Genomic DNA, 121,896 nt, shown 5'->3' on the forward strand with positions numbered 1-121,896 from the left:
TGCTAAACCGCTGAGCCACCCAGGCTGCCCTTGTTTTGTCTTTTTAATAGTGGCCATCTGAATGGATGTGAAATGACATCTTATTGGGTTTGGTTTGCATTTCCTTAATGATTACTATGGTGAGCATCTTTCAAGTGCTTTTTGGCCAGGCATCTGGTTTTAACCTATTATAGACTGTCAAATGGTAGCTATTTTCAGCCAATCTGCATGTCATTTATAAGACTACATAACAAAACATCCCATAAAACAAACAGTCTGAAGGCCAAAGAGCTTTTTCAGGTGACTCCAAAGTTAAGCACATGTCATATCAGTTGGGTTCTATTAGATTGGAGAGCTTCATTGTGTGCTCAAAGTACACAGTACTTCTAGCTCAGTCAATGTTTAAATAAGTTGATGAATACTCACTTGGGAGGTTTACAAAGACCTCTTAAAAGAAGGGATATTTTATCATGTATAGTAAACTCCAGGTCTATATGGCCTAGATGGCTTCACTAGTGCTTTCTTCTATCCATTTAAGGAAGAAATAAGACCAACTCTACACAAAATAGGACACTTTCAAACTCATATTATGAGGCTGATATTGTTCTGATACCAGAGCCAGATTGTATATATAAATACATATTTTATATATATGTATTTATTTCTATGTATACATTTTATGTACATATGTGTATAAAATTATATAGGCATCCTCCTTCTTCTTTCTATACTTCTTAGTTATCCATTACAAGCCAAGAAAAAAAATGCATTTCACAGCTTTTACCTTGATGGTAAGGTGCAAAGGGTGGAAGCATAGCATTAGCAATGTAGGCTACTCTTTGGTGTGACCCATCAAATTCCACCCCATGCTCAGAATCGTAGCCTTTTGAACTGGTTGGCCACCATCTGAAAAAGGAAAAAATTCTGTAAGCCAAAATGAATTGAAAGGTTGACATGCTTTAAAGGAGGCTGATTAGGGATAAAAATATACCATTGGATGTTCTTCTGATAAACAAAGTAAACAAAACCATGGGATAGACCCATTAGAAGGCATTTGTGAGACACTCAGACTCTGAGAATTGATGCTTTGATGAATTAGAAGGGCAGGGAAAGATTGCAGGGTTAGTTTCCACTTGAGCAGGGGTTTGTTTACCCAAGTATCTGAAGTCAGAGCCAACACATCTAACGGTACTGACTCTGTGCAGTGTTTCTTTGCATTTGAGGGGTGGGCTGCAGTCTCTAAAAGTGGGTTTTTCTTTAAAGAGTGGAGCAATGATCTCATCCTTGAGTCCCACACAAGCCCAGTAGGCAGCCCTCCAGGCAAGGGTGGGATTGTCAGGATGCTTTCCATTGGTACAACAGGAGGACTAAAGGGGCTTTCCACAGATGTGGAGTTTCCTTGGGATCACATTATAGTTTTTGACCCTTCTGTTTCCCTGCTGCAGTGTTGGCTATTCGATGGTAGGGGGCATTGTTTTATTCAGCTTTGTATTTCCTCAAACCTGACCCATTGCCTGGCACCCAGTTGGTTTCCAGTAAATAGTGTACCTAGTTGGGGGCCTTAAGACACCTCTCAGTTCCCTAAGGGCTTCATTGTATGAGGGACATACCCCTGCAGTTCCTACAAGTAAGGTGGACATCTGTGCATTTCTCCTGAGCCCCCTGAAGCCCATTTAGCATTCATTACTTAATAATTAGTTGTATCATGAGCTAGCTTAACACAGAGGCCCAAACTTGAGTAGTTTTCTGCAGTGGCTCCCTAATGTGGCTCAGCAAGCCTGCAGATACTTAGAAGGGCAACCTGGTTCATTCCAACCCTGTGGTCCCCCTTTGATTGGCTCTGGCCTCCAAGCCAGTTCTCAGCATTAGGTTCTTCTCTTCTGCTTCCTGGTTTCCCTGAGCCCTCAGTGGGGAACTCATCCCTTAGAGTGTTTAGTAGAAGTCCAGACTTTCAGCTGAGAACCCAAGACTTTGGGACCTGAACAGATTGGAATTATTTAAGGGTAGCATGTCAGTAAAGAGCAGGGAGTTCTATTTCAAATCTCTAAATGACTTTACTAACACCCACCATTTTTTTTAATACACAGTTAAATTGCTATAACGAAAAAAATTTTTTTAAAAATAAAGCCATAAATAATATAGAAGTTTCTTTTTTTTTTCCTATAATGGTCCAGATGTAGTGGTCCAGGCTTGTGGGAAAGTTCTGCCATCTTATGTTTGGTGAAGACTCTGGTTGTTGATGTTTTCCTACTAAAGAAAAGAAGGAAAGAGGTAGAGGAAGCTCTCCCCTGATGTGTTTTAAAGATACTGTACATGACCCCTGCAATCACAATCCAGCACAAGAACCTAACCCAGGGCCACAGTCTATGATGCATACCTAGGGCCCTGTTAAAATCTCTGCTCCAGGGCCTGGCTGTTCCATCCTCTCCTCTTTATACCAAGACACTTGTTTCCCCTATAAAACAAAATATTTGCCCTTGTCCCTAAAGGTGACATTTTGCCTTCTGCCTCTGTACTGTTGTAATTACTGTCTTTGCTGGAAAACTCTCCCTTCCTTTCCAAAGCCAATCCCTACTCATCCCTCTGGGTGGGAAGGCTGCTGAAGTAGCAAACCTGAGAGATTTAGAGCCAGCTGTACAAAGTGCTCCTTATATCCTGGAAAACACCATGTCTCTCCACCCACTGCTCGTGCCACAGCCCCAGAAGTCATCCTGCCTCACCCCTACATCTGACCCATCACCAAGTTCTATATTCCAAAGAGCTCTCAAATCCCAGCTGGTCTCTCTCTGCTTCCACTGCCACTATTATAGGAGCCCCCAAACCAAAATGTGTTTGAGAGTGAAAGGCACCTCAACAGGTGGCAAGAGAGGACAACAGTCATAACTTGGGTAGATTCTAGGCAAACCAGGGCCTGGGTAACTAGGCTCTGAGGTCACTCTAGTTTCTAGCATGGTTTGGATCTCTGGCCCTCCTGCCTGATTTCCCTGTTTCCAGGCTGGCCCCCTCCATTCTATTCGCCACACAATAGCCCAAGTGCTCTGTTTAATACATAAAACTAATCATGGCACTGCCTGCTACAAACCGTTCAGTGCCTCTTAGCCATTTTAAACTCTCAATGACATTATTATTATCACATCCTAAATAGTTGATTGGTCTGGGAGTTTTAGTTTAAATGATGTGAAGTTCTTGCTATAACAATAACTCCTGGTGCTGTTAGTTCCCAACATTTTATAATTACTTCATATCTTACAGTTTTCATTAGCAAATTAGCTGTAGATTTAGTTAATTAATAAAGCAGGGAACTTCAGAAAAATATATGATAGAAATAGATAGATAATCTGCCAATGGCTCCCTAGTGCCCTCAGGACAAAATACAAATTGATTAATGTGATATTTTAGGTTCTTTGTAACTGGCTCCTGCCTACTTTTCTAGTCTTAACTCACCTCTCTAGCCGGGCTCCTAAATATTCCATCTCCTGTCTCTGAGCCTTTGTACTATGTTCACTCTGCTTGAAGATCATCCCATAAGCCTTGTACCCAGCAGATTTCTATTCCCTTTTCAATTCTCCATATAGACATCATTTACTCTAGGAAGCTGTATATTCCAACATATTACATTATTTTTGTAATAATTGTCCAGTTGTTTGGTGCCATCCATGGAAGTCTGCAAGTTCTGTGAAGGGAAGGCCTATGTAAGTCTTGTTCACCGTTCTATTCCTAGCCCTTAGCACAGATGGCCCTGATCCCACATGATCTTTGGTCAAGTGTCCATGTTTTCAGAGTCCTCCTTGCTGCTATGGTAAGTCCTCTCTCAGCCATCTCCACATTCCTTTCATGTGTTGTGGTGTGCCGAATGGTATGAGGCTATCCTCAGGCCGTCTGCTCAGGAGCCTCACCCAGCCAGGCCACTATACAACTATCCTGCCTCAAGGGGTCTGGAGCTCCACAGAGGGCCTAATGGCCTTCCTGAGCTGTGGGATCCCCTTAGTCTTTTCCAGGGCTGCTGTCAGCTTTCATCCAGGCTGAGCGAGGTTACTTTTCAGAGACACTACCAAAATGTGTCTCCATGGCCCTTATCTTCATCTCTCTGAAGTTCATCTTCAGCTCAGTGACCTTTAATCTCCTCTTGGGTAGAACAACTTGCTTTTACGTCATCATGAAATTTTCCTGAATCAGTTGTTTATGGCATGAATTTTGAAAGATTGGCACTCATATAGGTTTTGGTAACTCAAAAAGTATTTTCTTTCAAAGCTTCTGTCTCTGTCACAAGCATCAAAAGTCTATTTTGATGACTCATTTCTTTGGGTTGTGATCTGGATTTAATGATGCAAAGGAATGTGGGATAAAAAGGAACTAATAAGAATGAGTTCATATGTCAAAATACTGCCTCTATACAGACACAACAAACACACAGACACTTTTTACAATAAAATAGGGTTGCCCCTCCTCCTGTGTCTCTGCCTCTCTCTCTCTCTCTATGTCTATCATAAATAAATAAATAAATAAATAAATAAATATTTTTTAAAAGGACAAATTTCAAATAAATAAATAAATAAACAAATAAATAAAATGGAGTTGCATGCACAGGTATTTATCCTATAGAAATCATTACAAAACAAAGTAAAAAGGAATACATAAAAAGTTTTATAGTGTTTTTTGTTTGTTTTAGAGAGAGATGGAGAATAGAGGGAGCATAAGGAGAGAGACAGAGAAAATCTTATTTATTTATTTATTTATCCATGGTGGTACAGAATAGAATGGTTTCATATTGCAGCATAGCAAATTAAATATATTCTTAGACTTGCCTTTTTAGAAAAACTCATTAAGCAATGAAATCAGAAGTTCTGGGGGTGGAGCTCAAGAATCAGGTTTTTTTTGTGTGTTTTTTAATTAAGTTATTCTAATATGCAGCCTGGTTTGAGAACCACTGAATAAATCCATTAAATCACTCTAAGGAACTGGTTTTTCATACTAAAAAAGGTCATCAAGATATTTCTTTTAAAGATTTATTTGTACATTATTTTAGAGAGAGAGAGAGCGAGAGTGCGCAAGAGTGCACGGGGGGAGGGGCAGAGGGAGAGGGAGAGCCAGGATCTCAAGCAGACTCCCTGCTGAGTGCAGAGCCTGGCAGGTGCTCCTGTCTCACGACACTGAGCTCAGGACCTGAGCTGAAATCAAGAGTCAGATGCTTAACTGACTGACCTACCCAGGTGCCCCAATAAAGATATTTTTGCAGGGGGTGACTGGCTGGCTTAGTTGGTAGATCATGTGACTTTTAATTTCAGGGTCATGAGTTCAAGCCCCAGGTGAGGCATGGAGTCTATTTAAAAAAAAAAAAAAAAAACTTTTGTAAATAAACATAGATTCTCCATCTGAAAAACACCCTTTCCCCCTGATTTCCTGGCTTTAATAAAAAATATTCTTTCCACCACATTAGGTAGACTTATTGTTTCATGTCTATTTCTTTTTCTAGTTTCTAAGCTCCATGAGGACAGGATTAAGACATTTGTTTTGTTCATTACTGTTTTCCTCCCCCAACACACAAATATCCCAGTTTTTGAGACAAATTAGTCACCCAATAAACGTTTGTTGAATGATCAATAAATTTAGAGTTGCAGAAAATTTGTAACAAAGAATACTTTATCCATGTAAAAATTGATGTAGAAGAATTAAAAAAAGATATTTAATTACTAATATTATATTAGTAGTTAATGCTTTTATTAGATAAAATGCTTCCATAGGAGTTTAGGAATACAAATTTATATTATGGGTAACTTTGAAATAAAAATATACAAGAAAGAGGAATTAAGTGCCATTAATGGAGATGGAGATGAAGAAGAGGGGAGCTGTAATTCACTCCCATGGTATTGAGTTTCTTTTTACAATGGACATATTACAATATTTTAATTAACTTAAAAACTACTTTTATACTGATAAATGAATTCAGTAAAGTCACAAGATACAAAATCAATGTGCAAAAATCCATTGCATTCCTGTACACTAATAATGAAACAGCAGAAAATGAAATTAAGAAACAATCTCATTTACAATTGCACAAAAACAATACAATATCGAGGAATAAACTCAACCAAAGAGGTGAAAGCCCTGTAAAGTGCTGATGAAAGAAATTCAAGACAACACAAAAAAATAGAAAGGCATTCTATTCTAATGGATCAAAAGAACAAATATTGGGCAGCCCTGGTGCCGCAGCGGTTTGGCGCCGCCTGCAGCCTGGGGTGTGATCCTGGAGACCCGGGATCGAGTCCCACATCGGGCTCCCTGCATGGAGCCTGCTTCTCCCTCTCCCTGTGTCTCTGCCTCTCTCCCTCTGTGTCTATGAATAAATAAATAAAATCTTAAAAACAAAACAAAAGAACAAATATTGTTAAAATATCTCTACTACCCAAAGCAATCCACACATTTAAGGCAACCTCTATCAAAATGCCGCCAGCATTTTTCACAGAACTAGAACCAAAAATCCTAAAATTTGTATGGAATCACAAAAGACTCTGAATAGCCAAAGCAATCTTAAAAAAAAAAAAAAAAACAATGCTGCAGGTATCACAATTCCAGATTTCAAGTTATATTACAAAGGGTAGTAATTAAAACAATATGGTACTGACATAAAAACAGACACATAAATCAATGGAGTAGAACAGAAAACTCAGAAATAAATGTACAATTATATGATCAGTTGATCTTCAAGAAAGGAGAAATGAATATACAATGGGAAAAAGTCTCTTCAACAAATGGTGTTGGGAAAACTGGACAGCCACATGCAAAAGAATGAAACTGGACCACTTTCTTTCATCACACACAAAAATAAACTCAAAACAGATTAAAGTCCTAAATATGAGACCTGAAACCATAAAAATCCTAGAGAACACAGGCAGTAATCTGACTTTGGCTGTAGCAACATTTTTCTAGATATGTCTCCTGAAGCAAGGGAAATAAAAGCAAAATTAAACTATCGGGACTATGTCAAAATAAAAAGCTTCTGCTTAACAAAGGAAACGATCAACAAAACTAATATTCAACCTGCTGAATGGGAAATGTTTGGAAATGACATATCTGATAAAAGGTTAGTATCCAAAATATATAAAGACCTGATATAACTCAACACCCAAAAAACAAATAATCCAATTTAAAAATGGGCAGAAGACATGAATAGGTATTTCTCCAAAGACATACAGATGGCTAACAGACACATGAAAACATTCTCAACATCACTGATCATCAAGGAAATGAAAATCAAAACTACAATGAGATATCACCTCACACCTGTCAGAATGGCTAAAATCCAAAACATAAGAAATAACAGATGTTGGCAAAGATGTAGACTAAAAGTAACCCTTGTGTATTGTTGATGGGAATGCAAACTGGTGCAGCCACTGTGGAAAACAGGATGGATGTTCTTCAAAAAATTAAGAGTAGAACCACTCTACAATCCAGTAATTGCACTATTGGGCATTTCCCCCCCAAAATACTAAAACACTAATTCAAAGGGACATATGGACGCCTATGTTTACTGCAGCATTATTTACAATAGCCAGGATATGGAAGCAGCCCGAGTGTCCATTGATAGATGAATGAATAAGGAAAAGGTGATGTGTGTGTGTGTATGAATGTTATCAGCCATATAAAAGAATGAAATCTTGCCATTTGCAAGGACATGGATGGAGCTAGAGGGTATTATGCTAAGTGAACTAAGCCACAGGAAGTCTGATCATACCATATGATTTCAGTCACATGTGCAATTTAAGAAACAAAACAAACAAGAAAAGGAGGAAAAAATGAGAGAGAGAGAGAGAGAAACCAATAAATAGACTCAACTATAGAGAAGAGACTGATGGCTCCAGAGGTGGGGGGGCAGGTGGAGGAAATAGAGTACAGAGACTAAAGAGAACACTTACCATGATGAAAAAAAAATTAAATGATAAAAAAATTTAAAAACAAACTGTTTTTATCATGTACAACATATCGTGAATGTTTGCATTTGTAGTGGAAGCACAGTATTCCATCCCAGAGATGCAACAAAAATATTAACTTTCTGCATTTAGGTTTTCTCTAATTCTTAAAAACATTTAAACAAAGTTGGGTGAGTGTCCTTTTACATACTTGCATACTTAAATACTGACTTTTTAAAAGTCTTTATCACAAAAAATGTTCAAATATGCAAACATAGACTAGTACAATGACCCTCCATGCATCGCATCCACCTCCCACAATTACCATCTTGTTTACACATACACACCCAGCAACTTCCCCCATCCCTGATTATATTGAAGCAAATTTCAAAAATAATATCATTTCATCCATAAATGTTTCAGTATGTGTCATTAAGAGAGAAGATTCTGCTTTTAAAATATAACCATAATACCAATATTACACCTAAAATAATTTTAAACATTAATTTCCTAGTATTAGTAAATGAATAGTCAGCATTCAAATTCTCACAGAACTTCAATCTTTTTGTACAATTTCTTTTGCTAGCTAGGATCCAAATAAGATCTGTCTCCTGGCTGCTATACTTCTTAATTGTTTTTTTAGAGCAGCTTGATTGAGGTATAACTTACACAACATAAAATTCACAAACTTGTTTCTCTTTTTATCCATAAACTCCCCTTCCATCTCTTTTTTTCTTTGCAAATTTTTGATGAAGAAAGTGGGTCACATTTCTCACAGCAGCCCCATGTAATGTCACTTAGTGAGTTTCTCCCATCCCCTATATTTCCTGGAAAGTGGAGTTAGATTTAGATGTGGGATCAGACTTAAGCTTTAAATTTTTGGCAAGAATATTTCACCGGTGGTGGTGTGTACTTTCATACACAATGTCTGTGTGTTTATCAACCATTGATGCTTCATGACTGGAGTCCATAGAAGGTCACACAGTGGTGACCTTCTACTGTGTTTTCTTCATTTGTTAACTGGAATACTTTGTAAATAGAAGCCTCCCCTCATCCCTCTCAGGTTACCCAGTACTATATTCATACTGGAATGGCAGAAATGAATACTTAATTCTTTCCTTTTATGTGCCAGTCTGAAAATAAAACATGGGTCTCTCACATTCTCTGAAAGTGACCAGTGAGGGCCTTTCCATTGCTGTTTTTACTACCCTTTTGAATTCATAGATATAGATATTTTTAAAGTGTTTCTATCCAATGTAGTAAGATTCCTTGTTGTGACTCAAACTGTCCTTTCTTTGGCCGACGAGAGCTTTCAATTCCATCCTGGACTTTTTTAACTTAACAGGAGAAGTCAAGTCAATTCTTCCTGCCGGCGCAGGAAGATATTCCAGGCTCGTTCAACCCACTCACTCTAGGACCTAATAATGTCACAGACCAAGGAAAGCACAAGGAAACAAATAAAAACTGAACAAAGGCCCTCAGTTTAACGGGAAAAGGCCCTGGGGCATGAGTCAGAATATCTGAGTTTAAGTCCTGACTCTGTAAGCTGTTGAGTATTTCATTTGACACAACTGGTATACTCTGATTCTCTCTCTTTTTAAAATTTTCTCTTATTTGTCTTATTTGTCTATGAGGATAATAATAGCAGGAACAGCAGAAACAATGACCATGGCCTGCTTGAGCAGGTGTCTGTGTAAAGTCATTTTAAAAACCGCACTCTAGGGGATCCCTGGGTGGCTCAGCGGTTTAGTGCCGCCTTCAGCCCAGGGCCTGATCCTGGAGACCCAGGATCGAGTCCCACGTCGGGCTCCCTGCATGGGGCCTGCTTCTCCCTCTGCCTGTGTCTCTGCCTCTCTCTCTCTCTCTCTCTCTCTCCCCCTCTCTCATAAATAAATAAATAAATAAATAAATAAAATCTTTAAAAAAAAAAACGCACTTGAACTATACGCTATCGCCTGGGGACCCTACCTGAAGAAGCTGTCCACCAGGGCAGGCGGTGGTTTCTCTTCCTTCATCTGCCTAGTGGTTTCTTTAAAATGCTCTCTCTAAAGGGCTCTTGAAACTCCTTTCTAAAATACCAGTGAGAACAAGGCTGGAGATGAATCTCCAGAACTCAGTGCCTGAAAGAGTGTGGGCAAGTGGGCACAGGCATGTCACACTGTTGAGAGGGTCAAGCAGTAGGACTTTCCCGAAGGGTCATTAGCCTGTATGTAACCACCTTCCTTCGATTCAGCAATCCTACCTCCTTGAGGGAGCAATAAGACAAATGAGATAAGATGAATTTGTGAGAATGACCATTACAGAATGATTTGTGAAACCTTAAAAATTGGAAAGAATCTAAATATATAAGTAGTTATGAAAATGATGAAACATCCATGATATAAAATGGAATACCATACAAAAACTGAAAATAATTTCATAGGTCTATATTGACTGACATGAGACATATCTGTTCTTAAACCTAGACAAATCAAGACACAGAAACTGGGGTGGGGAGGGACATAGGGGAAACCAGAAACAAGCAGAGAAGTCAATTCACAAATATGCAGCAAAAAGCCAGGGGTGGTCAATGCCTCATGTCTTCCCTTGGGGTGGAGCCCAGCACCTGGCCATGCCCACGAAGCTCTGTAGCACGCAGACAGGAGCCAATCTCTGGTGGTAGGAGCACTGCTCACGTGAGCTGCTCCCCTTGTACTTTTTCTCATTTTCTGAAATGTTTTACAAGGAGCATATGTTATTACAACAACAACAAAAACTGAACGATGTTTGTATTGGTTTCCTGGGGCTGCAGTAACAGAGAACCACCCTCACAGCCGCCATGGTTGTCTCACGGCTCTGGAGGCTGGAAGACTGAGGGGTGGTCAATGCTGGGCGGAAAAATAAAACAGGAGAGGAAGGAGGTGACTGGGAAGGTGGTAAGGTTTTAGCTTGGCAGATCAGGAAAGGGTTCTTTGAAGAAATGGCCTTTGAGGCAGGAAACCTGAAGGAGAGGATGAGCCATGTGAGTATTTGAGAGAAAACCAAGTGTGGAGATTTCCTCCTTGTGTTCAAGAATAAGCGAGAAGCTCCCGTTCTGGACAGAATGGAGGGGAGGGCAGAGAGTTAGGTGGAGGTCACCTTTTATTTTGTTGGTGACGGGAAGTCACTGGAGGGGGAAGAAGGGACCAAGGGGTCCTGGCTGCCAAGGCTTCCCCTGGCTGCTGGTGGAGAACAGGCTGGGGGGTCAGGGGGGTAGGCACACAGGAGGCTATGGAGGCACACAGGAGGCTATGGAGGCAGTGCAGGCAGGAGATGCCACAGCACTCCAACTCACTGGGGGTCCTGATGAGTCAAAGAGGGGGCACCTTCTACCTTCATATTTGGTAAACAGCTAGTCTTCCAGAAGTGTATCTTTTTAATTATCTTTTTTAAAAACAAAAATGTGGGTCCCTACTACATATGCAAGGGAAGACTGAGACCAAGACTGGCAGGGCTGGTTCCTTCCAAAGGCAGAATCTGTGCCAGGCCTCTCCCCAGGATGCTGATGTTTCACTGGCCATCTGTGGTATTCCTTGGCTTGTAGATGCATCACCCTGATCTCCACTTTCATCTTCACATGGCATTTTCCTTGGCATGCGTGTCTGTGCCCCAATCTCCCCTTCTTATAGGAACACCAGTCACAGTGGATTAGGCACCCGCCCCCCATGAGCTCACTTGATTACCCTGTTTCCAGATAAGGTCACATTGTGAGGTGCTGGGGGTCAGGACTTCATCATATATTTTTGTGGGGAGGGAAGGGGGCACAATTCAACCTATAGCAGAAGTGTTTCCTTAAAACAAGAAAAAATGAATTTCTGAAATTTAAATGTCAGAAATGTGTGGAAACCTGTGTGTGAGGGGAGGATACTTACCTGGAAACATGACCTCTTGGATACGTTTTCTTTCAGGTCAATGATTTCACTATGTCTAAAGCTGCCTAGGAATATCTCAATCGCAGTGTTCTGGATCATGCCAACGGAGCACAACTTTCTTTAAGATGATGTTTTGTTCATCATTTTAATTCTCTACCACCGAGACTTTCCTGCATTAAAAGATTGGCCCCACTTTCTTGTGGCAAAAGGCCTCTTAACTAAGCCAAGAGGAGCCGGTCACCTCCCAGAGGGACCTTCCTCTCCCGTGGTGGGTCTAGATGTCCCACAAGCCGGGAATCTATCTTAGCCACCACCGTCTCCTTGCATGCAGCAAGGAGGGACTTCCTTTGGAAGTGGGAGGGGGGGGTTGGTCTCATTAAATGCTTTTAGAGTGTCTTTTATTTTTCTTCTTTAAAGTTTATTTTTGTATCCTGTTGTTAAATGAAATGTAACCTCCCTCTGTGCAGAAAGGAAGGAATAGTTAATTTTCTTTTTTTTTTAAATCAGAAAACCTAGAATTTTTCTGGCAATTATACAGTGACTGACATAGCTTAGTCACTTTTACACAATTCTTTCCTGTTCTTTGTGTTTGTTTTGTCCTGAGGTAATTCTAGTACTTCAGCTTCTGTGGCCCTGTGTGGTTCCCGTGTGCTTTGCCTGCGCCCCCCCTCGCTGTGGGAGAGTAGTGGGGGTTCCTTCTTCTCTTCTCCCCAGCTCTGTTTGCCATTCACACACCACTGACTTCTCCACATCGCCTGCCAGATGGGGCGTGAGGCCGCCTGTGAACATCAAAGCCCCTTTCCCACCATCTTTGATCCTGGCCTACAGGCGAATCCTGCCCAGGAAGTGGGGGGTGACACAACATAGATAGAGGAGAAAGCTAAAACGTCATGCCAGAACGTGCTGGTAGGCTTTGCAAAGCCAGCCCACCAGGTTTTGTGAGGATCCCACCGAGAGGAGATGTGGGCTGGGAAATGCAAGGAAGGGGACCCGAAGGTGCAGGCTAATGGTGCCCGCACGCTTTCGCTCCCTACTCTCTTAGGAGCTGGTGGCTAGACAACCACTAGTGGCCTAGATCTGCTGCCAAAGTCCTTTATTCAAACATTTTCTCCGTTTTATTCATTTATTCACTGGTAACATATTTTCGGCCCCAGCGGCAGCATTAACCACAACGTTAACTGCACCTCCTCTGGGCCAGGTGTTACACTCCGCACTTCACAAGAACCTTGTGAAGTAAATATCACTGTTCTTCCCACTTCCTTTTTTTTCCCCTCCAGATGGGGAGCCTCGGAGGCCTGGTGGGGATGCAGAGAGCAGGGTCCTGGCGGTGTCCTTCCAAGGCACTTGGCTCAGGGCGTCTCCCTGTGGTTTCACTTGTGAATGCTTTACCAAGAGTGTCAGTAGGTCACAAAGTGGCCCAACACTGTACAAGCCAGACTCAAATCCAGCCCTACTGCAGTCTTCCCAGTCTAACTGGAACCACCCAGTGAGGCAGCCGGATAGGACCCCCAGCAAAGGAGAGCCTGCCCCACGGAAGGCTGTCTTGCCGCTTGCCAAAGCCAGACGTGTTGTTCTAGCGTACTTCTTTGGAGGTGTCTTTAAAAGATGCTTTCACTTTCTAGAAAATATATGTATCTTATTTTATTAGGTTCTTTTAAAAAGAGATTTATTTATTTATGTATTTATGTATTTATTTATGAGCGTGAGAGAGAGAGAGAGAGAGAGAGCACAAGCAGGAGGAAGGTCAGAGGAAAGGGAGAAGCAGGCTCCTTACTGATTAGGGAGTCAGACGTGGGGCTAAATCCCAGGACTCGGGGATCTAGTGCTTGAAACAAAGGCAGGGGCTTAACCGACTTGAATCACCCAGGAGCCTGAAAATATATGTATTTTAAATATAAAAATATAAATGTGTAAATACATTCATATACTCAGATGCTTCCCTTAAAATTATCAATCTATGCACATTAACGCTAAACATCTTCCACAGAGAAAAGGCTTGGGTTGGGTGCAGATCAAGTTATTTATCAAACCAACAAGTGCTGTTTTATTTTTATTTATTATTTTTTTAAGATTTTATTTATTTATTCATGAGAGACACAGAGAGCGAGGCAGAGACATAGGCAGAGGGAGAAGTAGGCTCCTCCCAGGGAGCCCGACAGGAGACTTGATCCTGGGACCCTGAGACCACACACTGAGTCAAAGGCAGACACTCAGCCACTGAGCTACCCAGCATCCCAATAAGTGCTCCTAGATTTCTGATCTGCTCAGAGCCCTCGGGTGCACCCCTGGGCTTTGATGTCACGTGAACTGGAGGCAGTTCCCTGCCCTGCTCTGGTCCCTGCAACTCGAGAGTGGCAGACCCTGATGTTCATCTCAGGTTCCGTGGCCTCAAGATATGAAGTGCCTGGCGCCTTGTTGGTGCCTAGTGGACAGAAACTCCTTTAAGGAGATCCCAGCCTAGAAGAGGATCTGATAGCTAACGTTTCCAATATTAGGGTAATTACATAAGTATATGGAGCATGAATGGTATTCCCTTATACACCAAATGAGAAAACATGGAATTTTTTAAAAAGCTACCAAATGTAATCTTTTCCTTAAAACCTCATTTATAGACTGAAATGACTACTCATTGGGTTTATCTTTCAAGACCTCTCTTTATGTTGTATTGCCTTAAATTGTTCATTATTTTTTACAAACACAGCACATGTTAATTGCACAAAATTAAGGGAAAAAATCAAGGTGAAAGAAGAAAACTTAAGAATTGTCCATGAACCTGCCAGGCAGCAATAAGCACCACAAATATTTTGGTATTTTCCATTCCTTTTATGTGGAAACACATCTACATATAAATATAAAACAATAAATACATGCATATTAGGCATGACACTGTAACATTTGATAATCTTCTTTTCTATAAAATTTTTCATTGATATGCACATCCTACAGAAACCTGTTTTTATGCAATATATAACAAATATCTTAACATATTGTTGAATCTTCAATAGCATGTTTCATAATTCTAGTATTCCACTTTGTGAACATATCACCTCTCTGGGATTCTCGAGTTGCCTAAGGTCAAACAACTCTCTGAAATGAATTTCCATTCTTAAGCAGGACTCTTATATCAAGATCCTGCACATTCTCACAGGCCATTTAGGGAAACTCATGGGCCATAGGACTATCTCTATCAGGATCCTGGGGCTCTTGATAAAATGCAGATTCTTGCCTAACTGAACAAGAAGGCCAGGATTTGGGGACCAGGAACCTTCATTTAAATAAAGTAAGCTCATTTGGGACACCTGGGTGGCTCAGTGGTTGGGCATCTGCCTTCAGCCTAGGGCATGATCCTGGAGTCCCTGGATCGAATCCTGCATCCGGCTCCCTGAATGGAGCCTGCTTCTCTCTCTGCCTGTGTCTCTGCCTCTCTCTCTGTGTCTCTCATGAATAAATAAATAAGATCTTTAAAAAATAAATAAAATAAAATAAAGTAAGCTCATCCAGGAAATTCTTATGAGAATTGAACCTTGAAAGCTACTGGCCTTTTATCATTTTAATGTGAACATTCTTCCTTGGGGTGTCATTATCCAGAATAATTGAGGAAGTAACCTCACTTGCTTTCATGTTCCTCTGTGACACCTAGATTGTAAGGTCTGCTTAATGGGAGGTTGTGTGGGGATGAGATATCTCAGGGGAGAAGAGCCAGGCTGTCTCACCTACCCACTGAGCACTATTGGGCAAGCCACTTTCACCTCTCAGAGCCTTAATTTTCTTATTGCAAAATGATGTTGGTGAAAATAATTATCTCACAGGGTTGCTACGAGGACTGTATGAGATAATGTCTGGGAAAATCTCTGCAAACCCAAATCTGCTCTAAAATATTATTACTATTATTATTATTATCCACAGCTCAATTTTTTCCTCTCAGTCATGAGGGTCCTGGTTAATGGTTATTTCTACACCTACAGTGTCTAATATGGTAGCCTCTAGCCACCATAGTGACTTTTGAACATTTAAAATGTAGCTAGTCTGAATTTTATTATAGAAGTGCTGTAAGTTAAAACACAAAAAATTTTTTTAAAGATTTTATTTATTTATTCATAGAGACACAGAGAGAGAGAAGGAGAGAGAGAGAGACAGGCAGAGGGAGAAGCAGGCTCCACGCAGGGAGCCCGACGTGGGACTCAATCCTGGGTCCCCAGGATCACACCCCTGGCTGCAGACAGCACCAAACCACTGCGCCACTGGGGCTGCCCAAAAACACGAAATTTTGAAGACTTAGTACAAAATACAGAAGGTAAGTATCTCTATAAATTTTTAATGTTGATGACATGTTAAAATAATAATTTGGGTTAAATAAAATATATTATTAAAATTAGTTTCCTTTTTTTCCTTTTCCTAATGTGGCTGACTAGAAAATATTTAACTGCACATGTTATTTGCATTATATTTTTATTGAATAGTGCTATTCTAGAGACATTTTCAAAAAATACTTGAATTAAAATTCCCAAGTTAAAATGAAGAATGTCAGCAATAAGAAAACAAAGAATCCTATTAAAAAGGGGGCCAAAGACCTTAATAGACACCTCACTAAAGAAGATATAGAGTTGGCAAATAAGCATAAGGAAAGATGCTCCACATCGTATGTCATCAGAGAAACGCAAATTAAAACAACAATGAGATACACACCTAACAGATTGGCCAAAATCCAGAACACTGACAACACCAAATGTTGACAAAGATTTGAAGCAACAGGAACTCTTGTTCATTGTTTGTAGGAATGCAAATGGTACAGCAACTTTGGATGATAGCTTGGCAGTTTCTCAAAAATTAAATATACTTTTACTTTTAGGCCCAACAACTGTGTTCCTTGTCATTTACCGAAAGGAGTTGAGAACCTATATCCACACAGAAGCCTGAACATGGATATTTATACCAGTTTTACTTATAATTGCCAAAACTCAGAAGCAACCAAGATGTCTCCCGGTAGGTGAATGGGTAGACAAATTGTGATACATCCAGACATCAAAATGTTATTCAGTACTAAAAACAAATGAGCTATCAACCATGAAAACCCATGGAGGAAACTTAAATGCATACGACTAAGTGAAAAAAAGCCAATCTGAAAAGGCTACATACTGTGATTCCAATGATATGACATTTTGGAAAAGGCAAAACTTTGGAGACAGTAAAATGATCAGGGATTGCCAGGGGTTGGTGGAGGTGTGGGAATAAATAGGTAAAGCAGAGATTTTTAGGGCAGTGAAACTATTCTGTAGAATACTGGAATGGTGGATACCTGTCGTTATACATTTATCCAAACCCATAGAACGCACAACTCCAGGAGTGAACAGTAATGTAAGCTATAGACTTTGGGGGATTAGGATGTGTCCGTGTAGGTTCATCAACTGTAGCAAATGTGTCATGCTGGTAGGGGATGGTGATAGTGGGGAAGGCCGTGCTTGTGTAGCAAAGGAGGTGTAAGGGAAATCTCTGCACCTTTCTCTCAATTTTCTGTGAACCTAAAGCTGCTTTTTTAAAAGAAAGCCTTTAAAGAAAACAGAAGAAAAAGAACATTGTGGTGGTCTGAAGGAAAAGTCGGCCTAAAGGCAGGGCAATGTTATACTTATGTCGGGGGCCTGGGGGGTGGGGGGAAACCCCAATTTCATGCACCTAGCACTGCTGGCAGCCTGTGGAATCACGGGGGCCTTTTATCCTAAGAGTTTCTAGGAGAAGATCAAGGGGGGGAACAGAGCACCAAACTTCATGAAGTCACTTTAAGGAAATCATAGATTATAGAGTAGAAAATATTACTACGGCCCAGGGAAGGTGAGGTGCAGATTACAAAAACCAGCGTCCAGCACACAATGTTCTTATGAAGACAGGTGTTGCAATATCTGCAATTTATTTTAAAATACTTCAGTGCAGGGGCCCCTGGGTGGCTCAGGTCATGACCCCCTGAATTGGGCTCCCTGCTCTGCGGGAAGCTTGCTTCTCCCTCTCCCTCCACCACTCTCCCAGCTTGTTTTCTCTCTGTTTCTATCTCTGTCAAATAAATAAGCAATACTTCAGTGCAATTGTGTGTGTCAATCGACCTCAAACCTAATTCTAAGATTGTCCAGCCAACAGCATGCTATCGGTAGTAAAATACTGCTCAGAAATAAAAGGAATCGGGCAGCCCAGGTGGCTCAGTGGTTTAGCGCCGCCTTCAGCCCAGGGCTGGATCCTGGAGACCTGGGATCAAGTCCCACTTTGGGCTCCCTGCATGGAGCCTGCTTCTCCCTCTGCCTGTGTCTCTCTGTGTCTGTCATGAATAAATAAATATAATCTTTAAAAATAAATAAATAAAAGGAATTACTAATAACATGGTTGAATTTCAAATGTACTGTGCTAAGTGAAAGGTGTCAGACAGAAAAGTTCTCACGTTTTGTGATTTCATTTCTATGACACTCTGGAAAAGGCAACACTATGAGGGTAGAAAACAGATCAGGGGATCCCTGGGTGGCGCAGCGGTTTGGCGCCTGCCTTTGGCTCGGGGCACGATCCTGGAGGCCTGGGATCGAATCCCACGTCGGGCTCCCTGCATGGAGCCTGCTTCTCCCTCTGCCTGTGTATCTGCCTCTCTGTCTCTCTCTGTGTAACTATCATGAATAAATAAATAAAATCTTTAAAAAAAAAAAAAAAAGAAAGAAAACAGATCAGTGGTTGCCAAGGGCTGGAGGCTGAGAAAGGTATTTACCGCATAAGGGCTTGAAGAAACATTTTATGTCAAGGAAAATATTCTGCATCTTTTTTTTTTTTTTTAAATGTTCTGCATCTTGATTGTGGTGCCTAACTGTATGTATTTGTCAAACTCATAGAACTATATACTATAAAGAGTGAATTTTACTATATGTAAATTCTGGTTCAATAAACTTGAGGAAGAAAAAGATTACACAGTTCACATTTCACCATATGTAAATTTTACCTAAAAAAAAATCCACGAGGGGGCACCTGGCTGGCTCAGTTGATGGAGCATGCGACTCAATCCCAGGGTCATGAGTTTGAGCCCCACCCTGGACAGAACTTAAAAAAAAAAAAGTCCATGTAAAAATACTGGAGTCTAGTTGATATGCATCTTCAAGTGTTTATATCAAAACATGTACTGATTTCTGAAACCTACTTTCTTTTCTTTTTTTTTAAGATCTTATCCATTCATTCATGAGAGACACAGAGAGAGAGGCAGAGACACAGGCAGAGGGAGAAGCAGGCTCCATGGAGGGAGCCTGATGTGGGACTCAATTCTGGGCCTCCAGGATCACGCCCTGGACTGAAGGCAGTGCTAAACCGGCTGAGCCACCCAGGCTGCCCTAAAACCTACTTTGAAATGAATCAGAAGATTGGAAGGATATGGGGTGCTGGGTAGCTCAGTCAGTTAAGTGTCCAACTCCTGATTTCAACTCAGGTCACGATCTCAGGGTTGTGGGTTTGAGCCCCATGTTGGGCTCCGGACTGGGCGTGGAGTCTGCTTAAGATTCTCTCTTCCCTCTCCCTTTGCCCCTCTTCCCTGCTCTAAGAAAAAAAAAAATTGGATGGATAAGTGGATAGATGTGTGATAACATAAATATGGTGAAATATTAAAAGAAGAACCAGTTCCAGCTCTACTGGCAGCATCAGCATCACCTAGGAACTTGTTAGAAATGCACACTTTCAGGCCAGACCCACTGAATCAGAAACTATGGGAGTGAGGCCCACCCATGGATGTTTTAACAAGCCTTTGAGGTGATTCTGATGTATGCTAAAATTTGAGAACTATTGATCCAGACAGTGGTATGTTGGTGGTCACTGTACAATGTTTCTCTTTTCTGTGAGTTTGAAATTCTCATGATAAAAAGTTGGGGCAGAGAGAAGAATGGGAGTCCAGGAGTGGTCAGCTAGCATTTCACCAGGAAGGAGCATCCTTCACAGGTGGCTGCTGCCAGTCCCTCTGCAGTCTATGTCTCCATCAACAACCTACGCCTTTCTAATAAGCATACTGGCTATCAAAAATGGATTTTTATTGGTTAAACAGTGTCTTGTTTTTTGAGTGAGAAATGCCAAAAATGGGCATGAGTGGAAATGAAGGGTAACCAAGCTGGCTAAACAATTTAGAGTCTCTCTAAAATTGGCTAAAACAATTTAGAGTTTCTCCTTACAAGAGCAAGATAGAATTTGGAGCCCTGCAGCCTATACCCTTAAGATGGAGCCTGGGGTTTGAAGGCCTTATGGTAGGGGGTCCAGCCTTTACATCTCCGGAATGTTTCATCTGCTGTGTTGAGGGTACAGGCAGAGCAACTGAAGGATAGAGAGCTGGTACTTCCTTGAGCTTCCAGAACTGGTGGTGTGAACTACTTTGTGCTTGCTTTGCTAATAAATGTCTGTCTGCTAAGTACCTGTTTGTATCTGATTTCAGTCTGAGATTTGCTTTCATTATAACCCAATAGGGAGATGTGGGAGGGTAGCTTCAAAATTCTCTGGCAGTTACCATTACCTGTGAAAATTAGCTGGGGGGTTGTGTGGAATCAAATTAGCTTAGGTCAGGGGCACCTGGGTGGCTCAGTAGTTGAGCATCTGCCTTCGGCTCAGGTGGTGATCCTGGGGTCCTGGGATCAAGCCCTGCATTGAACTCCCCACAGGGAGCCTGCTTCTCTCTCTCCCTCTCCCTGTGTCTCTCACGAAAAAATAAATATTTTTTAAAAAGTTAGCTCAGGATGGGTGTTATTCTGTATGTTGGCAAATTGAACACCAATAAAAAAATAAATTTATTATTAAAAAAAAAAGTTAGCTCAGGTCAGTTACAACAGCAGGAGACAGATTATTTGATGTCCAGATGGTATTTAGGAACATTCATGTAGTTGGCTTCCTGGAAGTGTAGCTGTTTACCACCAGTACTTTAAAATTTCATTTTTAAGTATTCATTGCAGAAATGTGTGGCTTCCAAACCTTCTTTGATTCTTGGTTAGGTTCATTAAAAGGGAGTCTAATCATGTGATGTATATTGTGATCACTGCTAACATTTAATGCCACGTTAAGCCTTTTATCAGGCTCCATGCGGGGGATACTTCGTGTAGGGGATACTAGTCCAGAGTTCTTAGCCTGAGGTTTAGAGATCACCAAGAATCTGTGGCTAGAGCTAAGGGTTTTGTGAACCTGGATAAAGAAAAGTTACATCTTTATTTTCTCTATTTCTAACTGAAATCTAGCATTTCCTTCCTTTATGAATGTAGGCAGCATTCTCCGTAGTATTAGCAGAACCTGTGACTTTGTCTCCAGAAGAAATTACAGATTTTTCCTATCACATGACAATTGCAGTTATTCTTGAAATACCACTTACAGTCATTACTACTTCTTTTTTTTTTTTTTTTTTTAGATTTTATTTATTTATTCATGAGACACCCAGAGAGAGAGAGGCAGAGACACAGGCAGAGGGAGAAGCAGGCTCCACGAAGGGATCACACCCTGGGCTGAAGGCGGTGCTAAACCTCTGAGCCACCGGGGCTGCCCCCATTACTACCTCTTAACTATGGAAGTTGTTAGATCTGCCATCAGATCCTAATGCATGAGTAAAGAAACACATCTATTACTTTGTAATATATATAATGATTATATTTCAATAAAATTGGCTTCCTTTGTAATCATATGTACTTTATTTCATGCATTAGAAAATATTCTGAGAAGGGATCCATAGGCTTCCCCAGATTGGAAGGATTCATTAAACAGATTCATTAAAAAAAAATTCTTTTTCAAAAACCCTGCTTCACCAGGCTGAGAGATAGCTGTTCCACTGAAATTTATTTCTGAAACATGTAAGAATTGGAACCGCCCCCAAGCCCAGGGCTCTGCCAGCCAGATTCAACAATCATTCTGAATTCAAGGGAGCTGGAAGGAGGGGGGATGGCAAAGTGCAGGCTGATGGAAAACAACACTTGCTTAAGAACCAGGACCAGAAGAGGAGGCATCTGCCTTGGTTTCTCTCTGTACCTTCCCTCCATGTTCCAAGATCCTCCCATCTGGGCCTGGAGACTTGCTAGTATCTCGTTGTTACAGTGATAGCCTTTGCTATTAAAAATACTAATCTTCAAATTCCTCACTTTTGCTGTGAGCCTCGGTATTTTCAGTGGCACCAAAACAAAAGTAGATTTATTGCAAATGTATTGCATAGTTTTCAGTGAAGCTCAACCTTGGCCCACGGTACAGAAATGCATGATAAACGGCCTCTTCTTTGCCGGCTGTAAAACTCAACTGGAAGCTGTTCCAAGTACAGGACGAATACAGAGTGTTTAATAAGAGAGAAAAGAAGGAGAAAGAGGAAGAGGAGGAGGAGAGGAGAAAGGTCCCTGTTAACTTTCTTAAAGTCACTGGAGATGAAAGGTGCCTGCTGATTGACACCCTCTGGTTGGTTTTAATGGCAATGAAATTGTAGTCCACTTAGTAAATTGTAAACATAGATTTGGATCTGGCTTTGAAACCCGGTTTAGCCGCCGACTCACTATGAAACTTTAGGCCAATTAAAGCCGCTGAGCCTCCTTTAACTCACTATGAAATGGAGTTGGTCAGAGTAGCTGCCTATAGGGTTGCTCTGAGGATCTGATGAGAAAAATCCTAGAAGCGATTTCCCTGGGGCTTGACAGGTGGTGAGCACAAGTCTCAACCCTGGTCCTCACGCTGGCTGCAGGGAGTGATCACAAGAGGTGTGTGTGTGGGGGGGAATGTTTATTGTGGTAAAATATACATAAGATAACCTTTACTGATTCAGTACTCTTAGGTGTACAATTCAGTGGCAATTATGCTACTGTACATTGAAAAACCACTGTCCATCTCCAGAACTTCTTCATCTTCCCCAACAGAAACTCCATCCTCATTAAACAATAACTCTCACCTAGGGAGTTTCCAAATAATGTCTGGGTCCCACCCAGACCCACTGAACCAGGGCCTCTGTGGCAAGGGCCTGGCAGCCGTATTTTTAAAGACTCACAACCACAATGTTGATCATTAAACAAAGAGAGTCCTGCTCAAGTGGGTTTCCAGTTCCCCAACCTTTTTTTTTTTTTTTAAGATTTTATTTATTCAAGAGAGACACAGAGCGAGAGAGAGAGAAAGAGAGGCAGAGACACAGGCAGAGGGAGAAGCAGGCTCCATGCAAGAAGCCCAATGTGGGACTTGATCCCGGGTCTCCAGGATCACACCCTGGGCCGAAGGCAGTGCTAAACCGCTGAGCCACCCGGGCTGCCCTCCCCAACCCATTTTTTGATGACCTCAACTCCCTGAACATGCTAAGAAGGTAGAGGATGAAGAGTACTGAGCCTGAGTCACCAGGCTCTGGGACCTGGACATGGCTGCAGGCACACCCAGCCCCACCAGCCCCTCCAGCCTGAAGCCTCGGCTTTGGGATGTCATTTTCAGTTTTTCCAAAGGGAAGTTTATTGCTGTTGTTCTCTGATCACAGAGACAACATTTGCTCCCAAGAGAAAAATCAGAAAATACAGGTAAGCAAAAAAGAAAAATGTTTTCACTTTAAAAATATTCCTCTTGTACTTCCTGACTCCTTAAGCTCTCTGAGCTCTTTCTGCCAGTTGGCTGCCATTTGCCCATATGTCCTGAGCTTAGAATTGATTTGATTTGATTTTTTTAAAGATTTATTTATTTATTTGAGAGAGAGAGTGCAAGAGCAAGGGGAGAGGCAGAAGAAGAGGGCGAGGGAGAAGCAGGCTCTCAGGGCTTGATCCCAGGACCCTGAGATCATGACCTGAGCAGAAAACAAGAGTTGGATGCTTAACTGACTGAGCCACCCCAGCACCCCACAGACTTAATTTTCATTAAGAGCATCCTATATAATTTTAGCCCACGTTCACTATTTCTTAGAATGATTTTTGTAGAGATGGAGGGTTTCTTCCCCCTTTCATTGATGTCACTCAGGGCACCTTGCTTTCCTGTCTTTTATATTTAATTTAATTTCACAGTTCAACCACATGAATGTAATATCTGTGTACATATGTGGTAAAAGACACTGTCAACTTGAATCATAGTACTATTTAGCTGTTTTAGCAAAGTTTGATTTGCTAAGATGCTTTTTATAATGAATGTCCTTGCTTACAAAGGACAGGTAAAAATCAGTAATGACCACAGATACTGAAGGAGTTTTAAGAACTGTGGGGGTGTCTCTGCTCAGTAGCGGTCAGATGTCAGAGAAAGTTGTCATCTTTCAAGAAAACCAAGGTTCTGACTCCTCTTCTTGTGATGCAGGCTGAGGAAATGGAAGCAGGGTTGTACCTGGGCCTCAAATTACCTCCCCACACTTCCTAACTGCAGAAGAATATTTGAGCCAATAAACTTCAGTTTTAAAATGTGATGATCTCTTTCTATATACTAATAATGAAGTAGCAGAAAGTGAAATTAAGAAAACAATCCCATTTACAATTGCACCAAAAATAATTACATATCTAGGAATAAACTTAACCAAGGAGGTGAAAGACCTGTACTCTGAAAACTATAAAACATGGATGAAAGAAATTGAAGAGGACACAAATGAATGGAAAGATACTCCATGCTCATAGATTAGAACAAATATTTTATGCTACCCAAAGCATTCTACACATTTAATGCAATTACTATCAAAATGCCAACAGCATTTTAACACATAACTAGAACAAATTACCCTAAAATTTGTATTGAACCGCAAGAGGCTCCAAACAGCAAAGCAATTTTGAAAAAGAAAAACAAAGCTGCATGTATCACAAACCCAGATTTCAAGATATACTATAAAGCTGTAGTAATGAAAACAGTATAGTCCTGGCACAAAAATAGATACATAGATCAATAGAACAGAATAGAGAGCCAGGAAAAAAAATAAAATTATATGGTCAATTAATCAATGGCAAAAAGACAGGCCCTTCAACAAATGGTGTTGGGAAAACTGGACACATTCAAAAGAGTGAAACTGGACCACTTTCTTTCACAATACACAAAAATAAATTCAAAGTGGATTACATACTTAAAGCCATTAAAAAATCCTAGAAGAGAACACAGGCAGTAATCTCTCTGACATTGGCTGCAGCAACATTTTTCTAGATATATCTCCTGAGACAAAGGAAGCAAAAGCAAAAATAAATTATTGGGACTACATCAAAATAAAGAACTTCTGCACAGCAAAGGAAACAACAAAACTGAAAAATAACCGACTGAATAGGAGATGTTAGCAAATGACATGTCCAATAAAGCATTCATATCCAAGATATATAAAGAACTGAACGTACACACACACACACAATCCAACTTAAAAATGGGCAGAAGAGGGGATTCCTGGGTGGCTCAGCGGTTTGGCGCAGGCCTTTGGCCCCAGGGTGTGATCCTAGAGTTCCGGGATCAAGTCCCACATCTGGCTCCTTGCAGGGAGCCCACTTCTCCCTCTGCCTGTGTCCCTGCCTCTCTCTGTGTGTCTTTCATGAATAAATAAATAAAGTCTTTAAAAAAAAATAAAAATGGGCAGACGACATGAACATTTTTCCAAAGACGACATCCAGATGGCCAACAGACACATGAAAAGATGCTCAATATCACTCATCATCAGGGAAATACAAATCAATACCACAATGAGGTATCACCTCACACCCGTCAGAATGGCTAAAATCAATAACACAAGAAACAAGGATGCCTGGGTGGCTCAGTTGGTTGTGTCCAACTCTTGATTTTTTTGGCTCAGGTCACGATCTCAGGGTCATGAGACTGAGCCCAGCATCAGGCTCCACTCTCAGAAGGGATTATACTCGAGATTCTTTTTTTTTTTTTTTTTAATTTTTATTTATTTATGATAGTCGCACAGAGAGAGAGAGAGAAGCAGAGACATAGGCAGAGGGAGAAGCAGGCTCCATGCACCGGGAGCCCGACGTGGGATTCGATCCCGGGTCTCCAGGATCGCGCCCTGGGCCAAAGGCAGGCGCCAAACCGCTGCGCCACCCAGGGATCCCTCGAGATTCTTTTTCTCCCTCTCCCTCTGTCCCTCCATCACTCTGCTCTCTCTCTTTCTAAAATCAAATAAATATAAAAAAAAAAAATACAGGAAACAAGTGTTAGTGAGAATGTGGAGAAAAAGGAACCCTTGTACATTGTTGGTAGGAATGCAAATTAGTGCAGCCACTGTGGGAGATAGTATGGAGGTTCCTCAAAAAATTAAAAACAGAATTACTATATGATCCAGTAATTTCACTACTGGGTATTTACCCCAAAAACCCTGAAAACACTAATTTGAAAAGATGTATGCACCCCTATATTATTTACAATACATGTAGCATTATTTACAATAGCCAGGATATGGAAGCAACCCAAGTGTCCATCGATAGATAAATGAACAGGGAAGATAGATAGAGATACAGAGATAGATAGATAGATGATAGATAGATAGAGGAATATTATTCAGTCATTAAAAAGAATGAAATCTTGCCATTTGTAACACCATGGATAGAAGTAGAGTATAATGCTAAGCAAAATAAGTCAGTCAGAGAAAAATAAATACCACATGATTTCATTCATATGTGGAATTTAAGAAACAAAATATATGGGGGTGTCTGGTTGGCTCAGTCAGCTGAGAATCAGGCTCTTGATTTCGGCTCAGGTCATGACCTTGGGGTACTGGGATTGAGTCCTGCCATGGCTCTGTACTCAGTGTGGAGTCCCTCTCCCTCCCCCTCTGCTCCTCCTTTCTCTCTCTCAAATAAATAAATAAAATCTTAAAAAAGAAACAAAGCATATGAACAAAATAAAAAAGAGACAAACTGAAAACCAGACTTTTAATTATAGAGTATAAACTTATAGTTACCAGAGGGGATGGGGGAAGATCAGTGATGAGGATTAAAGAGCACACTTGTCATGATGAGCACCAGGTGATGTACAGAATTGTTGAATCACTATATCGTACACCTGAAACTAGTCTAACACTGTAAGTTAACGACACTGAAATTAAAAAAAAAAAGCTCCCCTCCCAATATAATGACCTCACAGGGTCTTCACTTCAAACTCTTTTGATATCAAGCATCTCTTTCTAACACCAAGGTCAGCCTAATCTTGGGGCTAGAGGTTCCAGCGCAGCTGGGAGCACTGTCGATGACCCATCCCACCTCAGCCTTGAAGGGACTAAAGGCTGCTCTGGGACGCGTGCCTGCAAAGAGGCCAAAAAAGACTGCAGAGGAACAGGTTCAGTTTCCTTGTCTGCAAAATGGGATGATGTGAGAGGGCCAGTGTGAAGGTTAGAGGGAGACAGCATTTGTAAAGCCCTTCGCATAGGCATGGGCACGTAGCAAGCACAGAATAACAGGTACCTGTTACTGTTACATAGTCAACACCATCATCATTTCTTATGCCATCTCCTTTGGCATAGGTGTGGTGGGTTGCTGATGCCCAGTTTGGATTTATTTCTCCCCAGAAAAAGAGATATATAAGAACTTTCATCCTGGGCAGCCCCGGTGGCGCAGCGGTTTAGCGCCGCCTGCAGCCCAGGGCGTGATCCTGGAGACCTGGGATCGAGTCCCACGCCGGGCTCCCTACATGGTGCCTGCTTCTCCCTCTGCCTGTGTCTCTGCCTCTCTCTCTAGCTGTGTCTCTATGAATAAATAAATAAAATTAAAAAAAAAAAAGAACTCTCATCCCTATAATTCTATGGTAGCCACTGACACCACTAACACTAACATCCACTACTAACATGACCCCCTTTAATTAGTCCAGACAAAGATGTCGTTAGATAAAACATAAATGATCTTGTTAAGAATAAGTAACATGGGCTGAAGCTGGACAAACTACTTAGGTCAGTGTATTTCTTTGTTTATTCATTCATTCATTTATTTGAGGGAAAGGGAGAGGGCAGGGAGGGCCCGAGGGGGAGGGAGGGCCGGAGGGAGAGGGAGAGAGGAAATCTTAAGCAGGCTCCATGCCCACTGCAGAGCCCAGCACAGGGCTCGATCTCACAACCCTGAGATCATGACCCTCGCTGAAATCAAGAGCTTAACCAACTGAGCCACCCAGCTACAAGGTCTGTGTATTTTAGATTGTGGTCCTTAGACCTCCCTTAAGAGAACCACTGAGAAAACTTGTTTAAAAGGAACTTTCCTATGGGACTCCTGGGTGGCTCAGTGGTTGAGCATCTGCCTTCCGCCCAGGGTGGGATCCTGGTGTCTCGGGATCAAGTCCCACATCAGGCTCCCCACAGGGAGCCTGCTTCTCCCTCTGCCTGTGTCTCTGCCTCTCTCTCTCTCTCTCTCTCTCTCTCTCATGAATGAATAAAATCTTAAAAAAAAAAAAAAAAAAAGGAACTTTCCTGAATACGCAAGGTGAGCCCAGAACATCTTGTCATACAGGAAAGGAAAGAAGCCATTCAAAATGACTTGGGAGGTAAAGTGAATCAGCATGCACTGGTTGAAATGGAGCAGTGTGAGAATAAACATGTCAATGGATCAAAACATATCCTGATATGTTCAAATGATGCCAAAAGCAAACCAAACACTCCTGGGTTACTTTCACAGAATGCTAGAGGAACAGCTGACAAAATAAAGGGGAAAATCAAACATTTATTCTCCCTCTCTTATTAGAACCTAACCTCAGGAGAACCAAATAGTTGTTGCTAGAAGGTTTCTCTTTATAAAGAATTCCAGGGCAGCCCGGGTGGCTCAGTGGTTTGGCGCCGCCTTTGGCCCGGGGCGTGATCCTGGAGACCTGGGATTGAGTCCCACATCGGGCTCCCTGCATGGGGCCTGCTTGTGTCTCTGCCTCTCTCTCTCTCTCTTCTGTATGTGTGTGTGTCTATCATGGATAAATAAATAAAATCTTAAAAAAAAATAGCCCCACTGTGCACCCCTAATGCAGTAATGGATTAGGTACTGAGCATCAACATTTCCTAATACAACACAGGAGAAACAACCACACTAGGTTGATACTAGGCACCTAACTATGGGAGTATATTACATTCATCTTGCCAAAATATCAAATCTGAATCTGATCAAGCAGCTTGGTCACACCCAATTTACATAACGTAAAAAGAATATAGGAAAAGGTTAAAGGGTACCAGGAATGCAAGCAGTGAAACCTAGATGGCGGAAGGCTCTGCAAGACATCTAATCTGGTTTCTGGGCAGCCCGGGTGGCTCAGTGGTTTAGTGCCACTTTCAGTCCAGGGTGTGATCCTGGAGACCTGGGATCAAGTTGCCCGCCAGGCTCCCCGCATGGAGCCTGCTTCTCCCTCTGCCTGTGTCTGTGCCTCTCTCTCTCTCTGTGTCTTCATGAATAAATAAATAAAATCTTTAAAAAAAAATCTGGTTTCTTCAGGAAATATATTGCAAGTGGGAAAAGAAGAAAAAAAGAAAAAGAGGGGGTGGCTTAAAAGAGACTGAGGCATATTAGTCTACTGCAATATATAGACTTTACTGTAATCCTAATTCAAACAGAAGGCAAAAAACATATTCTTAAAGAGAAAATTAGAAATTTGATCAATGATCCTATTTGGTGATTTTAAGGGATTATCGTTAACTTATGTGTGAAAATCCTATCATGGTTATATTTTCTCTTAATTGAGGCATAATTCACACACAACAAAATTTGCCATTTTAGGGCAGCCCGGGTGGCTCAGTGGTTTAGTGCCGCCGTTAGCCCAGGGCGTGATCCTGGAGACCCGGGTTCAAGTGCCACATCAGGCTTCCTGCATGGAACCTGCTTCTCCCTCTGCCTGTGTCTCTGCCGGTGTCTCTCTCTCTCTCTGTGTCTCTCATGAATAAATAATAAAATCTTTTTAAAAAATTTGCCATTTTATAGGGTAGAATTCAGTGGTTTTAGCATTTTCACACGGTTGTGCAACGATCATCATTATCTAATTCCAGAATGCTTTCATCACCCCAAAAAGAAACCCCATATTCATTAGCTGTCACTCATCTTTCCCTTCTTCCTCTTGTTTCCTAACAACCAGTAATCTGTCCCTTATGGATTTGCCTATTACAAGCATTTCATATCAATTGATCATACAATATATAGACTTTTATGACTGGCTTATTTTCCAGGTTTATCCAGGTGATAATATGTAAAGTACTGCATTCGTTCCTTGTTGTGGTCAATATTCATTAAATGGATGTATTACCTTTGGTTTATCCCTTCATCTGGGCTGTTTCCACTTTTTGGCTATTATGAATAATGCTTCTGTGAACATTTATATACAAATTTTTTAAAAGATTTATTTATTTAGTTGAGAGGGGAGGGGCAGAGGGACAGCATTTCAAGCAGACTTCCTGCTGAGCAGGGAGCCATATGTGGGGCTCAATCCCACTATCCATGAGATCATGATCTGAGCAGAAACCAAAATTGGAGACTCAACCAACTGAGCCACCTAGGTGCTCTATGTACAAGGTTTAACATAAACATTGTTTCTACTTCTCTTAGGGATATACCTAGAAGTGTAGTTGCTGGATCCCAGTAACAACTATAATGTTTTGAAGAACTATCTAAGGGATCCCTGGGTGGCGCAGCGGTTTGGCGCCTGCCTTTGGCCCAGGGCGCGATCCTGGAGACCCGGGATCGAATCCCATGTCGGGCTCCCGGTGCATGGAGCCTGCTTCTCCCTCTGCCTGTGTCTCTGCCTCTCTCTCTCACTGTGTGCCTATCATAAATAAATAATAAAAAAAAAAAAGAAGTGTTAAAAAAAAAAAATGAAGAACTATCTAACTGCTTTCCACTGTGACTACACCATCTTACATTCTCGCCAGCAATGTTTGAGGAGTCTGCACCCTAGCCAACATTTATTCTGTCTTTTTTTATTATCGTTATTCTAGTGAGTGGGAATTAGTATCTCATTATGGTTTTGATTTACATTTCCCTAATGACTAATGATGTTGAGCATCTTTTCATGTGCTTCCTAGCTATTCGTATATATTTGGGGGGGCACATATCTATCTGTATCCTTTGCTTCTGTTTTAGTTGGATTGTCTCTTGATTTTTGAGTTACTAGAGTTCTTCATATATTCTAGACATATTATTAAGTATATAATCCTTTTATTAAATATATTTCCATAATAAAAAACAAAATGAACATGCCTGGAGTCAGCACTTTGAACTGATTTTTGGACTCAGAATCTCTAGGTAAGGAGTATACTTTTTTTAACAAGCTCTCCAGACTATCCCTATAGACAATATTGCTTGAGGGTTTCCATTCTGGTCTGTGAATTACAAATGAACAGAGCTTCCTTTATCCTGGCCCAGGATCCTCTCCAGGTTTTCACCACCGTGGTGCTTTACCAAACTCAGGTCTGTGTTCAAGAATCCATGATGAAAGATGCCTCTTTACTTTCACAAAAACCTGTGATTCGGCAGTGTCATTTTTATGTTGACTTAGTGAATATTTTGGTTGCTTGAGAATGTCAAATTCCATTAATTTGTCACTCAATTAGTCTGCTTCCACAAAAAATGGGGGATTGTGAGACCAAGCATACATGGTGGAACCCGTTTTTAAATATTCCACTTGTCCATACCTTTTGTCTCATCACTATCAAGTACCACAAGTTTAAGAATAAACTACCTTTAAACCATAACTGTGTAAAGTCACAAAAGCCATTTTTTTTGTTTTTGTTTTTCTCATGAGAATAACTTAGTTCAATACAAGTAGATAGATTTTAAAATACAACAAGAAAAAATATTTAATTCTGCCTTCTAGAGTTTGAAGGTGAAATCATAGCTCTCTGAGCCTCATTTTTGGATGCTATTTAAAAATTATGTTTCCAAGCCCAGACCTGTGTTTAGACCATAAGGCTGCGCCCTGAGCTGTCCCTTCTTTACCTCGTTTGTTGTTTTCCATAGCTGCAGTCATCTGAACTTCAGATTCCAACTGAGCCCTGAATTTTGGTTTGATACCCTCTGAGCACTCAAGCCCTTCTTTGTTAGTATATTATTTTGAACTTCTTATTGCTCTGTTGCAGCATAAAAAGCACGCTGTCTTTATTTCTCTTGTATGTGGGGCTCTCTCCATCAGTCTTTTCTGTTCTTTCTCTTCACAGTCCTTGGCACAGAAGTGCTCAATGGATGCTCTTGGCTAACATCCAGTCCCATCTAACTTTACTAAATAGCACACCTACAGAAACTAAACATTACGCTATTATGGGATCCCAGGCATTTGAAAGAATATTGTAACATGCGCTCCAGATTGGTATGTAGCATTTAGCAGTGAAGCAATGGAGGCAACTGCAAATATGAAATTCATTTGCAGCTGAGCATAGAAGTACTTGTTTTGCACACAAATGAAACCCCATACATCCACGTCTTGCCAGTTGTGCTTTTTTTGTAGAACTTACATGTAATGACCATATCTCAAATTAACGTCCAGGAGTGCCAGGGGATTTTTAGGGCTGAGTCCCTCATACTGATGTTTGTCCTCAGTCAGCCCATTTGGTGTTTGAGATAATGCCCACTAGATAGGAGAACCTGGAAGTGAAAGAGCAAATTCCTCTAAGCATTCCTCATGGTGTCAGGAATTGCTTCTCTTGAGGAAGGAATTGAAATCATTTGACCATCTCTCTTTACCCATAGTCTCAATTTCCTGACATTCAGAGTTTTTCAGTGACACACTCTGCTGGGCGTGTGAACTGACCCAACAGGGTGTGGCCTCACGGAATGTGACGTGGTGAACAGAATGTCTGATCTCCTGTTTCCAGCTGAGGTGGGGGTCAGTGTGTGTGTGTGTGTGTGTGCGTGTATGTGTGCATGTGTTAACAAAGGATAGGGTTTGACTTTGATCACTTCAGCTAATTTTGTTAACATAAAAACAAACCTTCAAAAAGAAGATGAAGTGACATAAGACTATGGGATATCAACAAGTTCAAAATCATCTTTATATTTGCAGTCTAGACTGTAAACCCTGTTTCTTCTCTTTGTATAACAGCACTATAGGAAAACTAGGGTTATCCCTGAATCAGAACCCCAAGTTTCAGAGATCTACCATAACATATTGCTCTACTCTTGCAAAACAAAATACTTGTCAGGCCTTAAAATGGCTTAAAATTAATTCCACAGCTGGCAGTTATGATATTCGAGTTGTGGCGTCCCTCCCTAAGGTTAGGGAAATTCCATTCAAAGTCCCCAAATTCTTTGACTTTTTTTTTCCAGCATGTACAGCACGTAAAGTTTAATATAGACAAATAGTTTTATTTTAAAAATTCAATATCTATGGGATGTTGGTCACAATTGTGCCTTACTTAAGAATCATTATAAATGCCTTTTTTAGATTTTCTGTTCATGATTCCTAAGAAAGCACAGCTATGAGCTATAATTGGTAGCATATGGTGCTATTACCTTCTGTAGAAATACATTTCCCTCCCTAAATTTGATGTTAATAATTTGATTCATTAGGCTGAAAACTCTCAGAAAGATTATTGGCTTTATCCTCCCTTCTAGGATGTTCTTTTCACTCCTTTGAAATTTGGTGAGCTCCAGTTCTTCAAAATTTTTCCTTGGATAAAAAGTTTATTTATTCGACAACCACCTACCATATGCCAGGGACTTCACATACATTGTGTTATTTGATCCTATGACACCATGAGACGGATATGAATCTCTGCTTTATAAATGAGAAAACCAAGGCTCTGAAAAGTTTTGATGAAATTGGTCAAGATCTCACAACTAACCAGATATGCTGACTTCAAAGATTGGGTCTTTCCAGCACACTCAGCTGTGTGGATGAGAGGTTATATGCTTGCAATCCAGGATCAGGAAAGGTTTTGTGGAGAAGGTGGCAGGTTGGGGAACTCTTTTAAATCAGAGTGATGGAAGCTTTCAGAGCAACAAGTGGGAAAAAAGTACTAAGGATCAAAATCATTTGGAAAATAAATAGACATGCAACATACACGTGGCATTTCTGGGCGCCTGAAATAACACCATTGGAAAGTAGTTACTTTCAATAGTTCTGTCACGTTTATGGATCACCTCCTATGTATCAGTCTTGTTCTAGGTGCTGAGGGTGAACAAAGACTAAACTAATCCCTGTCATAGTGCAGTTGACAGTAGCAGGGGAAGGTCTGTCCTTCCTTCCCCTCTTCACTCAGTAGCTCATTCATACCTTTCTTTTCCAGGAACTTCAGAAGTGCAGCCAGGAGGCAAGACTCAGAGAGAAGCCTGGGAGCAGCCCTTGGTTGGTGGAGTATCCCTGGTGTGGCAGAGCTGCACATGGGCATCAGTTCCCCCAGAGAGTCTGTCAGAGTCCAGCCTGGATCCCATCTCAGATGGGTGGGTAGTGCTAAAAGGCAGGAGGAAATGTTGGGAATAACCCACTTACCTTTGAATGGTGTCCTGGTCCAGCTGTCTGGGCCTTTGTTCAGAGTCTTCTTGTTGCCTTGGTCCTCACTTCCAGTCTTCCTCACACATTTGCACCTGTCTGTTGTGCTCATCTCACCAGAGATGAACCAGCCTCCATTTTTGTCTCCCCTACTAGAGGAGAGCCCTTCTGAGGCAGAGGTGAATTTGGCCCTATCTCCCTTGGCTTCACACAGGCCAGGGTGCAGGAAGGCTGAATCAAATTTGAAGGTGGGGGGGGAGGTGGGCCCCAGGGAACAAAGGAGCTCAGTGGAGATGGTGAAAAGGAGCTCCACGGCTAAATGCTGAGGGCCTTCAGGAGAGAAAAAAGGTGGGGTGCATGTGGTGTTGGTTAGGCCCCAAGGTAGACAGACAACTCGGATTTAACAGTTGTGAGGCTCCTCCTTTTACCCCATAAGCCCAATTGGACTCTGCTCATCAGCCTTAGAAGTCAAATGGGAGTTATGAACCAGTGTCAACCTGCATTTGGTTTTCAGATGCATTCTGTTTCACCAGCATTATGTAGTCACAAAAATTGACTTTGTGAACTTTTAGGTGAGGTATGCATCCCCCCCAAAGGCCCCAGTGTTCTTTACTTCTTCCAGGGGTCCAAACATAGGGTCATTTTACTTCCCTTCTTGGTCTGTGGAGGTGTTTGCATATCCTGAGCTCTGTGGCAATATCTGGAGGAGGCACCAGAAAAGCAGGAGTCCCTGATGTCTCCCTCTTTGTCAACCCCTATATAACCCAATACCAAATTTTATCAATCTTGCCCCCTCAACAGCTCCCTTACCCACCCAGTTTTTCTAGGCCCACTGCTGTAGCTCTGGAGTGAACGTTGGCAACCTTTTCCTGTAATAAGCCAGGTAGCAAATGTTTTGGCTTTACAAACCATATGGTGTCTGTCATAACTACTCAACTCTACTGTAGTGCAAAGGCAGCTACATTTGATACATGAATGAATGAGTGTGGTTGTGTTCCAATAAAGCTTTATTCATGGACACTGAAATAGAGATTCATAAAATATTCATGAATGAATATTTTTCTGACTTTCCCCCCTATTTAAAAATATAAACACCAGGGCACCTGGGTAGCTCAGTGGTTGAGTATTTGCCTTTGGCTCAGGGCATGATCCTGGGGTCTGGGATCAAGTCCCACACAGGGCTCCCCGCAGGGAACCTGCTTCTCCCTCTGCCCATGTCTCTGCCTCTCTGTGTGTTTCTCATGAATAAATAAATAAAAATTTAAAAAATTATATATATATATGTTTATATATATATATTATATATATATATATATATATATATATATATATATATATATATATACACACCATTCTTAGCTAAAGGGCCACATAAAAAAAGGTAGTGGATTAGATTTGGCCTATGGGCCATAGTTTGCTGACTCTTTGTTATTAGTTGAGGTGTGTCCCTCCAAAATTCGTATGTTGTGGTCCTAATCCCCAGTACCTTCAGTATATGGCCTTATTCAGAAATAGAGTCTTTGTACCAGCAATCAAGTTGAAATGAAGTGGTCAGGCTGGGCCCTAAGCCAGTATGATTATATGTCCTTATAAAAAGGGGAAATTTGAACACAGACACATACAGAGGAAAACTAAGTGAAGACACAGGGAGAAAATGACCACCAACAAGCCAAGGAAGGCCTAAAGCTACAGGAGCTTGTGGAGAGGCCTGGAACAGATTCTCCCTGACAAGCCTCACTAGGAACCAACTCTGTTGACATCTGGATATCAGATTTCTACCGTCCCTGACCATGAGACAATACATTCCTGTTGTTTAAGCCCCCAGTTAGTGGTACTTTGTTAGGCAGCCTCAGCAAACCCCTATCTCCCTGCTCTGAGGAAGCACCATTGTCCCTCACCTCTGTGAGGCTGGTGGCTGTTTAAACTCCACCCAAGCAGCTCCACCATCTGCTCTCCACATGTATCCAGAGTGATCTTTCTACAATCACGTCAGTCCTCAGCTTAGACCTTCTCAGTGGCTGCCCATTGCTCTGAGGTCGATAAAGTCCCACATCCTTACCTTTCCAGATGTCTGGCCCTGCCTTTCCTCCAGACCTTTCCTTTCAGCTCCCTCCTTGTGCCTTCCTGTTACAGGCACTTCCCATGGCTGTGGGGTGACTACTGCCATCATGGGCTCCTTCCTTCATAAAAAATTAAAATGATACTTATGACTTTATATAAAGATAAATATAATTGATAGTTGATATTACATTCACATTTTTCTTCTGATTTTAAAAGATGTTAAAATTAAAATGCTTTTGTGGACCTGATAGGAAGATTGTGCTGACAGTTCCCTCTGGCTGGTGGTAAGGCTGAAAGGGGACATGAGAGGGACTTAGGTCACCAATATCCCCTTCAGCCCCTCCAAATAAACTTTGTGTCCCAAAATCACTCCTATCAGCATCACCACGAAGAGGTTCATTTGGTTAAAAAAATGGTCTTTCCAGCAAGAGTAGACTGGCTATAGTTTTCACAGGATACTCGTTCGCACAGCACTAGTCACTCCACCCCACCCTACCCCTCCTCTCCCATCCTTTATAGAAATCCTCAAGTTCCCAGGCCTGGGATGCTGCTCCCACCCCATCCCTACAGTTTGCCAGCTTACCTTCCCCTTCCCCTTAAGCTCTTAGATGTCATTCATTCCTTCAGGAAGGGCAGGCCTGACTGCCTCCTGTGCCCAGCAGGTTAGAGGAATTAGGTTATATGGTTATATTTAATATTGTTTCTAATCATGCATTTGTGTTTATGATGATTAATTTATTAATTTACCACTCCTTCTCAGAGTGATAAGTTCTATGATGACAGGGTCCTGCCTGAGTTTGCTTACCATAATGATCTCAATGCCCGGCACTGTGCCTGGAATTCAACATACATGTGATAAGTGAATGAATGACAAAGTATTTCTAATTCTTGATATTCAACCTAAAGAGATTCAGTTCTTTGAGTCTTAAGGGCTTTACATCTCCTGAGTTCCTTTTAAAATACAAATACTCAGTGGCGCCTGGGTGGCTCAGTGGTTGAGAGTCTGCCTTTGGCTCAGGTTGTGATCCCAGGGTCCTGGGATGGGGTCCTGGGATTAAGTCCTGCATTGGGTTCCCTGCAGGGAGCCTGCTTCTCCCTCTGCCTATGTCTCTGCCTCTCTCTGTATGTGTCTCTCATGAATAAATAAATAAAATCTTTTTAAAAATTAAAATAAAATGGGGATCCCTGGGTGGCGCAGCGGTTTCGGCGCCTGCCTTTGGCCCAGGGCGCGATCCTGGAGACCCGGGATCGAATCCCACGTCGAGCTCCCGGTGCATGGAGCCTGCTTCTCCCTCTGCCTGTGTCTCTGCCTCTCTCTCTCTCACTGTGTGCCTATCATAAATAAATAAATAAATAAATAAATAAATAAATAAATAAATAAATAAATAAATAAATAAATAAAATACTCAGAGGAAATGCAGCATCAGAATGGACTCAGACATGAGTTCCTAAGGCACCCACACCTGTGACCAGCACTGTCCTGGGGACATGGTAATACAGCACTGGTTACCTTCCATGAGGACTTCAAAGAACCTCCTCTTTTCCTTTTGGCCTCCTTTTAGGCTCTACTAATAAAAAGGACTTGTGCTCAGGCATCTGTGTGATCCTACAGTATTTCTAGCACACTTAGTAATTAAAACTTAATCTGGAGAGGAAAACTGAGAAATCTGCCAAGAACAATTCTACGGTAATAGGGTGGGCAACCACAATCCAGCAGCCCTGTCGGTCGCAGGAGCATCAATGCTCCTTGATTATTTTCCTGCTGGGAGCTCAGCCCTCCCCTCTGTCTACCTGCCTTGTTTCCTGGGTGGGTTTTCCTCTGTTCTTCTGCTCCAGTTGTACTTCTTGGCTTCTCCCTCTGTTTTCCTGCCACTTCTTCTCCATCCTAGCCAGTTTTTATCTAAAATTTCTCTAGATTTCTGTAGCTAACTATGTTCAGTATTTGAGTATTTGCATGTCTGCTACAGAGATCTTCAACTCATTTTCATTTTGGAAACTATATAGTATATATCTACTAAATAAAGGCATACTGGGGGCTATTGCGGAAGCTTAAAAACCAGCAAGAGCCTGGTCAAAACAAAATCTATCATTCTGATCTCAATGGAAAATTAAACTGTTAGTTCAGCTCTGAGTTGTGATTTTTTAGTGTAGCTCCAACTGTTCAGAAAATATTTTCTTTTTCTCCTGACTTTTTAGATTTCTAGTTCTGGGATCTGTGAAATTCATGCATCCATTGTCAAGGGACAGTCGTCTCTAATATCTGAATCTTGCTTTATGCTTTTACAGTGATTATTTGAATACCAGAGCTTCATGTCTTGGGATTTTTAGTAGTATATAATGTTCTGTCTTACTAGTATCATCATGGTATTTGTTTGGTATAGATGGGCTTGAACGTATTGATCTGGGAGAATTTTTTTTAACACTTCTCTCTCTTTTTAGGTCCAAATATAATTTATATTCACTATTGTACTCTTCCCTCCCTCATAATTCCACCCTGGAAAAGAAACATTAAAATGCAGACTTAGTCCTTCATAAGTAAACCAAATGCTGTTTAGCACGAATGTAACTGATTATTATCAGCAATAATAAAAAAATAATACCCTGGTTGTCACCAGCCATTTACAGGTAAACGTGTCTCTTTATCCATTCTTATTTATTATCAGTTCCCTTAAGTTCCAAGGTCTGCTTCTGAGGAAAGGCATGAAATATAGCTAATTGAAATTAATTATGTGACAGGAATAATATTTTCTGTTAACAGTAAATATTCAAGTAGTTTGGCCACCCAAACTGGCCAGTAAATATTCAAATAGTTTGGCCACCCGTGATAGTAAAGGAATGGCTTCTAATTTCAGAGTTAAGATAATTATATCTACCATGAGGGAAAAAAGAAGAGAAAGGGTACACTTTACTATGGTTATTTTGCTTCTGCCATCTTTATAGGGATTTCCATTTGTTCATTTATTACATAAAAAAAAAGAAAAAAATTGTTGAGCAGGTACTATGTATTAGACAAGGGGCTAAATACTGTGGCAACTACTGTATGCACCTATATCCTGAACATTTACTCACCTCAAGGAGCTAGAAGTCTAATGAGATTTAGGACAAGTCTGCATATAACCAACATACCAGACCATTTCTCACTAGGAGAGAAGTCCCACCCACTGCTGCTGGGAATTCCAAAGAAAGGATAGTGGTTATTTCTGACTTAGATGGTCAAGGACAGCTTCTTAGAGACAGTGAATTAGGAAGTGTCTAATGGGGATTCCTGGATGGCTCAGTGGTTGAGTGTCTGCCTTTGGCTCTGGGCATGATTCCTGGAGTCCTGGGATAGAGTCCCACTTTGGGCTCCCTGCAGGAAGCCTCCTTCTTTCTCTCCCTCTGCCTATGTATCTGACTCTCTGTGTGTCTCTCATGAATAAATAAAATCTTTAAAAAAAAAAGGGGGGGGATCCCTGGGTGGCGCAGCGGTTTGGCGCCTGCCTTTGGCCCAGGGTGCGATCCTGGAGACCCGGGATCGAGTCCCACGTCGGGCTCCCTGCGTGGAGCCTGCTTCTCCCTCTGCCTGTGTCTCTGCCTCTCTCTCTCTCTCTCTCTCTCTCAGTGTGACTATCATAAATAAATAAATAAATAAATAAATAAATAAATAAATAAATCATCTTTAAAAAAAAAAAAAAGGAAGTGTCTAATGAAGAAGAAACCCCACGAAGGAGGGTATAGCAGTCTCCTAATGCTGCCACAACAAATTCCACAAACAATGGCTTAACGCAACAAAAATGTCTTCTCGTACAGTTCTGAAGGCCAGAAGTCCAACATGGATCTCCATGCCTAACTCCAAGACATCGTCAGGGTTGACTTCTTTTCTGGAGACTCTAGGCAGGAGAGCCCTTTTCTTTTTCTTTTTCTTTTTTTCAAAGATTTATTTTTATTTATTTATGATAGACATAGAGAGAGAGAGAGAGAGGCAGAGACACAGGCAGAGGGAGAAGCAGGCTCCATGCTGGGAGCCCGACACGGGACTCGATCCCGGGACTCCAGGATCAGGCCCTGGGTCAAAGGCAGATGCGAAACCGCTGAGCCATCCAGGGATCCCCTCCGCCTTTTTTTTTTTTTTTTTTTCAAAGATTTTAGGAGAGCATATTTCCTGTCCATTTGGGTTGTTAATAGAGTTCAGGTCTTTGTGGTTATAGGACTGAGGTTCCTGCGTTTTTCGGCTAGCTGTGAATCCAGGGCTTTGCGAAGCTTCTAGAGGCCACTACATTCCTTGGATTGTGGCCCTTTATTTGTCTCCAAAGTCAGCTGCAGGACCAATTCTTCCCATGATGCACCATCCAACCTTTCCATCTGCTCTCTTCCTCTTTTTTTCTTAAGATTTTATTTATTCATGAGAGACACAGATAAAAGGCAGAGACATAGGCAGAGGGAGAAGCAGACTCCCTACAGGGAGCCCAATGTGGGACTGGATCTTAGAATTCCAGGATCATGCCCTGAGCTAAAGGCAGATGCTCAACCACTGAGCCACCGAGGCGTTCCTGCTCTCTTCCTCTTAAGGACCCTTTTAATTAAATTGGGCCTTATCTGTATAATACAAAATAATCTCCCCCATCTCAATGTCTGTAACTGTAATCACATCTGAGATGTCCCTTCTGCCATGTGGAATATCATATTCACAGGCTCCAGGCACTGAGGCGTGGACATTTTGGGGGCAGGAGATAGAGGGGAGATGGCATTCCACTACCTACCGTATAGGGGTAGGATTTCAACCAGGAGAGAAAGTGGGGAGTAGACAGCCAAACCTGGCAAGGCATGAAAAGGACGTGGAGACAGATTCCAAGCAGGAAACAGCCATTTCATTTGCATGGAGGTCTAGGGTACTTGCACCTGCACACATGCACACACACAAAGAGTGTGAAAGGAGCCTCGAAACACATTTTTTCACTTTATCACAGAGAATGTCAACTATCAAAGAGTCTAGGCTTTGTTCGGTAGGCAGTGGGCCACACAGTAGGCTGTACATTAGGAAAACTAATGTGGCTTCGGGTTGTGAAGAATGGATAGGAAAAAAGATGAAACTGAAAGGAGAGGAGCGCTTTAGGCCACCATATTGGTCTATAAAAGGAAAGGGAATGGTGATGCTGGGATTTCCTATTCCATTCTTCACCTGTGCTGCAGGTGGTCTTTGGACCTACAACGTGGTAAAGTAACAAATATGTGTTTCTGCAAGTCATTAATCGTGCTGTAATTTATTACACCAGCAGAATTCTTCAATTTAAAATAAATTCTACCCTTGAACCCTCATTGTCCTCCAGCTACTTTCATTGCCCAGCTTCTTTGCTACCTTACTCATCACAAATCTCTTCCACCTGACATCTTCTCTCCTCAGCCTCCCAAGAGAGAGCTCTCCACTACGGTTCTCCACTACGGCTGTCAGATCTTTAAATCCAATGGACATTTTTCAGTTCTCATTTCACCTGACTTTTCAGGAGCATGTCTTTTTGTTGATCCCTCCTTCCCTGAAACACTCTTCCTTTGTTTCTCTGAAACACATTTACTTGCAGCTTTCTGGCAGCTTGTCTGTTTCCTGTGCAGGCTCACCATGAAATATTGCATTTCCTCAACATTTGAGTCCCATCCACCTTTCCCTCTACACTGTCCCATGGGCAATTTCCTCTACACCTTCAGCTTCAGTGGCCACTTGCAGTATACCCAGGCAACTCACAAGTTTGGATATCCGGATCAGATTTCTCAGAGCTACAAATGGGTGTCTACAACTGCCTTCAGAACACCTCCATTCACTCCACTCTACCCCAAAAGATAGCTCCAAACCCAAATCTGGAATCTCAGTGCAATGGATGGCACAATAGCCCACCAGTTTGAGAAATCAGAAATCTACGAGCTACTACCATCTCCCTTGGGCCATACAGCTGATCCCATTGTTATTTCTCCATTTCTCCTACTCGTTCCATGTCCATCCCTACCATCTTAGCCCAAGCTTTATCACTTCATTCCTTGACTAGTCTTTGCCTCCTTCCTCTCAGCTCCCACTCATCCTTCATTCAGCAACCAGAGTGATCTTTTGGAAACACATCAGATCATGCCATTCCATCATGTCATTATGACCCTTTCTTTTTTTTTTTTTTTTACTTTTATTTATTTATGATAGTCACGCAGAGAGAGAGAGAGAGAGAGGCAGAGACATAGGCAGAGGGAGAAGCAGGCTCCATGCACCGGGAGCCCGATGTGGGATTCGATCCAGGGTCTCCAGGATCGCTGGGCCAAAGGCAGGCGCCAAACTGCTGCGCCACCCAGGGATCCCCATTATGACCCTTTCATGACTTCCCATTGTTCTGAGTCTAAAGACTAAAATCCTTAAAGTGACACACCAGGCCCTATGTAGCCTGACCTCTGCCTACCTCTCTATCCTCATCTTTTATCTTCCATCCCCTACTTCTGCATGCCAATAACAATAGTCTCTTTTAGCATTTGAAGTGGTGTATTTTATGCCTTTGCATGTGTACTTCTCTCTCTTAGAATGCTTTTCCCTGTCCATCTTGTTAATTTTCTTTGCATCTTTTACATCTCAGCTAAAGTGCTTCCTGATTTATTAGACAAGGTCAAATACCCTTTTTTTAAAAATAAAATCTCAGTTGTCTTTCCTTTATAATACTAATCACAATTCCAAAGTTCCGTTTGTTTGTAGCATTACCTTATTATTATTTACCTCTCCCACTAGACTTTAAAGTTCCACAATAATGCCCATTTTCAGGATTTTGTCCCTGGTGCCTAGCACATCAGGGCACCCAATGGGTTGAATTAGGTACTTCTGGAGAGGGTGACAAGACTAGCATATTGTAAATGCTTGCTAAATATTTGGGTGAATATATGTGTTCCATTTTAGACCACTTTGAAAGGTTGTCAAGACATATGTGAAAATGTCTAACATTGGTTGGAAGTGTAAGAATGAATATGTGGGACTTTCAATTGAAAATTGTAACTTTCTTATCCATGAATACACCCAAAATTCCTATTTATGCAAAATCCCAGGGGGAAGAGGTAGGCAAACTCAAGATCTTGTTTTCCTTTGAGATCACCTTTCAGTGTAGACATAAACCTTGCTCCGTTCTTTTGTTGTGTGACCCCTGGGCACTGTGATACTTTCCACCAGAGTCCTTTACCTGAGCTCAGTTTAACTTTCTCTCACCTCCTGTGATATCTCCCCAATATTCTTTCAGCTCCTTTCTCCCCCCTAACTATTAATTTGACAGTACATACGCACAGAGCGATGCCATCTGGTCTTCTCAACTTCTCTGTTTACTTCATGGCCCTATTTCTCTAACATTCTTCCCACTCTCTCCATTCTGTCCATTCTCTGCATGCCTGAAATACCAGGCTTTCCCATGACTTTGCTGCTGCCCTTCTCCCCTTCCAAGTATTTTTACCTCAAACATTAGTTCCTTCTCTCACCTCTTTCTAAAGGGTATTAGCTCTGGGACATTTTTCAAGTTTTGACCCCAAACCAAAAAACTCTTTTTGTTCTGGAGTTGCCAGCTACCAAATACAATATGCATGACTGCTTCCTGACTTTTACAGATTTTCTTTTGCTCTCTGAAATTTGGCAGCCTGTCACTGGCCTCCTTCCACTTCTGCATATGAAATCACCTTATCATCATCACATCGTGGTTTTTATTATCAAGACCCATTTATCAAGCATCTGAAGATAACACACTCAATTGTTGTTGTTGTCTTCAGTTCTGCTTAACAAAACAAAATCCATAGTTTTAAAGTGCTGTTCAATAACAACCAAAACATTTAGTAGTTAATTTTAAAGTTAAAAATAGACCATGAGCCTCTCTCTGTGTGTCTCTATGAATAAACAAAATCTTTAAAAAAAAATAGACCATGAAAACATTTCTATTACAATTACTCAATTAAATATTTGTCAATTTAGATGAACTCAGATGTTTCCCTTTGAAAATGTTAATTTTGCCATTGAGATTGATTTCATGGAGAGGACAGTTTGAGCCTTATACTTTTAGTTTTTCCTAAAGCAATTATTACCAATGTTTCCTGCAAAAGATTAAATTAAAATTTTGAATGGAAGGTTTTAGAACATATAGGAGCATATAGACCTTTTCAGTGGGATTTTTATTTCAGTTATAGACATAACAACATGCTGCTCATGTCTGCAGATAATATAGAAATTGCAGCCAGCATTAAACGTAATGAGAAATAAGTAAATAGCTGGTGTTACTGTCATAGCTCACTCAGCATAAAAAGTAAGCTAATGGAAGATGTGGTAAGAAAAGAAAATTTGTTTTAGCAATTCGTCTCTTAATAACGTAAAGTGTCAACATAAGAATTCTCTAAATGCAGAATGTGATTTTTATCTTGACAGTGTTTCTTTGAGGTCTTCTGGGAACAAATCTTAAACTCTTGAGCAATTCTGACTTATGCAATCACATACTTTATTACTCATCTGAGAAGCAGAGAGGCTATGTGGAGAATGAAGCCGTACTCTGTAGTGTTGGAGTGCTGGAAAGGCAGGTCTGCAGAGACTGACCAGGTGGCCCAGGAAGGCTTCCTGGGACCCTGGGCCTTCCCCTAAACATACCCCAGAGAGTTTTACCAAGTTTTTCAGGAAGTCTTGTTTTCCAAAATGGTGAAAGCAAGTAGAAATAAACCAGAATCAAGAAAATTTTACTTTCTCATGATTTTACTATTAGAAAACACGTGTAAGAGTAAAAATTTAATACTGGGGATTTTCTCCTCTGGTATCAGGACTGTTTTCATTATTGTGAAATATAAGAGTTTATACACTTAAAAATGGTTAAGATGTTAAATTTTAAGTTAGGCATATTTTGCCAAAATTGAAAAAAATTGAAAAAGAAACCTAATGGCAGAACCTATTAGGTTCCTATAAAAGGCTTTTTAAAAATTACAAAATATAAAACATTTCTGGTCATTCATCTGCTATCTAGTAATCTGTTACTCTCTTAAAAACAATAAACTACTTGTTTGTAAGTCTGACTTTCTACAATATAAACCTTTTGGGAAATGTCCAGAAACTGAAGAAGCAAAAGGCCTTTTAACAGTTGAAATAGTCATCACAAAGTCCTAGTTCTTTCTTGCAGAGGAAAGTCTTTTAGGAATAAGTTCTATTAGCTCTTACTTTACATACAATTTTGATAAGATAAGTAATCTCTCTTATCCAACAGCAGATTAAAAGCAAAAAATTAGTAAGGTATGGTATTTTACAAGAGACTGGAATCTCGATAGGAGAGAAACAAAAAGAGTTGATTTACCTAACAGAGGCAAAGCAGCTAACTGCAAAGAGGTCTCTCAAAAAAGCCCCCAAACAAACAAGAAGGGGAGGGGAAATGGGATTTGTTTAATGGGTAAGAGTGTCAGTTTGATGATAAAGTTCTGGAGATGGGTGGTGATGATGGTTGTACAACATTGCAAATGCACTGAACTGTACCCTTAAAATTAGTTAAGGTGATAAATTTTATATTATGTATAGTTTATCACAGTTACCAAAAAATGTTTAAAAAACAAGTTCATCATTGAAACAGAGTCCCGACTAATAGAGATGATATTGTTAACTTTGATTTTTTTTCTTTCCTTTTTTTTTTCCTTTTTCTGGAAGTTGCTACAGGTTTGCAGAACCGAAAACTCCAAACAATGAACCAGATCTCTTTGGCTGACCCAGAGTCATTGGTTTAAAAAAAAAGGTTGTATTACATTTTGATATTGGAGATACTAAAATGCATTCAATAAATTCAAATTAGCAGTTAAGAAGTTCTTTATATGTAGTCTTAGGGGAAGAATATGGTTCCTTTATCTTGTGGAGTTTTTTTTTTAAAGATTTTATTTATTTATTCATGAGAGACACACACAGAGAGAGAGAGAGAGGCAGAGACACAGGCAGAGGGAGAAGCAGGATCCATACGGAGCCTGATGTGGGACTCGATCCTGGGACTCCAGAATCACACCCTGAGCTGAGCCACCCAGGCATCCCATCTTGTGGAATTTATAATCTAATCAAGGAAACAAAATACATGAGTATAAAACAAATTAAATCAGTGTAGCTCATCTTCTAGTTTTCTAGGGCTTTTAAGACTAGAGCCTGCTTTCTAGGCACTAAGGCATAAAGAAGCTGAGCCATAATCAGGTTTCTTGCATTGGAATCTTGGGGAGAGGGTGAGGGCAAGGTAGATAGTCTTAAGGCATATTCCTCGGGGGCCTCAGTGAGAACCCCTAAAACATCCAGACCTCACAACTGCAGGGGACTGGCGGGGAGTGGATCTGCAGGCTCTCTTGGCTCTGGCTGGTGCTGGAGACACATCTTTGAGTTCCCCTCTTCCTCACTGCACAAAGCCCAATCCCCCCACCCTTCTCAGACAAAGCATAAGGGAGTCATTTGATTTCAGTTTCCTTATTTATAAGTACATTGTAATCATGATTCTTGAGGTCTGTGTTTTCAAGCTTTGGAGTCAGATCTATCAAAGTTTGAATCCCAGCTCTTAGATCTTGGAATTACTGGGGCTCTCTGTTTTAGGGTGAGTAACGCATAGAATTGTTGAATCACTGTATTGTACATCTGAAACAAATGTAACACTGTAACTACACTGGAATTAAAATGAAAAACTTAATAAAAAAGAAAAATCAAGTATGTATTAAAAATAATAAAACAAAAAGCCACCCAGAATCACTACATCCAGAAGTACTTTTAATATTTGGCTGTGTACTTTTCTGGACTTAAAAAGAAAAAAAATATAAAATATATATATATTTTTTTTGAAAGAGAGAAAGAGAAAGAGCAGGAGGAGAGGCTGAGAGATAAGCAGATTCCCTGCTGAGTGCAGAACCAGAAGTGGGGCTGGATCCCAGGACCCTGAGACCATGACATGAGCTGAAGTCAACCACTTAACCAACTGACCCACCCAGGCACCCCTATATATGCATCTTTTAAAAAATCCTATATGATATGTCATATATTTTTGTATATATATATTTTAAATATAAATATATACATACTTATTTTACAAAATTGTGTAATACTTGTTTTTTTTTTTTTTTTTTAAACACATTTACAAGACTGTCAGCTCCAGCAGGGGATAAATCATGTGGTTTTGCTCTCGATGGTATCCCCAGTGCCTGGTTTAGCCCATGACTCATAGCAGTATTCAAAAAATAAAAAAAAACAAAAAACCCAAAGCAATGAATGAGTCTATATCAATAAACACATATATCCAGAATAACAATAAACACGACCATTAATCATAATATTCTCTTGCATAGGTGTGTCAATTTGTCCAAGCAAGCTTTGGACAAGTTTCCAATCTGTTTCATACATAAATATTTGAAAACTTTATTTTTTTTTAAGATTTTATTTATTTAGTCATGAGAGACAGAGAGAGAGAGATTGAGAGAGAGAGAGAGAGAGAGGCAGAGACACAGGCAGAAGGAGAAGCAGACTCCATACAGGGAGCCTGACATGGGACTCAATCCCCGGTCTCCAGGATTAGGCCTGGGCTGAAGGCAGCGCTAAACCGCTGAGCCACCTGGGCTGCCCAATATTTGAAAACTTTAAAAAGATTTTTTTTTAAGGCGCAAAGAATAACACATGATTGAACCTAATCACACAGAATCAACAAATTTTAAGACTTTGACAGTTTTGCATTGCTTTTTTAAATAAAAGAAATAACATACTGGAGGTAAAGTTGAAGTCCTCATTTTACTCTTCTCAATTTCCCTCCTTCCTTCTACATAGTCAACAGCCATAATGAATTTGGTGCAACTTCTTGCATTCTCCATGTCTACACCTATAAAAGTATTGATTAGTATAGGTTCTGAGGCATCCTGTTTATGAATATAGTATCATAGTGTGTATACATATAGTTCTGCAACTTGCTTTTTTTTGCATTCTACAATTTGAATTCTATCATTTATCCTTTGAAAAGTATGGCGCTCTTTCATTCACTTAACAATTTTGTCATTTGAATATTCACCTTTTATTTTTCTACTACTCCCTATTGCTGGGTATTTTAGGTTCTTCTTGATTTTTCACTATTGCAAGCAATAGTATAATGGTCATTATAATTACAAAATTAGGGACTTATACGAAATTTTAAGTCCACTAAATTCCTTTTATTTGCAATATTTCTCTGACCAAAAAAATGTTTTATTTAATTATGTTTACATCTTTGAAGACAGCAAGAGCAGGACCTTTAAACACACAGGAAGGGGGATCCCTGGGTGGCGCAGCGGTTTGATGCCTGCCTTTGGCCCAGGGCGCGATCCTGGAGACCCAGGATCGAATCCCACATCAGGCTCCCGGTGCATGGAGCCTGCTTCTCCCTCTGCCTATGTCTCTGCCTCTCTCTCTCTCTCTCTCTCTCCCTGTGTGACTATCATAAATAAATAAATAAAAATTAAAAAAAAAAAAATAAACACACAGGAAGAAGAATGGCAGCCAGCCCAGCCAGCCAGGGGCTGGGAAGGAGAAAGAAAGGTCAGTGCATGAGTGAATAGGTACACAGGTGAATGCAAAAGAGACTCGATTACAGAATATCCACTGGGGTTTTATGCCATTCAAGATGCCTGGGTAGAGCACAGGATAAGATTGAAAAATGAAATTTTCAATTTCTGGTAATTAAGCCGCAATAATCGGCTTAATTACCAGAGCCCAAAGAGGAGAGAAAACAGTTGGGGGATCTAGGAAGATTTCCTTGCAGAGCTAAGACAGAGGCAGGGCTGAAAGCCTGGGTGGGAATTAGAGAGTAAAGTGTATAGGATGGCCCACCAAGGATTGCTAACTAAGGTTGTTAAAACGGCCAGAGCTAATGACCTTCATGACGGTTTCTTTTCAGATTAAAGTTTAAAAAACAAAACAAAACAAAAAAAGTTTAAAAAACTTCACAAGAGTGTATTAGGAAAGGAAATTGGACTGCCTTTTAAAACAATATTAGCCCTCACCATCACCTGCCGCAGACTGCAGGTGGTAGGAAGTATGATGCCAGGAGAGTCCAGTAGTGGGTTAGGGGTTCGTTTGCAAGCTATTATTTGTACTCACATCTCCGCACCATCCCTGCACATGCCCTTGCACCACATGCACAGCCCACAGATGGACATGCACGACTCAGAGTTTCACTCGTTGGTCTACGTTACTATCTCGTTCTGCACATCAGGAAACATTTCTCATAAAATATCCATTGCTCTGGGGTTTGATTAAATGAAAACGGACTAAATCGGGATATATATATCTGAACGTCCTTTATTACTTGCTCGCACGGGTGAAGTTGTCCTCTTCTGCCCTTACTTGTAACAGCTGACACAGACTTGGGCACTTCGGTGGCTCCTCTAGGCCTGTTAACTCACTCTCTCAGCCGAGGCTGGTGTGAGATGCCTCGAGGACGGGGTTACCAAGTTTCCGAGTAGTGCGGCTGGAGGGGCGACCCTGGAGCGGGGCGGCCGGGGCAGGTGGCGGCGGGCGGGCGGGCGGGCGGGCGGCGGGGACCCGGAGGCAGGAAGCGGCGCGGGGCAGGGCGGGCGGGCGGGGCGGCCGCCGAGCAGCAGGGCCGCGGGCGCCCCGCCCGGGCTGGTATGCGGCCGCCGGTGACGCGGGAGGCGGGGTCACGTGACGCCCGTGGAATGCCAACAATGTAGCGAATGTCCCACTTGGGTCTGCGCGCTGGAACCTCGGCGTGAGCGCCCCGGGAAGATGGAGCCGCCGCCGCCCGCGCCGCCGCCGCCCGGGGCTCCCCCGTGCCCGCGGGGCCAGCAGCCGCTCCAGCCACTGGCGCCCGGTCCCCCGGCGCGCGAGGCCCCGGAGCCGCGGACCGGGACGCCCCGGAGGGTGTAGACCGCGCCCCAGGAGGTGAGGGGGCAGGGGCGGGGGGCGTGGGGCCCGGGGCCAGGGCGGGGCGGCTGGAAGTTTCCGCGGGCCGGCGGGGCCCCGGGGCTCCGGGGCGCCCACCCTCGGGCCGAGGCTGCGGGAGGGGCGCCGGGCTCGGCAGGGCGGCCGAGGAAGTTCGTCCCGAGCGGAGCCCTCGCCCTCGCCCTGCCCCCACGGCCCCCGCCCGGCCCGGGCCCGGAGCCGCCTCCGCTGGCGGCGCGTCGTCGCGGGCCGTCCGGAGTCGGCCGAGCGGGGGCCGTGGGGAGGCAGCGCCCGGCCGCCGGCGCTGCGCCGCTTTGTTGTGCGCCGGGCTCCCGGCGGGGCTGGGGCGGCCCGAGAGGCCGTCCGCGCCGGGGGCACCGCTGCGACGGCCCGGGCTGCTCCCCGCGACCGGGGCCGGGCGCCTGCCTGCTGGCGGCCCCGGAGCACCGGGGTCCGCGCCCGCTGCGCCGCCGTCCCCGGAGGCCGCGCCGTCGGCCCGCCCGCGGGCTGTGCTGTGCGGTCGTCCCCTCGCACCCCGTGCGGTGGTCCCCCCGGGCCGGGCCGGGCCGCGCCGCCGTCCGCCGCCCGCCGCGCCCCCCGCCCCGACGGCGCCGCCCGCAGAGCCGCAGCGTTGCCCACCCGCGTCGACCCCTGCAGGTTCGCGTCCCCGGTCCTCGCGGGTCGCGGCCGGGAGAGCGGCGGCCGTTGCGTAACACGCTCCCCGTGCGCCCCAGTTCACCGACTTTGCGGAGCTCCTCTTTTCTGATGCAACCTCACGTGCGCTCGGGTCCCCGCCGGACCCCGGACTGCCCGTCACTGCTCCGCATCCTGCCCTCGGAACTCGAGGACGGGCGTCTCTCGGGGTGAAGTCCCGCTGGCGGGGTTGGGCGGCGGCGCCAGCCCGGAGCGAGCCTGCCGTCCGCTGGACGCGAGCCCCCGGTGCCCCGGAGGCGGGGAAAGGTGGACAGACCCCTGCGGGCCGGCGAAGCTCCCGGGAGGCCGCGGCCCGTGTCCGGCGCTGCAGGCAGCACGTGCTGACCCCTTCCAGGGACAAGTATTTTGTTTTCTTGCAGTCATAACCGTGGAAGTATACTTTCTTTATTTGTAGATTGATAAAGACAAATCCTAAACGAGCACTTTGACATTTTCACAGCTATGTAGGATATAAGTGACGGTGCTCTAAAAATAATAGTAATGTAGCCTTTGAAAAATCGCGCAACGGTACTCAAGCCAGAGACTGTCCATTCGGCCGATAAAAATTCGGTGGCCAAACAGCTCTCTCCCCAAAGTATTCGGCAAATATGTTAACGTTTTACTAAGAAACTTAAATGGACTAAAATTTGAATGTAAAGTCACAAAACGTGTGTTGTCTTTGTACAGGTGTCCTGTTTAAACTTTAAATTAGTAGATGAGGGGCCTTCCTTTAATAACGGAGAAAAGCAATTCGTGGCTTATTATTAGGAAATTTGTACTTAGTAGGTCTTGTTCCATATCGTTGACTCTCAGCGTAAATCCCTTCCATGGTGGATCACGATTTCCGAGTGCTAAATCAAGAGACTAAGCCGCCTTGTATCTTTTACTTTTTTTTCTTTAGCAGCTGTCGTAATAAGGTAGTAACAGAACAATCTTCCAGGAGAAGAATGCAGAGACTGTTTAAGAAAGTCTGTTTTAAATTATAATTAACAAGACACTATATGTTATTCAGCGTCTCATAAAATTTGGTCTCATTATCCAGATATATAGTACACTGTTTAATGAGTACACCAGTATTCCTTTGATATTAAAATTGCTAAACATTTAATAAATCTCAAAATGTCAAGTAATTTAAAATGGTATCTGAGCAGAAGACATCATGCAAAAGTACTAAGGTGAATTACTAGAATCATGGAATTTTAGAACTGGAAAGGATTCCCTCCATCTTGTTGGAAATAGTTTTGACCTAAGTGTAAATTGGAACTGTACATATTTCTCTCCTTAGCAAATCACAGGGTTGATGGGAGGGACTTTCCTTTGGTGGGAGGGGAATGTTTTTACAATAAGGTGCCTTGTTATTTTAAATGCTGTGTTGTAAATAGCCAGCCCTAGGCTTCTAAATCCCACTGTGTGTGTGTGGGGGGGGGGGGGGGGGGGGGGGCAGGTGGTGAAGCTGATAAATTCACCATAAACACATAGGAAAGATTTGGGAAAGCTTTTGGAGGGGGCTGGGTGTTCTGCTTTGTATTAGATAAACCAGACCAACTCTGTTTTTCAAAGGTTGCTTTTATATTTTATTTCATAGTTATGATATGAAATTTCTAAGCAATATTCCCTACTGACTTTTTAAAAAATGGCTTGAAATACAGAAGATAACTCCGTGCATTTACTTTGTCTGGACTGTAAATCTGCTTTAAAAAGGAGCACCATATCCTGATCAGCAGAATGAAGGGCTTGGGCTTGATAATCCTGAAAGTGACTGATTTCCAGCTCAAAAAATTCTCTGAATCTCCTTCCTTTTTACAAAAGCCTATTGCTTAATAATTTCTCTGGACAGAACTGGGCCTCTGTGGCACAAGTCCAGGTGTCGCCATTCCCATTATACATACGGTGGGTGGATGATTCTGTGTGAACCAGGGCTTTATTACACAGAGCATCTGTGAATGGCTCCTGGTGTTTGAAGATAGCCCTGCTTGGACTACCAGTTTCACTAAGTCCAGCTATTCTCTCAGTATTTTTAAAGCTGATGTTATTTGATTTATAGTTTCATTTTAGAAGTCGTATTCAAACAAAGTAGTGTTGGAAATAAAGATAATGGTTGTGATACTGAAATTAGGACAGAAATTTGACATTACTTAATGTTTATCATTCACTATTGTGAAAACCTTATGTTGCTTACCATGTAGGCATGTCAACCTAATTGTGACAAAGGATTTCTTAATTGAATACTTTTTGTTCATGTACTAATATTTGACATTCATAAGAATTTTTCTGGAGGACAAGTGAAAAATCTCTTATTTTGTAGCACTGGTTTATATTTGTTGTTAACTAATCATTGTTCTATTGTGTAGCTCGTAGATTCTGTAACCTCTAAATTAGCAAGGACGGTTACGAATTTTAAGTTGGCTTTTGAATGGCTAGGTCTCTGGAGGTATTGGCCTCCCTGCCTCCAAGCAGTTTTCCTGATTAGGAATGCTAAGGACCAGAGAGTTCCATTACTAATTAACATTATCTTACCTCACTCTTGTGTTTTCCTGAAGTGTACCCAGACAGTACCTGCCCCCTCCCCAACATTATCTGCCTATTCATCTTTCTCTTCTATGTTTGAGCCTTTTCACAGGAAGTTCCAGACTCTAAGAATAGCCTCACACTTCCTTCATCAAATCATAGCCTTTTAGACTTTCCAGTTCTGGTGAAACAATCCTTTCTCTAGTAGATTTTCTCCAAATAGGCAAGTGTATCGGGATTCTTTGGATGGTCCACACTATTACCTCTGTCCATAGCAGCGACTCTTTCTTTAATGGGACTCTCTAACGGGACTAGGATTAGTCTCTAGGGATCAAGGACTCCCTAAGTGGTGTATGTCTGAAATTTGGAGGGGAAGGAAGCAGGGCTTTCTCAGAGATCGAAAAGCCTTACTAGGGTATGGAGTTGAAGATAAGGAGACCCATCCTGTACGGTTGCTTGCTGTTAGGAATGCTGCAAGTAATGGATGCTAACTTTGTCTACAGCCTGATCATTCCTTGTGGTCATCTTGAGTACAAACTTCTGTAGCTCCATTTTTTTATGCCATTGTTCATAATGCATACATACATCATACATGTACCATAGATAACAGGTACAGAGCCAACAGAGAAGGTGATGGTTTGTTTTTCCTCCAGATTGTAAGCTTATTTAGAGGGAAGACCCTGTTCTACCTCATAACATCCAGTGGAGTATCTGGCATACATATGGTGCTTCTGAATCCACTACAGCCTTGTGATTGCACTATTTATTGGAGTTTTCTTGGATCCCCAGAGGAGTGTAATCATTGATTTCTTCAAAGACCCTCATTATGAGGGATAGCCACTGTTGTCTGGTTTCCTGGCCTGAACAATACTGGAGAGGTGCATCAGCATGGTAGTCTGTGATTCTTACATTCAGCATCTGGCTGGAGCCTGACCCATCTGCCTGATTTAGTTTCAACTTTGCTAGTTAATTATAGTAAAAGAATATGATTTAAATAATTCGAGTTTTAGGTCCAAGAAATACTGATTTTAAAAATGCCAGTGTTTGTCGTTAGTGTGGGTCTTGAGATACATGGGTTTGGTTGATTCTTTGGTTGGTGCTTGATGTGTGTTTAGCATCCATCCTTGATGTGGGTTCATGAAGCACTAACAAAAATTAGAATGAAAGTTCATGAACATTTGATAGCACTTTCCAGGATTGGAATTGGTCTTGATAGGGCCAAATTAAGGGATACTTCAAATAGAGTTCTCACATTTTTACATGAGCCACCTATACTAAGTAGTTGTCTCAGCTCCAGGTTTGAAAATGAGGTGTTTTTGAGTTGTTAAATTCTGGCATCTGACAGATTCTTTTAAAGTATATTTAAATTGATTGATGATGCCAAACAAATTTCCAAAATTAGATTTACTTTGTGTGATACCTCTTTTTTTAAATCCACATTCATGAGGCCTTAAGGTCATATTTAGAAAATTCTTGATGAATGAACTTACTGAAATGATATAGTAGGGTGTCAGAGTAGCTCATTTCCAGCTACAATCTTTGGTGAGTATTCTCGTGAAGAATTCTTTCATAAGATCATAATTTGGCCATGAAGTCAACTGTCTTCAAACTAAAATCTAAAATACAAGGTCTCAAGCTGAAAAAATACATTTCATTCTTTATGGGATTGAAGGAAAGTTTCATGCTTTCCAGATTGTTCAGGCAGGAACACAGTTTACCCAGCGGTGCTATTTTACATATTCACTTTCACATATTACATATTCACATTCACAGAGACAGGGCAGTACATGTGGTAGTCCTAGGACCGCTGCTTTCTGTAAGACAATGGTGGGAGATGGAAAGAACATGACAAGAGTGTGTGGTGACCTCCTACTCCCACCACATGGAGGAACTTTTCCCAGGGGGTGTGTTTATGGGGTGACAATCATTCTTTCAACTTCTCTGTATGCTTGAAAATTTCTATAATAAAATGTTGTGGGGGAAACAGAAAAGAAAGCAAGGCCTCTGATCCAGATTCTGGTTAAGGGCTCATCCCCTTGGCATTTCTTGGCTAATGCATAAATACACCTGTGCTGGCTGGCTTTGTAACTGGAATGTTTGTGGGACACATGAGTGGTTACAACTCCCGGTATCTGATGAGCGCAGCTCTTTGGAAGCTGCTCCCTGCTGTGTGTTTCAGCCTCCTGGTGGTAGGGGTGACTGTGTGCTTGGGAGGGCATAGGTGGCACCCGGCAGGTTAGACTCCACTCTGTGAGGGGACTTTGCCTTACTGGCAGCACCCTGTCCCAAGGTTCGGTCTCTGCATGTGTAACTGTTTAGAAAGGGAACAATTCTTCAAATGCTAGTTAGCTAAATGTTAATAGATGATTTTTCCCCCATTTTTCCCCCCATTTTTATATGAGTGTAAAATGTATGTAATACTTATCATTTTATCCATTCATAAGTGTATAATTCAGTTGCATTAAGTACATTCACATTGTTACTGCTGTCATCACTACAGTCTATACCCAAAGATTTTTCATCATCCAAAAAGAAACTGTTTGCACTAAATAATAGCTCCCGGTGCCCCTGGGCCCTCGTCATCTCCATTCTGCTTTGTCTCTCTCAGGTTGCCTATTCTGGGCTCCTCATGTAAGCAGAATCATGTAGTATTTGTCCTTTTGTGTCTGGCTTATTTCACTTAGTATAACATTTCCAAGGTCTATCCATGTTGTAGCCTATGTACAGTTTCATTCCTTTTTCTGGCTGAATAATATACCGTAGTTATAAAACTTTATATAATAGTCATGTGTGAACTTCATGTGAGAACATTTTATCTGGGCCTACATCTTACACTTCAGAGAAAGAGCGCTGCTGTTTACTGAGGGTCTTTCATGTGCTCAGCCTAGTGCCAAGAGTACTTCTGCACTGCCTTTAGATCTCCAGCAGGTTTTGTCACCAGCTTAGAATGGAGGGGATGGCCCCCGAGTGGCAGGTGGCTGCATGTATTCAATCAACAGGTGCTTCTTGGGCCTGTGTGCATGTACATGCCAGGCAGTGGGTGCAGGTCCTCCCGCCCCCACGGAGCTTACAGTTAAGGTGATTGAAGTGGGCACGTCAGTCATTCATCGTACACTGTGATGAGGCTGTGAGTGAACACCACAGTCTTTGAGGTTGGGTGGGTGGGGAAGTCCTTCTGTGGAGGGAGTTTTTATTTTTATTTTTTAAAATTTTATTTATTTATGAGAGACACACACACACATAGAGAGAGAGAGGCACAGAGCAGAGGGAGAACTAGGCTCCATGCAGGGAGCCCGATGTGGGACTCTATCCCAGGTCCCCAGGACCATGCCCTGGGCTGAAGGCGGTTCTAAACCGCTGAGCCACCCGGGCTACCCTGGAGGGAGTTTTTAAACTGAGAATTCGAGCAGGCATAAGTGAACCAGGCTGAGAGTAGTATTTGTTCCTAGCAGAGAGAATGGTCTTGTTAAGTTCCAGAGGTAAGGAAGGATTTGTTGCTTTTAACATGTCTCTGGTCATCCAGATGGAACCTGATCCTGGCTGGTTGGGAAGCAGTCAGCTTCTGGAAGCTCCGGTACTGCTCAGAACTGACCATCCTAGGCCCTGCTGCAGGCACATGTTTCAGACATCAAGTCTGATGACTTAAGTTTTTCCCTCTTCATGCTTTTCTTCTTTAAAAAAGAAAATACTTTAACTTTTCAAGTGTACTTATCAAATAGTCATTCAAAGAGGAGTCACTTGGAATAAGCATGAAATACCCACATTTCTACATTCAGTTTGGAACCTTTCCCACCAGCCAATCTGACCTTTACCCTGGTCATGTCTCTTGACTTGAATAAAGCCTTTTCTGTCTGATTCTGAGTCCTGAACTTATTAGTAATTCTAATAATTAGCCAGTGTGTTGTGCATTACAGATGAGAGTGATCTCACATGCAGTTCACCTGTGATCTTCAGAGCAGCCCTGTCAGGTAGACAGAGAAAGGCTTGTTACCTAGCAGGAAATTGAAGCTCTGAGAGGTGAAGTGCTTGCCCAGATCACATGGAGCTCAGTGCCAGAGCTGGGGGTGGAAGCCAGGCTTCTCACCACCAGTTGCTTTTTCCTTTGCACCGAAATGGCCATATTCCGAATGCCTCCCCCAGACATGTCTGTCCTTACCTCCTGAGAACTGCCCTCTTCCATCCCTACCAAGGCGTCTTTCTTGATGCTCATTGTCCAAGTGGTTGTCCTGGCTCAGAGAATGGGACTATCATCAGCTCTGGTCTCTAAACCAGAAACTTGGCCTCCCCTTTCCAACCAGTCCTCTAGTGAATATCACCAACCCTATGGGTTCTATTTCTTAAGCTATTGAATCTACCCATTTTTCTTTGTTCTCCAGCTATTCTTCTATTTCAGATCCCCATAATTCTTTGGGTAAACTTTTATTGTTACATTATCTAAGTAATTGATTTTCTTGTTTGTCTCCCATCTTAAACTGTGAACTCCTTAAAGTCAGAGGCTGGTCATTATTTTCTGCTTCCCTGAGACCTAGTAAGAGGGTCACCTTGTATGGGTGTATGGGCCTTACATGTAAAAGGGCATACCTCACATCATACAAATGCTCACTTATATGAGGGCATGTGTAGCCTATTTGGAGACTCTGGACCACTCATGGAATACCTGTACAACAGTAGAGAATCATCTCCTGAGATAAAGCCACATGGTGTGCATGTTATGCACATATTCTGGAGAGTATACATGATCACTCCACCGTCACCTGCCTCAGAAGTCCAGTTCCAACTCTCCTCATAATTCAGACTTTACCTGTCCCCCTTCACCTGGGGTATGTGTGGTAGACTGTGGCATCAGTCTATTTAGGAGTGGGCCAGGCCACTGCCTGCAGAGCTCTGGAAGCTCCCCAGGCAGGAGTTGCTCATGTTGTACAATAACATAGTAACAATTTACTTGAGGAAGGGGTACATTTTTATAATCCCAGAGAGGTACTACATGAACCACTAGGGCTCTGCCAATAACTACACAGAAAATATTTGATGTGGTGGTAGAAGCAGTATCTTAGAGCAGACGACTCACTCTTCAGCTCCTCATAGCTCTGGGGCTGGAGCCATAAGGCAGCAGCAGTTTGCAAAAGCCCCAGACTGGGAATAACCCAGATGTCCTTTGGTGGCAGAATGGATAAACAATTATGTTCGTACAGTAGAATATTACTCAGCAGTGAAAAATGGCAAAAACTCTTGCTGCATACTGCTGTATGAATAACCAAACATTTTGGTGTCAACCAAAATCAGCCAGACATGTAAGGTACAGACTATGGATACAGGTAATTCCATGGATATAAAGTTCAAAAACTGGTCAAACTAATCCTTGGTGTTAGAAATAGTGAAGGCGGTTCCCCTTGGGGCATTGACCTGTGGGGGCCGAGGGCTTCTGTGTTGTAATGATACACTCCTTGATCCAGATGCTATTTATAAGGGTGTGTGCTTTGTGAATATTCATTGATCTTATGATTTGTGCACCTTAAGAAATATATGTTAAATAAAAACATTCCCAACCCCCACCAAAAAAAGACTTCTTCACTAGATTTTAGCAACTTTACGTTTTTAGAGTGAATTCAGAGGGCTTTCATCAACCAACCAGGGCCTCTTTCACCTGTGCCTGGCTCCCCTTCTCTCTGCTGATGTAGCCCCTCCCCCATCTTGGGTTGGGCATTCTCACAGCTTTTTTTCTTCATGTGGACCATCTCTTGTGGCCCTTGCCCTTTTCTTAGTGGAGTATGAAGCAGCTCTGTACTTTCTTTTCAGTCTGTTGATGTCATTTGAGGGTAAAATGAGGCTAACCCTAGACTGCCTCTAGGGTTAGGGAGGGATAGGAGTTCTCCACTCACTTACCTAACTGCTGAGCAGACAAGTCACTAGCTAGGTAAATGTCCCGCCTACTGGTAGTTCCCATCCATGTCTTTAAGCCCAAATGTCTGGCCAAGGTGTAACTAGCTCCTGAAACCCCCTCTCCCTCCCTGGGATTACTGCACCTCATCCAGGCTTTCTTCATCTACCTGGTGTGTTGCAGTTGTCCCTTCCAGTCCACCTTCCAGTTGGGCTCCAGACCTCTTTAAACAGCACTTTTGGACATATCGCTCCTTGGCTTACGCAGACAGTGACTTGCCACCATCTCCAAGGAGTCCAGACAATTAAAATGGCTTTGAAGGTCCTTCCTGGTGGAGCCCTGTGCACCTGCACAGCCTCATCCCTCCATAACTGTCCAGGAAGAGCCTTTACGACACAGATGTAAATGTGACGGGTGGGGCCTGTCCCTCTGCTCCTTTGCATATGCTGGTCCCTTTGGCTGGAATTCCATTGTTCCCTACACTCAGATTCAGTTATCTCTACTTCAGAGCTTTTTCTGGCTTTCTCCTTTCTTCTCCCATTTGTTAGGTGACTTTTCCCCCTCCTTTCAGGCATCTCTTTTCCTTTGAAGCTGTTTTTTTGGCTACCTCACCTTTACCTTGCTGAAGGTGGGATTTTGTTCTTGTTTGTACTAGCAGTCCCTGAGACTTAGTAGGCTTTTGATGAATGTTCGCAAGGTGGATAGGTGGGTGGATGGGGCGTAGGTGAGTAGATGGTACAGGAAGGTAGAGGAAGGGTGAAGACATTTTGACAGTAAAGAAACCCTCCCTGATTATTTATTGTGAAGGGAGTATGATTTATGTCTTGTGTATTTCAAAAAAAAGGAAAAAAAGACCCCAAAGATTGGAAACAAAGTGTTGTTTGAGAGAGACTCCTGCCTGTTCTCAGACATAGCGAATCACTCAGGATTCTCCCTACGTGCTTGGCAGCTCCTTGAGAATCTCTATTTTTGCTGGAATGGGAATTCATGGTTTTAGAGAGTTAGGTATTTCAAAACAGATGCTTAGACCACGAAGTCACTGAAAATGAGTGTGGTTGCAATATGCCCCGTTTTACACCAATTAAGCAGAGCTCTGGGCTTCTGGCCTCCTGCCAATACTCTGGTCCAGGCCCCAGGGAAATCTCAGCAGTTCTTGGATCTAATTGTTCACTGTCTGCATAGTCTTAAAACAGTCATTTCGGTGACTTTACTATGTTAGATATTGTGTATTGAAGTATGGATTTCATGTTGAAAAAGGTATTTAGTCTGCCTCAGATTCATCGAGAAAGAGATAGCTAGAACCTTTTAAGAAAAGAATCTTCCCACCTCTAAGAAAAAAATAGTAATTTTAATGTAATTTCTTCAGGTTTACGGGCATATATGTATGGTTATGAAAAGATCTACATAAGTAAATTCACATAGAACGCTTAGAGCCTGGCACATAGTAGATACTGGGTAAAAAAAAAAAATTTTTTTTTCTACATGGCAAAGCCTGTGAAGCCAACTTCCATCTTATAGTTCTACAATTCCTTACTGAGAAAATCCAGATCTCTCTGCCCCCCTCCTTTTAAAGACTGTTTTTTTTTTTAATCAGTTTTTCTTTGTTCATTAAAATGCAAAAGGACTTATCCTTTGCAGTTTGCTCATTGAGTTCTGTGGATTAAAAGGAGTGAAATGAGTGAGGGCAGAAGAGGAGGGAACAGGTAGAAGGGGCCACCACAGCTTCAATTATGAACTCAGAGACTGTGTAGGCCTTTGCTTTTGCCACTGGTGGGCATCTGTGCTCCGGTGATGATAGCTAATTACACAAGTAATAATAACAGGAGTAGTTGAAACATGGTTTACCAAAGATGTGATATGTTCCAAGTGCTACTGAACCAGTTACTTGCATGGTCTTATTCGGTGCTCACTACTGCCCTCTTACCAAGTGTTGTCATCTGTTTCACCCAGGGAGGGTGAGGGAAGTTAAATGACTTGTCCAAGGTCACCCAGTCACCTAGTGACTGGAGCTGGATCCTGCTTCCAGTAGAGCTGGCCGCTAAGGGCAGTATCAGATTGGGCTTCATTTTGTTTTCTGAATGCAAGAACAACAGAGTAGTTAGTGAATTAGGCCTCAGGTAGGATTAATTCACTATCAGAAAATGGCTTTGTGATATCTAGTTCTATGTGTAGAAGCCATTTCCATGCTGAAGTAGTAGGTGATCTATATGAATAACTTTTATCGGTATAGCCACTCATCAGTACTGAAAGAAATCACCCACATGCTTTTACCAGTCCCCTTCCATGTAAGTATCAGTTTCTGCCAGAAAGGTATTTAGGTCACAATGCTGATAAGAACTTGACCACTTTATTAAAAAAAAACAAGAGAGTAGTTACCTCCAGAGTCTCAGTAACACATTGTGTTAGAACTGCTTTAAGTTGCAAGATAGGACACCTTTAATGTGACAAGTTTTGTAGTATCTTCCAGGAAGTTTGGGAGGGCTTTATAAGGAAAAATTTCCAAATTTTTGGAAGACACAGGTTCAGGTGGGGGGAAAGGTCAGTAAAACCACGAAGAGACAAAGGTATGGGCCCTGAGCTGAGTGGTAATTAGGGGCGAGCCAGAAATCCAAGACTTCATGTAGAAACTTTAACCCTAAATACTCAGGTTTGAATTTCAAAATGAAATTCTATTATAATGAAGTATTATAAGTGAGCTATCAATTGTTAATACTACTTACTGTTCTTGCCTGAGTTACATATTTCTAAGTCAGTATGAGCTTGTGGAGATTTACTTTATTGCAGATTACATATTACAGGAAACATCTTGGGACAGCCCTAGATGTCATGTGTGCCAACCAGTGTTGAACAGTATTTTTATCATTTCTGAGAGGTGTTGTGTTCTTTCTTAATCCTTCCTAGTGGAATATTTTCAAGATCATTGTCCATTTCTGAAAAGTATTGTTAACAGTTTGTGCAAATCACAAATGAATATGTTCTTTCCATTTTCTTTTTCAGATGGTGATGATCTTCAAAATGAAGACTCTGGAAAATTTTGGGTTCTCTATAGGAACTACAAAAATTGAAGGAAAGAAAATTTTCAAAAGGAAATTGTTTTGAAAGTATGTTTACAACTAACTGATACTGTTGACAGTTTTTTTTTAAATAATAAAACACTTTAAGAAGATTGTATTTATGGTAAAAGGAAACTGGACTAACAATGAGGCCAAAGACTTTTCCTGCTACGACTTATTCTGGAAATAGCCGTCAGCGACTGCAGGAGATTCGAGAGGGCTTAAAGCAGCCGTCCAAGTCTTCTGCTCAGGGGCTGCCCGTGGGACCAAACAGTGATGCTTCCCTGGCCACCAAGGTCCTGGGGGGCAAGGATGCTGCCAGGCAGCAACAGCAGATGAGAGCTACTCCAAAGTTTGGACCTTATCAGAAAGCTTTGAGAGAAATCAGATACTCCCTGTTGCCTTTTGCTAATGAATCCGGCACTTCCGCAGCTGCAGAAGTAAACCGACAGATGCTGCAGGAACTGGTGAATGCGGGATGTGACCAGGTGGGTGTAACTTCCCTGAGGCTCCTGCGGTGGCAGTTACAGTAAGTAGTCCGTCCAGCACAGTTGAGACAGCCAAAGAGCCCGTGGTTGCCACTTGAAGGCTCTGAATTGCTTACAAAGAGAAGTGTGTATAGGCCAAAACCTGAGACCCTTCCAGTGTGCCATTGCATGGTTTTCCACCTTCTCTCCAGAACTGACTTCTTGGTTGCTTTTCCTTTTCAGGCCAGACCTGGACATTTCTGAACTCTAGTGAAATTGTACCTGTGTATTTTCTGTCCTGTCCTTGTGAAGTTGAGAAGGGCTTTCACACTTAGCCCTGTCTTTGAGATTGATTTGGGCTTACTCTGAGCTGTCATGGGGAAGGTACTGGCTTCCTTGTTTTTGGTTTGTGCATTTTTTTGATTTAGCTAACATTGATTAACATGAATTCGCTCTTCTTAGACTCTGTTTTCTCCTATTTTAAAAAATGGTATGTATACTGTTATAGGAGACACAACTCTGTTAAGGAAATGATCAAGCTTGAGAAGTCATCAAAATGGTGACAACATAGTCTGACTTCTCAGTTGCTTAAGAATAAGGGACACATTAATGGAGGTGGCACCAATAATATCTAAATAAACAACTTGTAGCTCTATATTTATGATCCTGTGGCGATTCGCATAGCCACGTAAAACACAGGTTGAGAGGCTGGACCATGTAAAAGGGAATTAGTGTTCAACCCGGTAAAAATGTATTTAGTAAAATGTAACTGGTAAAAATGTAATTGCCTTATAAAAGGACTTCTGAAAGCTAATGCTTTGTTATACATCTGTCATCTTAAAAGTCACAGTTTCATGAAAATGGAAATCAGCTAGGTATTTTTTGCTGCCTTGGAAAACTAGTAAGATTTCATGCTCAAAGCAACATCAAGATGGCTTGAGCACTTGTACTTTCTTAGAAATAACCTAATTACCTACTCCTGGCCTCACAGTCACAGGAAAAGCCTAACAATGCCCTCTTTTATTTCCAAAAGCCATATCAACCTTCTTGTTGTAGTTGATTACCACAGAATTTAACTAGAGAATTTATATTTCTCAGATGATATGTCTGTGAAACTAATCGTGCTATTTTGTAGGGCATTTCCTTGACACTTTAGGATATACTAGGATTAACTTGTGTGAAGAAGCATTGTTATGTTGAGTTGCTTTTATAAAGCACAGGATCATGAATAATGTGGTGCAGAGTGTTTTAGCAGTGGAAGCTGACAGCAAAGGCATGACCTCTCTCATTGTGAAAATATGAAGTTAAATACGCTGCCAAGTGCTATCCCCTGACAAACAGAACTTGATGGTTTTGAAAGTAAGAAGGAGCAGTCCTGGGGAAATACTAGAGTAAGATTGCAGATACTTGAAAACCAACAGCAAAGCCTAAAATCTTCTATAAATCACTTGCAAACAAAAGAGGTAATCAGAGCAGGGCATTCTTTGCAGTTGTGATAAAAAGAAACGAGTGAAGCAAATAATCCAAAATACAGGTGGAAACTCATTGTGGCAAAATCCATTAGCGATAATTACAGTGCAAGAAATAATGAAGCCATTGCTGTATCCAAGACGGTAAAATACAAATAGAGTAAAATTAAGGATCATGACACCAATGATCTTCCCATGAACATTTAATTTATGCTAATTGCTAGCAGAAAGGTCTCCATTTGTCATATTTAATGCCCCTGAAATAATTCAATCACTTTGGTGTATATAGTGTTACTTGATAAAGTAAAACAGCTCTGCCCTCGCCCTTACCCTCCGATTTGGACTGTTTTTGGTCTGTATACAGGGTACATTTGCTTTCAGAGAATCCTGGTCAGAACCCCATTATGAGAATCCAAATAATGTGAGCGCAAACCATCAACAGAACCTCTAGAGTTGTGTGTGTCCTCACTAAAGCAGATTATCAGATCCAATATGATAGGTATAGAGAGTAGCTAGTATTGCAGCTTTTCATTTTCCTTTGTCTTCTACTGTATTGCCTTTTAATTTAGGTTTAATTTTTTCTCTTGTACTTTGTTATTTTTAACCCTAATACTAATCAGAATGGCAGTGAACACGTTTTCTCAAGATCTTACTGGTGAAATACATTTCTTTCTTTTTTTTTTTTTTAAAGATTTTATTTATTTATTCATAGAGTCAGAGAGAGAGAGAGAGAGGCAGAGACACAGGCAGAGGGAGAAGCAGGCATCATACAGAGAGCCCGATGTGGGACTCCATCCAGGGTCTCCAGGATCTTGCCCTGGGCTGTAGGCGGCGCTAAACCGCTGCGCTACCGGGGCTGCCCTGAAATACATTTCTATATGCACTATTTTATCCATCACATATGTATGTGCATACATTTTTTCCCATGTCATTTGACCTGAGATTTAATGAAAGTATTTACTTGAATATATGTTTTCTTTTAAACTTTTTATTAAAATAAAATTTATACGGGGCAGCCCGGGTGGCTCAGTGGTTTAGCGCCGCCTTCAGCCCAGAGTGTGAACCTGGAGACCCGGGATCCAGAGTCCCATGTCTGCCTGCGGCTCAGGGAGTGATCTGGGGTCTCGGGATGGAGTCCCACGTCGGGCTCCCTGCATGGAGCCTGCTTCTCCCTCTGCCTGTGTCTCTGCCTCTCTCTCTCTGTGTCTCTCATGAATAAATAAATTTTAAAAAATCTTTTTAAAAAAATAAATAAAAATAAAATAAAATTTACATAAGAAAAATACATGATTCTCAAGGGTACAGCTTGGTGATTTTCGCCCAGTGAATGAATCACACCCATGTAACCAGTATTTGTGGGTATATATTTTTTTAAACTTTTTTTTTTTTTTTAAAGTATTCTCTATACCCAATGTGGGGCTTGAACTCATGACCTTGAGATCAAGAGTCACATGCCCTTTTGGCTGAGCCAGGCACCCCTGCCTGGGGTGTGTGTGTGTGTGTGTGTATTTTAAAGATTTATTTATTTATTGTGAGAGAGTGCCTGCATGGGTGTGGAGGGGAAGGGCAGAGGTTGAGGCAATCTCCTGCAGACTCCCACTGAGCATGAAGCCAACACAGGGCTCAGTCTCAGAGCCCTGAGGTCATTACCTGAGCCTAAACCAAGAGTTGGATGCTCAACTGACTGTGCCACACAGGTCCCCCTCCCACCACAGGATACATTTTTAATGTAAATTTCTAGGAAAAGTACAAGACTAAGTATTTTCTGTGTAATGATATAGTGTATATGTCAAATGATAGAGTGCCTAAAATGTTTTGCACATAGATTTCTAAAGACTTATAAAAAAATACTATAGAAAAAAAAAAGCCAGTAGGTTAATATTCCTTATGGAAGGGGCTGTTCTTTATATATAGATTAAAGGAATTGGGAAAATAAGTGTTTTGGTTATTAGTGTCATATTTTGTATCATGGATACTCTTCTTATTGGCATAGGTAATTTAAATTTAGCTTTTACTTTATCTTATAAAATTTAGTTTCACCTTTTCTTTTAATGGTTTCAAGTGATCATATTACTGGGTTTTCCCTCTTCCTGACAAAGTTTTAAAAACCACTAATTTGATTTTGCAGCATCGTTAATACATATAACATGTCTGCTTCTCAGAAGCATCTGACTTGTGTCTTCTCACTGAATTGCAGTGGGTTAACAGGTGTAAGGATGCTGTTGGGGCAGGTTCACTATACTCGGGCCTTCTCAGGGTGCATGGGATGGATGGATGGATGGATGGATGGATGGATGGATGGATGGCATGGGGGCCTTATGATAGCAAGGATCCTATTCAGTAGTAGCTCCTGCACTCCTCAGAAATAGCTAAGCATTTTATCACCTAGAGGAAGACGTAGGTGCAAACTTCCTTTCAGATGTGAGTACCAGGAAACGTTTTTTGCTTCTCTTGAGCAATTAGCCTGTGCTCTTTCTCTGTGGACAACCCATATCCTGACCTTCGTGAGCCTCCCACATTGGGAGGCTGTGAGTGGTGCCAAGTCTGTGGCAGCTTTGAAGACTTTTTAGGGCTCTGGCTTGTCACAACCATATTCTTCCAGTCCTGAATATCTATGTTAGCATAATTTTCCTAATCCTGATTTAATCCAGTTTTTCCTCACTTTATTGTGAATGTCTGAATGACTTAAATCTTTAATGGAACGAGGATAGGAAGAAATGTAAACAAACAGATTGATGTATTACACCAAATTTGGCCTAAGAAAAAAGCTGCTGGTCAGGATGTATATTCAGAGACAGGCTTCCTGAGAATAATGGCCACAGCAACAAATAAATCTGAGGTAGTGTGGTTAATAGGAAAAGGGAGTGATTTAAAAAAAAATTTTTTTGTGTTCTCAGGCTGAAAAGTGCAAAAAAATCAAGTTTCTTTCTTTCTTTTTTTTTTTTTAAGGATTTTATTTATTTATTCGTGAGAGACACAGAAAGAGAGGCAGAGACACAGGCAGAGGGAAGAGAAGCAGGCTCCATGCAAGGAGCCCGATGTGGGACTCGATCCTAGGAATCCGGGACCATGCCCTGAGCCAAAGGCATACGCTCAACTGCTGAGCCACCCAGGCGTCCCAGAAAAATCAAGTTTTGTTTTGTTTTGTTTTTTTTTTAAATCAAGTTTCTCAACCATTCTACTAGTTATTCATCAACCCACGTCCTTTTGCCAAAGGAAATATCACTGCAGAGGGGTGAGGCCTGCTGGGGCCTGTGCATCTCTCAGAGGAAGGACAGATACTGGTGTTGGCAGCAGCTTCCTGTGCCAAGGACCATTCCAACAAGCACTTGCACTGGTAGCCTCATTGAAACTGCACAGCAGGCATTTGAGATGGATTCCAGTCATTAGCCCAGTATTGCAGAGGAAATGATGGCTTGGGCGGTCAGGCAGGTGACTGTAACCCCCTCTGCCACCCCTCCCCCAGCTCTTACTGACCTTGTATCTTCAGTGAGGGTTGGTTAGACATAGTTGTTACACTTGACAGGAAAGACTTCAGTGCTCCTTTAATGTGGCCACGCAGACCTCTGTCTTTGGCTTGCAGTGTGTTTGCTGATGTATATACCTTGTCCTGGTAGGGGTTTTTTCTTCCCAACTTGGTCCTCTGCTCCCCTCATGCCCAGTGAGGACATCCATCCCCTCTCCTCTCACTTCCATGGGCCAGTGGCACATGCTCAGTGCTTCAGTCCCCCAGGTCCCCTGGCTATCAGGCCCCACCTGGCCCGACTCCTCCCCTGTGCACCTGCCCTGGGTGTGCGGTGCTGCCTCCTCCTGCTCACATCTCCACTTCACTTGTTCTGGGGACTTCTTCAACATACCATTCTGTTGGCTGGTAATGTTGGCATCCGCCTTCCCTAGCCTGGATTTGGGCACCTGTGAGGGTCCAACCCAGATTCTTACTGCAGGGTTGTAATTCTTCCACCTGGATTTGAACTGTTCCTGTTCAGACTTCCATAGTCTTGTATTTCCATAAGGCCCTGGATGCTTGATGCTTGATGCCTAGCCCTGTGAGGACAGGTGTTCATGCTGTGGTCTCACTCGCGTGTGGTGTGCAGGCCTCTGGGTGCTGCGTCTGGTGCATCCCGGGTGTGTGCAGGGCCATGGGTGTGGCTCACCCTCGATGTGCACTGTGGGTTTGCACACGCATTGTGCATGTGCCTGGAACACTGCCCAGACAGTTCCCTGTGCTGGTCAGTGCAGAAGCTATTGCTGATTTGTCAGCCATTGAGGCAAACACCTCGGCGGGGGTTTGGGGGGGAGAACTAATCCTGCCTAGGGATTGGTTCTGTGTAATGTAGGTATTTTGCTAATGAAAAAAGGTAGAGGGACACCTGGGTGGCTCAGGGGTTAAGCATCTGCCTTTGGCTCAGGTCCTGATCCTGGGGTCCTGAGATCAAGTCCCACATCAGGCTCCCTGCAGGGAGCCTGCTTCTCCCTCTGCCTGTGTCTCTGCCTCTCTCTGTGTTTCAGGAATAAATAAAAAAAGTCTAAAAAAGAAAAAGTTTAGATAACATGTACATTTCCTCCTCCCTTCCTCTGGAAAGGGAAGGACTTTTCAGTATTACGGAGCACTGGGTACTGCCCTGAAATATTCGTAAGAGGAGAAGGAAAAAAGAAACACTTAAGTTTAGGAATGCCAGTAATGTAACAGGAAATTGTATTACAATGGCTTTTGGGTGTAGCAGTTCCTTGCCTCCCCCCCCCCCCCCCCCCCCCCCCCGTTTTTTTAGCCTTTCAAATTAAATCTGCCCTTGCCAAAAGATAAACTGTATACTTTGTTAAAGTAGGATATTTGACAAGATACAAGACACAAGCACATCATACCGACTCCCCCCACAGTGTTCCCCCTGGTTATTAGAAGAGTATGTGTTCATTGTGTAAGTTTGGAAAATCTAGAAAAGTATAAAAAGAAAATAAAAATTGCCTATAATTCTATCGGCTCAGATAGGACCACTTTGAACTTTTGGTATAAAAGCAGCCAAATTTTTTTGTAATGAAAGGAAATGAAGAAAAGTGAGGAGGGATGTGACAAGTGGAAAAAAACAGAATATGCAGTATGATCCCACTTCTTCCTTTACAAGAAATACATGTGTGTAGTATAGCCCTTCTCACTCTCCTTACCTAACGTCAAGGTCAGTCAGTGCTCTCCCAGAGTGTATCTTGCTCCTGTCTATGCACTTATGGGGCCTGCTCCCCCCACCTGCCAACCCTCCATCTTTGCTCGCTGACAACACTGCTCCTCCTGGCCCCTCTGCTCAGAGCTCTCTGGATGATCATTCTAAAATGGAAAAGATCCTGTCCTTTCCTTCTGGAAACCTTGCCACTGCACTTGGGATGAAGCTCCGGACCCGTAGGCAGGGCCCGCCCCACAGCCTCAGGCGGCTCCCCTTCTCCTGCACTTGGTGCTCCGGCCCTGCCAGCTTTACAGCCTTTCCCCGGACTTCTCAACACTGGCCCCTTCTTGCCTGAATAAAGCCTACTCCTTTTAGAAGGCTTGTCTTGCTGTCCTGGATTCAGAAAAGCATTTTCTGATGCCCTAGTTTGAACCAGATCCCTCTGTTTTATTCTCTCTCATTACAGAAGTTTCTTTTCATAGCATTTATCAGACTTTGTTACTGTTTAGTTGTGTATTTCGTGTAATATCCATTTCTCTCTTTAGATTTAAGCCCCGTTAGGCAGTGGCTTTGTTCTGGTCCTCATTCTCAAGTACCTAAAACTGCAAACTCTAATAAGCATCGGATGTATAAGTAAAGGGAGAAACACTTTGTTATACAGATTTTCATTTTTTGTGCCTGTATTATATTCCATTGTTCAAACAGTAGTTCTGTAATTTATTATAAATAACTGGTGTTAAAAGGTAAACTGAAGCATATTAAAATTTTTTTAAGTTTATCTGAGCAAAAATGATTCCGATCAGTAGTGGCAAACCAGAAGTTAGGAGCGCTCCACTAATAGGTGTTCAGGGGACGACTTTCAGAAAGAAGAGGCAGAAGCAAAGTAAGAAAACTATTTGTTTACAGCAATGAAGTTACAATATTTGGGAAAGCCTAGGTTTAGGATTGGTTGTCCTTATCAGGCTTAGGTTTGGTATGTCAGCTTAGGCAGAAGGTCTTAGAATCACTTCAGTCTGATGGCTTCCTTATTTAATTAATTTAACACTGTGATGGACATTCTTCTACGTAAATCTTTGTAGATATCACTGATTTACTTAGACTAAATTTTAGAAATGGACTTACTAGGACAAATGAGAAGAGCAGTTTTTATTTTGCCAAGTTTCTCTCGAAAAAGTCTTATAAATTGCCTTTATATTTCCAACCCTGCCAGCAATGAATACTACCACAAAACAACACATCTGTTTGTCAGTTTAATAGTTTGTTCTCTATTCTTAATTGTGGCAGTAAGTATGTGGTCATAAAAAAGTGGTGACAGTTCTTCAATTTTAAGTAGCAGAAAACTCATATTTTGAGGGGGGGGCTCTGAGTGTCTTGAGATTAGACCCATTTTCCTCCTTTTTTAAAGATTTTATTTATTTATTCACGAGAGAGAGAGAAAGAGGCAGAGACACAGGCAGAATGAGAAGCAGAGAAGCAGTCTCCATGCACAGAGCCCGATGCGGGACTCGATCCCGGGACTCTGGGATCACGCCCTGGGCCGAAGGCAGGTGCCAAACCGCTGAGCCACTCAGGGATCCCCCCATTTTCCTCTTAAAACATAGTGCAAAGTCTAGTACATCAAGACCAAAATGCATCTTTTTGAGGAATGTCTTCTCTCTCCTCCCCAAGTGACTTCTCTGTGCATGGGACAAGTCCTGGCCAACACAGGATTTTGCAGTCCTAGAGGTTTTGCAAGAGAGTAGCTGGCAAACAGGTAGGCAAGGCCTGGCGTCTTGGGAGGACAGGCCAGAACAGCCCCAGGAGCAGCACCATCTGGACACTTCAGCTTTCTTTGCTCCCCAGAATGTTTTGTGTGCCGAGCAGAGCACTTGGCTGGTGTTTGGGGATGACAGGCTCTGAGTTTGCTGGGGTGTGGTTCTGCTGCCTTCAGGAAGCCAGGTCCTGGCCTCTTTGAGCAAATGCAAACACGCAGTACAACCATCAGTATTTTCTCTACATGCAACAATGTGGAAAATAGTGGAGATCACCAGTATTGTTTATCTAATACCTATTATGGCACACTGAGCAGTTTTCTACCTGAATTATTTGCTACTTTATATATATATATACACACATACATATATATGGTTGTGGCCATTTGATGGCTCATGCCATCCTAGTAGGTGATTAATGAGCATTTGAATATATTCTATAGCATGGTGCTGTATTTATATAATTATTTTCAGAATTTTTATAAGCATACTTGGTATTTTCCTAGAGTTCTGGGAAGCCATAGGAAATGTCTTTTCCCTTTGTACCATTCTCTCATGCCCTCACCCTTACCCCGACCATCTAGCAGAGTCCTGGGTAAATAGTGAATGCTCAACAGATATCTCCAGCTGTTAGAATCAGACAGACTATATTTCAGTTCTGACCAAGCTTGCTCTGAGCATGATTTGGGAATTGAATCAAGCTGCTGGAAATAGATCCCCAGCTACAGGGTTTAATATACATAGGTGGCATAATAAAGGAAGGTTGGCAGGATATGGCCAGCCTGGTGGTATGCGCTGTCACCAAGGCCCCAGGCTCCTCCTCTCTTTCGGTTCTTCTTAATAAGAAGCTAACATTTCCAGGATTTACCAGGTGGTACCTCTCTGAGAGTCAACAGTTTGTACAAGAAGCAGAAATATGGCAGCAAAATGCTGCTCTAGCTCTGGCTTGCTTTTTTCTTTTCTTTCCTTTTCTTTCCTTTTCTTTCCTTTTCTTTTCTTTTCTTTCTTTTCTTTCTCCTTCCTTCCTTCCTTCCTTCCTTCCTTCCTTCCTTCCTTCCTTCCTTCCTTCCTTCCTTCCAGATTATTTATTCATGAGAGACACAGAGAGAGAGGGAGAGACATAGGCAGAGGGAGAAGCAGGCTCCATGCAAGGACCCCGATGTGGGACTCGGTCCTGGGACTCTGGGATCATGCCCTGAGCCGAAGACAGATGCTCAACTGCTGAGCCACCCAGGCGTCCCCTGGCTCTTTCTTAACGGGCTTTCCTCCACACCTCACTGGCCAGAACCTAGTCACAAGAGGTTAAAGCAGCCTTGGAAGTGTGTACTTGAGTTGTGCATATGGCTGCCTGGGATAGAACTGGGCTGCTATTAGTAAGGAAGAAAGGATCTCAGTAAGTCAAATGGTATATTTGGTTAGGAAACCAGAGCATAACAACATGTCACACATGTTAACAGCTTACCTTTCTGAGCCTCACAATTCTTCATCTATACAGTTACTGGGGGTAACAGTTACTCCTACACTGTGGGTTGTTTTAATCGACCAGAAGAAATGGAAAGTGCCTGGCATATGATGGGCACTCAGGAAGGTGGCTGAACCATAGTGTCATCAGCTGGAAAGCTGGCGAAGTGTGCCTCGAGAGCTGGGTTTCAGAGTGTTTCCTGTGAGATTGTCATCCTCTCGCCAGCCTTGGTCCTGCAGGTCGTCTCTCCCCCAGTAATCACACAGAGCAGATCTGCTCTAACCTGTGCAACTTGTGTACCCTTGTGGTTTTCATATATATTTGGCTAATTATTATATTAGAAGAATTATCATGGGCAGAAATAAAGGTTGTTTGAAAACAAATGACTGATGTAATGAAATTTCCCCACCCAACAAGAAAACATTCAGTGTAAATTTAAAGCAACTTCATTGGATTTATGAAAGATTTACTGAGCAGAGAGCCTTCGTAAAGCTAGTGGCATTTGGCATCTAGGAGGCTCAAGAGTGTGGCGGGGCATACCCGAGTAAATCAGCCTCTGTGCCAGCTATCAACCTTGAGGACTTAGAGGAGGCTCTGGAAAGAGCGTGTGTCTCTGCCACCTCCCCTTTCTGCCCGCATACCAAACGGCCTCATTCAACTCTTTGGCATTCCCACTGTTTCTCTGGTGTTTTCAACTGGAAGTGTTTGCGCCAGAGGACTCACCTGTGGCTGGGGATCTGTTCATAAGTCTTGATGTGCTTGTTTCCAATCTGCCAAATCTACCTTTTGAAGGCGAAGGTTTCTGAGATCTCCACAGTAGAAAAGGGACTTATGTCACCAGAGGCTCAGCCTACCCTTCCTTTAGGATTTCATTGGTAATTTTGGAATTCTTTCTCCTACAACATAAAGATAGGTGCTCTGTCTCTACTTTCTCCCTCAAGAAGTACTGGGAGTAGTTTCTGAAGAAAGATTGAGACCTCTGTTGTTGACTTGTCTTTGACTATACTCTGTGTACTTCCCCAGTACAGTACCTACCTTTTTCCTCCGTTTTTTTTTTAAAGATTTTATTTATTTTTGTGTGAGAAGAAGCACAAGTTGGGTGGAGGGGCAAAGGGAAAAGCAGACCCCCCACTGAGCAGGGAGCCTAATGTGGGGCTAGTTCCCAGGACCTTGGGATCATGACCTGAGCTGAAGGCTGACACTTAACTGACTGAGCCACCCAGGCACCCCCATATTTTTTTTTCTCTTGCATAGCTTTCATGTCTGTGTGTTTTCGGTGCTCACACCCTGCTCTATACCCAGATTCTTCTAAGTAGTCTCCCTCAGCCAGTATTTCTGCCAGTGAACTTTTCCTGAAAGGTGACAATCAGCCACTCTCTCAGTATCCACTCCCTTCCTTTTCCTACCATCTGATCGATCACCACTTACCAAACTTGATTATTTCTCTCATTACCAGCCCAGCCTGCTTGCTTCAGCTGTGTTTGCCTCTTTACACACCAACTGTCGCCAAGCTGTGTGACTTTCTCCCACACTGACTTTATGCCTGTTTTTTGCCCTACCTGGAATGCACCCCCACCCCCCAGGCCAACCATGCTCTGCCCACTCAGGTCCCGCTTCTTCCATGATTCATCTTTGTGGCCTTTTCCAGCTATTCATTCCAGTACATGTGTGGTTCTCCCTTTTCTGAATTCCCGTTTTTATCATACCATCTCGGGAACCATGGTAGGTCTACAGGGTTTTAGGGGCTATTTAGCCTGCATGGCTCACGTTAAATTAACTGAGACCCAGAGAGGTGATGTGCTCAGTTTAAGACTATACAGCAAGTGAGGGGCAGACCCAAAGCTACAGGTCTCTTAGTTTTTTCCCATGAAACTTGAAAGAAAAAGAATTAGCCATCACCTTACCATTTATAAAAGTAAGATATTAATTACCATACAGTATAATTGACCCATCAACCCACTGTCCTGGGATAATTGTTATTATTTGGCCACATATTTTCTTTATTTGTTTTTTTTTTTTTTTTTTTTTTTTTGTTGTTGTTGTTGTTGTTTTGATGGACTTTTTATTTTGGAAAAAATGTAAAAGTACAAGAGCATCTATCTCTGTAGTACTTTTTGGAATAAACATTTAATTGAAGTATAATATCTAGAATATTTTAAAAACAAATACCAGACATTATTTTACTTATCACTCATATACTCATATATTTAAACGTATCTGTAAAAGATCGGAAAAGATAAAAACACAACAGAATAAAAACAATCACAATACTATTATTACATTCAACAAAATATATTTAATTTTAATGTAATTTTTATGACTACATAGTTGATATTTTGAACTACTTATTAATGAAATTAACATTTTTGAGTGATTACTATGTGAATATCACTATATCTTCCCAGCAAGTCCACAAGGAAGATTCTGTTATTGTCAACATTTACAGATGAAAACACTGGTTCACAAGTTAACTTGCACAAGGTAAATAATGTGTCTGTTAAGTAGTGGAACTAAGAATCAAATCCAGATCTGGCTCTTTCTTGTTTTGTATGCTGAATTCTTTTCCCTCAACATTTGTATACAAAGCATCTCTTCATATCAGTAATAATAATCCAAAGCGCTTATATGCCGTCATGGTAGTCTACTAGAATTTAACAATTCCCCTATTTTTCAAATTTTTTACTATTATAATGCCACAGTGAACATGTTTATTCACAAATTTTGGAAGACATCTCTGTGGCTTTCTTAGGTTAGATTTTTTAAAGTGAAATTACTCCAGGATCCTTGTCCTATAATTGTTTCATGTAAGTTAGTTTTTCCGAGGTTGAATAACATTTAGTACTGTTAAATGACTGGCAGAACCAGACATAAACCTAAATAATGTTTGTAGTCCTTCTTTGATCGTGTGTTTTTTGAACATCTATGAGTTATGCACTGTGCTTAAGCATTGAGGATTCAGAGATGTTTGAGACCTGAGATCCTTCCTCTTAATGTCTGGCTGCTCCTGGCTGGACTTTTTTCTCATTTACCAGAGTGCTGAAGGAAAAAAAAATCTATCCACTGAGGATTCTGTATGTAGTAGAACTGTCCTTCAGAGATGATAGCAAAGACATTTCCAGGGAAACAAAAATCTGAGAAAATTTGTCACCATTTGCACTAAAAGAAATACAAGATACACAGGGAGGAATGAAGAGCACTAAGGATGGTAAATATCAACAAGTATAAAACACTAATTTATTCCTTTAAAAGACGTGTCAGTATTTAAAGTAAAAATTACACTGTATTAATGAATTTATCACACATACAGATGTAACATAGGACGCTATGGATAAGTGGTTAAATGGAATTGTATTATTGCAAGGTTTCTATGTTTCTTCTGACATAATTAGAAATTAACACTTAAGTAGATTGTGATAATTAAAAGTCTATATTGCAGTTTATAGAGCAATCACTAAAATAGAATTCAAAGAGATAAAGCAAGAGAGCCAATTAAGGAATGAAAATGGAATACAAAGAAAAATTTGATTAACATGAAAGGAGGCAAGGAAGGAGGGACAAAGGAACAAACATACAAGATAAATAGGAATGTCAGGCTTAAATCAAACCATATTAACAATTCCATTCACTTAAAGGGATTAAGCACTCTACTCAAAAGGCAGAAGTTGTCATACTGAATAAAAAAGCAAGATTCAACTATGTCCTGTCCATAAGGCACTTTTTTGGGTAAAGACTATTTATTTGAGAGAGCACAAGCTTTTGGGCAGGGCAAAGGGAAAGGGAGGAGCAGGGAGCCCGAAACCATGCGGGGCTGATCCCAGGACCCTGGGATCCTGATCTGAGCCAAAGGCAGTTGCCTTAACCAACTGAGCCACCCAGGCGCCCCAAGACACACTTCTTAGATGCAAGGACACAAATGGACTCCAAACAAAAGTCTGGGAAAAGATAAGCCATGCAAACTGTGAACATAAAATAGATGCAGTGGCAATATTAATATCAGATATGACCCCTCAGGATGAGTATTACTTGAGACAAAGAGGACCACTTTATAGTAAAAGGGCCTGTATATCAGGAAGATGTGGTAGTGAGTATGCATTTAAACACAGAGCGTCAAACTATATGATGTGAAGTAGATGGAGTAAGAGCTAATGGAGAAATAAGCAAATCCACAATTGTATGTGGAGATTTTAACCTGCCTCTCAATAATTGATGGGATATAGGTAGATAAAAATATGTAAGTAAGGATATAGGAGAATTGAACAGCATTGTCAGCCACTTTAACTTAATTGGCATCTATAAACATCACACTCAGTAAATAGAGAATACACATTCTTTTCTAGTGCACATAGAATGTATACAGAGGCGGATCATTTGTTAAGACAGAAGTCTCAATAGCTTCTCAGAGATTGAAGTCTGTGTTTCTCTGACCACAATGAAATTAAATTAGAAAAAAGTTAAAATCTCTGAAATCCCCAAATATTGGATGTTAAGCAACTCACTTCTTCTTCTTCTTCTTTTTTTTTTTTTAAAGATTTTATTTATTTTATTCGGGAGGGGGCAGGGGCGGCAGAGACACAGGCAGAGGGAGAAGCAGGCTCCACACACTCGATCCCGGGTCTCTAGGATCAGGCCCTGGGCTGAAGGCAGCACTAAACTGTTGAGCCACCTGGGCTGCCCAAGCAACTCACTTTTAAACAAGTCATGACTCAGAAAAGAAATCACAAAGGAAATTATAAAATACTCATTCTGAATAATCATAATTTGTGAGATTTTGCTAAAGCAGTGTTTAGAGGGAAATTTGTATTTTTAAGTGTGTATATTTTAGAAAAGAAGTCTAAAATTAATCATCTAAGCTTTTCCCTTGGGAAGCTAGAAAAAAGAACAGTAAATTAAACCCAAAGTAAGTCAAAGAAAGGAAACAATAAAGAGAACAAACTATAAGAACAAACAGAAAAATCAATGAAGCAAAAAGCTAGTTCTTTGAAAAGATCAGTAAGATTGATAAACCTCTAGGCAAACTTACCCAAAAAAGTAAATAAGAAAGAGAAAGAGGGCACCTGGGTTGGGCCTAATTGGTTGAGCAGCCATCTCGATTTCAGCTCAGGCCATGATCCTAGGGTCATGGTTTCAGGCCCCTCATCAGGCTCTGTACTTAGCATATGGAGTCTGCTTTTCCCTCCTCCTCCTGCTTCCCTCCCTACCCCATGCCTCTGCCACAAGCTTGTACACATGCTGTCTCCCTCTGTCTCTCAATTAAATAAATAAAATCTTTTTTTTAAAAAAGAGAGAAAAAAGGCACAGAGAAAACAAATGACCAATTTTAGGAGTGAATGAAGGGATAGGGGTCCTACAGACAAAAAGATTGTAAGGGAATATATAAACAATTTATGATCTAACAAATGTGACTTAAATGAAATGGATAGACAAATTTGTTGGAAGACCAAAAACTACCAAAATGAACACAAGAAGAAATAGAAAAATCTGAATAGCCCAGTTTCTATTCAGTTCATAATTAAAATTCTTACAAAGAAAACTAAAGGTTCACATGCTTCACTGGTGCATTCTATTAAACAGTTAAGGAAGAAGTAATAGTAACGCTAGCCAAACTCTTCCACAAGATAAAGCAGTAGGGAGTAGTTCCCAGCTAATCTCATGAGACTAGTGTTGCTCTGGTATCAAGACTTGACAAAGCCATTATAAGAAAACTACAGACTGTCTTTTTTATTTAAGATTTTCATTTATTCATGGGAGACAGAGGCAGAGACATAGGCAGCGGGAGAAGTAGGCTCCCTGTGGGTACCCTGATGAGGGTCTCGATCCCAGGACCCCAGGATCATGACCTGAGCTGAAGACAGATGCTCAACCACTGAACCACCCAGGCGTCCCCCAACATCTTTTGTAAATGCTATATAAAGGCAAACATCCTAACCAAAGTATTAGGAAATACGCCATTCAGTAAAAATATATTAGGACCAAATGATATTTATCCCAGACATGTAGGGTTGGTTTAAAAATAGAAAATTAATGTAATTCACCATGTCAAGATGAAGAATAAAGCCATTTCCATAGATGCAAGAAAAGCATTTCACAAAATCCAATAGCCATTCATAACAAAGCTAATAAAAGAGAATTCCTCAAATTGCTGAAGGACACCTGTGTAAAATCTGCTAGCATAACATTTAAGGGTGAAACTCTGAATACATTGCCTCTAAGATCTGTAATAAAGCATGGATGTCTACTTTTCATCTTCTTTGGAGATCATGGGCAGTGCTTTAAGAAGGCTAAAAGAAATAAAAGTACACAGATTGGAAAGTAAGTAAAACTGTCTTTATTTGCATTTGACACGATCCTTTTATAGGAAATCCTAAGGAATCTATTAAAAATTACCAGAACTGATAATTTCCTACATAATAATAATGCATAATTATAAGAGGCAAGGTCAATATGCAGAAATCAGTAGTTTTCTGTAGTCCAGCAATTAACATTGGAAAATTGAAATTTAGAATATAATTTCATGGGGCACTTGGGTGAGTGACTCAGTTAAGTGTCCGACTTTTTTTTTTTTTTTTTTTTTTTTTTTTTTTTTTTTTTTTTTTTTTTTTTTTAATTTTTATTTATTTTATGATAGTCACAGAGAGAGAGAGAGAGAGAGGCAGAGACACAGGCAGAGGGAGAAGCAGGCTCCATGCACCGGGAGCCTGACGTGGGATTCGATCCCGGGTCTCCAGGATCGCGCCCTGGGCCAAAGGCAGGCGCTAAACCACTGCGCCACCCAGGGATCCCAAGTGTCCGACTTTTGATCAAAGCTCAGGCTTTGATCTCAGGGTTCTGAGTTCAAGCCCCCATATTGGGCTCCATGCTGGGTAGGGAGCCTACTTTAAAAAAATAAGTGATTTCATTTACAGTAGCATTTAGAAACATGAAATACTTAGGGATAAATTTAATGAAATATGTATATGTATAAGACCCGTAAAAAACAAAATAGAAATGAATGAGTTTAAGAAGATCTAAATAAATGGAGTGATATACCATGTTCATAGATCAGAAGACTTAATATTGTTTATGTGGCATATCTCCCCAAACTTATTTGTAGATTAATCACAATTCCAAGAAAGCCACAGCAGGCTTTTTTTTTTTTTTTCCTTTTTAATTGAAATTAACAAACTGATCTTAATCTTATGTTCTGCAAAGGACCTAGAATAGCAAATGCTATATTAAAAAGAACATAGGTAGAATACTTAAACTATATAATTTTAAGACACATACTAGTTAAAACTTCAGACTATAATAGATTGTATAGATTCTAGAGCTATAGAATAATCAAAACAGTGTGGTAGTTTCATGAGGACACACAGATGAGTGAAATTCTTAGAGTCCAGAAATAAGCCAACTCATTTGCAGCAAGGATGCCAAGAGAAAGAAGGAAAGGAGTTTTTGGTTTTTCAGCAAGTGGTCCTGGGATAAATAAATATCCTAATGAACAAAATTAACACTCTTACACCATTCACAGTAATTAAATCAAAATGGATTATAGACCTAAATACAAACTATAAAAATTTTTAGAAGAGAATGTAGTAGAAAATCTTTGCAATCTTGAAAAAGGGAAAGATTTCTTAGATCTAATATGAAACATGTATCATAAAAGAAAAATTGATAAATATGACTTTTCTGAGATTAAAAATCTTTGCTTTTGGGACATCTTGGTGTCTCAGTCGGTTAAGTGTCTGCCTTCAGCTCAGGTCATGATCCCAGGGTCATGGGATCAAGCCCCACGTCTGACTCCCTGCTGAGCAGAAAGCCTGACATGCTTGCTCCTTCTCTGTCTCTCCACTCATGCTCTCTCTTGCTCTCTGTCTCTCTCCAGTAAAATAAATACATCTTTTTTTTTAAGATTTATGTTATTTATTTATTCATGAGAGACACAGAGACATAGGCAGAGGGAGAAACAGGCTCCCTCTGGGGAGCCCAGTGTGGGACTCTATCTCTGGCTCCTTGGATTAGTCCTGACCCAAAGGCAGACACTCAACCACTGAGCTACCCAGGTGTCCCTAAATATACCTTTATTTTTTATTTTATTATTTTTTAAAGATTTTATTTATTTATTCATGAGAGACACATAGAGAGAGAGAGAGAGAGAGGCAGAGACACAGGCAGAGGGAGAAGCAGGCTCCACACTGGGAGCCCGATGTGGGACTCAATCCCGGGACTCCAGGATCACGCCCTGAGCTGAAGGCAGACGCTGGACTGCTGAGCCACCCAGGCATCCCCCTAAATATACCTTAAAAAAAAAAAAATCTTTGCTCTTGAAAAGACATCATTAAAACAACAAAAAGTCAATCCATGGGATAAAAAAACTATTCCGCATACATACATTGGACAACAGACTTGTTTCTGGAATATATGAAGAATGCTTACAATTTGATAATGACAAGCCTTCAAAAATGGGCAAAGATCAGGGTCGCCTGGGTGGCTCCGTCGGTTAAGTATCTGCCTTTGGCTCAGGTTGTGATCTCAGGGTTCTGGGATGGAGCCCCGTGTCAGGCTTTCTGCTAAACGGGGAGCCTGCTTCTTCCTTTCCCTCTCTGTGTCTCTCCCTCTCAAATTTATAAAAATCTTAAAAAAGGGCAAAGATTTGAGCAGACACTTCACAGGAGAATATACAAGAATAGACCATGGAAAAAAATACTCATTATTAGACATCAGGGAAATGCAAATGAAAACCACAATGAGATATCACTACATTAGAAAATATAAAATTTTAAAGTCTGATGACACGAAGTGTTGGTAAGAATGTATAGCAACTAGGATTTTCTTATACCTCTGGTGGAAATGTAAAAAAAACTTAATATATACTAGCCATACATCTTGGTCATTCCTATTATTATTTCTCAAAAATGAAAACATATGTCTTTAAAAAGGTTTGTGCATAAATATTCATAGCAGATTTATTTGTAGTAGCCAAAAACTATAAACAGCTCAAATGTCCATCAGCCGGTGAATTAGCTGAGCAGCATAAGTTTAGTACTCTTGTAGATGATGGCATGAGCACTGTTAAGACAAGGACCTAATTTTGAGTCCAGAGTTCACAAAAGCCAGGCAGAGTTTCATGGTATACTACCTCATAGGTCACGAATTAGAGGTAAACAGCTAAGTAATCCTGTATGAAGGAGACACTGAAAAGTAGACTTACTGAACAAGGTGGTCGCACTGATCTCAGTCCCTGTCCTTTCCAGAAACTCTCCACAGCTTTTCCTGCAAATGTGTCCATGCCTCACTCCCCACCCATAGACGCCAACCAGAAACTCTTCTCCACTGGTGTACGTAAATTATACTTCATTAAAGACACAAAACTCACTGGGAGTGATAGGTAGAAGGGTAGCCATAAAGGAATAGTGATATATAACTGATAAGAGCCTGTTAAATAGGAAACTGTGAATAAAACAAAACAAGACAGTGACTTGAGAGCAGTCCGCTGGGTTCTTCATAACTAAGGGGCCTAGTGGGCACAGCTGATGCTGTCAGGCCACACTGCCCAGGCAGGGCCTGAGCCACTCATGGCTGTGGAGCCCCTGAGATATGGCTTATCAGAGTTGAGATATGTGAGTCTATAATACACACCCGATTTGGAAGACTTCATGCGAAAAGAGAATATGAAATATGTCCCTATTTTTAATATTGGTTACATGCTGAAAAAATTGTGTTACAGAACATGTTAATGTTAATTCCCCTTTTATCTGCTTTTTTTTTTTCTTAAGATTTTTTATTTATTTGTGAGAGAGCAAACACAAGAAGGTGGAGGGGCAGAGGGAGAGGGAAAAGCAGGCTCCCCGCCGAGCAGGGAGCCCCCTGCAGGACTCGATTCCAGGACCGCGGGATTATGAGATTACGACCCAAGGCAAGGGCGGATGTTTTAAGACTGAAGTATCCAGGTGCCCCTATCTCTATTTTCTTAAACGTGGCTACAAGAAAATTAGAAATGACCATGTGGACAGTGCGGTGCCAGTTAATCTCTGCCCAGACTACCTGCTTAGAACTGTCCTCAGTAAAAGTTTAAGCAATTTAGAAGGGACAACTTTATAATTTTGTTGTCATTTCATTATTTCTAAAACAATAATCTATACTCATTGTAGAAAACTTTGGGCACCATAAATGAAGAAAACAAAAGCTGTTGAAAACCTTACTTCTGAAAGGCAACCACTGGTAAAATTACATTTTGTAACATGAGTATATTGATGTGAATATATCGCTTCAGTCTTTTTGTACATATTCATTCTGTAAGAAGCCAAACTGCAATCACATTGTTTTATAATCTTGTTTTATCATTTCATGAGCTGCAGCTTCTCTCTGGATTCCACTTTTTCTTCTTGTGTGTTTAAACCAATGCATGTTTTTTTCCAAATTGGCATTTAATTTTTCACAGTTAAATTTTTTTTTCTAAGATTTCATTTACTTATTTATGAGAGAGAGAGAGAGGCAGAGACACACACAAGCAGAGGGAGAAACAGGCTCCTCACAGGGAGCCCGATGCAGGACTTGATCCTGGAACCCTGGGATCACGCCCTGAGCCAAAGACAGACGCTCAACCACTGAGCCACCCAGGTGTCCCTCACAGTTAAATATTTAACTTTTCTCTGTGAAGGTCTAAAAATTTACCTGGTGGGTGGGGCACCTCCCTCAAATGATGCCAGGATGCCTGCTTTCTTTTTCTCCAAGTCTCTGTTTTCTTTTAGCCAATAGCACAAAATGTGTTGTCAGTTGGACCTCCCTTCCAGTCCTTTTGGAATTTTAAGATCTTGTTTCATTGTTAATCCACAACTTCAGAAGACTCAGGAACCAAGCGTTCTCATCAAGAATGTCAGTTCAGCACCTAATGTACATTGGTTGCGCCATGCACATGGTTTGGGGATGAATACAGGTTCACACCACAGGCCGGCAAAGGCCGTTCAGTGCACTTGGCAGCTCAGGTTCCAGTCAGTATAAAGCAGAGATCACGGACTGGAACCATAAGGATCCCTTTCTTTAGCTGCAGTGGTTTTATTCCACCCTCACTTAGTCTTGCAGTTAAAAAAAAAAAAATCAGTTTCCAATTTTTAAAATCCAGGATGTTTCACATTAAAATTTAGGTTTGTAGCTTCCCTTGAAAAGGAGAAGTCCATGACCTGTCTGTCTTGTACAGAAGCTGGTTCCAGAGCTTTTGGGTGACCTCTGAGCCCTCAGTGACAGCTCTGGTTCAAAGGTGACACAGGCAAAAGTATGGACTAATGGAATCTAAACAACCAAGCCCCGGAGCAGCCCAGCTGAATGGTGTTCCCCTCCTGCAACACCTCACTCTCTCTAACCTGCTGCTTCTCTGCTTCCTATGTTTGCTAAAGAGAAGAGATCAAAATGCCGGGTGGAGGGAATATAATACACCAGCCATTGTAAAGCATCCAGCTAAAGATTAAGAAGGGGAAATTTTATTACTTTTTAATTTATGTGTGATCAAGGTAATAGATGTGCCCCAGAAAAGGTGATTATTTCTTTTAAAGCCAGGGTATTATGGCTCCTCCTACCTCCCTGAAGAGTAGCTGGAAAATCCCTTTGTGAATATAATGAAGATCTTTTATTCTCTATCAGGGTGAATGACTTTTTATATCAACTTGAGTTTCTCAAAAACATGTAAATGAAGCGCTCTACTTTCATATCTCAGTTGGTTGTTTCTATAATATCTCTCATCTCTGACTCCTGCTTGCTTGGATATTCAATTTCTCTGACTCAGGTACTAAACACAGGACTCCTGAAAGCACCTGATAATTAAATAAAAAGCTCAATTTTGACTTTGATACAGCTCACTTTGTCTCTTCAAAGACTTGGAAGAGGGACAAGATTTATTCTGTATGGTTTGAACTAGAGCAGGTGGGAGCAAGTTCCATGTGATGTGTGCACAATATGAGGGGGAGCTTCCTAAAACTGCCGTCTGAAGGTGGGGTGTTAGAAGGGTTAGCTCCACCTCCGGGGGTACGTTGGGGGAAGTCTAGAACCTCAGGGTAAATGCATGAACTGCAGCAACAGTTCTTAGCCCTGAGCAGTTAGACTCACTGTGGGGCTCTGGGAACACATATGAGCATGCACATTCTCTTTCTCACTCATGCTCACACACTCAGCAGGCCTGGGCCCCAGCCCCAGGAGTTCCAATTTAATTGGTCTTGGATGGGTTCTGGGCTGTGGTATTTTTAAAAACTCAGCAAATATGAGAACCCACTGGGCTAGTCTTCTGGGCTGTCACCTTCCTGTTTCCCTCTGGGCTCACTATCCTTTACCCCAGTCACTTGAATGTCACACATGAAATTAGCTCTTCTTATTTGGGGACGAAAGTATTGAAAGCAAGTCCAAGTACAATTTGTGGAACTGAGGAGGTTGAGAGCAGCTTTCACTTGCTGCTGCTTTCTGACACAGCTGGTTTGTGGGGTGCTGTGGTGGATAGGGATGTGCTGGGTTTGCACGCCACCAGAGCAGCGGTGCCCCAGCAGCCTGGGAGCGTTGGGTCCTGTGACACGGATTTGGTGTTCTGTGTCGGTGCCATATCACCTGGTGGTGAATCCCTTCAGCATCACTGCAGACCCCATACTTAACAAGTGCTCTGAGAGGGTCATCCTTTCCAAATCAGGAGGAAACTTGCCTTGGCTTATCTCCATAAACAGTATTTCTCAAATATATCTCCACTCTCTGACTTAATTCTAGGTATTTGACACATGCCTGAGGGGATGTCTTAGGACTTACAGGCCTTTCTGACCTGTTAGGTTGCAGATCTGCTAACCAACTAGGTGATGCTCTCATATGTCAGGGAAGTCGATCCTGAAGAGAATGGACCAGCTGGTGACTTCCCACTTCCATGGAACCTTTAAACTGAGAAGATGTCAAGAGGATCATGGCACCTAATTGAAGGGAGGGCATTGTCAAAAGTCTCACATGACCAATATGAAGAAGTGAATGATCCTTCTGGTGGAAGGCAGTGGTTGCTGACAGCACCCAAACATTTTAGTCAGGTGTCTCAGCCTACAGAATGAGGAATGGATCAAACAAGCATTTTGTGGGCCATGAATAATATGCAGAAAATCATATCACATGTAAATAAGGATAAATTGTTTACAAATTTGTTAGTCATGATATAAACAAAACAACGACACCACAGTTCCATGTAGAATGTGAATTTTTACTACAAGGGGAATGATGGGCGACAAGCTCCGTGTTTCACATCATCATCTAGCTGCTGTTCGCCTGCTGGGCACTCTGCTAAGGGTTTTCCTAATGGTCTGCCACTTCCTACTACAATGCTTCAGATTCTTTAGAAATCTGAGCGAGAAATTCACAATGAGAATGGATTTGTTTCTGGTTTTGCCATATTCTGTGGGACGTGTTTTTTCTCATGAGTGAGTTGGTGCCTTGATCAGTCTTCTATCTGAGAACAAATAGATGGCCCAGCGTTGAGCATGGTATTATCCTTTGTCCTGGTGTCCCTCATTTCAAGGAGTTGGATTTAGCAGAAAACTAGGTAGTCTTGGATCCTGCCCATGGTAGAGAGTTACATCAGGTTTTCTGTGGGGTTTTTTTAAGCAAGAGGTTTTCTGACTTAATTTCTCAACTGTGAAATGAAAAAACCAGTCACTTGTTGTTGGTGTGGGGAAACTCTTGTTTTTACTCAAGGTCACAAGAGAGGCTGTGCTTAGTGTCTTAGTATTTATGGCAGAGTGCTGATATTTCCTGATTGTAGGACAAGGGTTAAATGTGAAGAAAGATACTTTTTTCTGGCCATTTTTTTTTTAAGATTTTATTTATTTATTCATGAGAGAGACAGAGAGAGAGGGGCAGAGACACAGGCAGAGGGAGAAGCAGGCTCCATGCAGGGAGCCTGACGTGGGACTCGATCCCAGGTCTCCAGGATCAGGCCCTGGGCTGAAGCGCTAAACCACTGAGCCACCCAAGCTGCCCTTCCTGGCCATCTTTAAAGGAATGAACTGGTATAAAAAGTAAAACTGCTGGGACAGCCCAGGTGGCTCAGCGATTTAGCACTCACTCTAAGGAGCTCCCTCACTCTGAGGAGTTGACAATGGAAGAAGAGTAAAGAAATGTATTACTAAACCATTCTTGCCAAAGTACAGTATAGGTCATTGCACAGTAATCTAAATATTAGTGGACCGAGAAGGTTATACAGTTTTACCTAGAATACCACGCACTGGACACTCCAAAGAAATTCCTAATATTGCTGATTCAGCACATACTGTGGAGTGCCTACTGTGTGCCAGGCACTGTGTTAGGGCCCCAAGGGTGCTGTAATGAGCATGAGAGACCTGATGGCCTCTCTTGGAGTTTACAACGGCCAACAAATACATTTTCAACCTTTTTTCAAAACCAAATTGTCGTAAAACAGACAAGATCTTAGAATAGCTTAGATTGCCCAGCTGGATAAAGAATGTTACGTGTTATTTGTGAATTTCTGAGAAAGGATTGTTCATGTGGTTGAGGCTCTAAAGTTAAACTGCTCAACAAACTTTAAGTATCATATTGATTCTTTCCTTGGCCCTGTGATGTTTATTTTTGTTGCTCAAATTGGACTTTAAGGCTGATAGCAGCAGTGCTGGCTGCAGAAACAGATTTTTCCAGTTCAGTGAGATCAGCAGAACTTGTGTTAGTGGATGGGCTTATGGTCAGTGCCTTCCTGACTGAGTGGCTGAGGTGTGTTATTGCCAGTGAGGGGTGCTGCTTCAAGGCACTGTTTCAGCATTTCTGTGCTATCTGAAAGAGTTTTTGTAAAACCTTCCTGGCATATAATTTTCTAATACACATCAAGCATATACTTTTCATCCAAAAATACTTTCTTCATAGCAGTTCCTTAGCAAAGATTATGCTTTATTCATACTTCAGTATTGAGCTAGGCCAAACCATGCAGCAGGGCAAATTGGCTTTTTTGGTTTGTTTAACCTGACTGTGTTATTACTTTCTTTGGCTGGTGTGTTTTGGTTTTGGAATTTGTTTCAGATAGATCATTTGAACTGAGAGGATAGATGGTTGAATTGCTAATTGTCCTCTGTGGTTTGCTCTCATCTTTGAGAGAACTGATGAAGAAAGCTGCTGATTTCCTAGCACCACGCCTTCCCTTCCAGGGAGTGGTGACTAGGGTCACAGACCTCATTATTGTCTTGTTCTTGTTTTTAGAATGATTCCCTTTTAGCTGTTTTTCCCCCCTAAATTATGTAGCCTTTTACGTCTACTTCCTTATCTCATTTTTTAATGAGCTATACAAATTTAATGGGAGGACAAGGAAAAGGACATTTCAGAGAATAAATAAAAAGAGCATTCCAATATAAAATGGAACTCTGTTATAGGACCTTGAAGCAAAGGTCAGGACTTTATATCATTAACAGCCTTCTTGACTGCAGCTTTTCAGAGAATCTTATCTTTACCTTTCCTGCTCATTTTAGATCTTGTCTACAGAAAGCGCGATTCTTTCCATGCATTTTTGAAATTAGCACACACTGATTTTTGCTTTTATAAAGTTATGATAATAAGTCTTGGCTCAAGCACATTGCTCACATCCTGAGGATGAGCGTATTACTCAGGCAGCAAGCCAGGACAACTGTTCAGGTCCCATTGGGATTAACCACAAGCTTCCATAACTCTAGTGAGTAGTTACTCATAACCCCTGAAAGCCCTGCTTTAACCCATCACTACAGCTGGTTGGCTTACCTGGCCTAAATGAGCAAGCAATGAGAATTTTTAGGTATAGGCACATTACTGACCACTGGAATAGGACTCCTGTGAGCCAAGGACCACTGTCTGCTCTGTCACTGCTGCGTCCCCAGTACCTAGAACAGGGTCCCTTACTGTTTGGTGATTTAATAACTGTTTTGAATGAATGGAATGTTCTAGCCGAGGAAGTCACTGACTTGAACAAAGTCTCTATACCTTAAATAATTACTTTGTAATAGAAACAAGCCTCTCCTCTCCTTAACACTGCTCCATCTGTGTTATCTTTGTCACTTTGGGTATATTGCTAATCTGTTCCAGTCGCAGTTATTCCATCTTGGAAGCATGGCTGGTAATGTTTATTTCCCAGGGTAGTTGTGAGGTTGGCAAGAGATGATTTAGGTTAAGGGCTTTGCACAGCACGTGACCCTTTGCTAGCATTCTCCCCTCATGCTGCCCCTTTCTTTAAAAAATCTACCAACAGTTTATAGTTACGGGCTCTGGTCAGTGGCATAAGTGGCATTTCCTAAGAATTGAAGGTGGGAACACTGTAGGTGGAAAATTTGACTAGAGGGGCACCAGGCTGGCTAGTCTGTACACTTGATCTCAAGTGCAACTCTTGATCTCAGGATTGTGAGTTTGAAAGCCCATGTTGGGTGTGGAGATTACTTAAAAATAAAATCTTTTTTTTTTTTTTTTAAGATTTTATTTATTTAGGAGAGAGATTTTTTTTTTTTTTTTAAGATTTTATTTATTTAGGAGAGAGAGAGCTAGTGAGCAAGAGAGAGCATGAGCAGAGGGGAGGGGAGAGCAAGAAGCAGGCCCCCCGCTGAGTAGGGAGCCCCATACGGGGCTCCATCCCAAGACCCCAGGATTATGATCTGAGCCAAAAGCAGATGTTTAACTGACTGAACCACCCAGGTGTCCCCAAAATATTTTTTTAAAAGAAAGAAAATTGGATTAGAAAATTTCCTAGTGGAAGTGCTGAAGCTTTTGGCAAATGTTAATAAAGGCAACATTCTATCATTTTTTGGAAATCTGTTAACTCTACAGGAGCCAGCTGGTATTTTGCCCCCAGATTGTCCAGTCCAGAAAGCAGCACAACAGATTTTGAAACCCTGGACTCAGGCAGAGCCTCCTAGCAATAGCAGGTACTTAGAACTGTTTAATGCTCTTTCACATAGAGTCACTTTGTCATGCAACATAGCCATTTTCTCAGAGAAAATGTTAATGCACCTGAGGAGTTACACATTTTCTGATTTTTTGTTTATTGGCTCCCTGACCCTTGTGGGTACAGTGACCAGTTTAAAAACAAAATCCTCCCTGAAATGAGAAGCATTACCTCCAACCACATCTTTTGCAGCGGTGTCAGAGTACACGTTTTGTAAATGTCTGAGACCCATGGATGGGTGGGAAGGATTTGTAGGATGTATAGATTCTTTCAACCAGATGTTGACACTTATTCACCATCTTGAGAACTCAGTTTTGAGTCTGTGAAGGAAGGCAGATATTTCAGAACAGTAGCCAAAGAAGTGAGAGAAAGTAGGAAGGGTCATGGGTCCTGTTAAAAGGTATTTGGCATGCATTTCTGGAAAATCATGCTGTTACCCTCTCTCTACAAGGAAGCCACTATTCACCATTAATGTTGGTATATGCTGTGATTTTTAAAAATTTTACAAGAACAGGATCATATTGTATGTACTGTTTGATTTGTGTTGACTTTATTTTGGGAGACATTCTTAAGTGTCTAGTGATTTGGGGCTGTTCATATTTGGGAGTGGTGCACTAAAATGCTGATTGGAAAGACTGTGGGATGGAGCCTATTGATGGGACTGTCACTGTAGGATGGAGAACCAGACCCACAGATGTCTGTTTCTAGAGGCTTATCTGAGGGGCCCTTGAGTTTTTCCAGGGGAGACCCTCAAGTCTGTGAGATGGACAGAGGCTCTGGGAGGTGTGTTCTCACGACAAGGGAGGATTGCTGACAGGCCATGGTCAGTTCGGTGTGTCTGGCTTAGTCTCTCTACTGTATCCCGGTGCTTCCTATCTGCTCCTTGCTGTGCTGCAGTCTGATTCGAGTGCTTCTGGTTCAGTGTCTCTTGCACAGAGTGGGGACCCAGGGACCTGGGTGCACAGCATATGCACCTCCAGCGGAGCACCCTCCTTTCTCCCCTGCCCTGTGGGTTCACATCACTGCTACTCCATTTGGTGCTGAAGTAAATCCCTTCCTCACTGTGTTTGTCACCTAAGAGCTATGATGGAAAACTAAGCAGAGTAACAAGAGTTGTGGCTAATGCACCAAGTACCAGCTGAAGTCCCATATATTTTTTTATTATTCATTTTTTGTTGTTTGCTTTTACTTAACTATATATTATAAACATTTTCCTATGTCACAAAATTTTACTCTCTAGCACTTAAAAAAAAAAGACAGTGTTGTATTTTACCAAATGGATGATAGACATTAGTTTATTTGGGGACACTCGGTTCATTTGTAATTTTTCACCCAGGTGGATATACTTCTAATCAACTCTTTCATTCCTAGACATGATTTGCGGGGCCAATTGTCAACAGAGAATTTGAACCAATTTCCTAGAGGGATTTTCAGCTAGTTGCCTGAGAGGAGAGGGTGAGGAGACAGGAGCAAGTGCAAAGGAAGAAGGAAGAATTGGTTCTTTGACACTGTAAAAAAGGTCTCCAGGGCACTGAATCAGATGTGAAATGGTGCTTGTTCCTGCCTCCTGAGAGCTTGCAAGGTGGTAGAGAAACCAAGGCATGAAAGAGCTATGCTGTCATTTATTCATTCGTTCATTGCTTGAGCAAACACCGAGCAGCCTCTATTTGCTAAGCAGAGTGGATACAAATATGAATATGACTCAGCGTTTGGCGCTGAAAGCATACAGGACAAGGAGGCAGGATTGTGAAGAAAGGCCGTGGGACAAAGAGAAGCTGGGTCTTGGTTTAATTGTTCAGTATGTTTGGTGATGATTGATGATGATGATGTAATCTTTCAAACATTTATAAAGGGAGAATAAGAGAACATTTCCCCACATTTGTTTCAGACTTTTAAAAAAGTTTTTAGTTTAATTCCAGTTAGTTAATGTACAGTGTGTTATTAGTTTCAGGTGTACAATATATGATTCAACACATCCATACAACATCCAGTGCTCATCACAAGTGTATGCCTTACTCTCATCACTTATTTCACCCAACCCCCTTCCCGTCTCCTCCTCTGGTAGCCATCAGTCTGTTCTCTAGAGTAGAAGTCTTGATTTGTCTCTCGCTCTCTTTTTTTTCCCTTTGCTTCTTTGTTTCTTAAATTCCACATATGAGTGAAATCATACAATATTTGTCTTTCTCGACTGATTTCACTTAGTATTATATCCTTTAACTCCATCCATGTACTTACAAATGGCAAGATTTTATTCTTTTTTGTGGTTTAATAATATTCCATTGTAAATATATACCACCTCTTCTTTATCCATTCATCTATTGATGGACACTTGGGCTGCTTCCATATCTTGGCTATTGTAAATAATGCTTCTATAAACATAGGGGTGCATATATCCCTTTGAATTAGTATTTTTTGTACTGGATCACAGGGTAGTTCTATTTATTTTTTTTTGAGGAATCTCCATACTATTTTCCACAAAAACTATACCAATCTGCATTCCCATGAACAGTGCAACGAGAGTTCCTTTCTCTGTCTGTCCTTGCCAACACCTGCTGTTTCTTGTGTTGTTGATTTTAGCCACTCTGACAGGTGTGAGGAGATAGGTCATTGTAGTTTTGATTTGCATTTCCCTGATCGTAAGTGGTGATGATCATCTTTTCATATGTCTGTTGGCTATTTATATGTCTTCTTTGGAGAAATGTCTGTTCATATCATCTGCCTATTTTCTAATTGGATTATTTTTTCAGTGTTGAGTTTTGTAAGTTTGTTATGTTTTGGACACTAACCCTTTATCAGATTTGTCATTTGTAAATATCTTCTCCCATTCAGTAGTTTGCCTTTCAGTAGTTTGCCTAGTTTTGTTGATTGTTTCCCTTGACTTAGGAGACATAGCTGGAAAAATGTTGCTATGGTTGATGTCAGAGACATTATTGCCTGAGTTCTCTTCCAGGGTTTTTATGGTTTCAGGTCTCACATTTAGAACTTTAATCCATTTTGAATTCATTTTTGTGTATTTCTGACAAAAAGTGGTCCAGTTTCATTCTTTTGCATCTAGCTGTCCAGTTTTCTCAGCACCATTTGTTGAAGAGACTATTTCCCATTGCATATTCTTTCCTGCTTTGTGGGAGGGTAATTGATCATGTAATTGTAGGTTTATTTCTGAGTTTTCTATTCTGTTCAACTGATCTGTGTGTCTATTTTTGTGCCAGTACAATACTGTTTTGATAACTGCAGCTTTGTGATACAATTTGAAGTCAGGAATTGTGATTCTGTTTCAGCGACTCTTGAAGAAACACTCTATTACATATATAATGGCGCTTCTCTGGGCTCTTCCAGCCTTGATCGCTCCCCTTCCTCCCCAGCCATTGTTAATCTTCTCATTCCCCTACAGATTATAACCAATCTACCATACCATTTTACAAAATTTTTAAAAAGCTGTGTACAGTATGATTTTGCAGCTTACTTTTTCATTCAACATGTTTTTGAGATTTATGCTTGTTGACAGAAGAGGTTCTAGTTCATTTTAATTGCTCAGTTGTATTGTATATCATCACTTATCTATCCATTATCCTGTTGATGGACATTCAGATTGTTTCCAGTTTTCTTTTGCCAACAGAAGCGCAGCGAGTATTCTTCTGTATGTTCTCTTGTGTATGTGGAAATTTCCCTAGAGTATACATACCTAAAAGTAGGATTTCAGGGTCATGGGATTTAACATCTTAAATTTTCCTAGATATTGTCAAAGTGTTCTCCTATGTGGATATTACCAATTCACACTTCTTTCCTTGGTTTAATCAGGGCAGGTCTCACTGTCCTTGCCAGTAACTGGTAGTGTCAGACATTTTAAATATGTCAACCTAAGGGGTGTGAAATAGTCTTTAAAAATGCAGTTCTGGAGGGAGACAAGCCATAAGAGACTCTTAACCATAGGAAGCAAAATGAGAGCTGCCGGAGGAGAGGGGGGTGGGGGGATGGAGTAACTGGGTGATGGGTGTGAAGAAGGCACTTGATGTTCACTGGGTATTATATGCAACTGATAAATCACGAAATTCTGTCCGTGAAACTAATAATGTCTATGTTAACTAAATGGAATTTAAAATAAATTTTTTAATGCAGTTCTGGGGGTGCCTGGGTGGCTCAATCAGTTAAGCATCCAACTCTTGATTTTGGCTTAGGTCATGATCTCAAGGTTGTGAGGTCGAGCCCTGCATTGGGCTCTGCACTGGGTGTGGAGTCTGCTTGAGATTTTCTCTCTCCTTCCCCTCCCCCCCCCCTTGCATGCATGCTCTCTCTCTCAAAAAAAAAAAATTTTTTTTTTTCCAGTTCTTGATTACTAATGACTTTGGACTTCTTTTGACTTTTTGAGTTTGAACCACTGATAGCATAAACCTCTGATATGATTACTCATTCTGACCCTCAATCTCCTGATTTTCATTGAATATGAATATCAACATTTTGGAGTCATTCTGAGGATTGGAGACCAATGTGCACAGCTCCTGGCCCTATTTCTGTCTCAGTCTTGAGTCATTCTTCCAATAATACCCTCAGGGCTGCCCCCACATTGAAGTGATAACCCTAATACCCGCCCCCCACCCCCTGAACCGTGGGCTGTGGTCTGGAGCCCATAACAAAAGCCCTACTGGAGCCGAGAGCACCTTCTTGAGCCCCCAGCAGGAGCCTCTGCATGAGGTTGCAGTGCCACAGAACATATGGACAGTCGGTCAGGTCTGTTATGTCAACTGATCTCCCTTTTCTCTCCTTGTCCCTTTTAGAGCCCATTCTCACCCAGCAGCTGGAGCAATCCTTTCAAAGCAGAAGGCAGATCTTGTGTTCTGGTATGGCTTCTGGTCTCACTCGGTAAAAGCCAAAGTCCTTATCGTGGCCTGTGCATTGAGTTTCTACCCAATGTTTTGTCACCCCTTTTAATCCTGAAATGCACCTGAAGGATCATGTCTAGCATTTCAAAGCCAGGAAGTAGAGGGGGGATGTCAGAAGCAGCTGCTGCTTAATCAGTTGGATCCGTTAGGTGCACGTGTACTGAGTTTTCATGTAAAATGTGGCCATAGTCAAAGTAACGTTGCAGCCCGTGAGCCTCGGTGGGATGGGGACTCCTCACTCTGGCCTGCCTGCTCTGTTCCAGCCACTGAGCTTGCTTTTTCTTGAACACACTTAGCTGCCTCAGGGCCTTTGTAGTCATGTTCCCACTTCCTGCAGAAGACTTTGGGCTTCCTCCCTCCCTTCCTCAGGTCTTCAAACATCCTTTGTAAAATAGTAGCCCCCTACCCATGACACACACTCGCTGTCACCCTTACTTGACATTTTTCCACATAGCACTTGTCACTCCATAGTAGGTTATTACCTAACTTGTGATTTTCCTCAGTTCTGTTCACCTCTGCGTCCGCAGAGCCTAGAATGGTGCCTGGCACGTGGTGGGCCCTTGGTAGAAATGTTTCTGGAACAGATGACTGAGTTGCAGACTTTCAGTAAATGTTACCACAGTCCAGTACGGGCAGACAGTATGTAAACCAGTAAGGACAACTCCATAACATCAGTTTGATGGTAGCTTTACAAGGCATTTTGATACAGGAAGACTGAGAAACGAGTTCTTCTGGGTGGTTTTGGAGGATGAGCAGAGGACATCAGGGAGGGTTTCATGGTGGAAATGAGGCTTGAGCTGAGTCTACAGAAGTGTGTAGACCTTAGCTGGAGCTAGGAGTGGGCTGACATTCCAGCATTGGCAGCAGTGTGAGCAAGGGTCCCAGGACCTTAAGCTGTGTGACAGATTTCTGTGATGCATTTCAGAGTGGCAAACCATTGAGAGCATAGCCCACGTGGCAGGTGACAGCTAAGGGGAAGGGGACAGAGGTCAAAGAGGGCCCCAGGTGTGTGGGTCCCTGGGGGAGGGAAGGCCAGGAGGAGAGGAGGAGCTCCTGAATTCAGGCAGGACCAGAGTGGGCTGCTTGTGTGTCTGTATGAGAGGGTGGTGGTGACACATCTTTATAAAGACTTTATTTTCTGAGTACAGAAACAGTACGAACTCACTATGGAAGATTTGGAAAGTGTAGGAAAAGTGGTGAAGAACATAAACCTCACCCCTGATCCCACACACAGAGATGACACAGTGTTAACATCTCAGGTTGTTCCTTCGGTGCGTGTTTGATTGTCTATCCTCACTAATAATGATAATCCTTCTCCAGTTACAAGCTGCGATCCGATATTAGTCTGACAGGGTGGAAGGCACTGCAAGCTGGTGGTAGTGGTTACTGGCATGGAGCCCCTGCAGTCGTGTGTTCTTGGTCCTTTTTGTAATTTTAGAGGAAGACACTTTTTAAAGTCTTCCCCCAAATTACATTGATTTTGACCCCCTTTCTCTACAACAACCAGTTAGTCCCTCTGTCACACCTATCTGCACCCACACCCACTCTTCCGTCTCCTTGGCCATGGCTGTCCAGGCTGACGTGGTTGCTCCGGGGTGGCTGTGCTGGGCCTTGCCACGTCTTGTCACCTGAGTACGAAGGAGCTCCATTGCACTGTAGACGGCAGTGAAGGCTTTTCAGAGGCCTGGGTTCACTCCTTGGTGCTATAAGAAATGCCACTGATGAATTTCTCCTTTCTAGGAAAAATTGGGGCCTGAGAGACATGTTTGTAATCTGAACCTGGAGAAAGCTATTCTTCCCTTATTGGCCATAATAAGAATTTAAATGCAGCATTCTATTTAATATTAAAAATATTAAAATGTTAGGACTGGCCGGTGGCTCAGTTGGTTAAGTGTCTGCCTTTGGCTCAGGTCATGATCTCAGGGTCTTGGGATCGAGTCCCGTATCAGGCTCCCTGTTCAGCAGGGACTCTGCTTCTCCTCCTCCCTTTGCCTACTCACCCCCACCTGTGCATGTTCTCTTGCTCTCTCTCAAATGAGTAAATAAAATCTTTTAAAAAATATGTTAAGGGCAGCCCCGGTAGTGCAGTGGTTTAGCGCCATCTGCAGCCCGGGGTGTGATCCTAAGGACCTGGGATCGAGTCCCATGTTGGGCTCCCTGCATGGAGCCTGCTTCTCCCTCTGCCTGTGTCTCTGCCTCTCTCTCTGTGTCTCTATGAATAAATAAATAAAATCTTTAAAAAAAAAATTAAAATAAAATAAAAAATATGTTAAAATGCTGTGCACATAGATTTTTTTTAACCGAGGTAAGATTAACATATATTAATTTAGGATATACAACATAATGATTCAATATTTGTATATACTGCAAAATGATTGTCACATTAAATCCAGTTAACATCCATCACCATGCATAGTTACAATTTTTTTTTTTAATTTTTATTTATTTATGATAGTCACAGAGAGAGAGAGAGAGAGAGGCAGAGACATAGGCAGAGGGAGAAGCAGGCTCCATGCACCGGGAGCCCAACGTGAGATTTAATCCCGGGTCTCCAGGATCGCGCCCTGGGCCAAAGGCAGGCGCCAAACCGCTGCGCAACCCAGGGATCCCCAAATTTTTTTTCTTGATGCGAACTTTTAGGATCTATTCTCTTAGCAACTTTCAAATATACAATATAGCAATAACTGTAGTTAAACTGTAGTTACTATGCTGTACATTACATGCCCAGGACTTATTTTATAACTAGAGGTTTGTACCTTTTGACCCCTTTACCTACTTTGCCCACTCCCCACTCTTCACCTCTGACAACTGCCAGTCTTTTCTCTGTGCCTATGAGCTTGTTTGGGGCGGGGGGCTTTGGGGTTGTTGTTGTTTTTTTTTTTAAGATTCTACATACAAGTAAGATCATATGGTGTTTGTCATTCTCTGGCTCATTTTTTAATGGCTGAATAATATTCTGTGTGTGTGTGTGTGTGTATGTGTAGATGTAGATATAGATACCACATTTTCTTTATCCATTCACCCATCAGTGGACACTTAGGCTTCCATGTCTTGGAAGATAATGCTGGAACAGACATAGGGGTGGAAATATCTTTTTGAGTTAGTATTTTTATTTCCTTTGGATAAATATCCAGAAGTGGAATTGCTGGGTCACATGGTAGTCTTTTTAATTTTTTCAGGAACCTCCATACTGTTTTCCACAGTGGCTACATCAGTTTACATTCCCAACAACAGTGCATGAAGGTTCCTTTTTCTCCACATTCTTGCCACACAGATACATGTATATTTTTTTAAGCATAAACGTTATACCACAATTTGGCAATGCATGTTCTGAAATTTCACTGTCAGCAACATAGAATTAAGAAAAAATTGTAACTGGTAGTCACAGCCAAGTTTGAAACAAAATGAGTGGATTTTAAAGCATTGTTGGAGGGGCACCTGGCCGGCTGGCTCAGTCGGTAGAGCATGCAACTCTCAGTCTCAGGGTTGTGAATTCAAGCCCCACATTGTATGTGAAGCCTGCTTAAAATAAAATGAAGTAAAATAAAATATAAAGCATTGTTGCAAAATGAAAGTTGTTCAAGCCTTTAAGCCCTTGGAGATGTGAATTAAAAGTTAACTCCCCAATATGTATCTATTTCAAAGTTATACTGTAACTTTTTCTGAAAAATACATAAAAACTGGAATACCCTGCTGGCTCAGCGGGTTGAGCAACTGCCACTGCCTTCGGCCCAGGCCGTGATCCTGGTCCTCGGATTGAGCCCCACATCAGGCTCCCTGCATGGAGCCTGCTTCTCCCTCTGCCTATGTCTCTGCCTCTCTCTCTCTCTCTCTCTCTCTCTCTCTGTGTGTCTCTCAGGAATAAATAAATAATTTTTAAAAATACATAAAAACTTAACTAGGGAATTTCAATTTTCACTACCATGTTTCATAACTAAAATACTTATGTATTTTAATAAATTATACTGTAATTAATATATTACATGGTATCTTTCAAAAGTACTTTTAGAAGTAGCAGATTGCTGTCTTCCTTCTTTAATGAGCCTATAGCTTTCTAGATATTCCCCTTTACGTTTAAAAAAAATAACCACAGGGAAGAGAGCTCTGTGTACATTGCATCCAAATGCCCCTCCCCTTGATGCTTATGGGCTGACCATCCCCAACAAAATGAGACAGAGACAGCATGGAGGACCAACAACACATGGTAAAATACAGTTACTCATTTAAGGAGCAAAGAAAAGGAGCTTCAAGTTTTATGACAAAAGTATGGGTTAGGAAGTATGCCTACATGCTGTTTTCAGGTAAGTGGGTCATAGACCAGGGTAGAACTTGGTCTGGAAGAGAAGAGCAGCCAGTCTTCCCACATATTGGATAGACTTCAAGAGCCAGGATTGGCTTGGAGCCCAGTAGGAGAAATCTGTTTGTCCAGAATCACATATAAGCTGTTCGTGCTTCAGCTTCAATGGCTGGTTTATCTTTTGGCCAGCTTGATGCCCAGGCCTGACACAGGCTAGTCCTTCATAAATTCAGTCTCACATAGCACATAAGTTTGGTGGCATACGGTTCTTCGTAGAGTTGAATCAGCTATCCACTTGCCCTTTCCAAGCGTGTATACACCGGGTGCTGGAGACCAAGGACAGGTACCAGTGTCTTTGATGAAAGCACGCACATCTTGGGGTAAAGTTTTCTTTTGCTCACTAATGACAGGTTTCCATGCTTTGTTCACAGGCCATTGGTCCTGCCATCTGTCTTGCTATGATTTTTCTTCTTCAGGCATCATGAGTTGAAGCAGAAATTGAATCTTTTCCTTTATGGAGACTTTTCCCTCTAGTCATGCTGCTGTAGGCAGCCAAAGACAAACGGCAGGTGGCCTTTTGTCTAACTTAACTTTAGTATCTATCTTATCTCTGTTCCGTCAGCAACACTGGAAGTTCAGGGTTAAGTTTACAGATGAACTCCTATGCTTTGGCAAACCCTTGCTTCTGGACCCTTGTCCTGACCTCTGAACCTATCTGGAAAGGAAGAGAAAGCCACAGGAGAAAGCCTGAGATTGGTGCAGAGTCCTGGCCAGCCTGAGCCCTACCCAACAGGGGGAGCTGAGAAGGCTGGCTTGGGTCTTTTAGCATCTGTTCAATTATCCACTCTGTCAAGGTCGGGTTGTATTCTAAGTTTTCTCTGTAAAAGTTTTCTCCCTATTTCTCTTGAGAAGTTTCTCTGATCTTGTCTTCTCTACCAGAAAGGTTGTTGATCTGTCTTCTACCTGCACTCAGCCCCACCCTCATCCAAGGATGCCACCTGGCATGCTTCAGCTCATTCTTTGAAAGTGTGTGCTCTGACTTAGGGATAGGTTTTCTTTTGTGCTAGGAAGGCATGGACCTCTGCCTGCTTGAGAAGTCAAACCCTCTGGTTTATCAGTTACCAGAATTTTCCCTAGAATTCTGTCTTCTGGGGCCAACATCTTTGCTTCCTGCGGATTGCACCATTTCTGTGCTGTCTGCCAAAGGCTTCTTGCTTCCCTAAGCACTCAGAACACTGGAAGTGCAGATCTGGATTTCTTTCATAGTTTCCTTAGGCAGTACAGATTGTTTTAGAGACTCGGTAAAAGTGAGGCACATGATAACTCCCCTGTGTATGCTTTTTCTTTTTTTGTTTTTTTTGTTTTGTTTTGTTTTGTTTTAATTGTACCAGCCAAATTTTAGAGTATACTCGTTGTTTTTGTTTTTTTTTTTTTAAGATTTTATTTATTCATTCATGAGAGACACAGAGAGAGAGAGGCAGAGACACAGGCAGAGGGAGAAACAGGCTCCATGCAAGGAGCCCTATGTGGGACTTGACCCCGGGACTCCAGGATCACTCCCTGGGCCGAAGGCAGGCGCTAAACTGCTGAGCCACCCAGGGATCCCCTATACTTGTTCTTCTTAAAACCAGGGATGTCTTGTTGGGTGGAGGAGGTGCTCTGGAAAGGGCCAGAGCAGATTCTGCCTTGTGAAGCTCTTTTGCAATCTCTGTTGGGCTTTGGCTCTCACTCCTTGGATCAGGATGCTGCTGGATTGTTCCCTGGTGCTGCTGGAGCCCAAGGGCTTCCTGCCAGAGCACAGGGGTACCTGCAGGTTGCAGGCTGGATTGTTCCCTGGTGCTGCTGGAGCCCAACGGCTTCCTGCCAGAGCACAGGGGTACCTGCAGGTTGCAGGCTGGGGCCGGGAAGCCCAGTACAGTGCTGGTTTCCTAAGCCCAGACAGTGGGCTGTATGCACACATGTATGTGTGCCTATGCACACATATGGTTGGGACCTAGGAGTTCTCCCCCAGCAGACACTGACAGTGAACAGACGTGCTGTGAAAGATTAATTTGCCCAGGGGTGCCTGTCTGGCTCAATTGGTTGAGCATACAACTCTTGATCTCAGGGTTGTGAGTTCAAGCCCTATGTTGGACATACAGCTCACTTAAGAGAAAAAAAAAAAGGATTCATTCACCTATTCTTTCCTGAAGCACTGTAAAGTGTTTTGTATTTTTATTTTTCTATTACTTTCATTACTGAAAAAAATAGTTTATTTTTCTCAAAAGAGATTGGACCTAAGTTATAACAAGTCATACCCAAGAGTTTGTTACTCCTTTAAGAGAACAAAAACATTTAGAGATATAATAATAATAATTTTGTAGTCCAATATTAACCCAACCAAGTATTTATTTGGGGGCCTAAAGAGTTGCAAGTAAAAAGGCAGTACTTACTGTTGAATATGCAGCCAAATTTTTATAACTAAATGCAGAGTTTAAGATAAATAGGTGAACATACTTTTTCAGAGTATACACTGCAGAAAAAGAAGTCAATCATCAGTTATCTATTGTGTAACAAACCATCCTGGAACTTTTGGTGACTGAAAAATAACAATAATTTATTATTTATGATGATCCTCTGGTTGGCTGGCCTCTCCTGGATAGTTCTGCTCCACGTGGTGTCTGCTGGGGTTCCTTGTAGCTCATTCCCCTGGGAGCTCAGCTGGGGCTTGAGCATCCAAGATGGCACACCCCATATGCAGAACTACAGCAGGCAGGGCAGCCTGGGACTGCTGAGGCTGGCTGGGTTTCTCTCTAGTCACACAGAGCCCAGAAGCATAGACAGAAGCATAGAAGGTATTTTTATGGCTGTATTAGTATGTTCTGGGTAAAACATTAATTAAAATTAATGTAATCCTTCTATCATTGTATATTTAAGCTCCTTGTCCAACTCCCATCCTATCCCCCTTCTACTTAAGGGGCCAATTTATTTTACCTATTTCTGACAACTCTTTGTACACATTGAATTTAAAAATATTTTTATAATATTCTTTTAAGTTAACCGAAAAAATGGGCAGCCCGGGTGGCTCAGCGGTTTAGTGCCGCCTTTGGCCCAGGGAGTGATCCTGGAGTCCCGGGATTGAGTCCCGTGTCGGCCTCCCTGCGAGGAGCCTGCCTCTCCCTCTGCCTGTGTCTGTGCCTCTCTCTCTCTCTCTCTCATGAATAAATAAAACCTTTTTAAAAATTATAAATTAGCCCAAAAGGGACACCTGGCTAGCTCAGTCCATATAGAGCATGAGACTTTTGATCTCTCGGGGCCATGAGTTCAAGCCTCATGTTGGTGGTAGAGATTACTTTAAAAAAAAAAAAATAGCCTGAGAATAAATCGGAAGAAGTAAAATTATTAAATGAGGATACAAACAAATTTTGTAACTATTGATACTTAATAATAAACACTCATCTCAAAGGAGTATTATAGTTTATATTGCCACCAAAAATATGAAACTGTTTATTAGTGTTTCTTTGATCACTGGCAAGGTTGAAAATTTTTCATATTTAATTTTAGGCCAAATTTATTCTTTATTCCCTTACCTGCAGGTTACTTTAAGAAATTTTTTTTCCTCAAAAGTGCCGAGTGGTCACTCTACCCAGAGCCACTTGCGTAAATAAAGTACCGGTGCAGTGGCTTTTTCCTGTTGAAGTTTCTATGAGCTGCACTAATGTGCAGTAGTAATTAATTTTCTTTTCTTGTACACACACATTTAAAATTCAGAGGTTGCTTCTGTTTATTCCTCACTTTATTTTTCCAGCCATAGAGCACATGCACGCAAGCTTTTACAAGCCCACGCAGAATGCTCTTCATTCTCTTTGGGAGCTGTGTATAATGGTAGGAGGCTGGGTCTGCCGGGTTGGTCCTCCCCGAGGCCTGTGTTTCTGATTGAGGCTTGACAAACTGGTGGCAAGATGCACTGAGACACTAGGTTCTACTTTGTTTCCAAAATAACTCCTGGAAGCATCTGGTTGAGGAGATGCAGCGCAGCAGCGGACCTGGTGCCTGTACCCACGTGTTCCATGGTGATGCCTCTGGCCACTCCCGGGAGTGGTGGGAGCGTTACTGTGCTCCCTGGCCACTGACTGCAGGTACCCTGAGGAAATACCGTGATACTCAGTTCTGCTCTCCGTCTTGGTAGTGGTCTCTTCAGGAAATCAGGTCTTCTGGATCACTTTCCTTTTTAAGGTGAAGAAGAATAGTTCCCAGTTTCAAAGCTGGCTGTGCGGTCTTCTTTTTCCTTGACAGGTGAAAAAAATGCCTGTTGATTGGGGGGGAGAGGGGAGCATTTGAGTCCCAGGATAGCAGTGCTCAGGTGGCTATTAGGTCTTGGCCAGAGATGGGGTCTCCAACAAGGGGTGGCCAGAGACTTCCTCCATTCCAACTTTGAACTAAAATGGAGAGTTTGTATTGAGAAGGCCTGCAATGCAGGCCACACAGACCCAACGAGGCCCAAGTTCTACATTTCTAGTTTTTCAGCCAAAATTCATAATTGGAATGTGAAAATGTTGGGATTTGGCTTTACTCACAAATGAAAAATGCTTCCTTACCAGGAAGGGGCTGGGGGAGGGACCTCCATGGGAAATTCCTTCCTTCATACATAATAACTCTTCACTGCATTTCAATTACTCTCGGCCCTGCGTCGATGCCCGTAAAATAATTGAGCTGTACAGAGTGTGTGAACCCAGCTTTTGTCTCCCTATGAGCCAGGAGTCAGAAATAGTAGGCGTGTGACTAGGTTTGCTGCAGCTCTTCCCTGTAGGGCCTGTGAGTGGTGGTGAAAACACAGCCATTTGAGAGTGGCCAGGTCAGGAGAGCAGAGGCAGGTGGGACACAGACCTGGCCCAACCACACAGCCTTTGCCCCGGGCTGGGGGCAGAGGTGGTGCCCAGTGCCCATGCACCTGCGGCCAAGGAACAGCAGAACTGATTGCTGGTCCTCCTCATGCTGTTTGGTGGGCTTCCTGCCATGTCCGTGGGTTTCAGGGCTGGCAGGCCAGCTTTGGGGGACCTGCGGCAACTGGAGAACTGGTTGCTGGACGAGGCAGAGGGGAGGTTAGATGGATGATGGACCTGCAGCGGAGGCATTGGCTGATCCCAGTGGACACTCTGGAATTGGGGTGTGGGGAAGCCCAAGAATCTGCCAGGGCAGAGGGAGGGCAGTTTGGCTACGTGCCCCATACCTTATCCACTTGGCCATTTTGTTAAACTGCATCACTGCAGTCTCTTTCATATGAGATGAGATATAGGAAAATCTCATTTTCCAGAATTCATTTTAGCCAGAACCAGTTGTAAGTTATCAATAGTTTGTCAATAAAATGTGAAAGGAGAAATCTCTTGGGAGAGATACCAATGGTGGAATGCTCTTGCCTTCAGAGCATCCAGAATCTTTTACCACTCTAGTCTAGGTAAAGCTTAGAAAAAAATGCTTCTAGATTAGATGTGAGATATGAAGGAAATCTCAAAGTCAAGATGCTGCCAAGGTTGGGAGAATGGCATGGTTGTTTACTGAATGGGAAGACTAAAGAGGTAGGTCCGGTTTGCACAGATGCCATCATTGTAGTAGGTGGCACGGAGCAGTCACCGAGGAAGTGAGTTTGAACCTGGAGGCGTCTTGTACGACTTTAGCATGCCTGGTAGAGTGACTTCAGCTCCAGCATGGTGGCTTTCTGGAAGAGAAGGCAGGCTTGCGGGGATCCCTGGGTGGCTCAGTGGTTTAGCGCCACCTTCAGCCCAGGGTGTGATCCTAGAGACCTAGGATCGGGTCCCACATCAGGCTCCCTGCATGGAGCCTGCTTCTCCCTCTGCCTGTGTCTCTGCCCCCCCCCCCCCCTCTCTCTCTCTCTCTCTCTCTCATGAATAAATAAATAAATAAAACCTTAAAAAAAAAAAAAGAAGAAGAAGGCTGGCTTGCAGACATGGTACCTTTAGTCCCTACTAGAAAAGCCTAACTTTTGTGTGAGACAGTAAGCAATCCTAACTGAAGCTTTCTGGAGTGCTTTAGAATTTAATTGTATGTGACATTTTCTTGGTGCATGTTGCTAGGTGACATAAATGTATCAAAGTCTTGTTAACCTTCTGTACCGCCCAGGTTTAGACTGTTAATACTTTGTAAAGGGTAAGCAATTTAAGAGGCACACAGTAGGACAGTTCAAGATTTCATGAACTTCTATAGAAAAGGCTCTCCTGAAGAATAGCCCAGGTATGCAAATTAGGTAGGGTAATAGAGTAAAACTTGGGGAAATCAAACTTAGTTTGATTTTTGTGTTAAACATTGGTGTTTTACATTCCCTACAGCCTGTATTTGGGTACAGCTCTGGCTTGTGCTTTCTCTCCACTTCCCCACAGGCAGGAGGCAGCCTGCCCAGAGAACCGGGAGCACCTCCTGGCCGCCACCCCACTTGTAGTTCTTTCCTCCTTTGTTGATCTGAGTCTCATTTGGTCATTCCATCCACTTAGCCAGCACTTTCTAGTGTCAGACACTAGAACAGATACCTGACTCTCCTTCCCCTTTCACAGGGGCCACATGCTTGCTTTAGGGCAGGACTGCCTGACCTTGTGCACATCTCAGCACCCATGGAAGATAGTAATATTTATGGGGCAGCCCTAGGTGAACTGGAAGAGATTGGAGGTGTCCGTTGAGACTTGGTGAAAGAACCCATGACATTTCTCTTTAGAAGTATGGTAAAAAGGATAAAGTCCTTTAGATGAAATATTGACCCTGTATAAGACCTACAAATATAATCTTTACGTTTGTCACCAGAGATGCTTAAATACTTCTGTAGCTGTAAGAGCAGACCCTTAAATGATGCTGTTTTGAAACATGTCATGGTCTTTTAATCTGCGGAGCAGTACTATTCACCTTATTTCGCAGGGAGAGAAACAAATGCTCCAAGTAGGCAAGTAATTGGCTGAAGGTCACACAGCTGCTGTGTGACAAGGGGCAGGGTGAAGCCAGGCACTTGGCTCCATGCCCCACGCCAAGGCTCTGCCACCCTGCAGCCTCTTCTGGAGCGGGTTTTTTTTTTTTAATTTATTATTTATGATAGTCACACAGAGAGAGAGAGAGAGAGAGAGAGAGAGAGGCAGAGACATCGGCAGAGGTAGAAGCAGGCTCCATGCACCGGGAGCCCGACGTGGGATTCGATCCCGGGTCCCCAGGATCACCCCCCTGACCGAAGGCTGGGAGTCCGCACTTCCCTGCCGATGGGCGGGTGCCGAAGCAGTGAGCATGGCTGGCGGGTCACCCCAGGGAGACGGAGACGGTGGTGGTGGTGGTGCAGAGCCAGCGCGTGCTGGTTAGGGTCAGCTCCCCAAGGGCGCAGTGTTTAAATGGGCGCCGGAAGCTCCGGGGCGATCCTGATAAGATGCGGCCTTATACCATGTTTTTCTGGAGCTGTTGAGAGTTCTCTGCAGACATGACCTCATCGCATAGCGCCGCCCTGAGGCGGGGAGGCTGAAGCGTTACCTCCGCCTGCAGGTGAGGCATCACCGTGTTGGCTCGTGCGCCTCCCTCTCAACAGCCCCACGGCACTTTACACGCCTGCTCGCTTTCAAACACCAGCCCTGTTCTTACTCCCAGGTCTCCGTCTGCCTCCAAAGCTGCCTCTTCCGGCCCCGCCACGGCCCCCAGGCAGCCTGACCGTGCCCCCCCCACCCCCCGCCCGCGCACCTAGGCGTGTGTGTGTGTGTGTGTGTGTGTGTGTGTGTGTGTGTGTGTCCCGCCCGCACCGCTTGCTCTCTTGGCGTCAGCAGGAGTATAGGCACGTGTGCTTTGTCCTGCCACAAGGCGGGAATCGCTGGGAATGGAAAGCTTGGCTGGAGTATGCTGTCACCAGGGGGGTAGTGAGCGCTGAAGTCACTTGTGCTGTCGTGGCCAGCGGCCAGGTATAGCCTCAGGTACTGTGGGCTGCAGGCCCCAGGATGTGCGCCCGGACCTGGAGGAGGAGACAGATGGACCGACGCACATGTTGGTCTGATAAAGGTCCTGGGGGTGTGATGCCTGGCCGAGGGCCATTGGGAGCACAGTGGTCTGTTGGGAGTCAGCCTGGAAAGGCGCTGGGCTGGGAAGGGCTGGGCTGGACTCACTCTGAGTCGGGGACAAAGTACTGTTTCCCCAGAGTGGCCCTGTGCTAGCGCAGCCACAGTCTGCCTGTCCAGAAATACCCCGAGCTTTCTTCTTGTCATTCTGAGGTCTTCCCACACCCTCACCGGAAGGTGAGGTGTCTGAGCCCCGAGATTCCTTTTGCCATGCTTTCCCTTTTCCTCTCTCCTGTCTGAGCCCCGAGATTCCCTTTGCCATGCTTTCCCATCCCTTAAGCCCTCGGAACCCTTCTCATCTCCTGTCACCACCCCTACTGCATTGTTTCTTCCTCCCCACTGGCCTGCCCTCCCCGTTCACAGTGCTGTGTTCCCTTCCATACATGCCCCATTTGCTGCCTCGACATGGCTGTTCTGTCCTTGCCTCCAGGAGGCTGGGCTCTGAGGCTTTCTCTCCCCTCCGCCACCCGTCCCATTTGCCCACAGCTCTGCTGAGCCAACCAGCAGGTGCTGTGTCCCCTCCTGTCTACTGTCTACTCTGGCCTGTTTTATCTCTCCGACTTGAGAATCTGCTTATTGTCTCTCTGCCCCAAACTGATCTCATTGCCCCATATCCCCTGTTGAAAAGCCTCCATAACTGCTTTCAACTAGGAGCAGGCCTGGGCACAGTCTGGCCCCAGCCCGAGCCCCCCTCTGCTGTCTCTAATGCCCCTTCTCGGTGCCTGCCACTCTGCCCGTTCTCTGCCCCCTGTCCTATACTCCGACGGTTCCACCTACCAAGAATACCTTTTCTCTCCTGGGCTCTCTGTCTACCCAAATTCTGTCTGTTCTTGAGGGGTCATCTGTGTCTCTGTCTCCTCCACAAACAGTCCCTGATGCCCTCTCTCTCAGCAGAAGGAGTCCATCTCCTCTGACCCTCGGCTGCTGTGTCTCCCATGGTGGCTAGTCGCCAGCTTCTGTCTCTTGTTCATCCCACAGGCAGTTTTAGGGGGCTTGTCCTGTGCTGGGTCCTGCTCCAAGGGCTCCTTTGGGGCCTGTCTTCTCTTCTATTAGATCAGGAGCCCATGTGCAAGTTCCCAGCTACTGTAGCCAGCACAGGGCACTGGAAACAGTAGGCATCCAGCAAGCTCTTTATTATCGACCCTGCTCCCTCCCCTCCTCTAGGGGGCACGAGGGGGGGCCACTCCTTCTCTGTCTCCTTCTCCCAGTTAGCCTGGGGGTCAGCTGGGGTTAAAGCTAGGGTCTCGGACTTTAACCGTTGTTCAACCGTTGTTCACATTAAACTGTTCTAGTTTTAGGTTTACTCCCAAAGCAGGATTTTTTTTTGGGGGGGTGGGGGGGTTATCACATTGGTTCTTTTATTTTTTATTTTTTAAATAAAATTTTTTTTATTGGTATTCAATTTGCCAACATACAGAATAACACCCAGTGCTCATCCCGTCAAGTGCCCACCTCAGTGCCCGTCACCCAGTCTCCCCCAATCCCAAAGCAGGATTTATCAGTCCAATCACAGAAGTTTTCTAAGGAGAAGCAGAACTTAGGATTCTTTCAGGTCCACCCATCAAAATTCCTGTGTGTTTGTGACATACAATAAATAGCCTATGGGTTAATGTGTGTTAGGCTTTTGTCATGAAGCACCTGAGGACATGTGGCCAACTGTGCTCGTTCTGAGACTTGTCTGCGGCACGTCACAGACCCCAGCAGGCACAGAGGCAGATATCACAACAGTTCTGAGCAGGGTGAGAATAGAAGTCCCTGCATGGCTTTGTGTCAAGATGACACACATTGAGACTTCCCATTCATCTGTGTGCTTTCCTCCCAGGAGATGGCAGGCAGGGCCCTCAAGCAGACTGGCAGCCGGAGCATCGAGGCCGCCCTGGAGTACATCAGCAAGATGGGCTACCTGGACCCCAGGAATGAGCAGATAGTGCGAGTCATTAAGCAGACCTCCCCAGGTGAGCTCAGACCTGCTGCACTGTGGGTGAAGACGGTTTGCAGGAAGTGAGGTCCAGTGTGGCCCTGGTCAGTGCATTATCTGTTGGCACTCACTGCCCTTACTGGTGAGCTGGGCCTGCCCTGCTCTGCATTTGGGCCCTGAAAAGAGAGGCAACAGGTGGCAAATCATGGGAATTACCTGGGTCCTGAAATAGCCTCTGGTACTTTCTGGGGGGCGGGGGTTGTATACATATTTTTTTTTATGGAGTTTGAAGAACTCACTGGATAGTAAAGTTAGGCAACCTAGCAGAGAGTGAGTTTTAAAATGTTCTTTTTACTTTCTCTTGGGCCTGCGAGGGAGTCTTTGAAAAGGGAGGTTTATTTCCTTGATTTTTTTTTTTAAGATTTTAAAAAAGATTTTATCTATTTGAGAGAGAGTGAGTACAGCAGGAGGAGGAGGGAGAAGCAGACTCCCTACTGAGCAGGGAGCCCAGTGCAGGGATAATCCTGGGACCCTGGGACCATGACTGGGGCCATGACTGGGGCCAAACGAAGTTGCTTAACCGACCGAGCCACCCAGGTGCCCCTATTTCATTGACTTTAAAATACAGTGATTTCTCACACTGTAGCCTCAGAGCAGGCTGGAAGACGTCTCTCCAGCCTGGAGGCCGTAGGCAGTGGCCTAGACAACCCCTCAGTATCCCCTGGGAAGGGCCAGAGGCACCAGCACCAAATGCTCTGCCTCATTGGCTGTCAGTGAATGTTCCTTTTTGAGGATAGAGCAAATGGGAGGGACAATTTTTGGTACCTGAGGTCCCTGGGCATGATAAGGGATTTAGGATAGTTAGCAAAAAGGGCTTTCCTTATTTTGTCTTTGATCTTTGATAAAACTCCCTTCCTCTGTTGAGTGAGAAATTGTATCTTTGTTAAGAGGGCACAAACTCTTGTTTTCTTGTTGATAGAAGACCCTTAAACCCTTGCCTGCCGGCTATCCCTGTCAAGATTCTTAGAGTCCCAGAGTCTGTCTTGGGGCAGAGCCCCAAAGGGAAATGCAGGCCCAAATCTGTTATGATTTTCTTCTACATTTGCCTCTGATGTGTATTCATTGATGCATCTTCTTAGCCCAGGAAGACAGTCATTGTTTGTCTGTGCTTCTGCACTAGTTGATGTCTGTAGAGGTTCTCGGCTCTGCCAGGTATCCCTGTGAGGGACCTCGGGGGGCAGGGCAGAGCCTGTGACCCAGAAGTTCCCCAGGATCTGCCCACAGCAGAGTTCAGCCTTTGTCAAAGGGCCTTCCAGAGGGCCTGGGCTCATGGAAGAGCCTGCAGCAGGGCCAGCCCCAAGGACACTGCCGGCAGGCGGGGCCAGTCTGCAAGAGGCAGACCAGCTGCACAGGCTCCCCACTAATGCCATGTCCCTCTTCTGTTCTCTGCAGGAAAGGGAACCGTACCAGCCTCTGTACCACGGAGGCCAAGCTTTGAAGGAACAGGTGACCCTTTCCCACCCTACCATCAGATGAGTGCGGCAGCCTACGAGGGTGGCAGCACACTGGAGGAGGTGCCTCGCCAGTACATGGACTTTCTCTTCACTGGAAGCACTCACAGTGTGCCCAGTGGCCATCAGCACCAGCCCAAAGGCTATGCCGCAAACATGGAGGCCGCGGGCATGAGCTTCCCAGTGGCTGGCCCTGGGGGCCAAGCCCTCCCGCTGCAAGGCCCCCACTACAGGCCACACCTGCTGGTGCCTGGGGAGCCGCTGGGCTATGGCATCCAGCGCAGCCCCTCCTTCCAAAACAAGGAGGCCGGAGCTTATGCAAACTTGGCTGCCAAGGGCCCAGGTGGGCAGCCTGGGGCTGGCCATGCGTTCCCGCCCACGGGAACACCGACAGGTCTGTATATGCCCCACACGCACCACAAGCAGGCCCACCAGGTGCACATGCTGGGCTCCAGGGGCCAGGTGTTCACCAGCGACAGCCCCCCCCAGAGTCTGATGACACCCTCCAGAAACAGCCTCAACGTGGACCTATATGACCTGAGCAGCCCTCCTGTCCAGCAGTGGCAGTCCTCTACCCTGTCCCGCCGTGACTCTCTTCAGAAGCCAGGCCTGGAGGCACCAGCCCGCCAGCACGTGGCATTCCTGCCTGAAGGCCCTGTCCCTAGCAGAACCAACTCCTTCAACAACCACCAGCAGCCAGTGGCCGTGCCCATCCGGGCGGGAGTGCCCAGCAAGACAGAGCCGTCCATGCCCTCCCCCAACACCATCACAGCTGTGACAGCCGCCCACATCCTGCACCCAGTGAAGAGTGTGAGGGTGATGCGGCCCGAGCCTCAGACGGCTGTGGGGCCCTCCCACCCAGCCTGGGTGCCAGCGCCCACCCCCTCTGGAGCCGAGGGTCTGGACGCCAAGGATGAGCACCCTCTGCCCCTGGGGGGCGCCAGTGCGTACCCGCTGGATGTTGACTATGGCAGCCCAGACCTGAGGTGCCCACCCCCGCCCTACCCCAAACACCTGCTACTCCGCAGTAAGTCCGAACAGTACGATGTGGACAGCCTGTGCGCGGGCCTGGAGCAGAGCCTCCGTGGGAGCCAGGCTGCAGAGCCTGCCGACAAGACTGACAAGAGCCACAAGAGCGCCAAAGGGGACAAAGCAGGGAAGGATAAAAAGCAGATTCAGACCTCTCCTGTTCCTGTTCGGAAAAACAGCAGAGATGAAGAGAAGAGGGAGTCCCGCATCAAGAGCTACTCCCCATACGCGTTTAAGTTCTTCATGGAGCAGCACGTGGAAAACGTCATAAAAACCTACCAGCAGAAGGTCAACCGAAGGTTGCAGCTGGAGCAGGAAATGGCAAAAGTAATTTCTCATTATGTCCTTATCATTGGGCCCTGGTTCTTTCCTAAAGTGGTAATGGGAATTACAGCAGAATCCCATTTCTGTTTCTGCTTTATGCACCTTTATTACAAACAATTAGTCTCACGGGGCGATGGTGGGTTATAGGCGAACAGCTTGGCAATGTCACAGATGTTGCTGGATCTGTTGCACGTTCACACTGACTCTGCAGGTGAGCAGTGAACACTGTGCATGATTCCCCCAACAGGCAGATTGCCAGATCGATTTTTAGGGTCAGTCCTTATTTATTAACAAAATTTGTCAAATTTTAGTAACTGGTACTTAAACACTTTGAAAGGGTAGAAACAAAGTTTGAGATTTTATAAATTGAAATTGTGGGATTTATAAAGAAAAATATATCTGGTAACAATCTATTTATCCTTTAATTCTATAATTAACAAATATTTTTTTTAAGATTTTATTTATTTGGGAGAGGGACAGAGGGAGCACAGCAGGGGGAGAGGCAAAAGCCAGAGGGAAAGGGAGAAGCAGACTCCCCACTGAGCAGGGAGCCCAATGCATGACTCCATCTCAGGACCCGGAGATCATGACCTGAGCCCAAGGCAGATGCTTAACCGACAGCCTCCCAGACACCCAGCAAATACATATATATGTTTTAATATTTTATTTATTTATTCATGAGAGACACTGAGACAGAGAAGCAGAGACATAGGCAGAGAGAGAAGCAGACTTTGTGCAGGGAGCCTGATGTAGGACTGGATCCCGGGACTCCAGGATAATGCCCTGAGCCGAAGGCAGATGCTCAACCACTGAGCCACCCAGGCGTCCCTCAGCAAATATTTTAAATGTACCTTAGTTGACAGTAATCTGCTAGAGAAGGTTATTGAGGAAATGATTTAAATTAAAATGTTACAGTAAATTGAAATCACACAAAGTCAATCATTGCAAATTCTAAAAATCTGTGCTCTTTCTGCTCTCCCATTTTCATTGATTTTTCTTTGTTCCCATTTTCCTTGAGCTATTCAATTATTAGATTGCTCTTAGAGTTCCAGGAACTTTGTGGTCCCCTTTTCAAAAATTTTTATTTATAGAGGTTTCCTTTAGAGCCTAAAAAGGAAGTAATTTCACCTGTTTTATCTTCCCTTTAGATTCCAGATGTGTGTCTACATAAGCATATAAAGAACAAACCAGTTGCTTGTTAGTATACTGGACCTATTCAGTGTTCTTAAATATGAAAATTAAGTTAGGACTGTCTCAGTTCTAGGGTCTCCCGCCCCACCTGTTTCCTATCATGTGACCAATAATGTGACTTCCTTGTTTTCCTTCTCCACAGGCTGGACTTTGTGAAGCTGAGCAGGAACAGATGAGAAAGATCCTCTACCAGAAGGAGTCTAATTACAACAGGCTGAAGAGGGCCAAAATGGACAAGTCCATGTTTGTGAAAATCAAAACCCTGGGGATCGGTGCCTTTGGAGAAGTGTGCCTTGCTTGTAAGGTGGACACTCATGCCCTATATGCCATGAAGACCCTGAGGAAGAAGGATGTCCTGAACCGAAATCAGGTGGCCCATGTCAAGGCTGAGAGGGACATCCTGGCCGAGGCGGACAATGAGTGGGTAGTCAAACTCTACTACTCCTTCCAAGACAAGGACAGCCTGTACTTTGTGATGGACTACATCCCAGGGGGGGATATGATGAGCCTGCTGATCCGGATGGAGGTATTCCCTGAGCACCTGGCCCGGTTCTACATTGCAGAGTTGACTCTGGCCATTGAGAGTGTCCATAAAATGGGCTTCATCCACCGAGACATCAAGCCAGACAACATTTTGATAGATCTTGATGGTCACATCAAACTGACAGATTTTGGCCTCTGCACTGGGTTCAGATGGACTCACAATTCCAAATACTACCAGAAAGGTATTGTCTCAGACGTGCCACATCCACTTTTTCTTTTTTTTTAAGATTTTATTTATTCATGAGAGACACAGAGAAAGGTAGAGGGATAAGCAGGCTCCATGCCGGAAGCCCGATGTGGGACACAATCCTGGGTCTCCAGGATCACACCCTGGGCTGAAGGTGGCGCTAACCTGCTGAGCCACCGGGGCTGCCCGCCACATCCACTTTCTACATCTAGACATAACTGAACTAAGGCAATGCTTTCCCATCCTGGTGGCTCCTGATCATTTTGAAATTATCTGTTTTCCATTATTCTATAATTTGATATGACATCCTTTTCTTCCTGAAGGAGATGCAAGTTATATTATAGTATTTTTAGGACAGTAGGCTGTGGGGTGTGGACCTTGGTTGGGAACCATCGCTCTGCCCTTATAAAATGAGCCTTAAAAACTAAGCCTTACAACCTTCCAAGAGTCCTCTTCTTATAGCTAATGTGATTTTTTTCTATAGGTATCTCTAAGTGTAGGTATAGGTTAACACCATCTTTTGCAGTCCTCCTGGCCATTATCTTATTTATGGCTTAATTTCTTGAAATAGTCATTTTAATACCATGGCTCAGCCTTTTATTTTATTTAAAAAAAATTTTTTTTAATGTAATCTCTACACCCAATGTGGGGCTTGAACTCAACCCTGAGATTAAGAGTTGCATGCTCCATCAACCGAGCCTCATGCTTCTATTTTTCAACTCAAAACTAATCCTAATTTAATTCATTCCCATTAATGCCATTCATTCTGGCATTAAAGTCACTTTTGTTTATATTTTTTAATTCCTCTCATGCTTTTCCACGCTCATCTTGAAACATGTCTTGTCAGACAGGTAGTAGACTTTGGCCCGCATGCTATGCACGATATTGCCACAGTTACCTGAGCTTTGCTCCCTCAGCATCACACTATCACCCTGCACAGCACCCAACTCCTGTCATTGCTTCATCCGTTGTTCGTAGTGTTTGTGTTACCTCATGGATTGAGTCTACAGAGCAGTTGGGGAGGATTCTTTCTCTTAACATGTCAGGAGCTGAACTGAATTACTTTCCCCTTTGAAATTGTGGATTTGTTGCATTGTTGAATAGTGGAAATTCATTTTTTTATTCCCTTCTTCACTGCCCCTGATTCCTGGATGAAAGGGAGCCACATCAGACAGGATAGCATGGAGCCGAGTGACCTCTGGGACGACGTGTCTAATTGTCGATGTGGAGACAGGCTGAAGACCCTGGAGCAGAGAGCCAGGAAGCAGCACCAGAGGTGCCTGGCTCACTCCCTGGTTGGGACCCCAAATTACATCGCACCGGAAGTGCTCCTCCGAAAAGGTGCGTGCTTCCAGCCACAGCCAGCTGCCCAACTGGCAGCCATCTTCACTTCAAACCTGAGCCAGATGACCTCTAAGAGTCTCTCCAGCTCCAGCTGTCTGAGACTCTGAATGTTCTCATTGTATTTTTGTACTTGTGGAAGCCCAAGAGTGAAATTATTTCCCTAACAAACAAGCCTCCAATGTATCTCATGTCTTTTGCAACTGCCCTTGCTTCCAGGGTGAAAGAGGACATACACCATTAGACGTGTCTTGCTAGTTCACTCCTTTGGCTGGGAAGTGTTAGGTTGGGGTGTAGGGTTGGGCTTTCTATCTAGAACCCAAGAGAATCTCTCCACATTGCTTTGACAGACACATCTCTCAGAGCACAGGGACACTACTCAGTCTCCTAAGCCATACACGTCCAGGATCCCGCTTTGACTCTTCCTTGCCTGAGTTCCTAGCTGCTTATACCAGCTGGTTATGGTTATATTCAGCTGGTTATGAAGTATGACAGGACATAAGTATTGTTTCCCTCCAGTTCTCCCCCTGTTGTTCCAGAAGTGCTGGAAGGTGAGATTTGGGGGCAGTGGTGTACATGCAACTACAAGCATTCAGTAGAATTAGTCTCCTGTGTGGATGCTCTGTTTTATCAAATACGACATTTGATTGAGTACGAGAAGAACCTTTCAGGGATCAGTTGCAGGGCTTTTAGTGACAGTATAATAAATCCAGAGATCGGTGGTCTGTCTTTTCACATGTGGTGGTCTGTCTTTTCACATGTGTTGTTTTACTCCAGTTTTCTTTGTCAGCTGTGGAAATCCAAAGCAAAGCACTTAACCACTCAGAGCCACAGGTATAACAATAACTACCTTGAGAGGTTGCTGTGAACATCAGCCTTACCGCACAGGAAAGTCTCATTGTCTCCTTCCTCTCACAGTGGGAGGTGAGAAGTATCTCCAGCACCCTAATGTGTGCAGTCCTGGAACTAGGGATCCAAGTTACCCTGCCACCTCTAGTGCCAGACCAGGGTGGAAGAGCTGGGGGATGGGGTGATGGGAGAACACAGCAAATGCTGCTGGCAGGTCTTAAGGCCCAGTTCAGGCTTAGCCAGGATCAGGTGACATCAAGACTGGAGCATGACTGGGACTAGGATGCAGAGCTCTGAAGGACAAGTGGGAGAAAATTGAAAAATGGGCCTGTTGTACTGCCTTGGTGAGGCTGGCTCGCCTGACCAAGCTGCAGGCGCCCTGCCGCAGCTACCGCACCTTGGGAGCTCCGTGAGGAAGGGCCTGGCTCTCTGAGTGCATCGCAGTAGGTCTTAGGAGACAGTTGTTTTCTTTGCCCTCCTCTTCATACTCCTCAACTTCTTCCAAAACAGACTTAGCAAGCCTCCCAGGGAAGCCCTCAGGACTGGCAGGTAGAGCACTTTCTGGTTTTCAGTTAGTCCTATTTTAGTTTATGTCTTTCAGTTCTTTAAGAACTGAAAATCCCGGTTAGTGATGTTACTAACAATAGGCTTTTAAAAGTAGAAAGTCTTATTATAAAAGCATCCTGTGTTTATTACAGACTAATTGTAGAAAATAAGAGAATACATGAAGACTGTCACCACCCTGGCAGGTGTCCCACCCAGCCTGCTATTCTGAGCCACACGTACAGGGAGGCACATTTTGTGTCGGTTGCTTTCCTTTTACATGACATGTGTGCTGCTTGAACATGCTTTCCCCTTCAACGGCAAATTAGCATTTGAGGATTTTGCAAAACTCTTCTCTGAGAAGAATGCACACCTGTGTGGAATTGAGTGAGACTTTGTCTTTCAGGATACACTCAGCTCTGTGACTGGTGGAGTGTTGGTGTGATTCTCTTCGAGATGCTGGTGGGACAGCCACCCTTTCTGGCCCCTACCCCCACGGAAACCCAACTGAAGGTAGGTACTAACCAGCCCATGCATCTGCTCGCTGCAAACACACTTGGTTTTCTGATGAACCCATGAGTCTCTGGTCAGCATTTGACCTTTAATTCTGAGTAGTGGAAGAGTGTCAGTTGTATGTTTTTAAATCATTATTATTACCTGTATAAAAAGTTTTATTTTAATAAGTAAAGCCACCAAGTTAGACCTGTGTTTTGATATCTATGTATATCTGAAGTTTTACTTGAACCATTGGTCATCCGCCATCTTGAACTATGAACAGGGAGAAGCAGTAAAGGTGGGCCCTATGTCCATTCTCTGCTGCCACACGTGCCTACCTGCAAAAAATACTGAAAACTTTATGAACTGTACTTGAAGAAATCAATTACTTCTTTGGATATTATACTACATTATACACTATATCCATTATTGCTTGCAGATTATCAGCTATGTGATTGGGCTAGTTGCACATTTTTCTAATATTGATTGGAAGTAATCATTTAATAGTAAATAATTAGTTTTGGAGTTATAACCATTATTCTCTGAAATAAATGATTTGATTTCTTAGGAAGGACTGAATTGAGAATTTGATAAAATCTTTGGAACATCTTTGAACAGTGCACTTACCCACCAAAATATGTGTTCACTAAAAATTCTTGAAGTATTCATAAGTCCCAGAGTCCATGTTAGACCCTAAATTAATAATCCCTTATTTAGAAAAATCCTGAATGAAGGCTTAGTTTTCACTCTGGTAACAATAAAAATGAAATTTGACACTATTTCTATCCTAATTGAATTGCCATACCATTCACTAATTTGCTTGTATGATAACTCAATTTTTTATTGTGATAAAATTTACCAGTTTAAACATTTTTAATTTTACAGCTGAGTGGCTTTAAGTGCATTCACAGTGTTGTACGACTGTAACCATAACCTATCTTCGATAGTTTTATCATCCCAAACAGAAACTGGGCTCATCAACAATAGCTCCCCATTCCTCCCACCCCCAGACCTCTCTTTGACTTTTTTCTCTGTGAAGTTGCCTAGTCTAGGTATCCTGTAAAAGTGTAATACCGTATTTGTCCTTTCACCACTGGCTTATTTCACTTTAGCATGTCTTCGAGGTCCATCCATCTTGTAACGTGTCAGAATTTCCTTCCTTTTTAAGGCTGAAGAATATTCCAGTGTATGTGTATAGCACATATATTTATCAAGCATCTGGTGATGAACAATTGGGCTTTTTCTACCTTTTGGTGATTGCGAATAATGCTGCTGTGAACATGAGTACATATACAAGTATCTGTTTGAGTTCCTGCTTTTGTTTTTGGGGTTACATGCCCAGAAGTGGAATGGCCAGATCATATGGTCATTCTACATTTAACTTTTATTTTATTTATTTTTTTTTTACATTTAACTTTTTGAGGAACCACCAAACTGTTTGCCACAGTGGCTACATGATTTTACATTCCCATCATCAGTGCTTGAGGCTTCCAGTTTCTTCACATGCTCATCAACATTTACTTCATTTGTTGTTGTTGTTGTTTAATAGTAATCATCCTAGTGGGTGTGAGGTGGTATCTCATTGTGGATTTTTTTTTTTTTTTTTAAGATTTTTACTTATTTGTTCACGAGAGATACAGAGAGAGAGGCAGAGACATAGGCAGTGGGAGAAGCAGGCTCCCTGTGGGGAACCCGATGTGGGACTTGATCCCAGGACACTAGGATCATGATATTATATATTCTGGACAGTAATCCCTGATCAGATATATATGCTTTGCAAATATATTCTCCCTTTCTGGGGGTTACCTTTTCACTCTGTTAATAGTGTCCTTTGATGCACAAAAGTTTTAAATTTTGATGAAGTCCGTTTTGTGTATCTTTTGTTTTGTTGCCAGTGCTTTTTGGTACCATATACAAGAAATTTTGCCAAATCCAATGTCATGAATATTTGCCCCTATGTTTTCTTCTGTGGCTTTCACAGTTTTAGATCTACTAAAACAACTACTCAAGTTTGAACCAGCCCTCCCACCCATACCCCACCTGCCTCCATGCCTTACCAATGCCCTGTCACCCCAGCCTGTGGCCTGTTAGCTTGGCCTTGCTTTATCCTGATTCTAAGTATAAATAATAGAGAAGTCTCTTAGGTTTTCTTTTCATAGCAGATGCATTTCATAACAAATGTATTTACTGAACATCCCAATGGCTGCTCTGTGTGGTTGACTGTCATGAATATGAGGCCAGGGCCATTGGTTCAGTCACCTTTATTTTCCTCTGTGAGGTTGTCTTTTTTTTTTTTTTTTTTTTTTTTTTAATAAAACCTCAGTTGACCATCTGTTGGCCATAATAATCACAAAATTCTTTTGCTAAACTCTTTTTCTGATAGAAGAAAATCAGTCTCTTTTGGTCTCTATTTGGCTTCATCACCCCCTGCCTCAGGCTGTGAGCCCTTTACTAAACCACACTGGCCTTTCCTAGCTGCTCAGGTTTGCAACTGCTGCTCCTGGGTTTGTTCTAACTGTTGTCCCGTCATGAAAGTAAAATTATTTGAAAGCCATGTCACCACATACTGTCTCAGAACTGCCCTAAACTGGCCTTAAAATGTGAAAAGAAAGGAAAATTTGGGTTCTGTTGTCTCGTCAGGTGATAAACTGGGAGAACACGCTCCACATTCCAGTCCAGGTGAAGCTGAGCCCCGAGGCCCGGGACCTCATCACCAAACTGTGCTGTGCTGCCGACCACCGGCTAGGGAGGAATGGGGCCGATGACCTGAAGGCCCACCCATTCTTCGGGGCCATTGACTTCTCAAGTGACATCCGGAAGCAGCCGGCCCCGTATGTTCCCAAGATCAGCCACCCCATGGACACCTCAAATTTTGACCCCGTAGATGAAGAAAGCCCTTGGAATGATGCTAGTGAAGATAGCACGAAGGCCTGGGACACGCTCACCTCCCCAAATAATAAACACCCTGAGCACGCATTTTATGAATTCACTTTCCGAAGGTTCTTTGATGACAACGGCTATCCCTTTAGATGCCCAAAGCCTTCAGGAGCAGATGCTTCCCAGGCAGAGGACTCCGATTTGGAAAATTCTGATATGGTGGATCAGACTGAAGGTTGCCAGCCTGTGTACGTGTAGACCGTGAATCGGTATCCCTGACGCTCTGCTTCAGAGGTCCAGGGTGCCAACAGCTGGTTTCCTAACAGGCCTGATGGAGAGTCGATGTCAGCGTTGTTCAAGTTAGTCCATTCATTACTTCACTTGAAGTTCTGGTCTTCACCAAAACCCCCCAAAACAAAAAAGCTTTTTAAAGAAGGACTCAAATCTAGCAGATTCTGGTTGATGGGGTTGGGGGCAGGTATCAATATTGCTTTGAATTGGAATTGGCTTTTGAGGACCTTCACTGCATTAAAACATTATTTTAAAAAGTTTAGTACAGTTTAGAAAGAGCACTTATTTTGTTTATAGCCATTTTTCTTACTAAATTATAGGGATTAACTTTGACAAATCATGCTGCTGTTATTTTCTACATTTGTATTTTATCCATAGCACTTATTCACATTTAGGAAAAGACATAAAAACTGAAGAACATGTGATAAGAAATCTGTGCAATAATGTGTAAAAAAAAAAAAAAAGATAACACTGTTCTGATATTACTGATATCATTTTATTCACACAATGGTTTTTGTTTTATATTTTTCCCACATTTCAAAATTGTGATATAATGTTAAAAGCTGCTTTTTTTTTTTTTTTTTTTTGCTTTTTGCATATTATAGTATAATAGAAAGTGTGAGCAAGGTGATTACGTGGGTATGATTTCAGATGTCTGATGTGTAGAGAGTACTGCATGAGCAGGGTTTTTCTATTATAAAATTACCATATCTTGCCATTCACAGCAGGTTCTGTGAATATGTTTTTACTGAGTATCTTTAAATGAGATGTTCTAGACAGTTTGCTGATAACGTATCGTGTGGGTGACTTCCTCGCTGTGATTGTATCCCTTATTGTTTTGTTAAAGAAATGCAGATGTGTAACTGAGAAGTGATTTTTGTGTGTGTGTCTGGGGTATGATTGGATTCTTTGGGGGATGATCTTAGACATTTGTCATGTAAGAAACTTGTATACATCAAAAGGGATTAATTTAGCTATGCCAAAAAATTTTAAGTCAATCATAGAACTCTCTATTTCACTGGTCAGTACCCTCTGGTTGGCGTAGCTGATATGTGGAATCCAGTAGCTGCCACCCTACTGCCAACAGACTGCCCGCACTGAAAGGTTTGCGTGACATCATTCCTCCTGTTGTCATAGACAACGGAGGTGTTATTACCATGATGAAATTCAATTCTTTCACTTTTTTTTTTTTTTTTTGGTGTGCTTTGAAGTATCAATCTTAACTTGGTTTTAAAAATACAGTTTTCTAATCTTTGTAAAACAGCAAGGATTATTCAAAGTGACATTGGAATAAAAAAACTAATTAAGCCATACATATTTTCTTAGAAGTGTAGATGTACATATAATTACATAGATAAACACACAAAATATTCCTTATTTCAAATTAGTATGATTCCTATTTAAAGTGATTTATATCTGAGTAAAAAGTTCAATTCTTTTTTGCTTTTTAAAAATCTGAAGCATCATATTTTTCATTATATTATTCCACATATTTTTCCTTGAATTTTTTAGCATAATGTATCCATTATTTAGTATATATCTAGGCAACAACACTTATAAGTTTATCAATGTCTAAACTAAAAAAAAAAAAACAAAAAAAAAAAACAATTCCTGTGTACTGGTTTACATTTGTATGAATGGCAAATTCTGAAGTCTGCTGTGCTTGTATCGTGACTGTCAGTATTTTCGCTATTTTATAGTAACGCCCCGTTATTTACAGCGCTCTGACATACTTTCATGTGGTAGGTTCTTTCTCAGGAACTCAATTTAACTATTATTTATTGATATATCATTGCCTTTGAAAAGCTTCTACTGGCACAATTTATTATTAAAAGTTTGAATCCAAATCCCTTGGTGTCGTGTTGTCCTGGAATTTGTCATTTCCTGACTTTATCAGTGTGTAGTTTCTCCCTGGTCCATATGCAGCCAGGATTGCCAACTGCAGAGGAGGCGCTATCACCAGAGGGAAGGGGGTGGAGCCTCCCCAGACAGTGTTCTGGCTCAGGAAGGAAGGGATACATGTGGGAAGAAGGAGTTTCCAGATTATACACAAAAAGTCCAGGTGAGGGTGTGGTTCTGTGACCTAGCTTCTCTTTCATAAGATAGTAACGAAGTACAGCTCATTAGGATTGTCAAGTGGTTTAGGTAGGGATATTAGATACCTACAGTGGGTGATAAAATAAGTCACAAAGTTCATTCTCCTGCATGAGATGTTTAAAC

At 42.6% G+C, this 121,896-nt stretch overlaps 1 protein-coding gene and 1 long non-coding RNA gene across 3 annotated transcripts; one reads left to right on the forward strand and one right to left on the reverse strand.

Annotated features, from left to right (window-relative positions):
• Positions 1–33,672: 33,672 nt before the first annotated feature.
• Positions 33,673–49,628, reverse strand: LOC119865836. 2 transcript variants are annotated; one of them, XR_005378206.1, is made up of 4 exons: positions 49,209–49,628; positions 47,846–47,958; positions 36,135–36,255; positions 33,673–34,036 (listed from the first exon to the last, which is right to left on the reverse strand). It is a non-coding gene; the product is annotated as an uncharacterized LOC119865836 (long non-coding RNA). The 2 variants fall into 2 exon arrangements; XR_005378207.1 differs by lacking the exons at positions 33,673–34,036; positions 36,135–36,255 and adding an exon at positions 46,228–46,733.
• Positions 49,629–49,881: 253 nt separating this feature from the next.
• Positions 49,882–121,523, forward strand: LATS2 (large tumor suppressor kinase 2). Its single transcript, XM_038573496.1, has 8 exons — positions 49,882–50,012; positions 62,089–62,632; positions 108,400–108,532; positions 109,948–111,362; positions 112,693–113,275; positions 114,439–114,621; positions 116,420–116,526; positions 119,149–121,523. Exons 2-8 carry the CDS (start codon positions 62,291–62,293, stop codon positions 119,641–119,643), a joined length of 3,258 nt encoding a protein of 1,085 aa, XP_038429424.1. The 5' UTR covers positions 49,882–50,012; positions 62,089–62,290; the 3' UTR covers positions 119,644–121,523.
• Positions 121,524–121,896: the final 373 nt, after the last annotated feature.

Source organism: Canis lupus, chromosome 25 (assembly GCF_011100685.1).
Source record: "Canis lupus familiaris isolate Mischka breed German Shepherd chromosome 25, alternate assembly UU_Cfam_GSD_1.0, whole genome shotgun sequence".
Lineage (NCBI taxonomy): Eukaryota > Metazoa > Chordata > Mammalia > Carnivora > Canidae > Canis > Canis lupus.

What these genes read in the sequence shown, in the direction of transcription:
- LATS2 (XM_038573496.1), top strand. Translation starts at nt 62,291, where the DNA reads ATGAGGCCAAAGACTTTTCCTGCTACGACTTATTCTGGAAATAGCCGT. An exon ending in CATTAAGCAGACCTCCCCAG is followed by an intron (nt 108,533 to 109,947) that starts GTGAGCTCAGAC and finishes TGTTCTCTGCAG; the next exon opens with GAAAGGGAACCGTACCAGCC. An exon ending in TTCCAAATACTACCAGAAAG is followed by an intron (nt 113,276 to 114,438) that starts GTATTGTCTCAG and finishes CCTGGATGAAAG; the next exon opens with GGAGCCACATCAGACAGGAT.